Source organism: Natrix helvetica (genome assembly GCF_964273705.1).
Source record: "Natrix helvetica genome assembly, chromosome: 5".
NCBI classification, from domain to species: domain Eukaryota; kingdom Metazoa; phylum Chordata; class Lepidosauria; order Squamata; family Natricidae; genus Natrix; species Natrix helvetica.
In genome coordinates, this window is record NC_138551.1 from 143,871,454 (window position 1) to 143,979,419 (window position 107,966).

The 107,966-nt window shown below is 45.1% G+C and overlaps 3 protein-coding genes across 3 annotated transcripts; 1 reads left to right on the forward strand and 2 right to left on the reverse strand.

The window, feature by feature from the left end:
* Nucleotides 1-9,318: 9,318 nt before the first annotated feature.
* On the forward strand, nucleotides 9,319-38,434 carry LOC309392731 (protein-arginine deiminase type-1-like; the record flags this gene model as incomplete). Its single annotated transcript, XM_081954157.1, has 16 exons — nucleotides 9,319-9,410; nucleotides 14,642-14,825; nucleotides 16,353-16,425; nucleotides 16,709-16,770; nucleotides 17,309-17,426; nucleotides 18,357-18,482; nucleotides 18,908-19,083; nucleotides 19,905-20,008; nucleotides 20,133-20,244; nucleotides 24,498-24,605; nucleotides 24,834-24,988; nucleotides 27,380-27,518; nucleotides 29,798-29,891; nucleotides 32,796-32,887; nucleotides 35,192-35,353; nucleotides 37,721-38,434. 16 exons carry the CDS (start codon nucleotides 9,319-9,321, stop codon nucleotides 37,952-37,954), a joined length of 2,031 nt encoding a protein of 676 aa, XP_081810283.1. The 3' UTR covers nucleotides 37,955-38,434.
* A 5,844-nt stretch (nucleotides 38,435-44,278) lies between these two features.
* LOC309392732 (protein-arginine deiminase type-1-like) lies at nucleotides 44,279-67,752 on the reverse strand (the record flags this gene model as incomplete). The annotated part of the gene is made up of 16 exons (XM_081954158.1): nucleotides 44,279-44,889; nucleotides 45,476-45,637; nucleotides 49,841-49,935; nucleotides 51,108-51,201; nucleotides 53,669-53,810; nucleotides 54,989-55,143; nucleotides 55,754-55,861; nucleotides 58,916-59,027; nucleotides 59,152-59,255; nucleotides 59,726-59,898; nucleotides 60,324-60,449; nucleotides 61,711-61,828; nucleotides 62,232-62,293; nucleotides 62,576-62,648; nucleotides 66,352-66,535; nucleotides 67,661-67,752. 16 exons carry the CDS (start codon nucleotides 67,750-67,752, stop codon nucleotides 44,656-44,658), a joined length of 2,034 nt encoding a protein of 677 aa, XP_081810284.1. The 3' UTR covers nucleotides 44,279-44,655.
* An 8,819-nt stretch (nucleotides 67,753-76,571) lies between these two features.
* Nucleotides 76,572-107,034, reverse strand: LOC309392733 (protein-arginine deiminase type-1-like; the record flags this gene model as incomplete). Its single annotated transcript, XM_081954159.1, has 13 exons — nucleotides 76,572-77,183; nucleotides 81,556-81,681; nucleotides 84,830-84,909; nucleotides 84,992-85,085; nucleotides 88,586-88,730; nucleotides 92,312-92,463; nucleotides 95,298-95,405; nucleotides 95,763-95,886; nucleotides 97,662-97,765; nucleotides 99,119-99,297; nucleotides 100,524-100,649; nucleotides 102,702-102,819; nucleotides 106,987-107,034. 13 exons carry the CDS (start codon nucleotides 107,032-107,034, stop codon nucleotides 76,950-76,952), a joined length of 1,638 nt encoding a protein of 545 aa, XP_081810285.1. The 3' UTR covers nucleotides 76,572-76,949.
* Between the last annotated feature and the right edge of the window lie 932 nt (nucleotides 107,035-107,966).

Below are 107,966 nucleotides of genomic sequence, written 5' to 3' on the forward strand. Positions count from 1 at the left end.
CCTGGGCGGGCCGGGGCCGGGGAGCTTAGTTCGCGGGCCAAGCCGGGCGCGGAAAGAGGCGGCCACAGTCCAGCAAAGGGCGGCGCGGGGCGAGTCAGGGCGCCCCCCCCAGATGTTGCGCCCGGTGCGGCCGGCCCCCCCTGCACCCCCCACGCTACGCCACTGCCCCCTCCCAACTACTACACTAATGAAACAGCATAGGAAATTATAAGAAAGTGTGGCAGGCCAAAGATCCTAAAAAGAACATAACTACAGGCCTGACAGCAAGTAGACAAATAGGAACCACCTTTGGTGGGAAGGTAACAGCGTTCCGTGCGCCTTCGGCATTGAGTCATGCCGGCTACATGGCCACGGAGACGTCTTTGGACAGCGCTGGCTCTTCGGCTTTGAAAGGGAGATGAGCCCCTAGAGTTGGGAACGGCTAGCACAGATGTGCGAGGGGAACCTTTACCTTTATCCTTTGAAATAACCACGTAGTTTATACTACATCCTTGATGTCCCCAGCTGAGCAAAGAACTATTGTTTTGTTTTAGAAAGATTAAGACCTCCCATTAAACCAACAACCACACATATTTCTTAAGCCTGCGTGTCCCTTTCTATAATATGTCCCACACCTCCTTTTGTATTCTTGTGGAACCATTTCTGCATGATGAGGGCAAACATTGGTTTTGTTGAGCCCCAATATGCTTTCAAAGGAGAAATTATTAACTAGACCTACACCTCATTAAATATGTTTTAAGTTTCAAACCAACTAAAATTACAGGAAGCGAAACCCCACACCTCTAAAAGTGACACCGTTGGGCAGCCTGGTGTGACAGTGAAATCCTAGATTTTTTTTTAAAAAAGAGAGAGAGATTTAAAGTCTCTGTGGTGTAGTGGCGAAGATCTGGGTTCAAATCCACACACACACACACCGGGGTGATTCTAGGCTCCGATTCTCTCTCAACCCAACCTATTTCACAGGAATTGAGATTCCCACCCTCCCGGGAGGAAGTCAAGATATCAAGCTAACATAATACAAGTCCTTGACTTACATGGGTTCACTTAGTGACCATTTGAAGTTACAACGGCACTGAATAAAGGGACTTACGAATGTTTCCCACACTTACGACCGTTACAGCATCGCGATGGTCAGGGGATCAAAATTCAGATGTTTGGCAATTGACTCCTATTTATGTCTTTTTTTAAATAAGGTTTTTAAATTTTTTAATTTTCATACAAATAACCACATGTATACCATTACATAACCAACACTATTTTGTATTATTAAATATTATCTCATTTCGTATTACTATCAATCCCCAAGAGCTATCATTGGCTCTTCTGCTCTCCATACATCATATTTATACCCTATCTATCGCTTTCTTCTCCCTCTCTCCTCCTCCGTACCTCCTTTCTTCCTTCTGCCATCCTTCTCTTCTCTACTTCCCCTTCCTCTCTCCTTCTCCTCTCTCCTCTTTCCATTTCTTCTTTCTCTCCTTCTCTTCCCCCTTCTCTTATCCCTCTCTTCTTCCCTTACCTCTCTCCTTCTCCTCTCTCCTCTTTCCACTCCTTCTTTCTCTCCTCCTCTTCCTCCCTCTCCTATCCCTCTCTTCTTCCCTTACCTCTCTCCTTCTCCTCTCTCCTCTTTCCACTCCTTCTTTCTCTCCTTCTCTTCTCCCCTGTCTCCTATCCCTCTCTTCTTCCCTTACCTCTCTCCTTCTCCTCTCTCCTCTTTCCATTCCTTCTTTCTCTCCTCCTCTTCCCCCTTCTCCTATCCCTCTCTTCTTCCCTTACCTCTCTCCTTCTCCTCTCTCCTCTTTCCTCCTTCTTTCTCTCCTTCTCTTCCCCCTCTCCTATCCCTCTCTTCTTCCCTTACCTCTCTCCTTCTCCTCTCCCCTCTTTCCACTCCTTCTTTCTCTCCTTCTCTTCTCCCCTGTCTCCTATCCCTCTCTTCTTCCCTTACCTCTCTCCTTCTCCTCTCTCCCCTTTCCACTCCTCCTTTCTCTCCTCCTCTTCCCCCCTACGCTCTCTCCTATCCCTCTTCTTCCCTTACCTCTCTCCTTCTCCTCTCTCCGCTTTCCACTCCTTCTTTCTCTCCTTCCCTTCCCCCCTACACTCTCTCCTATCCCTCTCTTCTTCCTCTTGCCTCTCTCCTCTCTTCCACACACTTCATCTCATTTACGTGGTGTATTTCAGCAGCTGAGCGGGTTCCATTTTATGTCGATGGTGTTAGTAATTTCATTTCGATAAACATCTTTCATTTGACTCCTATTTATGACGGTCGCATAAGAGGTCATGTGATCCCTTTTGCGACATTCTGATGAGAAAAGTCCATGGGGAGGGGGGAGTCAGATTGCAATCCTAGGCTGCATTAACAGAGGGATAGAATCAAGAACCCGTGAAGTGTTCATATGCTTTATAATACCTTGGTAAGGCCATGCTTGGAATATTGCATCCAGTTTTGGTTGCCACCGTATAAAAAAGATGTTGAGATTCTGGAGAGAGTGCAAGGAAGAGGAACAAAGATAATTAAGGGACTGAAGAATAAAACATAGAAAGATACGGTTGCAGGAATTAGGTATGTCTGGTTTAGTGAAAAGAAGGACAACCAGTGTTTCAATATTTGAGGGGCTGCCACAAAGAGGAGGAGGTCAACATATTCTCCAAAACATCTGAGGGCAGGACAAGAAGCAGTGGGTGGAAACTAATCAAGGAGAGAAGCAACTTAGAACTAAGGAGTGAGAATAATTAATGAGTGGAAGAGTTTGCCTTCAGAAGTTCTGAGTCTTCCACCACTGGAGGTTTTTAAGAAGATGTTGGATAACCTTTGTTTGAAATAATACAATACAATTGCAGAGTTGGAAGGGACCTTGGAGGTCTTCTAGTCCAACCCCCTGCCTAGGCAGGAAACCCTATACCGTTTCAGACAAATAGCTATCCAACATCTTCTTAAAGACTTCCAGTTACAACTTCTGGAGGCAACTTCTGTTCCACTGATTCATTGTTCTCACTGTCAGGAAATTTCTCCTCAGTTCTAAGTTGCTTCTCTCCTTGATTAGTTTCCACCCATTGCTTCTCGTTCTACCCTCAGGTGCCTTGGAGAATAGTTTGACTCCCTCTTCTTTGTGGCAACCCCTGAGATATTGGAACAATGCTATCATGTCTCCCCTAGTGTAGGGTTTCCTGCCTGAGCAGGGGGTTGGATTAGAAGACCTCCAAGGTCCCTTCCAACTCTGTTATTCCGCTTGGGAGAAAGAAATGGATGAGAAGTCAACTCAATTCTTTGTCCTTTTCCTCTGCAGGTAAATATGCTCGACTTAGGGAAACACTTGGGCATTCCCAAGCCATATGGACCCATCATCCACGGCCAGTGTTGCTTGGAAGTGAAAGTCCGCTCCCTCCTGGAGTCGCTGGGCCTCTCCTGCACGTTCATTGACGACTTTTTCTCCTACCACGTTTTGTCGGGAGAAATCCATTGTGGCACCAATGTCCGGCGGGAACCTTTCTCCTTTCGTTGGTGGAATATTCTTCTATGAAAAAAAAAACTGCCCATCAATTATCTCAGACTTCATTTTCTCAACCCCCTTTGTCTCTGAGGTTGGAGAAATGCAGCAGCATGGAAAATGGTAGGAAAGAGAAGGAGAACCTTCCAGAGAGATAATACAATACAATACAGTAGTAGAGTTGGAAGGGACCTTGGAGGTCTTCTAGTCCAACCCCCTGCCTAGGCAGGAAACCCTATACCGTTTCAGACAAATGGCTATCCAACATCTTCTTAAAGACTTCCAGTGTTGGGGCATTCACAACTTCTGGAGGCAAGCTGTTCCACTGATTAATTGTTCTAACTGTCAGGAAGTTTCTCCTCAGTTCTAAGTTGCTTCTCTCCTTGGTTAGTTTCCACCCATTGCTTCTTGTTTTGTCCTCAGGTGCCTTGGAGAATAGCTTGACTCCCTCTTCTTTGTGGCAACCCCTGAGATATTGGAAGACTGCTATCATGTCTCCCCTAGTCCTTCTTTCTCTTAAGCTAAACATACCCAGTTCCTGCAACCGTTCTTCATATGTTTTAGCCTCCAGTCCCCTAATCATCTTTGTTGCTCTTCTCTGCACTCTTTCTAGAGTCTCCACATCTTTTTTACATCGTGGCGACCAGAACTGAGTGCAGTATTCCAAGTGTGGCCTTACCAAGGCATTATAAAGTGGTATTAACACTTCACGTGATCTTGATTCTATCCCTCTATTTATGCAGCCTAGAACTGGGTTGGCTTTTTTGGCAGCTGCTGCACATTGCTGGCTCCTATTTAAATGGTTGTCCACTAGGACTCCAAGATCCCTTTCACAGTTACTACTACTGAGCAAGGTACCATCTATACTGTACCTGTGCATTCCGTTTTTATTGCCTAAATGTAGAACCTTACTCTTTTCATGTGATCTTGATTCTATCCCTCTGTTGATGCAGCCTAGAACTGGGTTGGCTTTTTTGGCAGCTGCTGCACATTGCTGGCTCCTATTTAAATGGTTGTCCACTAGGACTCCAAGATCCCTTTCACAGTTACTACTACTGAGCAAGGTACCATCTATACTGTACCTGTGCATTCCGTTTTTATTGCCTAAATGTAGAACCTTACTCTTTTCATGTGATCTTGATTCTATCCCTCTGTTGATGCAGCCTAGAACTGTGTTGGCTTTTTTGGCAGCTGCTGCACACTAGTTACTCAACACTTTCTCAAAATCTGTTTCAATTTTGGGTCTCTGAAAACACGAGGCAGTCTTCTGACCTAGGCTTCCTGATACAGTAAAAAGTACACACTTAGTCCCCAAAACTCCCGTAATGAGTCACAAATAGTTTGTAAATAGTCCGACAGTAGTCTGCCAAAGTCTTTCGGGATAAGGCTGATAAGCACCCACCTTTATCTTCCTTGAATCGCTGCCAAAGACCTAACTGGCAATTAGCTTGAAGGCCACAGGAAGCAAAGAGTCCAAACGGAGCTTCAGAATTTAAACCGACCAGCATGAACAAAGTTGCTTCCTGCAAAGGCTCCTGTGCCTTTGCTCCTCCTTTATGTCTTATGGGAGGGGCCAATCATCTCCAAGTCTTACTCCCAAGTCGTCCCTTTTGTCTTAACTGTTCTTGTCTTCAGGCAGCTCTGCACATGTGCACACTGGGAACAGGCTCCCCCTGTTCCTCTGCCTCGCTGATGTCTGACTCTGGCGGCGCCGGAGGCAGCACATAACTCCCAGTTGGCCCTGGCCCCCCTCTCTGCCTCTGACGCAGAGCCCTCGTCCGAGCCTTTCCCAGACTCCAGGACTGGCCCATGTTCCTCCCCAACCTCCTCATTGTACGACTCTGCTGCCAGCTTTGCAGGCTACTGGTGGACCACAACAGGGATTAACAACTAACCGTGCAAGGAATGCAAGACAGCACATAAAATTGTCTGGCTTTCTGGAAACACTCTGTTTCTGGAGAAACCAGCGCGAGAAAAAGAAATTACCCGGAAAACAGAAGTAAATTTACGTTTTCAGTGAGAATTACCCCAAAGAGATCACCAAGAACTTCCAGATAAAACCACAAGGAGGAACTGCTGTCTTTGGAAGGAGCAAGAAATAGTTACTCATTGTATGAAGGAGGAAAGAGTCACTTGTAAATCTTGCAAGCATTTGTTGTTTCACATCTCTCACTCCGGGGTTCGAAACAGATGCAAATCCAGCCCTGATTACTTAGCAGAATTATGGGATGCTTCCCGTCCATCGCTAGGCATAGGTAGATGTAGAGGCTAAGAGTAGAGCGATGAAGGACCAGCTGCAAAAATCAGGTGCGAATCTGGCGATAAAAGGGAGAAGGATGGGAATCCTCAATCCTTTGGATTGAGATCGTTGGGATCGTTATCTCAGCCAGGAATGCAAAATTGTCGAAAATAAAAACCTGCATTATGAATTTGTCTCTGGCTCAATTGTGCAAGCCGATCTCTTCTCCAACAGATGCGTCTCAGGGACTTTCATCAGCACCAGACAAGAGGAAGTGTTGATTAACCGTGTTTTTCCTTCTAAGTGAGGCCCATGGGTGCTTGACCTTACAACTTGGTTACATGACGTGTGATCCTTCGTTGGAAGTAATGTCCTTCTGGGTTCAGTTCCAAGTGGAGGAAAAAAGACACTGGAAACATGGAGGTGGCTTGGAAAGATGGTTTTACAATACAATAATACAATAATACAATAGTAGAGTTGGAAGGGACCTTGGAGGTCTTCTAGTCCAACCCCCTGCCTAGGCAGGAAACCCTATACCGTTTCAGACAGATGGCTATCCAACATCTTCTTAAAGACTTCCAGTGTTGGGGCATTCACAACTTCTGGAGGCAACTTCTGTTCCACTGATTAATTGTTCTCACTGTCAGGAAATTTCTCCTCAGTTCTAAGTTGCTTCTCTCCTTGGTTAGTTTCCACCCATTGCTTCTTGTTCTACCCTCAGGTGCTTTGGAGAATAGTTTGACTCCCTCTTCTTTGTGGCAACCCCTGAGATATTGGAACAATGCTATCATGTCTCCCCTAGTCCTTCTTTTTCTTAAGCTAAACATACCCAGTTCCTGCAAACGTTCTTCATATGTTTTAGTCTCCAGTCCCCTAATCATCTTTGTTGCTCTTCTCTGCACTCTTTCTAGAGTCTCCACATCTTTTTTACATCGTGGCGACCAAAACTGGATGCCGTATTCCAAGTGTGGCCTTACCAAGGCCTTATAAAGTGGTATTAACACTTCACGTGCTCTTGTTTCTATCCCTCTGTTGATGCAGCCTAGAACTGGGTTGGCTTTTTTGGCAGCTGCTGCACACTGCTGGCTCATATTTAAATGGTTGTCCACTAGGACTCCAAGATCCCTTTCACAGTTACTACTACTGAGCAAGGTATCACCTATACTGTCCCTGTGCATTTCGTTTTTGTTGCCTAAATGTAGAACCTTACTCTTTTCACCATTGAATTTCATTTTATTAGATTTTAATGGTTTTAATGGTGGACAGAATCACAGGGCTTGAGCTCCTGAACAGAAAAAGGGGGATCAGATGCTCCAAAGATGTTGAGTGAAGAAGAAAAAAGAGAGACCGAGATGCTGAAAGTCCCTGGATTTATGCCCTCTCTGGGCTTTGAACTACTTGTATTCTGATTGGTTGTCAGACTCCCATGGGGACATGCAGGGCCAACTCTGTAGGCTGTGCTTTGAGTCCAAGTTTGGTTGATTGAGCATTGCTTCTTCCCAGGTGCTTTGTGGCGAGATCCGTGGAGGGTTAATCCTACCTTTGTCATGTAGAGTAGTCTGGCTCAGGCCTTAATGGTTCATTGTCAAAAGTGGGGGTTGATGAGTTTTTTCCTCCCTTTTAGGGGGAAATATGCTGCCCGGTTGTGCAAGCCAATCCTTTCCAAACCCGATGCTTCTCGGTGACTTTCATCAGCACCACACAAGAGGAAGTGTTGATTAATCATGTTTTTGCTTCGAATTGGGGGTCATGGGTCCTTTTCCAATTAAGCCTTTTTAGCAACAGGAGGTCCTTGACTTATCACCATGTATTTACCGACTGTTCTAAGTTGCAACAGTACTGCGATAAACGACTTGTGACAAGTCCTCACAGTTACAACCACCGCAATGTGATTAAACTCCGGGGGCATGTTATTGACAATATTGTTATCGTTGCCGCAGGTTTGCAACCTTCCCAGGCAGCTTTCCAACAAGCAGTCCATGGGGTGAGCCAGATTCGCTTAATGACTGCAGGATTAACTTCATGACCACACTCCTCCCATCCAGACCTGGCCAGGTGCAGAGACAAAGATGACCTTGGCTTTCTAAGAAGAATGCTATTATGGCTACATATCAGTGACGTGCGGTGAGGTTTATGGCTGGTGAGGCACTGACCCAGTGGTGGGTTTCAAATTTTTTTAGACTTGTGGACTTGAACTCCCAGAATTCCACAGCCAGGCACGCTCAGTTCCGATTTAAAGTGACAGCATTTGTTTTTCTCCTTTGCGAAAGAAGATTCCTTCTTTCTTTTTCTTTTTCTTCTCCCTTCCCTTCCTTCTTCCCTCCCTCCCTCCCTCCCCCCTCTCTCAAATACACACACACACACACACACAAACACACACAGAAGTTGGATTGGACTACACACACTTTCCCCCAGCCCCGGAAGGATCCAGCCCAGCTTCACTGATTACAGGTTTGAAAAGGCAACGTGGCTCTGCCTGCAATCAAACTACACTTTGAAGTTTGAAGTTTGAATTCCTTCCCCTCCCTCTGACCCACACGTACCTTTTCCAGCTGTTTCAGAGAGGATTTCAACTCTGCTCTTGCCTCGGGTCCTCTGAAGAAGCCCCGCCCAAACGAGCGCCCTCTACTATGAGGCAGAACTGCGTGCCTCACCTACGTCAGGAATTTTTAGGCTTTTAACCCTTGCTTAACTCTGCTCGAGTGATCATAAAACGCCTAAAGTCAGACTAGATGAGGCATGCAGTTCTCCTGCCTCATGTTAGAGGGCGCTTTTTTAGAGGCTTTTTAAAACAGTTAAGCAGAGTCGTCCATGGTGAGGCAGCAACTAGCTCAGCCTGACCTCAGCTCTCGCCTTTTTCCTTTTACATTTTGTTTTCTTTTCAGGATGACAGTGGTGAGGCTGTGCCTCCCCTGCCTCATCTGACTGCACGTCACTGCTACATATCACCCAACTCCATATAACTTCCCCCCCTCCCATTTTCCCCACAGTAGAAAGTGTGGCAGGCTGAAATCCAAAAAGGAAAGATGGCTTGCAGGTCTGACAGTCAAGGTTATTGCCGTTTGCAACCTTCCCAGGAAGCTTTCCAAGAAGCAGTCCACGGGGCAATCCAGATTCACTTAATGACTGCACGGTTAACTTGATTCATTTAACAACCGTGGCAAAAAACAAAAAAAACCGGTTGTAAAATAGGGCGCGACTTAACAGCAGCCTTGCTTAGAGACAGGTTGGCTTAGAAAGCCACGGGAAATCTAAACAAACATACAAACCTGTTTCAGCCAAGAGTTGGGCTACTTTCTAGGAAGTCTCCACGCCTTCTGGCTGCATCTTCCTCTTCCTCCTCTGTGGGGTGGAAGCTGATTACATTCTTTGGGTGAGAACACGGGCTGCCAGTTTCCAAATCAGCCACCCCAACCCAGAAGGCGGGGTTAGAGTAGGCACCAGCCTATCAGATGGCAAGATAGAGAGGCTGAGCAGGTGCCCACCCCATCCTCTCCCCTTTTAAATCTCTCTCTGCAGCTCAGAGATGTTTATTCCAGAGCCAGCAACCCCCCCCCCCCCTGGAAGACAGGGGAAAAAAAACAACACCCCAGCATGGCTGAGCTGAGATGCGTCCAGCTTTCAACGGAGAAGGTTACCAGCACCATCTACATCCTGGGTACCGAACTCTGCCTGGATATCCGTGGGTAAGCATCTTTTTTTAAAAAAATATATTTTTATTATTTTTACATTTAAAAACAACGCAATACCGCGGAGTCGGAGTGACCATACATTCACATTATATACAGCTAATTTCAACCATTAACAATTAATCTACTTAATACATTGTCTATCCTTCTGTCCAATCACAATATATACATTTGTTCCAGTCTTGTCATCTTGTCTTATACCAATCATAAAATCTGTTCCATACTTCAAAATATTCTGATTCCCCTTTATTTTTACGTTCCAGAGTGAGCCTATCTGCTTCTGCACAGGCCAACACTTTTCTGATTATATCTAGCTCTGATGGTGTATTTTCTTTTTTCCAATGCTGTGCATAGGTTATGCGCGCTGCAGTTAATACATGTATAATTAGATAAAGTGTATCTTTCTTAAACCCCTCCGGTATTATGCCTAGGAGAAAAGTCTCTGGTTTAAACATAATTTGTTCTCCCACCATTTGTTCTAACCACGATTGAATCATTTTCCAATATTTTTTTGCCTCATTGCATGTCCACCACATATGATAGAAAGTGCCTGGTGTTTTTTTTACACTTCCAACAGTTTGGGGCCAGATTTTTGAACATTTTGGAAAGCCGTGCTGGGGGAAGATGCCATCTGTAGAACATCTTATAAAGATTTTCTTTATACGCCGTAGCCAATGTTAGTTTCTGATTAAGTATCCAAAGTTTTTCCCACTTAGCCAATTCCACATTGTAACCGAAATTTTTCACCCAGGTGACCATAGTGTCTTTGACATGTTCGTGGGTAAGCATCTTCTAGACATTCCCCTTCTGCAACTTTTTTTTGATTTACAGAAGAAAAGAAGAACTTAAAAGATGTTTTCTGTTTGGCAGGAGGCAGCTGAAATTTAGCAGAGGAAAAAAAAGGGGGGCGTATGTGTCTGTTCATTTCACAACTAGTAACCGTTGGGGAAAAGGGGGGGGGGGGAAGTAGTTCACTAAACAGCCTGAGAGCACCATAAGAAGTGAGCGAGGCATCTCAAAAAAGGCATAGGAGGCCCAGATTTCTAAACATCTCTCAGTGTTGGCAAGGAAGTCCCTCGACCAGGTAATCTGCAAGGGTAATTTGTTTTGCTATCTCAAGGAGTTCTCTGAAATGCTGACAGGAAGCAGAAAAAGTGCTTCGTTTCACAGAGAGAAAGGAAGGGCCCCGTTGAATTTCCATGCAGAATTGATGGCAACACAATCCATCTCGTTAGCCAGAATAGGATACGATAGGACAGCGATGGCGAATCTTTTTTGGCTCGCGTGCCATAAGTGGAGGGAGCGCAGGAAGGTGTCGTGTGCAGGCGTGCCGCACCCATAATACAATACCCGACCCCCCAGTGCGCATGCGTGCACTACAGGCGCGACACCCCCCCCCATTTTTTCATGCTTTTTTTGCCCTCCCCAGGCTCCGGAGGCTTCAGGGACCTTCAGGATGCTTCCTTGAAGCCTCCGAAGCAGTCAAAACGACCCTCTGAGCAAACCGGAAGTCACTTATGGTTTGCTCGGAGGGTCGTTTTAAGCGTTCCGAGACTTCAGGGACCTTCAAGAGGCTTCCCTGAAGCCTTCGGAGCATTCAAAACGACCCTCCGAGCAAACCGGAAGTCTGTTCCCAAACTTCCGGTTTGCCCGTAGGGCCGGTTTTTTGCGCTCTGGAGGCTTCAGGGAAGCTCATGAAGCCTCCTGAGGGCCTCCGGGGGGGGGAGGCTCTTTTCGCCCTCCCCAAGCTCCTATAAAGCCTCTGGAGCCTGGGGAGGGCGAAAAATGGCTTTTAAAAAGGGTGAACTCAGCTGGCCAGCGCGCACATGCACGCTGGCCAGCTGACAGGGCAGCGCCTTGCGTGCCCTGACAAATGGCTCCGCGTGCCACCTGTGGCACGCATGCCATAGGTTCGCCATCACTGTGATAGGATCTGGAAGGGACCTTGGAGGTAATAGAATAGAATAGAATAGAATAGAATAGAATAGAATAGAATAGAATAGAATAGAATAGAATAGAATTCTTTATTGGCCAAGTATGATTGGACACACAAGGAATTTGTCTTTGGTGCATATGCTCTCTAGTCCAAGCACCTGCTCAAGCAGGAGACACTAAACCATTTCTGAAAGATAGCTGTACAGTCTCTTCTTAAAAATCTCCAGCGATGAAGCACCAACATCTCCCAAGGGAAGAGGTTGCACTGGTTAATTGCCCTCACTGTTAGGTAATTTCTCTTTAGTTCCAGGTTGCTTCTTTCCTTGATTAATTTCCATCCATCGTTTCTCGTCTTGCCCTCGAGTGCTTTGGAAAATGAATTGGCCTCTTCTTCTTTGGGGCAGCCCCTCAAATCCTGGGATACTGCTATCCTGTCCCCCCCCCCCCCAGTCCTTCTTTTCTCTGGACTAGCCATACCCAGTTCCCGCAACCGTTCTTCGTATGTTTTCAAAAAACTATCGCCCACCCCTCAGATCGAGTGATAATAAGAAAGGTACTTGAGTGTGCAGAGATGGACATGGAGTTAAAGGATAGAGAAGAATTGGAGTATTATAAAATTTGGAATATATGGTACAATTGGCTGGAAGATAAAGTTACTATATAAGAAATAAGTAAGAAGTATATCAAAAGGAGAGAGTAAGGTATATATTTGTAAATATTGTTATAATTTAAATGAGCATAGAATACATAGAATAGTAATCTATATAATTGGAAACTATGTTAATATAAGTGACATAAGGAAACACTCTAACGAGTGGAACTGTGTGTTGTTTTTAATGTTGAAATATGTTTCATAAAAAAATGTTTTTTTTAAAAAGAAAAACTACGATCCTTTCCTTTGGCCTCTCTCTACGCAGTCCTTCTCTGTCTTCAAAACAGAAGGCAAAGAGCCATCCGCTACGTTAAAACATCTTTCGTTTTTGGAAAGAAAAACTTTATAGAAACTTAGCACCAACATTTCCCAACCCAAAAAGGATGAGAAGTTAGATTTGCAGTGATGGCGGGCAGCTTATTTTACAAAGATTCTGGTGGTTTTTGAATGTCTAAAAATAGTGGTAAAACCCACAGACTTTGTCCTAAAATATCCCCTAGGTCATTCAGTTACTTATCTCAAATTCGGATGGGAATAGTGGCAAAACTGATGAATATTTAAGTTCTTCCTCTTTCTGTTTGGTGATATATATATATATATATATATATATATATATATATATATATATATATATATATATATATATATATATATATATATATATATATATATATATATATATATATATATATATATATATATATATATATATATATATATATATATATATATATATATATATATATATATATATATATATATATATATATATATATATATATATATATATATATATATATATATATATATATATATATATATATATATATATATATATATATATATATATATATATATATATATATATATATATATATATATATATATATATATATATATATATATATATGAAGCTATTTGAGGTTACTGTACTTGTCAGGATTTATTAACACCTGTCAGTCTTAGACCGGGCTTCTTAAGCGGTTTTTGTGGTTGTGGCAGGGGTGAATGTGTGCGTGCATGCATGCGCTGAATAAACACTGGCTCTGATCAGCCTATGACAGTGGGGCACACCTTGGAAATGTCAGCTGCACAACAGAATCAGAGGAGGGTGTGAGAGAACCTGGGTGCAGGTGGAGGTGAAGGATCAGCCAATCTGTTGTCACCACAGGTGTGAATGCAGCGCAATCCATGCCAAAACCACGCACTTAAAAACTCTTGCATTGTTGGGTGGGCTCATAACCACAAAACCCTTAGGAATGTGATGGTCTTAAGATGATCTGCAGGGACCTCTAAAAGGCTCTTTTTAAAAACGAGTTTATAGTTCCTCCTTCTACCTTTGTTTTTTGACCATGCACCGTGAATAAAGACCTGGAGAACTGCTTTATTAAACCAAAGAACTAAATCTGGATTAGACGGGAACTAAATGTAGAGAGAGAAGACGGACAAAGCAGGAAACGGACCATTAAAAAAGAGAGCTAAATGCAGACGAAATGTGTTAACGATTGTCACCCAATGTCTGCTTCTACACTGCCATGTTTTCACCAGTCCTCGTTGCAAAAGATAAATTATAGTCACAATTTCCAGGGTCTTTCTTCGATGCTCAGTATCTTCCCCATCTCGGTATCTTCACATCAAGATTTGGTCCCAAGGGGGCTTTTTCCCAAAAAGGCAATTGGATTTTCTTATTTTCTTCAAAAAACATTTCACTCCCCATCCAAGAAGCTTCTAAGAGGGAAATGTTTTCGAAGAAGACAGGAAGAAAGTTCATTTGCCTTTTGGAAAAAGCACCTTCGGGATAACTAACCGTGAGCCTGGATGATTGAGAATTTCCATAGACATCAGGAAGTATTCCCAGTTTAAAATAATTGCTAATTGTTGAATTGTTGGTGGGATTTCCCTGGGTCAGGTTAGCTTGAAGGAAAGTAGCTTGCAAACACACTTTCAATTCTCTGTTCACTGCTTCAGTGTAAAAGAAGTGGCTAAAAAGGAATTTTGGATGTCAATTCTCCATTGCCAAATTCATTAGGGGTAGATTTTGCCAGAGTGGAATTAGCCAACGATAGAATTGGCTATGATATTTTAGAGGGCAGCTCCTTATTCCTTCAGTCGAAAAGTCATCTGGACATTAAGAGTCTAATCTCACCCACATTTATGCGGAGGTTTGCAATGGACGAACAGAACTATTCCTGGGGCAGAAAGCATTAAACGGAGGCGTGGAGGATATAAAGGGACGCTCAGGAGGATATAAAGGGACGTTGAGCTTGTCGATCAAAAAGGTCAGCAGTTCAGCGGTTCGAATCCGTAGTGCCGCGTAACGGAGTGAGCTCCTGTTACTTGTCCCAGCTTCTGCCAACCTAGCAGTTCGAAAGCACGTAAACAATGCAAGTAGAAAAATAGGGACCACCTTTGGTGGGAAGGGAACAGCATTCCGTGTGGTTTCGGAAGTTGAGTCATACCTGCCAAATGACCACGGAGACGTCTTCGGACAGTGCTGGCTCTTTGGCTTTGAAACGGAGATGAGCACTGCCCCCTAGAATTGGGAATGACTAGCACATATGTGTGAGGGGAACCTTTACCTTTAGGGAGGAAGCTGCATATCTTAAATCTCTTTTATAACAAACGGTGTCATTCCTTTTAGGGCAGCCCCGAAGACTGCGACCTCCTTCGAGATCTGGGCCTCCCATGGCCTGAACATCTACAAAATCGAAAATCAGATGACAAAATCGAAGGTCTGCTGCCATGACGCAAAATGGCCGCTGGACAAGAGCGTCAAATTCAGGGCCACCATGGATGCGCCAAGCAACCAAGTCGATGACGAAAAGGTGAGGATAGGAACGTAGACCAAAAATGGCTTCTCAGCCCCAACAGATACTGGGATTTGTTCTTCAGACCTACAAAGGGGATTTCCTGAAGGAAATCATCATAAATAAACCAGTGGAATGACTTACCTGCAGACGTTGTGGGTGCATATTATAAAAAACCAGGTTTTTAATAAGAGATCGGGCAACCATTTGTCTGAAAGGCTATAGGGCCGTGATGGCGAAGCTATGACACATGTGCCACAGGGGACACACGGAGCCATTTCTGAAGGCACGCCAGGCGTTGCCCTGTCAGCTCCAGCGCACATACGCACGCTGGCCAGCCGATTTTCAGTCTTGAATTTTGGCCGTTTTTCACCCTCCGGAAGTTCAAGAATGGACTCCCATTGCGCATTGGGCTCTTCTTCGCCTTCCGGAGGCTTCAGGGAAACCTTCTGAAGCCTCCGGAGGGAGAAAAACACCCCCACCGGCAGTCACGGAAGTCAATTCCTGAACTTCCGGTTTGCATGTTGGGCCATTTTTCACCCTCCTCAGGGTCCTAGAAAGCCTCTGGAGCCTGGGGAGGGTGGAAAACGGACCTACCAGGCCCATCGGAAGTCAGAAAACGGAGTGTTTCTGGCTTCCGGAGGGCCACTGGGGGAGCGGGGGAGGCCGTTTTTACCCTCCCCAGACTCCAAGAAAGCTGTGTACGCATGTATGGGGCAGCGTGGTCGTGGTGTCAAGAGTGCATGCGCAAGAGGCAGGGCGGGAGGGGGAATTAAATTATGGGAGTGGGAACGCAAGGGCGAGTGTGTGCGATAGTGTACGTTTGTGTGTGCTTTTGGCACCTGAGGCGAAAAAGATTCACCATCACTGCTACAGGGTCTTGAGCAAGGGGACTGGCTGGTTGGACTAGAAGACCTCCAAGGTCCCTTCCAATCCGTTATTCCCCAATAAGCCCGGTTTATGAAGTTCAGATATTGAGGAAGTGCTTAATCCTGCAATGGGAACCAGTGGAGAATTCTAACTAGGGAGACCAAAAAAGAAAAAACACAATGAATTTATTTGGTAGGTTCTCAAACTCCCCTCCTTCAGAGGAGCCTCCTCAAGACACAACGCAAGAATTGTTTTAAAAGTGAGTGAGATAAAAATGCAGGGTAAGGTTTATTAGAGTCGTGGTTAGAATGAAGCTAATTCTGCTGACTGCCCACTGCCAGCAGTTCGATCCTCACCGGCTTAAAGTTCACTCAGCCTTCCATCCTTTCCAAGGTTGGTAAAATGAGGACCCAGATTGTAGGGGACAATAGGCTGACTCTGTAAACGCTTGGAGAGGGCTGTAAAAGCAACTGTGAAGCGGTCTAAGTGCTTATTGCTATTTATCCACCACGAAGCAAATTAGAAATTTCCCAATTCAATGTTCCTTTGGGCACAGGGGCCCTGATAGATTATAAAGTTGAAAACAGAGGTGTGTTACAGAGGGGGGGGGGATTTTCAGGGGTGCCATCCCCAATATCCTTTGACTTAAATTTACTGTTTGCTGGTATATTGCAGATCAGGGTTTCGTACTACGAAGGTAACGGCAAGGTCCCCATCGCCAAAGCGATTCTGCATGTTACCGGCATAGGTAAGCTGGCAGGGATGCAGAGGCCTGGCACCGCCCAAAAGGTGAATTGGGGGAAGGGGAGGTCTGGAACTCAGCACATCTGGATGGGTGAACCCTGCCCTGATCAGACTGGCATTGAGCAGGGAAAAAGCAAAAGCAGACAGCTAACCAACATGGCCTGAGACACGCTTTTCTCACCGAAAAATGAGACTGGGGTGCAAGCAGAGACTTTGGATGGGAATCATGAAAAGATTCTTTGTTTTAAAACATTCCTCTCCCCCCCTCCTTTGTTTTCCTGCTGCAGAAATGTCCTTGGATGCTGATACAAACCGTTCGGGAACGGTGACAAAAGGAGGGAAACAAAAGGTTAGATTAAAATAAGATTTTGGGTTGGAGTAGAATGACAGGAATGAAAATACGTGCAACGTAATGCGGAGAGATTGGGAAACTGATGCCTTTGTGGGCTCTTTCTCCTGCTGGCAGGGGAGGGGTTTGCTAACCCATCTGGGACACACCTGGCTGGGGTGGTGCTGTAATGAACTCACTCGGTTAATTGCAATCATCTAAACGTAATGAATAAATACATAATAAATGAAATTGTCGCTGGATGACTTGGGAAGCAGACGCTGCTTTTCACAAGGGCTCCCGAGACCTTAGATTGGTCTTCTGACAACTTCTGGAGAAGATGGTGGTTATTTTTCATAGCCTCCACAAAGAGGAGGAGGAGGAGGAGGAGGAGGAGGAGGAGGAGGAGGAGGAGGAGGAGGAGGAGGAGGAGGAGGAGGAGGAGGAGGAGGAGGAGGAGGAGGAGAAGGAGGAACAGATCCGGGCTGGGGGAGGCAGAACTGAAGAGTGACCCAACCTTTGCTGATGTCCATCCTGACACATCTTCCCACCCCTGCAGGACCAGTGGACGTGGGGGCCGGATGGAAAGGGCGCCATTCTCTTGGTGAACTGTGACCGAGACAACCCTACAGCCGAAAAGGAAGACAACAAGGACACCCACCTGACGTCCAAGGAAGGTAGGCGGCAGCAGCCATTGTTAAGGGCCATTTTTTCTCATCCTCCGAAGCTTGGAGAGGTGTGGACTTCAACACCCACAATCTGTAAAAGACACGGTGATGAAGTACAGAGAGTCCTCAGCTGAGGACCGGTTGCATTTACGCTGGTCACAGAATGGGTGCTTGATGGTCCGTATAATACCCAAAAGTTATCATAAATGGTCATGCCGTCCTCTCATTGATCGGACACGTAAACAATTGTGAATAGTTGAGCTCATCAACCAAACTAAAGCCAGATTGTGTTTCATGAAAGTGTGAGGCCAGAAGTGAAGAGTTTTTGGCTCAATTGGAATTGAATGTTGTGGCCCGCCAATGGCCAGCAGATTCGGACAGTGAGGAGGGTTGGGGAGGAACATGGGCCGGTCCTGGAGTCTGGGGAAGGCTCGGATGAGGGCTCTGTGTCGGAGGCAGAGAGGGGGCCAGAGCCATATGCCAGTTATCAGCTGCCTTCAGAGGCAGACAACAGTGGGGCAGGAGAACAGCTGGAGCCTGTTCCTAGTGTGTGCATGCACAGAGTTGCCAGACGAAGGAAAGAGACTAAAGGACAGGAGTCGAATTGGGAGTAAGGCCACAGGTGGATGGGGAATGGCCCCTCCCAGAGGAAATAAAAGAGGAGAGAAAGGGGAGTGGAGTTTGCAGGAGGCAATTAGCTCGCTTAACTGGTTCCTGACTCTCTGAGACTCCTTGCCAGGTTCTGCAGATACCGGCCTGGCAGCTCTCCAAGCCAGATAAGGTCTGCGACTATAAATCCTCCTTTGAAAGACTTTTGCCGGCTGTGAATGAGCAGAATTCACATCAAATTAATAAAAGGTTTTTTTTGTCGCGACATGGAGTTTGTTTCGTGTTCTTGGGAAGCCTCGGTCAGAACATTGACTTGGTTCTCCCTTTTAGACCTGCAGGATATGTCCCTTATGATCCTGACAACTCAGGGACCTAATGAGGTTTTTGAAAACTACCAGCTGACTCTCCACATCTCGAAAGCTGATTGTGACAAAGTGGGAGTCTTCTACCGTAAAAGTAAGTGTTGAAGGCCAGCAGGCGGTTGGGCTTCAGGACCGAGGCTGAAGGCAGATTAAGCAAAGACCCAAAGGAGAATGTTTATCCTGGATTCTTTTAAGTAACTATGGTGTCCAGTTTTCCTTTTTATGCTCCTCACCTAGAGAAAACAAGGGAGTATTTTCGAGAGGATCAAGCCAATACCTATCTTCCTGGTCCTGCACCAAAGAGGAGGTCCATAATTTTGTTACGACAGATCAAAAGTTTGACCAACTCTCTGGTCACCAATGATAGCCAACCACAAGTTCCTTTAGATCTCAAAGGGTTAATGTGCTTGGGTTTAATTATGCAGATTGCTTAAAACTGCCACATCTGGATAAAGGAATGTATGTTTGCCTTCAAGAAACAAAGAAATGAATAAAACAAGATTGGGTTTTGATTTGCAGACAAGGAGAAGAAAGGTTACAAACACGTTCTAGGATCTGAAAAGATCTCCTACCACGTGGAACGGAAGCCTGGTCAAGTGGAGAGTGTTTTCTACGTGGAAGGGCTGAAATTTCCAGACGTTGACTTCTCGGGACTTGTCACTTTCCACGCTTCACTCCTGGAGCCCATCAAGAAGGTATTGGAGAACATCAAAGAGAACATGGGGAAGAGGGAGAAGGAAGCACCTTTCACAGGGAAATGGAGAAAGCATCTGGAATGCTTTTTCAATCGTCAACCTAGGACCTCTCTCTCTCTCTAGGACCTTCTTCACTTCTTCATTCATCAGCTATTCACAGAGCCCCCCAAAACTTACAGGAATTCTATTTTATTATTGTAGAAAGTCCAACGAACAGAATCTTGAAATCGTACATTTAAATTTCCTTTAGTAAAGAGGATTGGTGGGGATGCGGTGGCTCAGTGGATAAATCGCTTAGCTTGTCAATCAGAAAGGTCGGCAGTTCAGCGGTTCAAATCCCGAGCGCCACATAACGGAGTGAGCTCCCGTGACTTGTCCCAGCTTCTGCCAACCTAGCAGTTCGAAAGCATGTTAAAAAATGCAAATAGAAAAATAGGGACCACCTTTGGTGGGAAGGGAATAGCGTTCCGTGCGCCTTTGGTGTTGAGTCATGCCAGCCACATGACCACGGAGACGTCTTCGGAGAGCGCTGGCTCTTCAGCTTTAAAACGGAGATGAACACCACCCCCTAGAGTCATGAATGACTAGCATATAGGTGCGAGGGGAACCTTTATCTTTAAAGAGGATCAATGTGATATTATCTTAGCTTCTTTCTTACCACTCTTCCTTTTCTGGACTAAAGAGAATGTTGACCTCTCTGTTTTTTTACTCCAAGCTTAGCTCTGTACTCCTAAATCTTGTAACTTTTAAATGCGTAGATGCATCTTTCTGGAATTCAACCTATTTCTTGGTCCTTGTCTCCTGCTTTTTTTCTGCTTCAGGAGGTCCTAGAAACTTCCATTTTCACGGATACTTTGGTCTTCCGAGTGGCTCCATGGATTATGACCCCAAACACCTTGCAGCCAATTTCTGTTTACGTCTGCAGGTAAGGACTTATGGACCAACTTACATGTGTGAAGTTTTCCATACAACCACCATCAACACCTGGGCCTTTATCTCTCCTCTATTGTTGTCTTTTAACATCTCCATCTATTCCCCTGAATATCCAGTGTCGAGGATAATAAGGATTTTGTGGAACATATAAAGAAGCTTGCCACAAAAGCTGGATGCAAATTTATTATCAGCCCGGAAGACAAAAATGAGGACGACGTATGGATCCAGGTAGGTCACAGGCGAGAGGACATTTGGGGCAGGGTGTCTGTCAAACAAGATCCTGAAGCTACTGGAGAAGAAACGGGGGTAGTTCTTATCCTGTACATCTTCAGAAATAATTGGAGGTGCTTTTAACCAAGGCTAGGTGGCATCTCTTCCTCGTAGGGCATGCATCGGTGTGGTAACATCAAAGGATCGACTGAAATTGTTATCCATATACACGGTTCCCCAATTATTTTCACTCTGTTGCAATAAAAACTACGCCTATAAAGAATGTTTGTAGCTCAGGTGGATATGAGGGGACTTTGGTGTTCCCTGAGCTTCCTTGTTTTCTTGCAGACGTTTCATGACCCAACTAGGTAACACAATCAATGCTATGCTTTGATATGGCCTATAGGCTAATCAATAAAGATTATTATTATTATACGATTGTATCACAGCGGCCAGTTGTTTCGCCGGATTTGGCATTGATTACTAGTCGGGCCCCACCCAGGGGCCTAGGACGTCGTAACGTATTTTCGTAATATACGTGCGGATCCAAGCAGTGCAGCTTTTTGCATTTGACTGATGGTGATTTTGTCAATTTTTAACTGTTTTAAATGTAATTCCAGTGCTTTTGGAATAGCACCCAGTGTGCCGATTACCACTGGAATTACCACTGCTTGTTTGTGCCATAATCGTTGAATTTCAATTTTTAGGTCCTGGTATTTCGCGACTTTTTCATGTTCCTTCTCCTCGACCCTGCTATCACCTGGTATTGCGATGTCTATGATTGTAACCTTATTTTTCTCAACCAGTGTGATGTCTGGTGTATTATGCGCCAGTATTTTATCCGTTTGTATGCGAAAATCCCACAAGATCTTGACCATCTGACCCTCGACGACTTTTTCAGGCTTATGTTCCCACCAGTTTGTTGCTGTTTTAATGTTATAATTTTTGCACAAATTCCAGTGGATCATTTATGCCACTGAATTGTGCCGCATTTTATAGTCAGTCTGCGCGATTTTTTTTACAGCAGCTGAGTATGTGGTCAAAAGTTTCATCAGCTTCTTTGTGAACTCTACATTTGGCATCATCAGATGATTTTTCGATTTTGGTCTTAATGGCATTTGTGCGGATAGCTTGTTCTTGCGCAGCCAGGATTAGTGACTCTGTTTCTTTCTTTAATGTACCTGCTGTTAACCATAACCAAGTTTTTTCACTGTCCACTTTATCTTTTATTTTTTCCAGAAATTGGCCATGCAATGCTTTGTTCTGCCAACTCTCCATTCTTAATTTTATCACATCTTTTTTGTATTCTTGTTTCGTCTGTTGGGCCTTCAATAGATTTTTGTTCTTTATTTCGATTAATAGATGTTCTTGACTTTCTTTTAAATAATCAGCCAGTGCATGTTTTTCTTCTTCAACTATTTGCTTCACTTGTAATAATCCTCTGCCACCTGATTTCCGGGGTAGGTATAGTCTATCAATATCACCACGTGGATGTAAACTGTAGTGCATTGTCATTAGTTTCCTAGTTTTTCGGTCTAAAATGTCCAAATCAGTTTGTGTCCAGTTAACTATACCAGCTGTGTATCTTATAACTGGTATTGCCCAGGTGTTTATGGCCTTGATTGTATTTCCACCATTCAATTTAGATTTCAAAATTTTCCTAACTCTGTTGGTGTACTCTCCCCTGACAATAGTTTTTACTTCTCCATGCTTGATGTTATCCAACTGCAGAATGCCTAAGTATTTGTAGGCTTCATTTTCATTGCATTTAATTAGTTGGCCATTGGGCATTTCAATTCCCTCACACGTAGTGATTTTGCCCCTTTTTATGGATACAGTGGCACATTTTTCCATGCCAAACTTCATTGAAATATCGGTGCTGAATACTCGGATTGTGTTTGTCAATGATTGGATTTCTATTTCTGACTTTCCATAGAGTTTCAAATCATCCATATATAATAAATGCGAATTTTTTTCGGCTTCTTTGGCTGTTTGGTAGCCTAATTTCATTTTTTTAAAGATTACTGATAGTGGGATCATCGCAATGATGAAGAGAAGAGGTGAAAGTGAATCACCCTGGAAAATTCCTCGCTTGATATTAACCATTCCGTAGTTCTCATTTCCTACTGCCAACTCGGTTCTCCATTGTTTCATCGCCTTTTCAGTAAAGGATGTAATATTTTTGCTAATGCCAGTTGTTTCTAAGCATTTTATGATCCAACTATGTGGCAATGAGTCGAATGCCTTTTTGTAATCAATCCAGACCATATTCAAGTTCGTTTTTCTGTTCTTACAATTTTCTAATATTATTTTATCAATTAGGAGCTGATCTTTTGTGCCCCTGCTCCTTCTTTTGTTGCCTTTCTGCTCTACTGGCAAGATGTTGTTTGTTTCCAAATAATCCATAATGTTATCTGCAATAATGCCTGTGAGTAATTTGAAGGTTGTTGGCAAGCATGTTATTGGTCTGTAGTTTTCAGGTATTGTTCCTTTAGTTGCATCTTTCTAAATCAAGTATGTTTTTCCAGTTGTCAACCATTCATCAATTTGGCCATTTTGTAAAATCTCATTCAGTTGCCTGGCCAATATTGCATGTAAACTGGTCAGATATTTGAGCCAGAAATCATGTAATTGGTCCTTTCCAGGTGATGTCCAATTCTTTACTTTTCTTACTCGATTTTTGACCATCTCAGTTGTTATTTCTAATACTTGCATTTGTTTGTTGCCAATGCTTTTCTCAAAGTCATGTATCCATTTTGCTTCCTTATTGTAGTCCTTTGCATTTTCCCACAATTCTTTCCAGAATTCAACTGTGGCCTGCTTTTCTGGTTTTTGACTTTTGGTGTCACCATTCACATTAAGACTTTGATAAAAACGCCGTTGGTCTGATCGAAATTGCTGATTTTGTTTATATTGGATGATTCGTGCCTCATATCTTTCCATTTTCCTAGCTGTTGCTGTTATCTGCTGTTTTACAATCTCTACAGCTTCATTGATGTTTCTTGTATCCAATCTATACCTTCTGATTAGCTGATCTATAATTTTGTTGTTTTTAAGCCGTTGCTCACGCATGTTCTTCAAGTTGCTAGCATCTGCCCTTAATTTTTTGACTTTTTGTTCTAATCGGATTTTCCACTTTGGCTTTGATGCTTTTTCCGTTGTGTAACTAGGTGCTTTGATTTTAATGCCTAGTTCATTAGTGACTATTGCAGCTGCACTGTACATTAACTGGTTTGTTTCCAAGATGGATCCCGATTCAATTGTTGAAAGCACTGCATTAACCATTTTCATGATAGGGGCCAAAATTTTCTTAGGCACAGTTTTTAATGATGGTAAACATTGCCGTTCCTTATTAGACAGAAAATGCTCCATGATCTTGTCCTTCAATTCTTTTTGTTTTTGAGTTAGTTCATCAGTTGGTTCAGTGATAACTGGTTCTGGTGATAGTGTTGTTATTTCCTCCCCGACAGCTGCTTCTGGGAGTTCTCTTATGATTTCTTTAGGTGTGTCTTGAGTATCAGTTATTTCTGCTTGTGATGTTGTTTTCTTAGTTTTGCAATTTGCCTGAATTTCCTCAAGTTCAACTTCACTAAACACTTTATTCCGTGTAATAAATCGCCTTTGATCTGCAAGTCGTTGTTGTTGTTGTTGTTGTTGTTATTATTATTATTATTATTATTATTATTATTATTATTATTATCATCATCATCATCATCATCATCATCATCATTATTCAATGCTAGAAGGTTTGGGGTGTGCAGAGAGAAAGAGGAGGAGAACTATAGAGTCCTTGGTTCTCTCTGAGCTTGGTTGTTTTCTTCCAGATGTTTTCATGACCCAACTAGGTAACATCATCAGTGCTAGGAGGGAGTGCTATTTGCTGTCAGTTCATTCTGATGTCTTGCCTGTCTGTGTGGGTGGGGGCACTCTTAGAGATTCTTTAGTTGGGCTGCTTACTGGTGGCTCTTTAGTAGTTTCCAAATTGGGATATAAATGGACAGCAAACAGCATTCCCTACTAATACTGATGATACTGCCTAGTTTGGATAATAAAATGTCTGCAAGAAAACAAACAACGTCAGAGAGCAACGACCCCTCAAAACTATGCCTAATTTTTTTTTAAAAAAGAAGTAATTTTAGTAGATAAATCTGGATTGCTTTGCCCTGAGTTTCAACAGACTGAAATCCAAGCATCAATTTCTATAATCCGTTGCACACCGTAGAGAGGCAACACTTTTTTAAAATTTTACTTCAACCCTTCTGCCACTTTAGGACGAGATGGAGTTTGGCTACGTCCAGGCTCCCCACAAAACATTTCCGGTTGTCTTTGACTCCCCAAGAAACAGAGGCCTGGATTACTTCCCTTTTAAGGAGGTTTTGGTAAGTGGTTCCCCCCCCCCCATGCTTTGATCTTGGCAGCTCTGCATTTTATCCTCAACTGATCCTTACTGATGTTCCCTTCATCAATGATGAGATTGATAGGTCAGAAGGAGTGGAGCAAGTTTTATATGCATTTATCTAACTCAATCTCACAAACACAGCGAGGATAAAAAGAGGATTGAATAAGGTGTGTTTGATTTGACGCAACTGTTCGTTTTCCCTCCCAAGGGTCCAGATTTTGGGTATGTAAAACGGGAATTATCCTCCACGGAGTCTGAGTCTAGCCTGGACTCCTTTGGGAATCTTGAAGTCAGCCCTCCGGTGAACGTCAAAAGCAAGGAATATCCCCTTGGGCGTATCCTAATAGGATCCTCTTTTCCTAGGTAAGTGATGGCAGGAGGCCATAAGGACATTCCCACGTACCTGTGGTTTAAACTCAGAAGATCTCTTAAGGGTTCCTCTTCCTATATGGAAGTTCTGGAGAAGTTTGCCCTAGCATCCACACAGAATTGTACATCTCTCCAAGTTAATGACGTTCAGCCTTCACCGCAAATGTCAGTAGGGATGTCCATGGGAAATGTGATTATTCTCCTAGCAAGACTCTGTTGGAAGAAATGTCCTTCTGGATTCAGTGGGAAAAAAGACACTGGAAACATGGAGGCTGCTTGGAAAAATGGTTTTAATGGTGGACAGTATCACACGGATTGAGGTCCTGAACAGAAAAGGGGGACCCCATGCTTCCAGATGTTGGGTGAAGAAGAAAAGAGAGAGACCGAGATGCTGGAAGTCCCTGGTTTTTTGCCATCCCTGGGCTTTGATACAATACAATGCAATAGCAGAGTTGGAAGGGACCTTGGAGGTCTTCTAATCCAACCCCCTGCCTAGGCAGGAAACCCTATACCGTTTCAGACAAATGGCTATCCAACATCTTCTTAAAGACTTCCAATGTTTGGGCATTCACAACTTCTGGAGGCAAGCTGTTCCACTGATTAATTGTTCTGTCAGGAAGTTTCTCCTCAGTTCTAAGTTGCTTCTCTCCTTGATTAGTTTCCACCCATTGCTTCTTGTTCTACCCTCAGGTGCCTTGGAGAATAGTTTGACTCTCTCTTCTTTGTGGCAACCCCTGAGATATTGGAACACTGCTATCATGTCTCCCCTAGTCCTTCTTTCTATTAAACTAGACATACCCAGTTCCTGCAACCATTCTTTATATATTTTAGCCTCTAGTCCCCTAATCCTCTTTGTTGCTCTTCTCTGCACTCTTTCTAGAGTCTCCACATCTTTTCTACATCGTAGTGACCATGAGCTTGTATTCTGATGGGTTGTCAGACTCCCATGGGGCCATGCAGGGGCAACTCTCTAGGCTGTGCTTGAGTCCAGGTTTAGTTGAGCATTGTTTCTTCCCAGGTGCCCCTTTGGTGAGATGGGTAAAGAGCTAATACTATCATGTCTTCATCCCATCACACTGAAGCTGAAGGGGGGAATCTTTGTTATGTAGAATAGACTGGCTTAGGCCTTTTAACGGCCCCTTGACAAAGGCAGGAGCTATTAAGAGTGAGTCTGTTTCCTGCCTAAAAACATGCTTCTCTTCTCCATTTCTGATCCAGGGAAATATAATATTCTGCCTTTTCAATATTTCCCAGGATATTTCATTTTTCTAGGAGTGGGGGTGGGTTTTAACTTCCTACAACCCTCCCCAGGGACAGACTCGAGGAAAATCATGTGAAAAGCAAGCAGAGTGAAGATTTTAAACAAGGCTATGGAGACTTTTACAAATATATATATATTTTTCAAGGATTGTAAATTGGATGAAGAGGGATTTGAATAAAAGGGAAAGAGTCTTTGGTTGAAGGCCAACCTTAATTAAAAATAAGATGTTAAAACATCGCCTGTCCGGTTAAGTTTTGGGTTAATTCAATATCAGACACATTTATCACTGTGGCTTATCTTATAATGCATACTGTAATGACTTAGGGTATCCTTAGTAAGGTGGGTAACTTGAAATGGCTGAGTAGATAAAAACATCCTTTTCAAGTAGACTGCCAAAACATCTTAGGGGGATATTTACGCGAGCGAGATTCAAACAGCTTGACACAAGGGTCAGATATGGGAGATTCCATTCTATAGCCTACAATGAGCGTCTCTGCTTTTGCGGAGCGGCGGAGGTAGAAGGCCTGGCTCACATCCTATTGGATTGTTGCTTGTATAAGGGGGTGAGGGGCAGGTACCTTGGTCCATATACCAAACGGATGACCCATTGGGATCCCCATATCAAAACAACGTACCTTAAGTGCGCTCAGAACCGGAAAATAACATTTAACACAGCACAGTCCTTAAACAAAAATGGTTCGGTTGAGATCTGCATACGTGGGGACCGATTGGGTTAGATTGCAAGGGTAACACCGAAATATAACTTTATCATATTTTTATCTACATCTTAAATGATTGTGTTCTATTCCAATTTCATTTTAGACCGTATTTTATTCCGATTCGCATTTTAAATCGTATTTTATTCCAATTTCATTTTAAATCGTATTTTATCCCTATTTCATTTTAAATCGTCTTTTATCCAATTCCATTTTAAATTGCTTTTTATCAAATTTTTAGTACTCATTGGTTTCTGGAACTTTGCACTTTGATAGGACCCCCAAGGGCTAATCAATCAAGACTCAATGTCAATGACTTAGGGTGGCGTGAATCGATCCGTTTTGGTGCATTAACAAATCAGGGTTTAACACAGCATGAGAATTCAGATCCCACCCCCTTTTTTTTAGGAATGCCCCAATGTCCAAACTGGTCAAGAATTTCCTCCGCAGCCAAGTTGTACAATCTCCCATTGAACTCTACACGGATTGGCTCTATGTGGGACACGTAGATGAATTCCTCAGCTTCGTACCTGCCCCAGACCGGAAGGTATGGGTCCATACTCTTCTTTCAACCTTGAAAGAGCTTTAAGTGACCAATTTGCGCAATTAGTGAACATGTCAAGGCGGCTTTGGAGGCTGGTCAACAGGGAGAATTGTTTGACCTTCTGCATTTCCACCCAGGGGGGAAGCTCCTTCTATAAAGTGTCCCACCAGACGAAATTGGATGAAATACGGTTGTATTTACAGTATTCACTACCGAGAGATGTTTTGTTTATGGGAAACCCTAGCCCAGGGGTCCCAATCCCTAGTCCTTGAACTGGTTCCGGGCTGCGGCATGCCAGAAATCAGGAGCAAAGCCCCATGGATGGGATGCAGGCAGCACACGAAACCACGCCCACTCTGGTATGCGGAAATCCCTCTCTCCACAGAACTGGTCCTTGGTGCCCAAAGGCTGCCCTAGTCCCTCTTATCCCCTCAAAGTAATTGACCTAACCAAATATTTCAACTTCCCATTCTTAAGTGTTACCAACTTAACTTGCAGTGATTCACTTGACAGATGTGGGCAAAACCCACAACAAACTTCTCACTTAGCAACATAAACGTTGGGCTCAAGTGTGGGCTGGTAAGTCGAGGACTACCTGTCTGTTAGGCTTGAACAAAAACAGGCCAAGGGACGAAGGATCTCCATTTCTCCGTATTCCAGCAGGGCGACGTTTGCTTCTTAAAGAAGGCAGAGAGATCCCCACCGGATCTCTCACCAGCAGGGCAGCTCAATTGGGTTGGCCGACTGTCGCACTTTCAAGGGTGCCAGAGGGCAGCGCCCAACCCAGGACTTCCTTCGCTGCTCCCAGGAAGCTGCAAGCTGGGCCATAAGGGGAAGGTGCCTGCGGGGTCGTCGGAGAGCCAAGCTGGCTGTCACTCGATGCACTGCCCGGCTCGTTTGCCCATCTGGCTTTCCCGCCTCCTTACCAGGCCTAGGAAAGTGGCGCAAAGAGCAGCCGAAATGCGCCACTTCAGTGCCCGCTGGGAAGCCGCCGCCGCCAGCTTTCCCGCCACCTGCCATCGCTCACCTTTACGACCGGCTGAAGGGCGAGCAGCACCGAGCTTCCAAGCGGCGACTCTCCTGTGGCTGCATCCTCCCCAGTGGCGTCTCCGAGGGCTCCCGCTTCTTCTCGTGCTCCCTCCTCTTCTTCCAACTGGGCAAAGCGGACCTGCTTCTTCATGCCCCCTGCCGCCATATGTCTATACACCGGAGGGCCGCCGCTGCAGAGCCGGGTAGGCGACATGTAACCGACTAATCCCGGAGCCGGTGGCATCTTGGCAGGCGAAAGGAGCACCTTGAGACTACACTTCCCAGAAAGCACCGTAAACCAGCTGTTTACGGTGCAGAGGCTGTTGCTGCAAAACGCTTCCCTTTTCACACTGAGGTTGGAGAATGCTCCCGTTGGCTAACATCCGGCAAATTAATTCCCCTCTCCAGTTATTGATTCTAGGCCCTAGAGGTCTTAGGCGACCCCTGTGAAAGGGTCATTCGACCCCCAAAGGGGTCGCGATCCACAGGGTTGAGAACTGCTGTGTTAGAGTGTTTGCAGCGTGACTACTATTAGGAGCAAAACACAACACACAGAGACCTAGACATTTAACAGTGGTTTATATGCAACATATAAGTGGTAGCAAATACCTGACAAGCAACCTTCTCCTGAACTCTACACGGAGAACTTAGCAATAGATACTGGACACAAGGAGAGAGATACTCCCTCTCACGGCCTCCTTTATATAGACACCTCTTAAAGTGGTAAAGACTTGTGTGGCCCCTTCGTAGTCTTAAACTGGCTATACCAATGAGGATTCATCTTCATTGCATCAGCCTTACATCTCATCAGCTTTACAGGGTTCTTTTTTACTACCAAAGGACTAACAGAGTCGGAAGGGACCTCGGAGGTCTTCTAGTCCAACCCCAAGGAGGGATATTCACAAGGATCAGGTTTGAGCAGATGACTGTTTTTAAGGTGTATCTCTGATCCAGCTGTTAATCTCTAGGGTTTGCGAAGACGAAGAACCGATTCAGCATCAGGGCTCTACCACAGAATACCTCTTCCCTAACCACCTTGAGATGAGAAAAGGCTGAAATAACTTACCATTCTTCTCCTCCGCACAATGGATGAAAAAAATCTGATATGGCGGTTAAAGTTTCTGGCTTTTCTGCCCTGCGTGAAGCTTCTTCCGATCTGCTAAATTCTCATTTTGATACTGCTAGTCCTCTCTCTGTCCTGTAACCTTTTCCCACCTCTCTGCCTTACTCCCTTTCTTACTCCCCCGTTCAAGGGTTTCCGCCTGCTGCTGGCCAGCCCAAGAGCCTGCTTGGAACTGCTGGAAGAGAAGGCGAAGGAAGGCCATGGGAAAGCCAAAATGCCTGAAGGTCAGTGGATCCTTCTTTCTCCTGTGTAGCAAATCAGGACTGGAACAACAGATAACCGAGAAAACAAATTTTCCCAATGGGTGCTTCATTTTCTACAAAGGATGAGGTCAACTGTTGGGCTGGGTTGCATTAATATGAGTTGTGTTTCTTCCTTCCAACATGTTTTCCCCACTAGGAACAAGCCAGGCAGTGACGTGCGGTGAGGTTAATGGCTGGTGAGGCTGGTGACGTCATCAGGAAGGCGGGAAATGGGACCACGTGTGCTGGAGGCACAAATTTCTCCCTCCGCAGCTCCCGGGCGCGCACGGACGGAGGTAGGCAGAATGGCGCCGAGGCGATCCGGCAGGCGAGTGACTGAGGATCAGGCTGCCTCGCTCGCTCTTTCGTCCGCCCGGATCGCCTCGGCGCCATTCTGCCTACCTCCGTCCGTGCGCGCCCGGGAGCTGCGGAGGGCGGAGGCAGAAATGTTGTCGGCGCTCCCAAATGACATCATCCGGAAACGCCGACATTTCTGCCTCCGCCCTCCGCAGCTCCCGGGCACGCACGGACGGAGGTAGCCACAGCAACACTGAGGCGATCCGGGCGGACGAAAGAGCGAGCGAGGGAGCCTGATCCTTGGTCGCTCGCCCGCCGGACTGGCTCGGCGCCATACTGCCTACCTCCGGCCGTGCGCGCCCGGGAGCTGTGGAGGGCGGAGGCAGAAATGTTGTCGGCGTTTCCGGATGATGAAGGCACAAAAGCAACTGTCGACTGTCGCTTTCGTGCCTTCGTCATCTGGGAGCGCCGACAACATTTCTGCCTCCGCCCTCCCCAGCTCCCGGGCACGCCCGGACGGATGTATAATATTATAATATTATATATATATATATAGTATATAATATTATATAGTATTATTTCATGAAGAGAGGTGAGGCTCTGCCTCCCTTGCCTCCCCTGACCGCATGTCCCTGAAGCCAGGACTCTAAACTTACAATAAACAACTTTATTATGGAATACTTACAATAGTCCTTCTCGCCAAGCACTGGCCTTCTAACTCTAATTTTAACAGATTCACAGAGTTGGAAGGGTTCTTGCAGGTCATCTAGTCCAACTCCCCCCCGTCCCGCTCAAGCAGGAGACCCTACAGTCCAGTCTCTTCTTGAAAGCCTCCAGTGATGAAGCTCCCACAACTGCCAAAGGCAACTTCTCTTCCAAGGATTGATTGTTCTCACTGTCAGAAAGTTCCTCCTTCTTTCTAGGTTGACTCTCTCCTTGATCATAAGGCTGCATAAACAGAGGGATAGAATCGAGATCATGTGAAGGGTTAATACCACTTTATAATGCCTTGGTAAGGCCACACTTGGAATACGGCATCCAGTTTTGGTCGCCACGATGTAGAAAAGATGTGGAGATTCTAGAAAGAGTGCAGAGAAGAGCAACAAAGATGATTAGGGGACTGGAGACTAAAACATATGAAGAACGGTTGCAGGAACTGGGTATGTTTAGCTTAAGAGAAAGAAGGACTAGGGGAGACATGATAGCAGTCTTCCAATATCTCAGGGGTTGCCACAAAGAAGAGGGACTCAAACTATTCTCCAAGGCACCTGAGGGTAGAACAAGAAGCAATGGGTGGAAACTAATCAAGGAGAGAAGCAACTTAGAACTGAGGATAAATTTCCTGACCGTTAGAACAATTAATCAGTGGAACAGAAGTTGCCTCCAGAAGTTGTGAATGCTCCAACACTGGAAGTCTTTAAGAAGATGTTGGATAGCCATTTGCCGGAAACGGTATAGGGCAGGCATGTCCAAAGTGCGGCCCGGGGGCCAAATGCGGCCCTTTTTCAAATTTCAAGTGGCCCGCAGCCTCTTCTCCCCACTGGAGTTATTTGTTTAGTCTTTCATAAAATACTGTATTTTTCGAAGTATAAAGGTGCATCTTTTCCCCCTCAAAAAAGAGGCTAAAAATCTGGGTGCACCTTATACACTGAATACAGCATTTTTTGCCTCCCAAAACTCTGCCCCCTTCACCAAAATGGCTGTGCATAGCCTTTAGGAGGTTTTCAGAGTGATCCTGGGGGCTGTGGAGGGCATAAATGAGCAAACAACGGCCCGTTTTTTGCTCAACTTTGCCCCCCCCCCCAGCCCCCAGGAGCACTCTAGAAGCCTCTTAAGGGCTATTCATGCCCTTTTAAAAAAAGGTCCGTTTTCACGAAAAATGGGCCGTTTTGGGGAGAGTGCAAAAGCTTTTTTTGCCTCTTCAAAATCTTGGTCCGTCTTATACTCCGAAAAATACGGTAGTTAATTCGCATTTAATGTTAAGGGTTCAAAGAATGTCAGGCTGAATGATCGGCCCCACACATTTTCACCTCATCAAATCTGGCCCTCCTTGCAAAAAGTTTGGACACCCCTGGTATAGGGTTTCCTGCCTAGGCAGGGGGTTGGACTAGAAGACCTCCAAGGTCCCTTCCAACTCTGCTATTGTATTGTGTTGTGTTGTGTTGTGTTGTGTTGTATTGTATTGTATTGTATTGTATTGATCAGTTTCCATCCATTATTATTCCTTGTCTGGCCTTCGGGCGCCTTGGAAAATAGCTTGACCCCCTCCTCTCTGTGGCAGCCCCTCAAATATTGGAAGGCTGCCATCGTGTCTCCCCTGGTCCTTCTCTTCACCAGACTAGCCAGGCCCAGTTCCGGCAACCGTTCATCGTATGTTTTATTCTCCGGGCCCCTAATTATCCTGGTTGCTCTTCTCTGCACTTTTTCTAGAGTCTCAACCTCTTTTTTATAGTGTGGTGACCAAAACTGGATGCATTACTCTAGGTGCGGTTTTACTAAGGCTTTACAGAGTGGTATTAGTAATATAACTATAGGTTAAAAGACAGATGCAAACAAAAAAACTCAAATCGTTTTCCTTTTCTCCAATAGGAATTGAATTTCGGAAAGGTGATCGGCAGCCTCGTCCCATATCAGAAATCATTGCTGACGGATTCATAAGAAAGTGGAACAAACACTGCCAAGTAAGATCCCATCTATTCCGCTATTCAATCTGGAGACCGAGTGATCCAACAAAGAGGATGAAAGGATTATTCCTTGTTCTGTTCAGATGCTGATGGACTTACCTAGTCAGTAAAACATTAAAGCAAGGGTCATACATGAAGATGGACCCCCCCTTCCAATCAAAGGGGGTCCTTAGAATAGTTTGCTTAGTGACCGTTTAAAGTTATAACGGCACTGAAAAAAGTGACTTAGGGATCATTTTTCACACTTAGGACTGTTGCTGCATCCCCCATGTGATTTGCGTTCTGATGCTTGACCATTGACTCGCATTTACGACGGTCTCAGGGCCCGAGGATCATGTGATCCGCTTTTACGACCTTCTGACAAGCAAAATGGGGAAGCCAACAACTGCCGTGATTCGGTTAACAAACGCTGCAAGGAAGGTCATAAAACGGAGCAGCACTCACTCAACCAATTTCTCACTTAGCCGCATACATTTCGTGCTCCATCGCGGTCGTACGTCGAGGAGCGCCTGCATGGAAGTTGTGGTTTTACTGGCAGTCACTTTGTGGGCACTGAATTATGAATATTTTGAAATATTTAATATTTTGAAATATTCTTAAAAATATTTTAAATATTAATATTTTTAAATATTTAATATTTTAAATATTCACATTTTAAGCATTTTAAATATTAAAATTTTAAGTGTGGCCTCTCCCTACTCCTTTTTATAATTTATTTTTTTTACTTATTTATTTTAATTTGTCAACAAGTACAAGGAAACAAGTAGAAAATTGCATGAAAAAAAAATGGCACAAATAAGCAAAACATAGCCGTAAACCAGGGACGTGCGGTCATTGGAGGCAGGGGAGGCAGAGCCTCACCTCTCATCATGAAATAATAATATATAAAATAATAATATCCACGAGGGAGTTTCATATATATAAGAGGAAGAGGAGGGAGGAGGAGGAGTGCGTGCGGGGTGGTGCCAGCTGGGCAACCGGCGGAGGTAGGAGGGTTCTCGGAAGCGCCAATAACCTTCCTGCCTTCGCTGTACTTTGCGCGCTCCTCGTGACTGCAATCGACGTCCAGAAGTGGCAGGGGCTTGATGACATCGCCGCAGCTGCCATGCGCGGACAGACGGAGGTAGCCAGAGTGGCGCCAAGACAGTCCGGCGGACGAGCAACCGAGGATCAGGCTGCCTGATCCTCCATCGCTCGCTCGCTCGCTCGCTCGCTCTTTCGTCCGCCCGGACCCCTCGGCGCCACTCTGGTTACCTCCGTCCAGCCGCGCCCAGCAGCGACGTCGGCGACGTCATCAAGACGAAGTGGCTTGGAGGCGAAGTGCTTTTCAGTGCTTTTCTGTGCGTCTGGCGTTTAGGTAGATAGCCGGATGTCCTAAACGCCAGATGCACAGAAAAGCAGTAAAAAGCAGCTGCTTTGGGGAGCGCGAGCCGGCGGAGCGCGTTCAGGAAGGCGGGGAATGGGATCACGTGTGCTGATCCATTCCCCGCCTTCCTGAGCGCGCTCCGCCAGCTCGCGCTCCGCGATCCCCAACAGCAGCTGCTTTTCTGTGCGCCTGGCGTTTAGGTAGATAGCTGGATGTCCTAAACGCCAGACGCACAGAAAAGCACTAAAAAGCAGCTGCTGTTGGGGAGTACAAGGCGGCGGAGCGCGCTCAGGAAGGCGGGGAATGGGATCACGTGTGCTGGAGACTGAGGCAGCCTCAGCCTCCAGCACACGTGGTCCCATTCCCCGCCTTCCTGATGACGTCACCAGCCTCACCAGGCGTAAACCTCACCGCACGTCACTGCCGTAAACACATAAAAAGAGTACATATAAATGTGACAGTAGGACAGGGACGGTAGGCACGTTGGTGGGCTTATGCACCCGCCCCCTTTACGGACCTCTTAAGAAACTCGTAAGGTCCATGGTAGACAGCTTAAGGTAAGAGGTATGGGGGTTATCCTTGCTTTATTTCTCCTTTCCGCATCCTTTCGGGCTTTTCTGGAAAGATTAGTCTTTGCATGATGTGTCTGAAATAGAATAATTTGAACCTACTCATGTATGTGAGCAGTAAACAACATTTTTTGCTCTATTGCTGAAATCGTTTTTCCTGCAATCAAGGTTAGAACGGTTGACATTTAGTTTGCATCTATGGATAGCCCTTGTGTTATTGCCGTTGACATAAAAGAAGTCATGAACAGATAGGATGTTATGGCCGATTATCTTGGGCCCTAAGCTCGGGTCGGAACATAGACGGCGTGGTTCAAGGTTCTCCAGGCCTAAACAATTTTCACTGAAGCTTCTTACTTCCCTTTTCAGAGGTGTATTGATTGGAACAAAGACATCCTTAAAGAGGAGCTGGGCCTGGAAGAGGAAGACATCATTGAGATCCCTCAGCTTTTCCATCCTTATCTCGAGTTGTCTGAGAATACCATTTCTAAAGGGGTCAACGCTTCCGCGGAGGCTTATTTCCCAGACATGGTAGGACTCCTGCCCCAAATGTGTTTTGAGAAGAACTGTTGTGGCCTGCCAGTGGCCAGCGGATCTGGCAGCAGATTCAGGCAGTGAGGAGGGTTGGGGAGGAACATGGGCCAGTCCTGGAGTCTGGGGAAGGCTCTGGTGAGGGCTCTGTGTCAGAGGCAGAGAGGGGGCCGGGGCTGTCTGACACTGCCTTCAGAGTCGGAGATCAGTGAGGAAGATGAACAGCTGGAGCCTGTTCCCAGTGTGCGCCTGCGCAGAGTTGCCAGACAAAGGGAACAGCTCAGTGACCTGCGGTGAGGTTTATGGCTGGTGAGGCACTGACGTCATCAAATGATCATCATGAAGGGAAGACTGTGACAACTTTGATCTTTGCAAGCGGGCAAGCAAAATACCCCAGGATCACGGTGGCAGGGACAGAAACTCCTTCCGCTGCGCTGCGGAGAAGAGCCACGCTGTGCAGGAGGCTCCTCAGTGCCTGCCTCAGATCAGCGTGAGCCGCGGTCCCCTTCATGTTGGCTCAGGAAGGAGGGGAATGGGACCGCGTGTGCAGGAGGCTCCTCAGCTCTAGCCTCAGATCAGCGCGAGCCATTCTCCTCCTTCCTGAGCCAACATGAAGGGGACCGCGGCTCGCGCTTATTTGGGAGTAAGGCCACAGGTGGATGGGAAATGGCCCCTCCCAGAGGACATAAAAGAGGAGCGAAAGGGGAGTGGAGTTTGAAGGAGACCATTAGTTCGCTTAATTGGTTCGTGACTCTCCGAGGCTCCTTGCCCAGTTCTGCAGATATCGGCCTGGCAGCTCTCCAAGCCAGATAAGATCTGTGACTATAAATCCTCCCTCGAAAGTCTTTGCTGGATGTGAATGAGCAGAATTCACAGTCAATTAATAAAAAGGGTTTTTTTTTTGCCGGAACAAGGAGTTTGTTTGATGCTCTTGGGAAGCCTCGGTCAGAACAAGAACCAGGCAAGAGGTCACCCAGCAGATCCTACCAGTCAAAGGTTCAGCTTAATTTGACTTTGGAGAAACAGAGGGCATCTCTCTGGAAGCCAGATTTGACCTCCTGGTTGCCATCCCTTCTCCAGGCAAGGGTGGTGTGGGATGACAGGAAAAGCAACACGCAATTTTGATGTGCTGGTTAGATTCACACATCACAAGAAACTCTTAAAGGACAGCGGCCCCAAACCTTTGGGGCTTGCTGGCCTGGTTGTGGGGGAAAAGAGGAACCAGGCTGCGTTGAGTGGAAGGCCAGTGCACACGCAACCCTTGAGCAAGGGGTGGGCTGGCAACACATGTGCAGCTGGACTTGTGTTAGTGGCAAGCTGGTACGCTGGCCCATCACTCTTGCGAGTGGTGCGCATATGTGCACACATGCTCCGCCAAACCACTTGCGTGGCCCAATTCTGTTATTGGGCTTCGATCCAGGGGTTGGGGACCGAAGCGGTTTGTTTGGCTCAAAATATTGGGTGAATCGAGAGCTGTGTCTTGTGTTCACTTCTACAGCATCCTTCTGAACAGCTCTAATATGAAGCTACACAATCCAAATGGATACCGTATTTTTCGGCGTATAAGACGCTCCGAAGTATAAGACGCACCTAGCTTTTAGGGAGGAAAACAAGGGGGGGGGAAATCTGCCTCTGCCTCCCAGCAATTTGCCTCCTTGCAGCAAACAGCAAACAGTACCAATAATATACACTGTTTGTGGTGTTACATTTCAGACTATACTTGTACAGATGCTGTTAAAATTGATGTGGCTTTCTGGAAGTATACGTTATTCTCTGCTGTTTAAAAGAAGATACAATAGCACCGGGCCTCTTCAGATCAAGCATTTATTTTAAAAAGCTTCTTCATTTTGTTACGTTGTTTAGAACAATAATGAAGCAGTCTTTAAAATATAAGTCTAATAATTTGAATCTGCCTCTGCCTCCCAGCAATTTGCCTCCTTGCAGCAAACAGCAAAGAACCAGTTTCACTTTCAGTTTCAGTTTCAGCACGGCCTCCCTATGATCAGCTGTTTCAGGTTGCAGGGACCGTCATAGCCTATGGCCACCTCCGCAAGCCCCAAGGAGGTAAACTGCTGGGAGGCAGAGGCCAAAGGGTGGGGGTCAGTGGGTGGGCGGGGCTACATTTGGTGTATAAGACACACCCAAATTTTCATCCTCTTTTAGGGGGGAAAAGTGCGTCTTATACTCTGAAAGATACAGTAATCAAGACTTAATTAGTTGTCCCTAGTAAAGAACACTTGACTTTAAAAGTAGTTGGAGAAGTGGACTGTTAAAACTTACCTTGTCCTTGAATTTCACTAGGGTCCAAAATCATGAAAACTGATTGCAATCTAACCTATTAGACCACTGGTTATCTCCCTTCGGCAGGTAAATATGATTGTCCTGGGGAAACACCTGGGCATCCCAAAGCCGTTTGGACCCATCATCGATGGCCAATGCTGCTTGGAGAAAGAAGTCCGCCGTCTCCTGGAGCCCTTAGGCTTGTCCTGCAATTTCATCGACGACTACGGAACTTACTACCTCCAACATGGCGATGTCCACTGCGGCACAAATGTCCGCCGGAAGCCCTTTTCCTTCCAGTGGTGGAACATGAGGCCTTGAGGGCCTCATCACGCCTTCTGTTTTCCACTCAATCAAGATGATGTTGAGACAGACCTTGTGTGTCTTCTCCCGCACTTCCTCAGGAAATCCAGTAACTTTTCCAAGAATTCCTGGGTGATTCCTCTTTGGGTTATGATGAAGATGCTTGCAAGCTTCTCTTTTGATTTAGACTTTCTCTGAAGAATATCTAAGGCGGCTTTCCTCATTTCTAAGTGTATCAGGTCTGCCAAAATGTTGTTAGTTGTGTTCTCCGATCACCCAGAAGAACAGAGGGCAGCTAAGTTCAAGCAGCGGTGTCAAAACTCACGGCCTACGATGCACCACATGCTGGCCACGCCCACCACCCCCAGTTTAGCGAAGGGGGGGAAAAGTTGTGATACTTCCCGTGACGACAACATGACGATGGGAGTTTGACACCCTTTCTCTAATCCTTCTCCTTATCCAAAACACAACAATCCTAAACCTAGTTATAGAGGTCCAACTAAAGTAGAATAAAATATGGATTAAAATATAAGAAGGAAGACGCGGCATAAAAGGGACAGTTAGACGCTTGCTTAAAGGGACAGGGAAACGTCATCAGCCTTCAACCACAACATGTTCCAGCAAACGTCCCTATGTCAAAGGTCCAAAACCACAAGGTTCAATTAAAGTTCGTTAATGGCACGTAGTCCATACCTGTAACAAAAGGAGAAGTAAGACCCCCATCTCCTTATAAGGCTTTTTCCTCTAGGTAACCAATAAGAAATGAGTTAAGTGTTTCCGTGTTACGCTGCCTTTGAGAATGTATAAGAATGTGTGCTTCGATAATGAAGGTTGTTCAGAACTTGCAATGTTAGCCATGGGCTACTTTCTGAACCTGGCTGCCAAATAAACTCTCCCTGTATCCTGAGAAGTCTTAAGCCTGTCATTCTCAGCAACACAACGAAACATGTCATAACCCTGGTTCAGGGGTTGGAGCCACAAAGTTCCTAACCGGAAGCCCCCCCCGTTCAATTCTGTAGCCGACCGGAAGTCTGGTTCCCACACCATAGAGCCTCCTCCTAGTGCGGCGTCCTTTTTCCTCTACGTCTCCTAACCGTAAGTCCTATCAATTGTGGAGCTGACCGGAGAACCCTTGCCATAGAGTCCCCTCCTGGCGCACCCTGCCTCCCCGCTGCCCCTAACTGGAAGCTCCTCTCAAAATCGTGGTGCCGACTGGTGACAGGGAGCCGCAGCAGAGCAATGAAAGAGCCACCTGCAGCTCCAGAGCTACGGGTTGCTGACCCCTGCCCTAGCTGGTTCAGGGTCCTTCAAAGAATGTTATTTCTGCCACCTCATCAAACTTGACCAGCTCAGATTTAGTCAAGTAGATAAGCCAAGTCAGATTGTCACAAATCAAGAAACTCCCAAAACACACTCTAAAAGGTAGACCTCCAACAGAGGTAGAACGTTTTCCCAAAAATAAGTTTGTCCAGTCTCGAACCTGGCATGATGGAGTTGAAGAACAATAATTGTTGACCTAAAAGTTCTTAGTGGCTGGCCCCAGATGCCTTCCAAGTGCACAGCTCAAAATAGTGATCCTGAGCAGTAATTAATCCACATTTTGGTTTCGTGTTGATTCCTATCATTTCAAATTTGCAAAGAGGCATTCTGGGGGTGTCGTGATTGTGAAGCCCATATTTCTTTGGGTGCTTATTTTTAAAAGGAATGCGTACTGCTGCTGAGTTATTTGATATGTTCAGAAACGAAACTTGCAGAAGCTTTTCTCGCGGATCTACCAATGGTTTGAATAAACTGCGAAGAACCTTTAAGCGTTCCGTTCCATTTCTTAAATCCACGCGTCCGTTATACAGTCATAAAAGGCAGAATGAGGTAGTCCTCGACTTACAACAGTCCGCTTAGTGACCGTTCAAAAGTTACAACAGCACGGAAAAAGAAGTGACAGGACCGTTCTTCAGGGTTACGCCCTTTGCAGCCGTCCCCGTGATCATGTGATCTAAATCCAGAAGATTGGCAACTGGTTCATATTTATGACCGTTTCTGTGTCCCAAAGTCACGTGATCCCATTTTGCGACCTCATGACAAGCAAAGTCAATGGGGAAGCCAGATTTACTTAACAACCACGTTACTCACTTAGCAACGGCAGCGATTCACTTAAGGGCTGTGGCCAGAAAAGCTGTAAAGTGGGGCAAAACTCACTCAGCAGATGTCTCGCCCAGCAACAGAACATTTGGGGTCCATTGTGGTCGTAACGTGAGGACTACCTGCCCATAGTTAGAATATTTTTTAAAAAAAATTCATTTAACTTTAATTGGTTCTCATCCCGCTGAGCCCCCCTTCTTGGTGAAGGAAATCGCTCAACGTTAAATCAATGGGAACTCTTGAACTCAGAGGCCGGGCAGCCAATCATATCAAAGGAAATTACAAAAAGGCAGAGGAATATTTTTTAAAAAATAGTGCCTTCTTCGGGGACAAAACACAAAACATAGGCCACTCTTTGCAGTAGAAAAAAACAAACACTTTTTGATAATATATTTATTATTATTATTATTATTATTATTATTATTATTATTATTATTATTATTATTATTATTATTATTATTATTATTATTATTATTATTATTATTATTATTATTATTATTATTATTATTATTATTATTATTTAAATTATACATTTATAGTGTGTGTGAACAGAGTTGGTTCTGGGTATCATTCATATTGATCCAATTCACAATAATATTAGTAATATTAGTAATCTGTATCCCATTTCTCAAAGTTAAGTAATCCTTTATTACATTGTTCCAACATATATATTCAAAAAAATTCCTAACTCCTCATCTTTATCTCTACCTTCATCTATATCTTTCTTATTCTATCTAAACATTTCTCTATTATATATGAACAAATTTAGCTGCTTCATTTAGATTGATCCAGTTTACGCTAACATTGTTAATAATCTCTATCGCATTTATCAAGTTTATATAATCCTTATATTATTTATACATCTCCTCTTTAGTACTTCAGTTATTATCCATTTTTCCATTTTAACTCAATTCACAATAACAGTATGAACAATTTTAACTAGATATCATTCATGTTGATCCAATTCATATTAACATTGTTGATTATCACATTAATCAAGTTATATAGTCTTGTTACATTGTTAAAATACACAAACAAAAACAAACTTTCAATGCTGGCTTATTGGTCCCAAACAGGTTTAAGGGGAAGGACAAATGGGATGAAATGTTCTCTCTGCCCCAGAACTCAACGTTAAATGCAGAAGAGGGAATCCAAACTGTTCTCCCTCCATTCACAGCGCAGCTGCTGCTCTCTTTCTGGTCCTCCCCCGGCCTCCCCCCTCCCGGGGGACTACCTTAAAGGGACAGGCTGCAGCAGTAGCTCCGCTGTGAATGGAGGGAGAAAGTTCGGATTCTCTCTTGGTAGGGGTGGTGGGTCATGTGACTGAGTAGGCGTGGGCGTGAGTGACATTGAGTTGGCCACGCCCACTCAGTCACAGGACCCACCACCGAGCCATGGCCACAGAACCGGTAGAGGAAAAAAATGTGAATGTCACCCCTGCTTTTGGTCGTATGACTTCACAATCATGACACTCCCATAATGCTTCTTTGCAAATCAAGTGATTTGAAAGGATAGAAATCAAGACGAAACTAAAACATGGATGAATGACTCCTCATTATCACTATTTTGAGAGCTGTATACTTAGAAGGGCTGCCGGCCTTCACAACACATCTGGGGCCAGCCACTAAGTGCTTTTAGGTCAACAATTATTGTTCTTCAACTGCGTCATCCTAGGTTCAAGACTGGACAAACTTTTTTGGGAGGGGAAATGTTCTACAGATGTTGGATGCAGTGGTGGGTTTCAATTTATTTTAGTACCGGTTTGCTCGTGCGTGTCCGCTCGTGCACTCGCCTGACATTTCTGCGCATGCGCAGAAGCATCCAGGCGGTTGGGCAGAGCCTACCACCGCCGTCACTACCGCTTCGCCCGATCTGGGGCGAACCGGCCGAAATCCACCTCTGGTTGGATGTCTACCTTTAGAGCAGGCATGTCCAAAGTGCAGCCCGGGGGCCAAATGTGGCCCTTTTTCAAATTTCAAGCAGCCCGCAGCCTCTTCTCCCCACTGGAGTTATTTGTTTAGTCTTTCATAAAATACCGTATTTTTCAAAGTATAAAGATGCATCTTTTTCCCCTCAAAAAAGAGGCTAAAAATCTGGGTGCATCTTATATACTGAATGCAGCATTTTTTTGCCTCCCAAAACTCTGGCCTCTTCACCAAAATGGCTGTGCATAGCCTTTAGGAGGTTTTCAGAGTGCTCCTGAGGGCTGTGGAGGGCATAAATGAGCAAAAAACGGCCCGTTTTTTGCTCAACTTTGCCCCCCCCCCCAGCCCCCAGGAGCACTCTAGAAGCCTCTTAAGGGCTATTCATGCCCTTTTAAAAAAAGGCCCGTTTTCGTGAAAAATTTTTGGGATAGTGCAAAAACTTTTTTTTTTTAATTTGCCTCTTCAAAATCTTGGTGCGTCTTATACTCTGAAAAATACGGTAGTCAATTCGCATTTAATGTTAAGGTTTCAAAGAATGTCAGGCTGAATGATGGGCCCCACATATTTTCACCTCACCAAATCTGGCCCTCCTCGCAAAAGGTTTGGACACCCCTGGTTTAGAGAGTGTTTTGGTGATTCATTATTTGTGACAATTCAACTTGGGTCGTTTAAGCTGTAGTGACTAAATCTGAGCTGACCAGGTCTGGTGAGGTAACAGAAATAGCATTCTAGAAATCAGATTTTTATAAAATATGGAATAGAATTTATAAGTGGCTAGAAAACAGGAAATAGAAGTTGGTTTTTTTCTAAACTAGTATCGAATAAAAATTAACCAAATCTACTAATCACTATCACACTTAAAAGTATTGACTATAATTTAAATAGAATGGTGATATGAACAATGAATATTATTATAAGTGTTAGTGCTGCTGTTATTATTATTATTATTATTATTATTATTATTATTATTATTATTATTATTATTATTATTATTATTATTATTATTATTATTAGTGTTAGTACTACTAACGTTTAAGCTGTAGTGACTACATCTGAGCTGACCAGGTCTGGTGAGGTAACAGAAATAGCATTCTAGAAATCGGATTTTTTATAAAATATGGAATAGAATTTATAAGTGGCTAGAAAACAGGAAATAGAAGTTGGTTTTTTCTAAACTAGTATAGAATAAAAATTAACCAAAGTTACTAATCAGTATTACTGATTATCAGTTACACTTAAAAGTATTGACTATAATGTAAATAGAATGGTGATATGAACAATTAATATTATTATAAGTGTTAGTACTGCTATTATTATTATTATTATTATTATTATTATTATTATTATTATTATTATTATTATTATTATTATTATTATTATTACTACTACTACTACTACTATATGATTGTATCACAGCGGCCAGTTGATTCGTCGGATTTGGCATTGATTATTATTATTATTATTATTATTATTATTATTATTATTATTATTATTATTATTATTATTATTAGTGTTAGTGTTAGTACTACCGTTATTATATTATTAGAGAAGGTAATAGGAAGGCCATGTGGAATGGAGAACTACGAAGGCTAAATATGAAAGCCGATACAGAAGGCTGTATAATTACTTTATATTATTATGTATGTTTTTTTTTTCTTGTTGTGTTTTTCTTTCTGTTTTTAAAGGTAAAATGTTTAATAAAAATTATTTTTAAAAGAAAAAGAAATAGCAAGTATCCATGAACTTACTAGGGTTATGAAATGTCTTGCTGGACCTCTATAACTATCGTATTTTTCGGAGTATAAGATGCACCTTTTTCCCTCAAGAAAGAGGCTGAAAATCTGGGTGCGTCTTATACACTGAATACAGCATTTTTTTGCCTTCCGAATCCGCGCCCTCTTCACCCAAACGGCCGTGCATAGCCTTTAGGAGGCTTTCAGAGAGCTCCTGGGGGCTGGGGAAGGCAGAAATGAGTGAAAAATGGACTTTCTTTGCTCAATTCTGCCCTCCCAGTCTCCAGGAGTACTCTATAAGCCTCCTAAAGGCTAGGCATGCAAATTGTTTTGACTAAAACGGGCTTGTTTTTGTGAATAAAACGGGCTGTTTTTTGCTCGTTTTTGGGGGGGCTCACCTCCCAGGAGCACTCTGCAAGCCCCCTAAGGGCTATTCATGCCTTTTTTTGGGGAAAAACCAGGCCAATTTTTGTGAAAAAGGGGCGTTTTGGGAGGTTTGCAGAGTGCAAAAAAATTTTTTTTTTAATTTTGCCTCTTCAAAACCTTGGTGCATTATATACTCCAGTGCGTCTTATACTCCGAAAAATAGGGTACTTTTAGAATTGTTGTGCATGGATAAGGAGAAGGTTTATAGCATCCTCCCTGAACTTAGCTGCCCTCTGTTCTTTTGGGTGATGGGGGAAGACAACTAACAACATTTCGGCCGACCTGATGCATTTAGAGACCTACATTTATATTTAGCCTTCTTAGGTACTGGAGAAAGTCCAAATCACAAGAGAAGCTGGCAAGGACCTTCTTAATAACCACCGAAAGAGGAGTCACCAGGATTTCTTGGGAAATTATCGGATTTCCTGAGGAAGTGCGGGAGAAGGTCTGTCTCATCATCATCTTTGGGTGGAAAACAGAAGGCGTGATGATGGCCTCAAGGCCTCATGTTCCACCACTGGAAGGAAAAGGGCTTCCGGCGGACATTTGTGCCGCAATGGACATCTCCTAACATGAGGTAGTAAGTTCCGTAGTCATCAATGAAATTGCAGAACAAGCCTAAGGGCTCCAGGAGACGGCGGACTTCTTTCTCCAAGCAGCATTGGCCGGCGATGATGGGTCCAAACGGCTTTGGGATGCCCAGGTGTTTCCCCAGGACAATCATATTTACCTGCAGAAGGGAGATAACCAGTGGTCTAATATGGAGGTGTCAAACTCAAGGCCCGGTGGATGAATCCATCCCACAGGGTACTTAGATCTGGCCCCCAGGGCGACCCTGAAAACAGCAAAGGACTTTCAGTGCTGTGATTTTCAGTCACAAACCTTATCTGGCTTGGCCAATATCTGCGAAACTTGTCCAAGAGTCTCAGAGAGTCAGGAACCAATGGTCTCCTGCAAACTCCACTCCCCTTTCGCTCCTCTTTTATTTCCTCTGGGAGGGGCCATTCATTGTCCACCTGTGGCTTTACTCCCAAGTTGACCCCTTGTTCCTTAGCTGTTCCCTTTGTCTGGCAACTCTGTGCATGCGCCCACTGGGAACAGGCTCCAGTTGTTCTTCTGCCTCACTGATGTCTAACTCTGAAGGCAGCGGATAACTGTCCGACGGCCCTGGCCCCGTCTCTGCCTCCGACACAGAGCCCTCATCAGAGCCTTCCCCAGACTCCAGGACTGGCCCATGTTCCTCCCCAACCTCCTTACTGTCTGAATCTGGCGGGCCACAACAGTTCTCAAAACAAATTTGGGGACGGGAGTCCTACCATGTCTGGGAAATAAGCGTCAGCGGGAATCTCCATCACATTAGAAACGGGATTCTCAGACAACTCGAGATGAGGATAGAAAAGCTGAGGGATCTCAATGATGTCTTCCTCCTCCAGGCCCAGCTCCTCTTTAAGGATTTTTCTGTTCCAATCAATATCCTTCTGAAAAGGGAAGTAAGAAGATACAGTGAATTAAAAAAAAGGAGTAGGGTTAAGCTTAGGGTTAATATTTCAGTGCCCACAAAGTGAGTTCGATGTAACCATGGCGTCATTGCAGGTAGTCCTCGACTTACGACCACGATTGAGCTCAAAGTGTATGTGGCTAAGTGAGTTACACCGGTTGAATCGCACGACTGGTTTTGCCCCAGGTTATGATTTTCCTTGCCGCGTTCGCTAAGGGAATCACTGCAGTTAGGTTAGTCACACAAGTAGCTCCAGGGGTGAAATCTTACCGTTTCAGGCTGGTTCGCTCGAACCAGTAGTAAAAATGTTTAACAAAGTTAAAAAAACAAACAAAAAACCAACGATCAGCTGTGCTGTATGATGGTAGGAATATTTTTAAAACTTTTTTTAAGCATTTGGGGCCTGTTTTTGCTCCCAGGAGGCTTCCCTGAGTCCTGTTAGGCCACAAAAAGGGGGTGGGGTTTGTGCTGAGAAAGAAAGAAAGAAAGAAAGAAAGAAAGAAAGAAAGAAAGAAAGAAAGAAAGAAAGAAAGAGGGGAGAAAAGAAAGAAGAAAGAAAGAACGTAAGTAAGAAAGAGGGAGGGAAGGAGGGAGGGGAGAAAAGAATGGAGAAAGAAACAAAGAGGGAGGGAGGGGAGAAAAGAGGGAAGAAAGAAAGATAGAAAGAAAGAGGGAAGGAGGGAGGGAGGAGTGGGCGAAAAGAAGGGAGAAAGAAAGAAAGAAAGAAAGAAAGAAAGAAAGAAAGAAAGAAAGAAAGAGGGAAGGAGGGAGGGAGGAGTGGGCGAAAAGAAGGGAGAAAGAAAGAAAGAAGGAAGGAAGGATGGGAAAAAGAAGGGAGAAAGAAAGAAAGAAAGAAAGAAAGAAAGAAAGAAAGAAAGGGATTGGATAAAAGAAGGGAGAAAGAAGGAAAGAAGGAAGGAAGGATGGGAAAAAGAAGGGAGAAAGAAAGAAAGAAAGAAAGAAAGAAAGAAAGAAAGAAAGGGATTGGATAAAAGAAGGGAGAAAGAAGGAAAGAAAGAAGGGATGGGAGAAAAAAGAGAGGGAAGGGAGAAAGAAAGAAAGAAAGAAAGAAAGAAAGAAAGAAAGAAAGAAAGAAAGAAAGAAAAAGAAAGAAAGAAAGAAAGGGGATGGGAGAAAAAGAGGGGGAAGGGAGAAAGAAAGAAAGAAAGAAAGAGAGAGAGAGAGAGAGAGAGACGGGGGGAGGGAGGGAAAAAGGAGAGGGAGGATGGACCACAAACCTGGCATTAGACCCAGCTTCTGGGTGGGCGTGGCTATGTAGTCATGTGACTGGGGGGTGTGTCAAAATACAGAAACTCACTTTAACAATATCCTGCTGGGGGTTGGACTAGATGACCTCCAGGCCCCTTCCAGCCCTGATGCCTTGAAAGAACATAGCAATCCAGGGCTGGAAGGGACCTGGAGGTCATCTAGTCCAACCCCCAGCAGGATATTGTTAAAGTGAGTTTCTGTATTTTGCGCCCCCCCCAGTCACATGACTACATAGCCATGCCCACCCAGTCACATGACACGCCCCCCCAAAAAAAACCAAGCCACGCCCACAGAACTGGTAGGAAAAAAGTTCTGATTTCACCACTGAGTGGCTTCCATTGACTTTGCTTATCTGAAGGTTGCAAAACTTTCTTAAATGTGGGTCAGTTGTCAATCATCTGAATGTAAATCGCATGAGAATGGGGATACTTCGATGGTCATAAAGGTGAAAAATGGCCTCTTTTTTTTCCAGTGCTGCTTTAACTTCAGACTGTCACAAGCAAGCTGTTGTAAAGCAAGGAGTCCCAGTGACGTGCGGTGAGGTTTACAGCTGGTGAGGCAGCAATTTTTTTAGACTTGTGGACTTCGACTCCCAGAATTCCACAGTCAGGCATGCTCAGTTGCGACCTGCCGCCCTCCGCCCTGGGATTCGGCCACGGCACCGCCTGCCAGAGCTGCGCGGAATCCGGGGCGCGCTTGTCGGGCGAGGGCAGCGCAGGTGGGGAGCAGACGGAGCGGAGGAAGCCTCTCTCCCCCCCCGAGTCTAGGGCAGCGAGTCATTCGCTAGGAAACTTGCCTCTTGGAAGGAATGACTCGGCTTGGCTCCTGCTTTGTCTCTCCTGCCTCTTCGCTTCTCCGTTCGGTCGTTGGGCGGCAGATCGAAAGCGGGAGCCAAGCTGGGTCATTCCTCCCAAAAGGCAAGTTTCCCATCGAATGACTCGCTGCCCTGATGATGAGAGGTGAGGCTGTGCCTCACTTGCCTCACCTGACTGCACGTCACTGCCAAGGACTATCTATAATCCCTGGAAGTTTTAAAATTTGATGGGAAAGGAGGGTCCATCTTCATGTCTAACCCTGGCTTTAAGGTTTTACTGACTAGGTAAGGCCCTCCGGGATTCACCATTTGAGGTGTGCATTTTCCCGTCGTGTTGTATTCCGATGTATTTATGATATTTATTTATTGGAATTGGGCATTTTTCATCCAAGAGGCTTCTTCGAAGCTGAAGAAGCTTCTTGGGGAGGGGGGCATGGGTAGAAGGTGAAAGGACCCCCCCCCGAAAGGATTGGCGCCTACACAGAGTGTAACCTAATTCAGCTTTTGTTAAATTGCTGTGGACGGAAGCTCCATTGTAACCTAACGTGCCAACTTCATAGATACAACTTCTAGGCGAATTGCCAAGCTCAGCCTAGTAACTACTTGTGAAAAGTTTTTTTTTTAAAAGGTGAAATAACCTTGCTTGCAACTTGAAATGTGCGTTCAGCATTCCCTAACAAAGGTCTGCCTTATAGGCCGGAAAAGATATTTCTTTCCTCTTCTAAAATCTTTAGCCGTGATGGCGAACCTATGGCTCACGTGCCACAGGTGGCACGCGGAGCCATTTGTCAGGGCACATGAGCGCGCTGGCCAGCTGACTTCGACCTTCTTTTCAGGCCATTTTTCGCCCTCCGGAGGCTTCAGGAGCTTCCCTGAAGCCTCCGGAGTGTGAAAAACCAGCCCTACGGACAAATCGGAAATTCAGGAACGGACTTCCAGTTTGCTCATAGGGCCGGTTTCAGCCCTCTGGAGCCTTCAGAGGCCTCCAGGAGGCTTCCCTGAAGGCTCCGGGGGGGCAAAAACGACCCTACGAGCAAACCAGAAGCAGTGACTTCCAGGTTGCTCGTAGGGCCAGTTTTAGCTCTCTGGAGCCTTCAGGGAAGCCTCTTGAATGCTCCGGAGAGCTAAAACCGGCCCTACTAGCAAACCGGAAGTTCCGGTTTACCTGTAGGGCCGGTTTTCCCACACCAGAGGCTTCAGGGAAGCACCTGAAGCCTTCGGAGGGCCTCCGAGGGGGCGGGGAAGGCTGTTTTCACCCTCTGCAGGCTCCTATAACGCCTCTGGAGCCTGGGGGGGGGGGGGAAAGCACTCCAAAAATGGGGGGGAGCACAGGAGGGTTATGCGTGGGCATGCCACACCCATAATACTTTGCGCACGACCCCAGTGCGCTCTCCCCCCCCCCATTTTTGGCATGCGAACCAAAAAAGATTTGCCATCCCTAGTTTTCAGTGCGCTGAGAAAAATCACGAGGTTTGTGTAACATGAAATAAGGAGCAGAGCCTTCTCTGTGATGGGCCCAACCCTCTGGAATGACCTCCCCCCCGATATTAGAACTACCACCGACCTCCGCTCCTTCCAACAGAAGCTTAAGACCCACCTGTTCCAATTAGCTGGCTTAACTGATTCATAGTCCCATTTTAACCTCCTGGCAAACATCTTATTGGGTAGTTTTAAGGGTATTTTAATGTTTATTTGTATTTTATTTTACATATTGTACAGTCCACATCCTACCTCCTCCGCGTACCTATTTGTATATTTGTATATTTAATGTATATCTATATTTTGTATTATACTGTTTTAATATGACTGTACACCGCCCCGAGTCCTGTTTAGGAAAGGGCGCGGTTTAAAAATTTAATTAAATAAATAAATAAATAAATAAATAAATAAATAAATAATGTATCTAACACTATGACGATCGGTACAAGCAAAGACTGTAAGAAGCTTGACCAAAAGGGTTTTTTTTGTTACCCCAATTTTTTTACCTCCGCGTATAGCGAACCGGCAGTAAAAAAAAACCGGAACCCACCCCTGCCCTAAGTCCTCTTCGTTGGATCACACGGTCTCCAGATTTAATAGCAGAAAATGATGGGTTCTTACTTGGCACTTATCGTTATACTGCTGTACCAAAGAGTCGCCAATAATTTTTGATATGGAATGGGGCTTACGATCCTTCGGATCCTTGGTCTCAACTTCTGTTCGGGAGAAAAAGGAAAACGGTTTGGTTTTTGGTGTGCATGTGTCTTCGAACCTCCAGTTAGAAGTCCAGGGCTTGGTGAGAAGGACTGTTGTAACTATTCTGTAATAAAAAGCTGTTTATTTTAGTAGTTTAGAGCAGAGGTCTCCAACATGTCTGGCTTTGCGGGGTGGGGGGGAGATGGTTCTGTGTGAGCGGCCGGCAAACACATGCAGAGATTGGGGACTCCTGGCTTAGCGCTTCGCTTGTTCCTACTGGGGAATAAGACCATGTTGGAAGGGAGAAAACACAACCCCCTTTTAATGCCCAAGGATTGACTTCATCCTTTTCATGAAAAGGAGCCTGATCAGAGGTGGTATTCAGCAGGTTCTGACCAGTTCTGGAGAACCGGTAGCAGATATTTTGAGTAATTTGGAGAACCGGTAAATACCACCTCTGACTGCACCACCCGCATCTATTCTCTGCCTCCTGAGTCCCAGCGGATTGGGAGGGAATGGGGATTTTGCAGTATCCTTCCCTTAGAGTGGGGAGGGAATAGAGATTTTATAGTATCTTTCCCCTAGAGTCGGGAGGGAAAGGGGATTTTGCAGTATCCTTCCCCTGGAATGGGGAGGGAATGGAGATTTTGCAGTATCCTTCCTCTGGAGTGGGGAGGGAATGGGGATTTTGCAGTATCCTTCCCCTAGAGTGGGGAGGGAATGGAGATTTTACAGTATCCTTCCTCTGGAGTCGGGAGGGAATGGGGATTTTGCAGTATCCTTCCCCTAGAGTGGGGAGGGAATGGGGATTTTGCAGTATCCTTCCCCTAGAGTGGGGAGGGAATGAAGATTTTACAGTATCCTTCCTCTGGAGTCGGGAGGGAATGGGGATTTTGCAGTATCCTTCCCCTAGAGTGGGGAGGGAATGGAGATTTTGCAGCTTCCTTTCCCTGGAGTGGGGAGGGAATGGAGAATTTACAGTACCCTTCCCCTGGAGTGGGGAGGGAATGGAGATTTCGCAGTATCCTTCCCCTGCCATGCCCACCCAGCCACGTCCTGCCCACCAAGACATGCCCACAGACCGATAGTAAAAAAAAAATTGAATTCCACCAGTGGGCCTGATGCAATCTTCTTTCCCAGTTACTTTTCAGAGGAAATGATGAATCAACTTCAGGCATTTTGACTTTCCTACCTTCAAACATTTCGGCTTTCCCGTAGCCTTCCCTGTTCTTCTCTTCCAGCAGTTCCAAGCAGGCTCTTGGGCTGGCCAGCAGCAGGCGGAAACCCTGGGACGGGGGCGTAAGAAAGGGAGTAAGGCAGATAGGAGAGAAAGAAGACTAGCAGGCTAAACATAAGAATTTAGCAGCTTAGGAGAAGCTTCACGCAGGGCAGGCAGCCAGAAACTGCTGAAACAGACACTTTGACCACCGAAACAGATTTTATCGTCCATCGTATGGGTGTGGAGGAGAAGGGTGGTAAGTTATTTCAGCCTTTTCTCATGCCAAGGTTTTTAGGAAAGAGGTATGCTTTGGTAGAGCCTTGATTGCCAAACCAGAGGTGAGTAGCTCCTGATTCGGCTCAGTTTGGCCGAACCGGTATTGTTGATATTTCTCCTGGCAATCTTATTTCCAATTTTTGATTCATCCAGCCCCTCCTTTCTCATAATGTGTTCTGTATACAAGTTAAATAGGCAGAGGAGAAATTTCCTGACAGTTAGAACAATGAATCAGTGGAACAGAACTTGCCTCCAGAAGTTGTGAATGCCCCAACACTGGAAGTCTTTAAGAAGATGTTGGTTAGCCATTTGTCTGAAACGGTATAGGGTTTCCTGCCTAGGCAGGGGGTTGGACTAGAAGACCTCCAAGGTCCCTTCCAACTCTGCTGTTGTATTGTATCGTATACAGCCTTCCCAATTTTGAACCAATCAGTGGTTCCGTGCCCTGTTCTCACTGTTGCTTCTTGACCCGCGTATAGTTTTCTCAAGAGACAAATAAGATGGTCTGGTACTCCCATCTCTTTAAGAGCTTGCCACAATTTCCTGTGATCCACACAATCAAAGGCTTTAGCATAGTCAATGAAGCAGAAGTTGATGTTTTTTTTCTGGAACTCTGTTGGAAGAAATGTTCTTCTGGGTTCGGCTCCAAGTGGGGAAAAAGACACTGGAGACTTGGAGGCTGCTTGGAAAGATGGTTTTAATGGTGGACAGGACTGCATGGCTTGAGTCCTGAACAGAAAAGGTGATCACATGCTTCAATGTTGGTGGAGAAGAAGAGAAGGGAAGAGAAAAAAGGGCTGAAGAAGGGCTTGCAGGGATTTTTATAATCTGTTCTGCCCCACCTATCTGTTTCCTGTTCCTGTGTAAGAAATGTATTCTGATTATTGGTTGCCAGACTCCCGTGGGCCCGGGCAAGGGCAACCCTCTAGGCTGAGTTTTGAATCCAGGTTTGGTTGAATTCTCAGAGTGCTCAGATGCCATGTGGTCAGTTGAGTAATAGGCAATATTATCCTGCCTTAATCCCATCCCCCTGGAGCTGAAGAGGAGAACTCTTTATTATGTAAAGTGGACTAGCTTGGCCTTCTTAATGGCCCATTGACAAAGTGGGGGTGGGCCGGAAGCTGCAGGAATTTGTGTTTAAAATGTGTTTCTCCCTTTTTCACATCCAGGAAAATATAATATTCTGCCTTTTCAATATTTCCTAGGATATTTCATTTTTCTGGGAGAGGGCTGGGTGATAACTTCCAACAACTCCCTAGCTTTCTCCATGAACCAATGTATGCTGGCAATTTGATCTCTAGTTTCTCTGCCTCTTGGAAATCCTACCTGGACTTCTGATAGTTCTTGATCCACATATGGCTGGAGCCTAGCTTGTAGGATTTTGAGCATAACTTGACTAGCATGTGAAATGAGTATGGTAGTGTGGGGAAGTTAAAACCCACCCCTCTCCTAGAAAAATGAAATATCCTGGGAAATGTTGAAAAGGCAGAATATCTTTCCGTGGATATGAAAAGGGAGAAACATGTTTTAAAGACAGAATAGCTTCCTGCAGCTTCCTGCCCCCACTCCCCTTTGTCAATGGGCCATTAAGATGCCCAAGCCAGTCCCTTTACATAATAAAGAGTTCTCCCCTTCAGCTCCAGGGGGATGGGATTAAGGCATGGTTAGCCTTTACCCACTCCCCACATGGCATCTGAGAACTCAACCAAACCTGGATTCAAAACACAGCCTAGAGAGCTGCCCTTGCATGGCCCCATGGGAGTCTGACAACCCATCAGAATACAAGGTCAAGATCAAAGGCCAGAGAGGGCATAAAACCAGGGACTCAGCATCTCAACCCTTCCTTCTCTTCTTCTCCACCAACATTGAAGCATGTGATCACCTTTTCTGTTCAGGATTCAAGCCATGTGGCCCTGTATACCATTAAAACCATCTTCCCAAGCAGCCTCCATGTCTCCAGTGTCTTTTTCCCCACTTGAAGCTGAACCCAGAAGGACATTGCTTTCATCAGTAGTTTGAACGTTCTTTGGCATTGCCCTTCTTTGGAATTGGAATGTAAACCGACCTTTTCCAATCCTGTGGCCACTGTAGAGTTTTCCAAATTTGCAGGCAAATTGAGTGGGTGGAAATGCAGAATATTAAACAATTCTGCCTGCAGCTGTTGACCAGCCTCCAAAGCTGCCTTGGCATGATCACCAATGACGCAAATTGGTCACTTAAAGCTCTTTCAAGTTTGAAAGAAGAGTATGGATCCATACCTTCCGGTCTGGGGCAGGTACGAAGCTGAGGAATTCATCTACGTGTCCCACATAGAGCCAATCCGTGTAGAGTTCAATGGGAGATTGTACAAGTTGGCCATGGAGGAAATCCTTGACCAGTTTGGACATTGGGTAATGGTTCCTAAAAAAATAAAGTTGGGAACTGAATTCTCATGGTGTGTTAAACCATGATTTGTTAATGCACTAAAATTGATGGATTCGCGCCACCCTAAGTCTTACAGTATGTATTAAAAGATAAACCACAGTGAGCCAACACAGTTCTAGGCTGCATCAACAGAGGGATAGAATCAAGATCACGTGAAGGGTTAATACCACTTTATAATGCCTTGGTAAGGCCACACTTGGAATACGGCATTCAGTTTTGGTCACCGCGATGTAGAAAAGATGTGGAGACTCTAGAAAGAGTGCAGAGAAGAGCAACAAAGAGGATTAGGAGACTGGAGACTAAAACATATGAAGAATAGTTGCAGGAACTGGGTATGTCTAGTTTAATAGAAAGAAGGACTAGGGGAGATATGATAGCAGTCTTCCAATATCTCAGGGGTTGCCACAAAGAAGAGGGAGTCAAACTATTCTCCAAGGCACCTGAGGGTAGAACAAGAAGCAATGGGTGGAAACTAATCAAGGAGAGAAGCAACTTAGAACTGAGGAGAAACTTCCTGATAGTTAGAACAATTAATCAGTGGGAAAACCTGCCTCCAGAAGTTGTGAATGCCCCAACACTGGAAGTCTTTAAGAAGATGTTGGATAGCCATTTGTCTGAAATGGTATAGGGTTTCCTGCCTAGGCAGGGGGTTGGACTAGAAGACCTCCAAGGTCCCTTCCAACTCTGCTATAAATGATAAATGTCAATATTGAATTGAGCCAAATCCAAACTGGTCAGATGATGTTTTAGCAGTTTTTGCCATGGCAGTTTTTGATTTAAGGTTGGCATCCAACCCAGAGACTCTCTTTCCCTTTTCTTCATCCAATTTACAACCCTTGAAAAATACAATTTTTTAAAAATCTAAATATCTCCTTAGCCTTGTTTAAAATCTTCGCTCTGCTTGCTTTTTGCATGCTTTTCCTCGAGTCTGTTCCTTGCCAGGTGAACAAACACATTTCCCATGCACCGCCCTTCTGACATTCGCAGTGACGTTTGAACGTCATTAACTTGGAGAAATGCACAATTCAGTGTGGATGCAAAGGGCAAACTTCTCCAGAACTTCCATAAGGGAAGAGAAACCCTTAGAGATCTTCTGAGTTTAAACCACAGGTACGTGGGTGGGAATGTCCTTATGGCCTCCTGCCATCACTTACCTAGGAAAAGAGGATCCTATTAGGATACGCCCAAGGGGATATTCCTTGCTTTTGACCTTCACCGGAGGGCTGACTTCAAGATTCCCAAAGGAGTCCAGATTAGACTTAGACATCTTGGAGGATAGTTCCCGTTTTACATACCCAAAATCTGGACCCTTGGGAGGGAAAACAAACAGTTGCATCAAATCAAACACACCTTATTCAATCCTTTTTTCATCCATGCTGTGTTTGTGAGATTGAGTTAGATAAATGCATATAAAACTTCCTCCAGTCCCCTGACCTATCAATCTCATCTTTGATGAAGGGAACATCAGTAAGGCAAGCATGAATTTTGATTTTTTTTAAATGAATAAGTGTGGAGGATAAAATGCAGAGCTGCCGAGATCAAAGCGGGGGGGGGGGAGATGTCACTGCATTTTTTTTTGTTTGCCAGCTGTGCTTAAACTCTAAGGCATACGGTAGACTGATCTGACTCTTATCACTAAGCTCACTACGCATGTCCACATTTTTTCTCTTTAATTTTTTGTTCGCCCGCCGCCAAGAAGGTAGGCAGGAACACTGCCAAAATGTAATCATTAGCTAGTAAGTTTTGTTTTCATTTTCTTTACAATAAAAGGTGTTTCTTAGAATATATCTCGGGTTTATTTTTTTCTTAATGATGAAGTATACTTCAAGGAAAACTTCACGGTTCAGCCCTCGTTAAAGACAATTACCCCAGGAGCGGAACAGAGCTGAATTTCCACTCTGACAGGGGAAACCACTTACCAAAACCTCCTTAAAAGGGAAGTAACCCAGGGGTCCGTTCCTTGGGGAGTCAAAGACAACCGGAAATGTTTTGTGGGGAGCCTGGACGTAGCCAAACTCCATCTCGTCCTAAAGTGGCAGAAGGGTTGAAGTAAAATTTTTAAAAAGTGTTGCCTCTCTATGGTGTGCAACGGATTATAGAAACTGATGTTTGGATTTCAGTCTGTTGAAACTCAGGGCAAAGCAATCCAGATTTATCTACTAAAATTACTTCTTTTTTTAAAAAAAATAGGCATAGTTTTGAGGGGTCGTTGCTCTCTGACCTTGTTAGTTTTCTTGCAGACATTTTATTATCCAAACTAGGTAGCATCATCAGTATAAGTAGGGAAGGCTTTCTGTTGTCCATTTATATTCTGGTGACCTGCCTGTCTGTGTGGGTGGGGCAATTAAATTCTTTGGTTTACTCGTGGCTCTTGGGCACTTTATTTGGTTTATTTGGATTTATATGCCGCCCTTCTCCAAAAGGACTCAGGGCGGCGTACAACATTAAAAAACACACATCTCAAAAGTTAAAAAAAGATGAAATCCATTTCCAAAAAAACAAACCGATTTTTTTTTCCAAAAAAACCAATACATTTAAAATAAGTTAACATTAACATTAACAGGCCAGGCCGGCTTGCTGGAATAGCCAACTTTTTAGGGCGCATCGGAAGGACCTGAGGTCGGGGATTATGCGGAGCTCCGGGGGCAGCTCATTCCAGAGGGAAGGTGCTCCCACAGAAAAGGCTCTCCCCCTGGGGGTCACCAGCCAACACTGCCTGGCCGACGGCACCCTGAGGAGGCCAACTCTGTGGGATCGTACTGGATGGTGGGAGGCTACTGGTGGCAGTAGGTGGTCTTGCAGGTACCCTGGGCCTAAGCCATGGAGCGCTTTAAAGGCCATAATTAGTACCTTGAATCGCACCCGGAAAACAACCGGCAACCAGTGCAGGCTGCCTAAAAGGGGTGTAACATGGGAGCACCTAGGTACCCCCATGACAACCTGCGCGGCTGCATTCTGGACCAGCTGAAGCCTCCGGGTGCTCTTCAAGGGCAGCCCCATATAGAGAGCATTGCAGTAGTCCAGGCGAGAAAGGACGAGGGCATGAGTGACTGTGCACAGAGCATCCTGATCCAGGAAGGGGCGCAACTGACGTACCAGGCGAACCTGGTAAAAGGCCCCCCTGGTCACGGCCGTCAGGTGTTCTTCTAAACTAAACCACATATCCAGGAGGACTCCCAGATTGCGAGCCTTCTCTGAGGGGGCTAAAATTTCTTGATTGGGGCATTGCTTACCAATAATCAAGTAAGCAATATCTCAATTCGGAAACTACCAAAGAGCCATCAGTAAACAGCCCAGCCAAAGAATCTCTTAAGACTGCCCCACCCACATAGATAGGCAAAACCCTTGACAGCAAACAGCATTCCTTAGTATCATTGATGATGTTACCTAGTTGGGTATGAAACAGGAGTGGGTTTCAGCCGGTACGCACTGGTATGGGTATACCGGTGGGTGAAATTTAGCTTGCCTTCCAGTACCTGATCTTGCGGCGGCCCCGTACTGGAACACTCCCTCCCCTGGCCTGCCCGCTGCCTGCTTGCTCCCCCCGCCCACCCGCCCAGTTGCTGCTCGCTTCCCCCCGCCTGCCCGCACCAGGCTTGCCCCGCTCACCCACTTCCTTTGCCAGAGCGGAGAATTGTGAGAAGCCCACATGACGCGTGCTCCCTTCTCTTTGACAGCCGCCTGGTTTCCAATGGAGGGAGAATCCATGCATTTTTCCTCACTTTGCATGGATTTCCCCCCACCCCTATTGGAAATGAGGTGAATGTCACACACATACACAAAAACACCGCACATATGTAAGGGGGACTGGATCCGCTGGGAAGCTGGCAAAAAAGAAGCCTCTGTTTCTCCGCTGCCACGGCTTGCAGAGGAAGAAGGCAGGGATGATGGCCGGCGCTTGCCCCCTCGCCGCTTTCCCAGCCAGCCAGCCAGCTAAGCAGGGCAAACAGGGCTGCGGCCTGTGGGCCGCAGCGGCGTCAGTGGTCATCATCCTCGGGGTGAAAAAAGGTGCATCTTATACTCTGAAAAATATGGTAACCCCCTCTGCCGCTCTGCTAAAAAGGCGGGAACCAAGGCCAAGAGATAACAGGACGACTAACCATATTCGGTTAACCCCCAGAACGGTAAGAGGCTGAATTGGCAGCTCTGTGAATTGGTTTGTAGGACACAGAATGCCATGATCGTAGAATTTATTGAGCACCAGTTTTAGTTCATAGAGTATAACTACGAGAATAATTGGAAGGGATGTGTGTGTGAGAGAGGGGGGGGGAAGAGAGAGAGAGAAAGAGAGAAAGTAAGAGAGAAAGGAAGGAAGAAAAGGAGGGAGGGAGGGAGGGAGGGAGAGTGACAGAAAAAAGAGAGAGACAAAGAAAGAAAGAGAAAGAGAGAAAGAAAGAGAAAGAAGGAAAGAGAGAGAGAGAGAGAAAGAAAGAAAGAAAGAAAGAAAGAAAGAAAGAAAGAAAGAAAGAAAGAAAGAAAGAAAGAAAGAAAGAAAGAAAAAGGAAGAGAACTTATGACCACAATTGAGGCCAAAATTTTGGTTGCTAAGCAAGAGCATTGTTAAGTGAGTTTCACCACATTTTCCAAGTTGGCTACGCCCACCCAGTCACATGATCTCCAAGCCACTCCCACAAAACAGGCCACACCTACAGAATTGGTTCCCAAGAAAGTTTTGAAACCCACCACTGGTATGAAACACCTGCAAGAAAACAACCAAACTCAGAGAGCACCAAGGACCCTAAAGTTCTCCTCCTCTTCCTCTCTGCGCATCCCAAACCTCCTAGCATTAATTGTAATAATAATAATAAGCTACAAATATTTTTATAGGCCTAGTTTTTATTGCAACAGAGTGAAAATAATTGGGATCCGTGAATATGGATAACAATTTCAGTCGATCCTTTGATGTTACCACACTGATGGATGCCCTATGAGGAAGAGATGCCACCTAGCCTTGGTTAAAAGCACCTCCAATTATTTCTGGAGATGTACAGGATAAGAACTACCCCCGTTTCTTCTCCAGTAGCTTCAGGATCTTGTTTGACAGACCCCCTGCCCCAAACGTCCTCTCGGCTGTGACCTACCTGGATCCATACGTCGTTCTTAATGTCCTTTTCCGGGCTGATAATAAATTTGCATCCCGCTGTTGTGGCAAGCTTCTTTATATGTTCCACAAAATCCTCATTATCCTCAACACTGGATATTCAGAGGAATAGATGGAGATGTTAAAAGACAACAATAGAGGAGAGATAAAGGCCCAGGTGTTGATGGTGGTTGTATGGAAAACTTCACACATGTAAGTTGGTCGATGAGTCCTTACCTGCAGACGTAAACAGAAATTGGCTGCAAGGTGTTTGGGGTCATAATCCATGGAGCAACCCGGAAGACTAAAGTATCCGTGAAAATGGAAGTTTCTAGGACCTCCTGAAGCAGGAAAGAAACAGGAGACAAGGGCCAAGAAAAAGGTTGAATTCCAGAAAGATGCATCTACGCATTTAAAAGTTACAAGATTTAGGAATGCAGAGCTAAGATTGAAGTTAAAAAAAAATCAGAAAGAGAAGTCAACATTCTCTTTAGTCAAAAAAAGGAAGAGGAATAAGAAAGAAGCCCAAGATAATATCATGTTGATCCTCTTTACTAAAGGAAATGTAAATTTAAGATTTCTGCTCATCGGACTTTCTACAATAACAAAACGGAATTCCTGTAGGGTTTTTGGGGGTCTGTTTCCTTCCCTTGAATAGCTGATAAATGAAGAAGAAGTGAAGAAGGTCCTAGAGAGAGAGAGAGATCCTATGTTGACGATTGAAAAAGCATTCCAGATGCTTTCTCCGTTTCCCTGTGAAAGGTGCTTCCTTCTCCCTCTTCCCCATGTTCTCTTTGATGTTCTCCAATACCTTCTTGACGGGCTCCAGGAGTGAAGCGTGGAAAGTGACAAGTCCCAAGAAGTCAACGTCAGGAAATTTCAGCCCTTCCACGTAGAAAACACTCTCCACTTGACCAGGCTTCCGTTCCATGTGGTAGGAGATCTTTTCGGATCCTAGGACGTGTTTATAATCTTTCTTCTTGTCTGTGAATCAAAACCCAATCTTGTTTTATTCATTTCTTTGTTTCTTGAAGGCAAATATACATACCTTTATCCAGATCTGGCAGTTTGAGGCAATCTGCATAATTAAACCCAAGCACATTAACCCTTTGAGATCTAAAGGAACTTGTGGTTGGCTATCATTGGTGGCCAGAGAGTTGGTCAAACTTTTGATCTGTCGTAACAAAATTATGGACCTCCTCTTTGGTGCAGGACAAGGAAGATAGGTATTGGCTTGATCCTCTCAAAAATACTTCCTTGTTTTCTCTAGGTGAGGAGCATAAAAAGGAAAACTGGACACCATAGTTACTTAAAAGAATCTGGAATAAGCGTTCTCCTTTGGGTCTTTGCTTCATCTGCCTTCAGCCTCGGTCCTGAAGCCCAACCGCCTGCTGGCCTTCAAAACTTACTTTTACGGTAGAAGACTCCCACTTTGTCACAATCAGCTTTCGAGATGTGGAGAGTCAGCTGATAGTTTGCAAAAACCTCATCAGGTCCCTGAGTTGTCAGGATCATAAGGGACATATCCTGCAGGTCTAAAAAGAGAACCAATTCAATGTTCTGACCGAGGCTTCCCAAGAACACAAAACAAACTCCATGTCACGACAAAAAAAGCCTTTTATTAATTTGATGTGAATTCTGCTCATTCACAGCCTGCAAATTCTTTCAAGGGAGGATTTATAGTCACAGACCTTCTCTGGCTTGGAGAGCTGCCAGGCCGGTATCTGCAGAACTTGGCAAGGAGCCTCGGAGAGTCACGAACCAATTAAGAGAACTAATGGTCTCCTGCAAACTCCACTCCCGTTTCACTCCTCTTTTATTTCCTCTGGGAGGGGCCATTCCCAATCCACCTGTGGCCTTACTCCCAAGTTGACCCCTGTTCTTTAGCTGTTCCCTTTGTCTGGCCACTCTGCATGCACACACTGGGAACAGGCTCCAGCTGTTCTTCTGCCCCACTGATGTCTGCCTCCGAAGGCAGCTGATAATTGTCAGACGGCCTTGGCCCCCTCTCTGCCTCTGATACAGAGCCCTCATCAGAGCCTTCCCCAGACTTCAAGACTGGCCCAGGTTCCTCCCCAACCTCCTCACTGTCCGAATCTGCTGGCCATTGGCGGGCCACAACATTCAATTCCAATTGAGCCAAAAACTCTTCACTTCTGGCCTCACACTTTGATGAAACACAATCTGGCTTTAGTTTGGTTGATGAGCTCAGCTATTCACAATTGTTTACGTGTCCGATCACGAGAGGACGGCATGACCATTTATGATAACCTTCGGGTATTATATGGACCATCAAGCACCCATTCGGTGACCAGCGTAAATGCAACCGGTCATCAGTGACGTGCGGTGAGATTTATGGCTGGTGAGGCTGGTGACGTCATCAGGAAGGCGGAGAATGGGACCACGTGTGCAGGAGGCTGAGGCAGCCTCAGCCTCCTGCACACAGGGTCCCATTCCCCGCCTTCCTGAGTCAACATGAAGGGGACCGTGGAGCGCGAGCCACGGGACTGCAGAGCGCGCTCAGCGGTCCCCTTCATGTTGACTCAGGAAGGCAGGGAATCAGACCACGTGTGCCTTTTCCCTTTTCCTTTTTTTTTCTTTTCATGATGAGAGCGGTGAGGCTCTGCCTCCCCTGCCTCCCTTGACCGCACGTCCCTGCCGGTCATCAGCTGAGGACTATCTGTACCTCAGCACTGTGTTCTTCCGTTACAACAACACTGCTTTTATAGATTGTGGGTGTTCCAAGCTTCGGAGGATGAGAAAAAACGGCCCTTAACAATGGCTGCTGCCTCCTACCTTCCTTGGACGTCAGCTTGGTGTCCTTGTTGTCCTCCTTTTCGGCTGTAGGGTTGTCTCGGTCACAGTTCACCAAGAGAATGGCGCCCTTTCCATCCGGCCCCCACGTCCACTGATCCTGCAGGGATGGGAAGACATGTCAGGATGGACATCAGCAAAGGTTGGATCCCTCTTCGACTCTGCCTCCCCCCAGGCAGAATAACCACCTTCCTCTCCAGATGTCCAATCTGGCGTCTCGGGAGCCCTTGTGAAAAGCAGCGTCTGCTTCCCAAGTCATCCAGCTACCATTTTATTTATTGTGTATTTATTACGTATTTCAATGATTGCAATTACCTGAGTGAATTCATTACAGCACCACCCCAGCCAGGTGTGCCCCAGATGTGTTAGCAAATCCCATCCTCCCCTTCCAGCAGGAGAAACAGCCCACAAAGCCATCAGCTCCCCAACCCTCTTCGTTCACATTAACGTTACAAATATTTTCACCCCCGTCCTTCTGCTCCAACTAAAAATCTTATTTTAACCTTTTGCTTCCTTTCTCTGGTCACTATTCCCAAACGGTTTATATCAGCATCCAAGGACATTTCTGTAGCAGGAAAACAAAGGAGGGGGGAGAGGAATGTTTTAAAACAAAGAATCTTTTCATGATTCCCATCCAAAGTCTCTGCTTGCACCCCAGTCTCATTTTTCGGTGAGAAAAGTGTGTCTCAGGCCATGTTGGTTAGTTGTCTGCTTCTGCTTTTTCCCTGCTCAATCCCAGTCTGATCAGGGCAGGGTTCACCCATCCAGATGTGCTGAGTTCCAGCCCTCCCCTTCCCCCAATTCACCTTTTGGGCGGTGCCAGGCCTCTGCAGCCCTGCCAGCTTACCTATGCCGGTAATATGCAGAATTGCTTTGGCGATGGGGACCCTGCCGTTACATTCATAGTACGAAATTCTGATCTGCAATATACCATCAAACAGTGAATTTAAGTCAAAGGATATTGGAGATGGCACCCCTGAAAATCCCCCCCTTTGTAACACACCTCTGTTTTCGACTTTATAATCTATCAGGGCCCCTGTGCCCAAAGGAACATTGAACTGGGAAATTTCTAATTTGCTTCGTGGTGGATAAATAGCAATAGCACTTAGACTTATATACCGTTCCACAGTGCTTTTACAGCCTTCTCAAGCGTTTACAGAGTCAGCCTATTGTCCCCTACAATCTGGCCCCTCATTTTACCAACCTTGGAAAGGATGGAAGGCTGAGTGAACTTTAAGCCGGTGAGGATCGAACTGCTGGCAGTGGGCAGTCAGCAGAATTAGCTTCATTCTAACCACGGCTCTAATAAACCTTAGCGTGCATTTTTATCTCACTCAGCTTTTAAAACAATTCTTCCCAGCCTTCTCTAAGCGGTTTACAGAGTCAACATCTTGCCTCCTACAATCTGGGTCTTCATTTTACCAACCCCAGAAGGATAGAAGGCTGAGCCAACCTTGAGCCGGTGACAATCAAACTGCTGGGCATTCACATTTTTTCCAATATTTGGCATATATAATTCTTGCTACTGTCAGTATATGTAACACTAAGTATATTGCTGCTTTATCATAAGTTTCATATATTCCTGATAGTATACCTAAGAGGCATGTTTCTGGTTTAAACTCAATATGTTGCTCAGTTATCGTTTCCAACCAATTTTGGGGTTTTTTCCCCCCAGTAATTCCTTGCTTTCCTACATGTCCACCCCATGTGGTAGTAATACAATACAATACAATAGCAGAGTTGGAAGGGACCTTGGAGGTCTTCTAGTCCAACCCCCTGCCTAGGCAGGAAACCCTATACCGTTTCAAACAAATACGTAGCTATCCAACATCTTCTTAAAGACTTCCAGTGTTGGGGCATTCACAACTTCTGGAGGCAACTTCTGTTCCACTGATTAATTGTTCTAACTGTCAGGAAATTTCTCCTCAGTTCTAAGTTGTTTCTCTCCTTGATTAGTTTCCACCCATTGCTTCTTGTTCTACCCTCAGGTGCCTTAGAGAATAGTTTGACTCCCTCTTCTTTGTGGCAACCCCTGAGATATTGGAACAATGCTATCATGTCTCCCCTAGTCCTTCTTTCTCTTAAGCTAAACATACCCAGTTCCTGCAACCGTTCTTCATATGTTTTAGTCTCCAGTCCCCTAATCCTCTTTGTTGCTCTTCTCTGCACTCTTTCCAGAGTCTCCACATCTTTTCTACATCGTGGCGACCAAAACTGAATGCAGTATTCCAAGTGTGGCCTTACCAAGGCCTTATAAAGTGGCATTAACCCTTCACGTGATCGAATCTGGTTGCATTTCCAACCTTTGGCGGAGGAATTCTTATACATTTTTTGCCCATCTAGCAGGTGGCAGATGCCACCTGTAAAACATTTTATATAGGTTTTCTTTATAGGCCGAGTCCATAGTCAGTTTGTAGTTTCTATCCCAAATTTTTAACCATTTCTCTAATTCTATGTTGTACCCGAAATTCTTTGGCCAGGCAATCGTCGTTTCTTTAACTATTTCTTCCTCCATTTTATAATTCAGTAAATAATTATGTGTTTTTAAAATCAATTTTTCATCCGTCCCCATTAAAATTTTATCTAATGCTGTTTGTTCTTTATTTACACTTCATATTTTAACATCTTTTTTGTTCCTTGACTGATTCTGAAAGTACGGCCACCATGATAAGTCCATCCTCTCACTATGCAGTTTTTGTCTGGATTTAAGTTCACCCCTTTCATCTAAGATATCTTTGTAACATACATTTTTCCCCAATTTATAAGGTTTGGATATATTATTGCCTCCATTGAGGAGAATTAGGCTGGTATTTCCCTATAATATTGTGATTCGATTTTCCCCCCCAAATGTTAAGTAACATGCTCCTCATATAATGCCTCTGGAAATTTTTGTGCGCGGAATTTTTGCCGTAGCGAAGAAAAGCATGCCAGCTTAATTGCAAGTCGTGCCCTTCTAGTAATACATTAATAATACTACAATAATACAATAGCAGAGTTGGAAGGGACCTTGGAGGTCTTCTAGTCCAACCCCCTGCTTAGGCAGGAAACCCTATACTGTTTCAGACAGATGGATATCCAACATCTTCTTAAAGACTTCCAGTGTTGGGGCATTCACAACTTCTGGAGGCAACTTCTGTTCCACTGATTAATTGTTCTAACTGTCAGAAAATTTCTCCTCAGTTCTAAGTTGCTTCTCTCCTTGATTAGTTTCCACCCATTGCTTCTTGTTCTACCCTCAGGTGCTTTGGAGAATAGTTTTACTCCCTCTTCTTTGTGGCAACCCCAGAGATATTGGAAGACTGCTATCATGTCTCCCCTAGTCCTTCTTTCTATTAAACTCGACATACCCAGTTCCTGCAACTGTTCTTCATATGTTTTAGCCTCCAGTCCCCTAATCATCTTTGTTGCTCTTCTCTGCACTCTTTCCAGAGTCTCCACATCTTTTCTACATCGTGGCGACCAAAACTGAATGCAGTATTCCAAGTGTGGCCTTACCAAGGCCTTATAAAGTGGCATTAACCCTTCACGTGATCTTGATTTTATCCCTCTGTTGATGTAGCCTAGAACTGTGTTGGCTTTTTTGGCAGCTGCTTCCCATGAATGTCTCCTATTTAAATGGTTGTCCACTAGGACTCCAAGATCCCCCTCACAGTTACTACTATTGAGCAAGGTACCACCTCTACGGTACCTGTGCATTTCATTTTTCTTGCCTAAATGTAGAACCTGACTCTTTTCACCATTGAATTTCATTTTATTAGCTAGTGCCCCAATGTTCAAGTTTGTCAAGATCCTTCTGTATCTTAAGCCTGTCAGATTAGCAATAATGGTCTTCTGTGTTTCAAATTTACCCAATCTTTTAGCCAGGTGAGAGGTGGGGCCTGGTAATATAATTCCCAATCTGGGAGCCTGAACCCCCCGTTGTTTATTGAGTCCTGTAACAATTTCAATTTTATTCTCGGGTTTTTTTTTTTAACCTTGCGAAATGTACTTCAAAGTCATTATATTTCGTTCGTCCAAGAATTTCTTTTCTAATTTTACCGGAAGGGTTAGGAATAGGTAAAGTAATTTTGGTAAAACGTTCATTTCAGTGGTGGGATTTTTACTACCAGTTTGCTCGTGTGGGCACTGACACGCATGCCCAGAAGCATCCGGGACGGGTGGGCAGAGCCAGGGTTATTCCTGGTTTGGCATGCAAAAAAATTTAGGCGGGCATTTGCACCTTAAAAGGTCCGCGCAGGTGCACAATATCAGAAAAGGAGAAAAAATTACATTTTTGCAACGAAGATTTTTCTGCACATACGCAGAACCGAAATACAAAATGGTTGTGCCAAAGATAGAACCGGTTCGGGAGCGTGGCAGGCTGAGTTACTAACTACTCAGCCAAACCGGTCCGAACTGGTAGGAACCGACCTCTGTTTCAGCCGCCGCTGCTACCAGTTCGCCCAATCCGGGCCGAACCGGCAGCAACTCACCTCTGGTTCATTTTTACGTCTGCGGGCAAGTCATTCCGCTGGTTTATTTATGATGATTTCCTTTAGGAAATCCCCTTTGTAGGTCTGAAGAACAAATCCCAGGATCTGTTGGGGCTGAGAAGCCATCTTTGGCCTACGTTCCTATCCTCACCTTTCCGTCATCGACTTGGTTGCTTGGCGCATCCATGGTGGTCCTGAATTTGACGCTCTTGTCCAGCGGCCATTTTGAGTCATGGCAGCAGACCTTCGATTTTGTCATCTGATTTTCGATTTTGTAGATGTTCAGGCCATGGGAGGCCCAGATCTCGAAGGAGGTCGCAGTCCTCGGGGCTGCCCTAAAAGGAAGGACGCCGTTCATTGCAAAACTGTTTCCCGTTTAAGTCGTAAAAGAGATTTCAAGATATGCCGTTTCCTCTCTACCTCCCTTTAATGCCAATAGTTCTGTTTGGGTCATTGCCAAACCTCCGCATAATGGGTGAGTGGGTAAGGTCCAATCTCACCAACAATCCCATTTAGCAATTATTTTAAACTGGGAATACTTCCTGATCTTTTGTCTTTTTTTGAGATACCTCGCTCCCTTCTCAAGATGCTTTCGGGCTGTTTAGCGAAGGCCTCCCCCCCCCCCCCCCAGTTGTGAAATAAGCAGACACATACGTCCCCAATTTTTTTTCCTCTGTTAAATTTCAGCTGCCTGCTGCGAAACTGAAAGCATCTTTTTTTTTTGAAGAATTTTTTTTAATTAGTTTTACAAAATTTTAAGGAAAAGGGTGATGGGTATGGTTACAAATTTTGACAGCTACATCATGCAGGAAATGGTATTCCCCCCAATTCTCATAACTTTTACATAATGGTAGACAAGATGTTATTGCTTAACTAAATTTTAACAGCTTATTTTTACATTATATCTTTCAATATTTTCAATCATTTACTTTGTAAGCATCTTTTAAGTTCTTCCTTTCTTCTATAAATCGAAAAAAAAGTCGCGTAAGGGAAATGCCTAGATCAGCGAGGGCGAAGCTTTTTCTTGCGGTGTGCCACAATGGTGTGGGGTGCACTATCGTGCAACAATACCCACCTGTGCAAACATGCGTGACACCAGCCCCTGTACATGCACATATGACCTCTCCCCAGGTTCCAGAAGCTTTCCTGAAGCCTAGGGAGGACGAAAACGGCCTCCCCCGGAGGCCCTCCGGAAGCTGGAAACGCATCATTTCCTAACTTACGGTTGGCCCGTTGGGGCCATTTTTCACCCTCTCCAACCTCCGGAGGCTTTCCTGAAGCCTGGGAAGGGCGAAATCCATAGGGGTCAACCAGAAGTTCCCTCCCCCAGCCCCCCGGAAGGCCGAAAATTAGATGCCCGGCGCTCATATGCCAGAGCTGACGACTGACGTGCCAGCAAATTTGGCTTTGCGTGCCACTTGTGGCACATGAGGTTTGCCATTATGGGTCTAGATGCTTACCCATGGACGTCCAGGCAGAGTTCGGTGCCCACGATGTAGACGGTGCTGGTAACCTTCTCTGTTGAAAGTTGGGTGCATCTCAATTCAGCCATGCTGGGTTATTGTTTTTTTTCTGTCTTCCAAGGGTGGATGGATTTGCTGACTCTGGAATAAACATCCCTGAGCTGCAGGGAGATATTTAAAAGGGGGAAAGGATGGGTTGGGTACCTGCTCACCTTCTCTCCATCCTGCCATCTGATAGGCTGGTGCACCCTCTAACCCTGCCTTCTGGACTCAGGTGGCTGATTTGGGAGGTGGCAGACCATGTTCTCACGGAAAGAGTGTAATCAGCTTCCATCCCAGGGAGGAGGAAGAAAAGGAGGAGGAAGTAGCCAGAAGGCGTGGAGGCTTTCTTGAAAGTAACCCAACTCTTGTCTGAAACAGGTTTATGTATTAATTTATTTAGATTTGATTTCTATTCCTCTGATGATCTATGCTCCAAAGTTCACTGTAACAGCGTTGCTAAAAAAATAAAAAATAAAGCATTAAGAGTTATACATTTAATTTTGCGCAGTTTTTCCTCCCCTGGAAACATTGTATTAGAGTTTATAAAACTTATGCTGGACCAATTTTAAGAGTATTGCTCAACTGTTTGGAATGTCCACCATATATCTGACATCAGTACAACCAAGAGGGTGCAGAAGTACTTCACAAGAAATGTCTTGTACTCTTCTGCACACAATAGAATTCCTTGTGCTATTAAGCTCGAAATTCTCGGTTTGGATAACGTAGAACTGCAGATGACACCAAGCTGGCAGGAATAGCCAACACTCCAGAAGATAGACAAAAGATACAGAAGGATGTTGACAAACTTGAACATTGGGCACTATCTAATAAAATGAAATTCAATGGTGAAAAGAGTCAGATTCTACATTTAGGCAACAAAAACGAAATGCACAGGTACAGTATAGGTGGTACCTTCCTCAACAGTAGTAACTGTGAAAGGGATCTTGGAGTCCTAGTGGACAATTATTTAAATAGGAGCCAGCCGTGTGCAGCAGCTGCCAAAAAAGCCAACACAGTTCAAGGTTGCATCAACAGAGGGATAGAATCAAGATCACGTGAAGGGTTAATGCCACTGTATAATGCCTTGGTAAGGCCACACTTGGAATCCTGCATTCAGTTCTGGTCGCCATGATGTAGAAAAGTTGTGGAGACTCTAGAAAGAGTGCAGAGAAGAGCAACAAAGAGGATTAGGGGACTGGAGACTAAAACATATGAAGAACGGTTGCAGGAACTGGGTATGTCGAGTTTAATAGAAAGAAGGACTAGGGGAGACATGATAGCATTGTTCCAATATCTCAGGGGTTGCCACAAAGAAGAGGGAGTCAAACTATTTTCCAAGGCACCTGAGGATAGAACAAGAAGCAGTGGATGGAAACTAATCAAGGAGAGAAGCAACTTAGAACGGAGGAGAAATTTCCTGACAGTTAGAACAATGAATCAGTGGAACAGAAGTTGCCTCCAGAAGTTGTGAATGCCCCAACACTGGAAGTCTTTAAGAAGATGTTGGATAGCCATCTGTCTGAAACGGTGTAGGGTTTCCTGCCTAGGCAGGGGGTTGGACTAGAAGACCTTCAAGGTCCCTTCCAACTCTGCTATTGTATTGTATTGTATTGTATTGTATTGTATTGTATTGTATTAGTTGACTTCCGGTCAGACCTAGCTATTGCATTCAAAATTATACCTGGTAATGTTTTACCTGTAAATGGCTTTTTTTTTTGTTTTAATCGCAAGAATACACGCGCGAACAACCGCTTTAAACTCAATGTCAATGGTTCTAAACGTAACTGTCAAAAATACAATTTAGTGAAAGGAAAAAAAAATGTTTACAGAGCATCCTCCACTCCCACGTTAAGCCAATTAGCACCTTGTGTGAGATCAAACAAAAGTTATTTCCCATTATCTCCAGCAGTGGCCGTTTTAAGAGGCTGCCTTTGCTTTGCGGTTTTTGATCTTTCAGAACATTTTTGGGAATGACAGACAACGTCCATGGCTTTTGGGGGTTGGTTGTCTTCTGGAGGTTAGATTTTTATATATACATATATTTGTTTTCGTAGATTTTCACGGGTGTAGGTATGCTGGTTTTGTTGTATTCGGGTCTTTTCCCGTGTAAGGTTGAGATTGTCTTTGCAACGTTTCGGCAGGATCTCACCTGCCATCTTCAAAAGTGGGCTCAAAATGTGGGCTTAAAATGGGAACGGAGCTGCCGTCGGAGCTGCCGAATACAACAAAACCAGCATACCTACACCCGTGAAAATCTACGAATATATATATACATATATTGTTTTAATTAAACAAAAAACACACACAAAAACATTCTTCATTACATCTTCCAGAAAGCATGTCGGTTTGTTACAATTAAATTTCGTGCGTTACTACAATCATTCTTTATACTTCATTCATATTGAATTGTACATTTTAAATCAAAAATCTTTATACCATCAATATACCATCATTTTCATTTAACTATATTTGTTTGAACGTGCTTTTGCCTAGAATCATTTATATTTATATTATAATAAATGTCATGATGGGTTATCTGTTGACGAATAAACATTAAAACGAAAACATTCTATAAGCAGCTACAACGTTCTACTTATTTATCACCTAGAATTAACTAATTTTTTATTTTTATTTTTATTATTTTTTTTCCATTCGATTATGTTTTATCATTCTTAACTTTCTTATTTTACCCACAACTATTATTTTTAAGTTTTGTTACATTCCTTCATTGAATCTTGTTTCTTTCCTCCATCCACCTATACCATTTATCCCATATCTGGTAGAATTCTGATTCTTCTTTTCCCTGAATTTCTTTAGTTAGTTTGTCCATTTCAGCACAGTCCATCACCTTTCTTATTATTTCCTCTTCACTTGGAGTTAGTTTGTTTTTCCATTTCCATTTATTTTTTATATATGAAGGTTTTTTTATTTTTTTTCATTTTCATAACATATAATCCCATGTATACTATTACATAGCCAACATCATATTGTATTATTAAATGTTTACATCAATTCATCTTACCATAACTCCCAAAAATGATTATTGGCTCTTCTGCTCTCCATATACCATATTTGTACCTTATCCATCACTTTCTTCTCCCTCTCTCCTCCCCCTCCCTACCTCCTATCTTCCCGCTGTCACCCGTCTCTTCTCTACTTCCCCTTCCTCTCTCCCTTTTCCACTCCTCCTTCCTCTCCTCCTCTTTATCTATAAAACCGTATATATAAAAGATTTATATTTATTTATTCTTCCATAAACGGAGAAGCAAATAAGCACACCCAGTTGAGGTTGGTCCAATGGGACATGTTTATAGGGCACGTCAAATTTTTCAGCTTTCAATTTCCAAACATTAGGGGTGCTCAAAAGTTGTGACATGCTTTTGGGATTGTAAAGATATTTTGGTTATTGTAAGAATTGGGATGGGTCACTATGACCCAGCCAAGAATAGCCCAGGTGGGAAGTCTCCTTTGATACGGATATGTTTTCGGGAAGTCAGTAATTACCTTGTTATTGTCTAAAATGTGAGAACAGAGGAAATGAGGAATTTTTGATAAAGTTTAAAATATCATTTCTTCTTGACACGCAGGTAACAAGAAACTTTCCCAGAAAAGGACCCGGGAAAATTGTTTTTGGATTACAGCTTAATTATTGCCAACTATTGTCAATATTGCCAACTATTGTTATCGATCACGCCAAATACATGTATGGAATTGTAGTATGATGCACTTTGATGATACCCATGAGACTTCAACTTGTGCATTTAAGTCTCACCTGTTGTACTGCCAGTATTCTCTCTAAGAATCCTTTCATGCACATGTGAGTTATCAATAAGACTTCTTATTGATTAATAAAGGGTTTGGTTTTTTTTTGCTTATAATCTCCTTGTTTGGTTTTTCCTAATATATAGAAAATATATTGGTTAGAGTTATTTTAATATAATTTAGATGTGCTTGGCCAATAACTACATAGGTATCATAACTTTTTCACATTTTGTTTGCTCATTTCACAGGTTCAGCTCCCTTTCTCTTTTTGTTAAACATTCATTTTGTCTGAGAGTGTTCATACTGCTGGCCTCGTTTCTTGTGAGTGTGATAACTGACCTGTAATGGCTTCTAAAAATAGAACAAGACTGGGAATCTGTAAGTTTGTCAATTGTCTGTACAGTTCAGCCTTAGGAGTAAATAGCCTTGCTCATAAACCCCACAAGCCATCATCTGTTTCTCCCCATATGGAGATTGTATATATATAATCTCACACCCAGGAGATGCCAGGATCTGCAGTGGAGATGTGGAGATAAGAGGGCCCCCTGAGTAGACCTTGATAGACGATCTTGCATGGAGTTGTCCACTCCCTTGTCAAAGGGACACAGCCATCACAACATCTCAAGATCATGAATTTCACAGATTTATTGTTTGGGGAAAAAATACTTATTTTGCTTGTCCAATAAACTTGGTGGGATGACCTCAATTTTGACGTTTGGCAAGAGAGAAGAAAACCTTCTCCAGATCTTCTTTATCAAAGCCAAGTATGATTGTATACTGGCCATGCCTGCTTTTTTTTTTTTTAACTTGCTTTGTCCCTTGTGGTGTGTTCCTTGTTGGTGGCGTCCCATGGACTAATGGGTCACGCTAACCTGATTGAGGTGTGTTTTGTTAATTAAACAATCTCTTTTCCTGTTCATTCATTGAACTGTGTCGTTTTTGGGTATGAGCCACACTTAGGAGCAAACGGGCCTTGCAGGGTTTCATCCAGCCTATAAAACATGGTGTGGGGGCCATGTAATACAATACAATAGTAGAGTTGGAAGGGACCTTGGAGGTCTTCTAGTCCAACCCCCTGCCTAGGCAGGAAACCCTACACCATTTCAGACAGATGGCTATCCAACATCTTCTTAAAGACTTCCAGTGTTGGGGCATTCACAACTTCTGGAGGCAACTTCTGTTCCACTGATTCATTGTTCTAACTGTCAGGAAATTTCTCCTCAGTTCTAAGTTGCTTCTCTCCTTGATTAGTTTCCACCCATTGCTGCTGCTTCTACCCCTTAGGTGCCTTGGAGAATAGTTTGACCGCCTCTTCTTTGTGGCAACCCCTGAGATATTGGAACAATGCTATCATGTCTCCTTCTTTCTCTTAAGCTAGACATACCCAGTTCCTGCAACCGTTCTTCATATGTTTTAGCCTCCAGTCCCCTAATCCTCTTTGTTGCTCTTCTCTGCACTCTTTCTAGAGTCTCCACATCTTTTTTACATCGTGGTGACCAGAGCTGAATGCAGTATTCCTAGTGTGGCCTTACCAAGGCATTATAAAGTGGTATTAACACTTCACGGGATCTTGATGTATCTCTGACTCCCCCCCCCCCCCCAGCTAGATTTCAAGGTGTTAAATCAAGGCATCTTTGTTTAAGCACAGAGGGCTGCAGATTCTACTTTTCATGGGGAGGTGAAATTCATTGCCTCTTGAAAAAAGCAACTTTGGGAGGACTGAGAAACTCCATAGACCAGAGGTGGTATTCAGCAGGTTATGAGCAGTTCTGGAAAACCAGTAGCAGAAATTTTGAGTAGTTCGGAAAACCGGCAAATGCCACCTCTGGCTGGCCCCGCCCCATCTATTCTCTGCCTCCCGAATCCCAGCTGATCGGGAGGGAATGGGGATTTTGCAGTATCCTTCCCCTGCCATGCCCACCAAGCCATGCCACGCCCACCAAGCCATGCCACGCCCACCAAGCCATGCCACGGCCACCAAGCCATGCCACGGCCACCAAGCCACACCCACAGAACCGCTAGTAAAAAAAATGAATCCCACCCCTGCCATAGATGTACCTTTGGGACTCTTCCCGTGATCTGTGATTAGATTTGACGTACAGGTAGTCCCTAACTTACAACCTCAACGGGGACTAGAATTTCCGTCTCTAAGCAAGGCTGCTGTTAAGTTGCGCCCAATTTTACAACCGGTTTTTTTTTTTGCCATGGTTGTTACTGCAGTCACAAAGTGAACCGTGCAGTCATTAAGCGAATCTGGGTGGCCCCATCGACTGCTTGTTGGGAAGCTGTCTGGGAAGGTTGCAAACGGCAATAACCTTGACTGTCAGACCTGCAAGCCATCTTTTCTTTTTGGATTTCAGGCCTGCCACTCTTTCTACTGTGGGGAAAATGGGAGGCGGGGAGTTATATGGAGTTGGGTGATATGTAGCCATAATAGCATTCTTCTCAGAAAGCCAAGGTCATCTTTGTCTCTGTACCTGGCCAGATCTGGATGGGAGGAATCTGTCTTCGTGACAGTGGAAGATTGGACCATGCGATGAACTTGTGGGGGCAGGAGCAGGATTTTGGACTTTCTTTTGGGGTGGGGAAAACTGGAAGCTTTCAGATTCGGGTTCTCCCAGATGTGCCAACACGGCTCTTTTTAATAAATTGGGATTTTGAGGAAATCCTCAAAATCCTTGGATTCTTTATTTTATTTTATTTTATTTGGGATGCTATTTGGAACCCTGACACTGACTTCTGCAACTATTGTAAATACATGCCAGTTGCCAAGCCCCTGAAGTTTAATCACATTGCAATGGTCGTAACTGCGAGGACCTATCACAAGTGATTTATTTCAGTGCTTTTCTAACTGTGACTGGTTGCTAAACGCAAGGTGATAAGTCAAGGACTATCTGTATGGTTAAACTCTATGTTGCTTACTTATTTTACCCTCATAATGGCGTATCTGATTTATTGACTTATGAAGGTGTAGGAAGTTAATACCCAGCCCTCTACTAGAAGATGAAACATTTTGGGGAACTATTAAAAGGGCAGCACATTTCCCCCCAAAAGGGAGGAAGAAACTCATCGCCCACATCTTTGTCAATGAGCCATTAAGGCCGGAGCCAGTCTACTCTACATAACAAAGGTAGAATTGAATCTCTAAAGAAGGATTAACCCCCGCCCCCCCAACTTTTAAAAACTCCATAGCCTTGTTTAAAATCTTCACTCTGCTTGCTTTTCGCATGCTTTTTCTGGAGTCTGTCCCTGGGGAGAGTTGTAGGAAGTTAAAACCCACCCCTCTCCTAGAAAAATGAAATATCCTGGGAAATATTGAAAAGGCAGAATATATTTCCCTGGGTAAGAAATGGAGAAACATGTTTTTAAGCGGGAAACCAACTCACGCTTAATAGCCCCCACCTTTGTCAATAGGCCATTAAAAGGCCTGAGCCTGTCTAGTCTACATAACAAATATCTCCCCCTTCAGCTCCAGGGTGATGGGATTGGCTTGCACAACCGGGCAGCATATTTCCCCCTAGAAGGGAGGAAGACACTCCTCACTCCCACCTTTGACAATGAACCATTAAGGCCTGAGCCAGACTACTCTACATGACAAAGGTAGGATTAACCCTGTACGGATCTCTCCACAGGACACCTGGGAAGAAGCAGTACTCAACCAAACTTGGACTCAAAGCACAGCCTACAGAGTTGGCCCTGCATAGCCCCATGGGAGTCTGACAACCCATCAGAATACAAGATCAAGATCAAAGGCCAGAGAGGACAAAAAACCAGGGACTTTCAGCATCTCGGTCTCTCTTTTTTTCTTCTTCACCCAACATCTTTGGAGCATCTGATCCCCCCTTTTCCTGTTCAGGAGCTCAAGCCCTGTGATCCTGTCCACCATTAAAGCCATCTTTCCAAGCCGCCTCCATGTTTCCAGTGTCTTTTTTCCTCCACTTGGAACTGAACCCAGAAGGACATTTCTTCCAACGAAGGATCACACGTCGTGTAACCAAGTTGTAAGGTCAAGCACCCATGGCCCTCACTTAGAAGGAAAAACACGGTTAATCAACACTTCCTCTTGTCTGGTGCCGATGAAAGTCCCTGAGACGCATCAGGTGGAGAAGAGATCGGCTTGCACAACTGAGCCAGACAAATTCATAATGCAGGTTTTTATTTTCGACAATTTTGCACTCCTGGCTGAGATAACGATCCCAACGATCTCCCTTTTATCGCCAGATTCGCACCTGATTTTTGCAGCTGGTTCTTCATCGCTCTACTCTTAGCCTCTACATCTATCTATGCCTAGCAGTGGACGGGAAGCATCCCATAATTCTGCTAAGTAATCAGGGCTGGATTTGCATCTGTTTAGAACCTCGGAGTGAGAGATGTGAAACAATAAACGCTTGCAAGATTTACAAGTGACTCTTTCCTCCTTGAAAAAAAAAAAGCTTTGGGAAATCAATTTAGGTCAACCTTCATACAAGGAGTAAATATTTCTTGCCCCTTACAAAGAGGAGAGACAGCAGCTCCTCCTTGTTTTATCTGGAAATTCTTGGTGATCGCTTTGGAGTAATTGTCCCTGAAAACATACATTTATTTGGGTTTTCTAGGTAATTTCTTTTTCTCGCGCTGGTTTCTCCAGAAACAGAGTGTTTCCAGAAAGGCGGACAATTTTATGTGCTGTCTTGCATTCCTTCACGGTTAGTTGTTAGTGCCTCTTTGTGGTCCACCAGTAGCCTGCAAAGCTGGCAGCAGAGTCGGACAGTGAATAGGTTGGGGAGGAACATGGGCCAGTCCTGGAGTCTGGGAAAGGCTCGGACGAGGGCTCTGCGTCAGAGGCAGAGAGGGGGCCAGGGCCAACTGGGAGTTATGTGCTGCCTCCGGAGCCTCCAGAGTTGGACATGAGCGAGGCAGAGGAACAGGGGGAGCCTGTTCCCAGTGTGCGCATGCGCAGAGCTGCCTGAAGACAAGAACAGTTAAGACAAAAAGAACGACTCAGGGGTAAGACCTCCCATAAGACATAAAGGAGGAGCAAAGGCACAGGAGCCTTTGCAGGAAGCAACTTTGTTCATGCTGGTCGGTTTAAATTCTGAAGCTCTGTTTGGACTCTACGCTTCGTGTGGCCTTCAAGCTAATTGCCAGTTAGGTCTTTGGCAGCGTTTCAAGGAAGATAAAGGTGGGTGCTTATCAGCCTTATCCCGAAAGACTTTGGCAGACTACTGTCGGACTATTTACAAACTATTTGTGACTCATTACGGGAGTTTTGGGGACTAAGTGTGTACTTTTTACTGTATCAGGAAGCCTAGGTCAGAACACTCTTTTGTGTTTTCAGAGACCCAAAATTGAAACAGATTTTGAGAAGGTGTTGAGTAATTATCTCTCTGGAAGGTTCTCCTTCTCCTTCCTACCATTTTCCATGCTGCTGCATTTCTCCAACCTCAGAGACAAAGGGGGTTGAGAAAATGAAGTCTGAGATAATTGATGGGCAGATTTTTTTTCATAGAAGAATATTCCACCAATGAAAGGAGAAAGGTTCCCGCCGGACGTTGGTGCCACAATGGATTTCTCCCGACAAAACGTGGTAGGAGAAAAAGTCATCAATGAACGTGCAGGAGAGGCCCAGTGGTTCCAGGAGGGAGCGGACTTTCACTTCCAAGCAACACTGGCCGTGGATGATGGGTCCATATGGCTTGGGAATGCCCAGGTGTTTCCCTAAGACGAGCATATTTACCTGCAGAGAAAAGGACAAAGAATTGAGTTGACTTCTCATTCATCTCTTTCTCCCAAGAGGAATAACAGAGTTGGAAGGGACCTTGGAGGTCTTCTAATCCAACCCCCTGCTCAGGCAGGAAACCCTACACCATTTCACACCATTTCAGACAATCTCTTCTTCAAAACCTCCAGTGGTGGAGCATTCACAACTTCTGAAGGCAAACTCTTCCACTCATTAATTATTCTCACTCCTTAGTTCTAAGTTGCTTCTCTCCTTGATTAGTTTCCACCCGTTGCTTCTTGTCCTGCCCTCAGATGTTTTGGAGAATATGTTGACCTCCTCCTCTTTGTGGCAGCCCCTCAAATATTGAAACACTGGTTGTCCTTCTTTTCACTAAACCAGACATACCCAATTCCTGCAACCGTATCTTTCTATGTTTTATTCTCCAGTCCCTTCATTATCTTTGTTCCTCTTCCCTGCACTCTCTCCAGAATCTCAACATCTTTTTTATACGGTGGCGACCAAAACTGGATGCAATATTCCAAGCATGGCCTTACCAAGGTATTATAAAGCATATTAACACTTCACGGGATCTTGATTCTATCCCTCTGTTAATGCAGCCTAGGATTGCAATCTGACTCCCCCCTCCCCATGGACTTTTCTCATCAGAAGGTCGCAAAAGGGATCACATGACCCCTTCTGCAACCGTCATAAATAGGAGTCAAATTAAAGATGGGAATGGGGATTTTACAGTATCCTTCCCCTGGAGTGGGGAGGGAATGGGGACTTTACAGTATCCTTCCCCTGGAGTGGAGAGGGAATGGGGATTTTGCAGTATCCTTCCCCTGAAGTGGGAAGGAAATGGGGATTTTGCAGTATCCTTTCCCCTGGAGTGGGGAGGGAATGGGGATTCTGCAGTATCCTTCCCCTGGAGTGGGGAGGGAATGGGGATTTTGTAGTATCCTTCCCCTGAAGTGGGAAGGGAATGGGGATTTTGCAGTATCCTTTCCCCTGGAGTGGGGAGGGAATGGGGATTTTGCAGTATCCTTCCCCTGGAGTGGGGAGGGAATGGGGACTTTACAGTATCCTTCCCCTGGAGTGGAGAGGGAATGGGGATTTTGCAGTATCCTTCCCCTGAAGTGGGAAGGGAATGGGGATTTTGCAGTATCCTTTCCCCTGGAGTGGGGAGGGAATGGGGATTCTGCAGTATCCTTCCCCTGGAGTGGGGAGGGAATGGGGATTTTGTAGTTTCCTTCCCCTGAAGTGGGGAGGGAATGGGGATTTTGCAGTATCTTTCCCCTGGAGTGGGGAGGGAATGGGGATTTTGCAGTATCCTTCCCCTGGAGTGGGGAGGGAATGGGGATTTTGCAGTATCCTTCCCCTGGAGTGGAGAGGGAATGGGGATTTTGCAGTATCCTTCCCCTGAAGTGGGAAGGGAATGGGGATTTTGCAGTATCCTTTCCCCTGGAGTGGGGAGGGAATGGGGATTCTGCAGTATCCTTCCCCTGGAGTGGGGAGGGAATGGGGATTTTGTAGTTTCCTTCCCCTGAAGTGGGGAGGGAATGGGGATTTTGCAGTATCTTTCCCCTGGAGTGGGGAGGGAATGGGGATTTTGCAGTATCTTTCCCCTGGAGTGGAGAGGGAATGGGGATTTTGCAGTATCCTTCCCCTGAAGTGGGAAGGGAATGGGGATTTTGCAGTATCCTTTCCCCTGGAGTGGGGAGGGAATGGGGATTTTGCAGTATCTTTCCCCTGGAGTGGAGAGGGAATGGGGATTTTGCAGTATCCTTCCCCTGAAGTGGGAAGGGAATGGGGATTTTGCAGTATCCTTTCCCCTGGAGTGGAGAGGGAATGGGGATTTTGCAGTATCCTTCCCCTGAAGTGGGAAGGGAATGGGGATTTTGCAGTATCCTTTCCCCTGGAGTGGGGAGGGAATGGGGATTTTGTAGTTTCCTTCCCCTGAAGTGGGAAGGGAATGGGGATTTTGCAGTATCTTTCCCCTGGAGTGGGGAGGGAATGGGGATTTTGCAGTATCCTTCCCCTGGAGTGGGGAGGGAATGGGGATTTTGCAGTATCCTTCCCCTGGAGTGGAGAGGGAATGGGGATTTTGCAGTATCCTTCCCCTGAAGTGGGAAGGGAATGGGGATTTTGCAGTATCCTTTCCCCTGGAGTGGGGAGGGAATGGGGATTCTGCAGTATCCTTCCCCTGGAGTGGGGAGGGAATGGGGATTTTGTAGTTTCCTTCCCCTGAAGTGGGGAGGGAATGGGGATTTTGCAGTATCTTTCCCCTGGAGTGGGGAGGGAATGGGGATTTTGCAGTATCTTTCCCCTGGAGTGGGGAGGGAATGGGGATTTTGCAGTATCTTTCCCCTGGAGTGGAGAGGGAATGGGGATTTTGCAGTATCCTTCCCCTGAAGTGGGAAGGGAATGGGGATTTTGCAGTATCCTTTCCCCTGGAGTGGGGAGGGAATGGGGATTCTGCAGTATCCTTCCCCTGGAGTGGGGAGGGAATGGGGATTTTGTAGTTTCCTTCCCCTGAAGTGGGAAGGGAATGGGGATTTTGCAGTATCCTTTCCCCTGGAGTGGGGAGGGAATGGGGAGTTTACATAATCCTTCCCCTGGAGTGGGGAGGGAATGGAGATTTGATATAAACACCTCACATGATCTTGATACTATCTCTCTGTTAATGCAGCCTAGGATTTTATTGGCTTTTTTTGTCAGCAGCAGTACACGGCTGGCTTATAATTAATTGATTGTTACATCAACGGCCAAAACACCCCTTCATTCAATTTGGGAAGGACCCCGTTTTGCCCAGAATTGTATAAAATGATTCCCATCCCCATGTCTTTTTTCTTTAAACTGTTTAAAATCTAAGCTTCCCTTTTTTTGAATCCACAAGAGTTAGCCATTCTTCACGTCCTTCAGATTAGAAGCTAATCTGTTTGGAGTTAACAGTGCTGGTTAGCTATGGTCTTCATGGCTAACCTTCCCCACCCCATGTAATTTTAAAAAAATAAATAAATCTCCCTTTTGGCCACTCCCTTTTCAATAAAACGACGTTGAATGCAATCTTTAAAAAATAGGGTAAGAAAATTAGGAAATTTCTCTCTTTTGCAGATGGAAAAGTATCACTCTTTTGCAGATGGAAAAGTATCTCTCTTTTGCAGATGGAAAAGTATCTCTCTTTTGCAGATGGAAAAGTATCTCTCTTTTGCAGATGGAAAAGTATCTCTCTTTTGCAGATGGAAAAGTATCTCTCTTTTGCAGATGGAAAAGTATCTCTCTTTTGCAGATGGGAAAGTATCATCTCTCTTTTGCTTGGTAGATTGTCCCAAAGGTGCTTCCTCAAGGGGCATTTGGTCTTTATCGTTTTTAGAATAGAATAGAATAGAATAGAATAGAATAGAATAGCATAGAATAGCATAGAATAGCATAGAATAGCATAGAATAGCATAGAATAGCATAGAATAGCATAGAATAGCATAGAATAGCATAGAATAGCATAGCATAGCAGAGTTGGAAGGGACCTTGGAGGTCTTCTAGTCCAACCCCCTGCTTAGGCAGGAAACCCTACACCACTGCAGACAAATGGATATCCATTCTCTTCTTAAAATACTTCAGTGTTGGAGCATTTACAAAAGGCAAGTTGTTCCATTGATTAATTGTTCTAACTTTCAGGAAATTCCTCCTTAGTGTTCTAGGTTGCTTCTCTCCTTGATTAGTTTCCACCCATTGCTTCTTGTAAATGTCTTCAAGTGCTTTGGAGAATAGCTTGACTCCCTCTTCTTTGTGGCAACCCCTGAGATATTGGAAGACTGCTATCATGTCTCCCCTAGTCCTTCTTCTCATTAAACTAGACATACCCAGTTCCTGCAACCGTTCTTCATATGTTTTAGTCTCCAGTCCCCTAATCCTCTTTGTTGCTCTTCTCTGCACTCTTTCCAGAGTCTCCACATCTTTTCTACATCGTGGTGACCAGAACTGAATGCCGTATTCCAAGTGTGGCCTTACCAAGGCCTTATAAAGTGGTATTAACACTTCACATGATCTTGATTCTATCCCTCTGTTGATGCAGCCTAGAACTGTGTTGGCTTTTTTGGCAGCTGCTGCACACGGCTGGCTCCTATTTAAATGGTTGTCTAAGATCTCTTTTCTTTGAAGACCTTCCGCTTCTCATCCAAGAAGCTTCAAAGAAAGGCCAGTTGCCTCTTGAATAAAGCACCTTTGGGAAAATTAGGACCTGGATCTCCATAGATGTGGTAGATTATAAATCTCCATTGCTCTCTCCAAGGAATTTTGGAATTGAGACCTGGGGTGCTGACTCAGCCCGGTAGGATGCTCAGAAGGGACGCTTGCTTTGGAAAAATCAGTGGGATGGAGGGTCTCTCACCATGTCTGGGAACAAGGCTGTGGCGGTGGAGCCTTCGAGCGTGAAGAGCTGGGGGATATCAATGATGTCTCGTTCGGTCAGTCCGAGTTCCCGTTTTAAAATACTCCGGTTCCAGTCAATGCAACTCTGGGAAGAGGAAGAGAAGGACAAAGGTGAGTGACGGGTTTCCATCAGGTTAAAGCAGGGGTCTCCAAACTTGGCAACTTTTAAGACTTGTGGACTTCCGCTCCCAGAATTATTCTCCAGCCAGCAGAGGAATTCTGGGAGTTGAAGTCCGCAAATCTTTGTTTGTTGTTAGGTATGATTGTAGGTGGTGACTATTTTATAATAAAAAATGGAATAATGATGATGTAATGAATAATGGATATAAATATAGATTGAAATACTTAATGACCACATGGATTGATAATTAATAATGGAAAATTATATTTGGAGTTCTGGATGATTGGAAATTCTATGGTTAATGGAAAGTAGAAATGTGTAATATGAATTAATGGGAATTTTTTGACTTAATCTTTATTTTTATTTCTTAGAGATTGGTGATATAATTTTATAAAGACATATTGTTACCTAGTAGATAATTATGGATGTAAGGAAATAAGGGTTGACACAAATGAAAGAATATTAATGGTAACTTGAACACACAATGCTCAATGAAACATTTAACTATGTTTAATGGATAATCAGTGACTTTATTCTTAATTGTAAAAACCGTTGCACAAAAACTTGTAACCAAACGACATGCTTGATGAAATTGTGTTTCTTTTTTTTTCTCCTTGCTCTTGTTCTGAATGTGTTGTTTTGTCTTTTTTAAATAAAAATAAAAATAATAATAATTTTTAAAAAAGCAAATCTTAAAAGTTGCCAAGTTTGGAGACTCCCGGGTTAAAGGTTTAATTCATATTATCTGTCCTTAAGGCACTTTTATACCTCTGGCTTGACGTCTCTCTCATCAGTGTCCCGAGTTTAGTGTCCAAGTAATGATCTATAACAGGTAGTCCTTAACTTATGACCACAATTGAACCCAAAATATCTGTGGCTAACGGAGACGGCTGCTAAGCAAATTGTGTCCCATTATACAACCTCTTTTTGCTGCACTTGTTAAGTTAGTAACCCAGTTGTTGTGTGAATCTGGCTTCCCCCATTGACTTTGTTCATCAGAAGGTCGCAAAAGGGGGGCACATAACCCGGGGACACTGACCGTCATAAAGAGGAGTCAGTTGCCAAGCACCTGAATTTTGAACGCCTGACCCTGGGGATGCTGTAAGGGTTATAAGTGTGGAAAACGGTCCTCAGTCCCATTTTTCAGTGACGTTGTAACTTCAAATGGTCACTAAGTGAACCCATGTAAGTCAAGGACTTGTATTATGTTAGCTTGATATCTTGACTTCCTCCCGGGAGTGTGGGAATCTCAATTCCTGTGAGATAGGTTGGATTGAGAGAGAATCGCAGCCTAGAATTACCCCGGGGGGAGTGGATTTGAACCCGGATCTTCGCCACTACACCACAGAGACTTTAAATCTCTCTCTCTTTTTAAAAAAAATCTAGGATTTCACTGTCACACTAGGCTGCCCAACGGTGTCACTTTTAGAGGTGTGGGGTTTCGCTTCCTGTAATTTTAGTTGGTTTGAAACTTAAAACATATTTAATGAGGTGTAGGCCTAGTTAATAATTTCTCCTTTGAAAGCATATTGGGGCTCAACAAAACCAATGTTTGCCCTCATCATGCAGAAATGGTTCCACAAGAATACAAAAAGAAGTGTGGGACATATTATAGAAAGGGACACGCAGGCTTAAGAAATACGTGCGGTGGTTGATTTAAGGAGAGGTTTTAATCTTTCTAAAACAAAACAATAGTTCTTTTCTCAGCTGGGGACAGCAAGGATGTAGTATAAACTACGTGGTAATTTTCAAAGGATAAAGGTAAAGGTTCCCTTCGCACATATGTGCTAATCGTTCCCGACTCTAGGGGGTGGTGCTCGTCTCCGTTTCAAAGCCGAAGAGCCAGCGCTGTCCGAAGACGTCTCCGTGGTCATGTGGCCGGCATGACTAAACGCCAAAGGCTCACAGAACACTGTTCCCTTCCCACCAAAGGTGGTCCCTATTTTTCTACTTGCACTTTTAAATGCTTTCGAACTGTAGGTTGGCAGAAGCTGGGACAAGTCACGGGAGCTCACTCTGTTACGTGGTGCTAGGGATTCGAACTGCCGAACTGCCGACCTTTCTGATCGACAAGCTCATTGTCTTAGCCACTGAGCCGCTGTTTCCCTTATTTCAAAGGATTATATACTCCTTTTCCATCGAATGCAGATTTTTCTAAACCAAACCATTTTTTTTTTCTAATTGTTAGGAAATAAGAACCTGGGATTTGAAAACAGGCAGCTGATAACTCCCTAAAGCAATTATTTGACAGACGTCATCCTTAGATCCAGAAAAGAGGATCTAACGTTAGTCAAGGAAGGAAATTACTAAGCGGTCTAGACAAAATCTTAGAAGTTGGATGTTGCAAACCAACTTCCTAGAAAAGTCTTGCACAAAGGAACATCCTAAGAGTCTGACTTCATTTTTACACCTCTAAATCCTTGGTAAACGGTTGCTTAACGGTGGGGAACTAATTATGCAATGGAGAACTTCTGCCTTTTACTGGGAATCAGTTTGTTTTAAAATGAGCTGTGAATTTCCTACCTAGTGTACAAAATACCACATTTTGTTACTGTTGTTCTGACCCGAGGCTTCCCAAGAGCAGGAATCAAACTCCTTGTCCCGGCAAAAAACCCTTTTATTAATTTCCTGTGAATTCTACTCATTCACATCCAGCAAAGTCTTTCAAGGGAGGATTTACGGTCACAGACCTTATCTGGCTTGGAGAGCTGCCAGGCCGATATCTGCAGAACTTGGCAAGGAGTCTCGGAGAGTCAGGAACCAATTAAGCGAACTAATGGCCTCCTGCAAACTCCACTCCCCTTTCGCTCCTTTTTTATTTCCTCTGGGAGGGGCCATTCATCGTCCACCTGTGGCCTTCCTCCCAAGTCGACCCCTGTTCTTTAGCTGCTCCCTTCATCTGGCAACTCTGCGCATGCGCACACTGGGAACAGGCTCCAGCTGTTCTTCTGCCTCACTGATGTCTGACTCTGAAGGCAGCTGATAACTGGCATACAGCTCTGGCCTCCTCTCTGCCTCCGATACAGAGCCTTCCCCAGACTTCAGGACTGGGCCATGTTCCTCCCCAACCTCCTCTCTGTCCGAATCTGAGAGGCCACAACAACTGTTTTACCTGAACATATTTGCTGTCTTGGCGCAAATTTCTGTCCCTCAGGATCTCATTGACGGTAATTTTCCCCACCCTCCTCAGACCTGGGAAAAAATAAAGATTTATCCATCAGGATGAGTGGTCTCCCATGGAAATCAGCCTGGTAGAATAAATGTTAGGGCTCACCTTCAAACAGGGCAGCGTTGCCATAACCTTCTTTTTGCTTCTCTTCAAACAGCTTCAAGCAAGCGAGGGGACTGGCCAGAAGCAGCCGGAAACCCTGCAGGGAGAGTCCCCCCAGGAGGGTAAAACTCTGAGTTAAATTTTATTCCCACACTATAACCGGATGTTGTTAGAACAATGAATCAGTGGAACAGAAGTTGCCTCCAGAAGTTGTGAATGCCCCAACACTGGACATCTTTAAGAAGATGTTGGATAGCCATTTGTCTGAAACAGTATAGGGTTTCCTGCCTAGGCAGGGGGTTGGACTAGAAGACCTCCAAGGTCCCTTCGAACTCTACTATTGTGTAATCTATCTATCTATCTATCTATCTATCTATCTATCTATCTATCTATCTATCTATCTATCATCTATCTATCTATCTACTGTATCTATCTATCTTTCTATCTACTGTATCTATATCTATCTATATGCTGGTTTTGTTGTATTCGGGTCTTTTCCCGTGTAAGGTTGAGATTGTCTTTGCAACGTTTCGGCAGGATCTCACCTGCCATCTTCAAGCGTGGGCTCCCACGCTTGAAGATGGCAGGTGAGATCCTGCCGAAACGTTGCAAAGACAATCTCAACCTTACACGGGAAAAGACCCGAATACAACAAAACCAGCATACCTACACCCGTGAAAATCTACGAAAACAAATATCTCTGTCTGTCTGTCTGTCTGTCTGTCTGTCTGTCTGTCTGTCTATCTATCTATCTATCTATCTATCTATCTGCTGTATCTATCTATCTACTGTATCTATCTATCTATCTATCTATCTATCTATCTATCTATCTATCTATCTATCTACTGTATCTATCTATCTTTCTATCTACTGTATCTATATCTATCTATATGCTGGTTTTGTTGTATTCGGGTCTTTTCCCGTGTAAGGTTGAGATTGTCTTTGCAACGTTTCGGCAGGATCTCACCTGCCATCTTCAAGCGTGGGCTCCCACGCTTGAAGATGGCAGGTGAGATCCTGCCGAAACGTTGCAAAGACAATCTCAACCTTACACGGGAAAAGACCCGAATACAACAAAACCAGCATACCTACACCCGTGAAAATCTACGAAAACAAATATCTATCTCTGTCTGTCTGTCTGTCTGTCTGTCTGTCTGTCTGTCTGTCTGTCTATCTATCTATCTATCTATCTATCTATCTATCTATCTATCTGCTGTATCTATCTATCTACTGTATCTATCTATCTATCTATCTATCTATCTATCTATCTATCTATCTATCTATCTATCTATCTATCTATCTATCATCTATCTATCTACTGTATCTATCTATCTACTCTATCTATCTATCTCCAGAAGTTGTGAATGCCCCAACACTGGACGTCTTTAAGAAGATGCTGGATAGCCATTTGTCTGAAACGGTATAGGGTTTCCTGCCTAGGCAGGGGGTTGGACTAGAAGACCTCCAAGGTCCCTGCCCACTCTGCTATTGCGTTGCATTGTATTGTGTTAAATGCAGGATGTTTGTCGTGGTTTGCTTCCTGCGAGGTCAGCACACAAACCGTTGGACTAACATGCCGGTTAGTTCGTTGGAACGCCAATGCAGGTAGTCCTTAACTTATGACCAGAACGGAGAGCCCTGTTGCTAAGTAAGACAGTTCGTCAGCTGTTTTTCTCCCATTTTGTGAATTTTTCATGCCAGAGTTATCCGGCTTTCCTCATTGACTTTGCTGGTCGCCAAAGGGGATCGCATGACCCTGGGAGACCGCAACGGTCATAAGTATGAATCAGTTGCCAGTTATCCAAATTTTGATCATGGGAGCCATGGGGAGGCTGCAACTGTTACATGAGAATGGTCCTAAGTTGTGTTTTTTTCAGTGCCGGTATAACGTTGAGTCACTAAACTAATGATGGACCGATTTTATTTTATTTTATTATTTTATCGAGAAGGAAGATATTATGAAGGAAAAGTTCACACAGGGTTTTGCAGATGGCCCAGAGAGCAACAGGTGATACCTTTGCAGCCAAATAAACTCTTCTAATCTATTAGCAATAGCACTTAGACTTATATACTGCTTCACAGTTGCTTCATAGCCCTCTCTAAGCGGTTTACAGAGTCAGCCTCTTGCCCCCCAACAATCTGGGTCCTCATTTGACCCACCTCGGAAGGATGGAAGGCTGAGTCAACCTTGAGCCAGTCATGATCGAACTGTTGGCATTGGTCAGAGTTAGCCTGCAATACTGTATTCTAACCATTGGGAAGGAAGGAAGGAAGGAAGGAAAGAAGGAAGGAAGGAAGGAAGGAAGGAAGGAAGGAAGGAAGGAAAGAAGGAAGGAAGGAAGGAAGGAAGGAAGGAAGGAAAGAAGGAAAGAAGGAAAGAAGGAAGGAAGGAAGGAAGGAAAGAAGATAGCAATAAGCACTTAGACTTATATACTGCTTCACAGTTGCTTCATAGCCCTCTCTAAGCGGTTTACAGAGTCAGCCTCTTGCCCCCCAACAATCTGGGTCCTCATTTGACCCACCTCGGAAGGATGGAAGGCTGAGTCAACCTTGAGCCAGTCATGATCGAACTGTTGGCATTGGTCAGAGTTAGCCTGCAATACTGTATTCTAACCATTGGGAAGGAAGGAAAGAAGGAAGGAAGGAAGGAAGGAAGGAAGGAAGGAAGGAAGGAAGGAAGGAAGGAAAGAAGGAAAGAAGGAAGGAAGGAAGGAAGAAGGAAGGAAAGAAGGAAGGAAGGAAAGAAGGAAAGAAGGAAAAAGGAAAGAGGAAAAGAGGGAAAGAAGGAAGGAACGAAGGAAGGAAGGAAGAAGGAAAGAAGGAAGGAAAGAAGGAAAGAAGGAAGGAAGGAAAGAAGGAAAGAAGGAAAGAAGGAAAGAAGATAGCAATAAGCACTTAGACTTATATACTGCTTCACAGTTGCTTCATAGCCCTCTCTAAGTGGTTTTTACAGAGTCAGCCTCTTGCCCCCCAACAATCTGGGTCCTCATTTGACCTACCTCGGAAGGATGGAAGGCTGAGTCAACCTTGAACCTGTCAGGATCGAACTGTTGGCAGTGGGCAGAGTTAGCCTGCAATACTGTATTCTAACCATTGGGATGGAAGGAAGGCAAGAAGGCAAGAAGGCAAGAAGGAAAAAGGAAAGAAGGAAGGAAGGAAGGAAGGAAGGAAGGAAGGAAGGAAGGAAGGAAGGAAGGAAGAAGATAGCAATAAGCACTTAGACTTATATACTGCTTCACAGTTGCTTCATAGCCCTCTCTAAGTGGTTGACAGAGTCCCCATCCACCTGTGTCCTCATTTTATCCACCTCGGAAGGATGGAAGGCTCAGTCAACCTTGAGCCGGTCAGGATCGAACTGCCAAACTGTGGCAACCGGCAGTCTGCCAAAGTAGCCTGCGACCACAAAGGTCAGGATCGAACCTCTGGCAGTCGGCAGAATTAACCTACAATACTGCATTCTAACCACTGCGCCACCAAGACTGGCGAATGTAAGCTTAATTGGGAAAGGGAATTATAGAACATAGAATAATCGGCTTGCAAGGGACCTTGAAGGCTTTCTAGTCCAACCCCCTGCTCAATTCCCCCATCGATCCGTACCTTCTTGCCTGGAGCCGGAACGAAGCTCAAGAATTCATCCACGTGACCCACCGTCAGCCAGTCCGAATAAAGCTCCACAGGAGCTTGAACTTTCTGAGCGTAAAGAAAATCGCGGACAATTTTTGTCATTTTCCTGTTGCCGGATCTAAGCGTTGGACGGAGAGAGAGAAGCGTGAAGTGCAGAACCCCCAGGAGAAATCTGATTTCCTACATGTGGCCTGTAATAGTTTTTATTAAACAGTTTTCTTCATTTTATTATCACCATTTCAATCTTTATCAGTATATCTCATAAGTACATACAAGTTATTTTCATTATTCTTCCTTTCCTTTTGTGTACGTATCTACTGTATACAATGCACCATTATTGTAATTGCATAACTATATGTGTGTGTGTGTGTGTGTGTGTGTGTGTGTGTGTGTGTTGTATTTGTACTGATAAATAAATAAAGGGAGACTAGTATAGATCTATTTCGAGCTAATTAGCTCTCATCAGCTAGCCATACCCTTACTGGGATTTGAACCTGGGCTGTATTATATATTAGGCAGGAGTCTTAGCCACTAAGCCACAGGCTCTCCTCCTTATCAGTTGAGCCAGGGAAATAGGTATGTATTTGTGTTACAACCCCTGGTATGCCCAAATATGGGAGGAAGCTCACTACTCCCTCTTTCTGTCCTTCGGCTCATTACAGAAGACCATGCAGGCATATATATATATATATATATATATATATATATATATATATATATATATATATATATATATATATATATATATATATATATATATATATATATATATATATATATATATATATATATATATATATATATATATATATATATATATATATATATATATATATATATATATATATATATATATATATATATATATATATATATATATATATATATATATATATATATATATATATATATATATATATATATATATATATATATATATAACCTTTTTAAATCACATCATAATTTACTTTTACATTCTTATTCTTAGCTTCTATTCTCTTAGCTTCTATTCTCTAACCAGTTATACCATGTGTCCCAAATCAAATAGTATTCCATTTCTCCTCTTTCTTTTATTTCCATTGTTAGCCTATCCATCTCCGCACATTCCTTTATCACCATTCCATCGGAGGGAGTGCTATCGTTTTTCCAGTATTGCACGTAGACAATTCTGGCCACTGTTATTACGTGTAACATGATATATTGAGGGTTTTTTTTACTATAATTTCCTCTTAATATACCTAATAGAAATACAGTAATTCTGGTTTTAAATCTATTCGTTGTTTAGTAATTTCCTCTAGCCGTTTTCTTATCTTTGTCCAATATTTCTTTGCTTCGGGGCATGTCCACCACATGTGGTGATATGTTCCTTGCCTCTGTTTACATTTCCAGCATTCCGCTGGACTTTTGGGGAACATTTTTGCTAATCTTGCTGGGGGCAAATGCCAATGATAAATATATATATAAGTTTTCTAATGTCCTACATGTTGAGAAGGTCCTCTTGTAAGGCAAAGCTTTTGAGGCAAAGCTTACAGAAAAAAATCCAGGTTTACTTCGCCTCTCGCTCTACATTACTGGTGGGGTAAATAGAAGATTTAGGTCCCAATCTTGGCCACCAATTGAGAAGAGAGAACTCATTGGAGAAGACCGTAATGTTTGGAACCATGGGCTGCAAAAGGAGAAGAGGATGAGATGGTTATAGAGAGTCGTCGATGCAATGGACGTGAATTTGGGCAAATTCCAGGAGACATTGGAGGACATTGGGATGCCTGGCACACTGTGGTCCACGGAGTTGTGGAGAGTCAGACACAACTTAGCAACCAAACAACAAAAAGCTAGACCATAAATGGTCACAGGTCTTCTTCTACAGAGGAATCATTGAGTCTGTCATCTGCACCTCCATAACTGTCTGGTTTGGCTCTGCAACCCAACAGGACAGACACGGACTTCAGAGGACAATCAGAACTGCAGGAAAAACTACGGCTGACAACCTGCCTTCCATTGAGGACCTGCATACTCTGCACAAGTCAAAAAGTCATCAATGATGTCTTTGGTGCTTGAACCAAGGTTTGGCAACTGCAATGAGCTTGAGTATTGAGGGCTAACAAGGAGGGTTATTAACTTGCCTTCCTACTGCTTTTCATTTACTTTTGTTGAGTGCGGTTGGTTGGTAGATGACATTCGGGGAATAAATCTCCGTTTCCTGAATGTCATCTACAGACTTGGTGGCCCAAGGGCGTGCAGGCTGAAGAGTTTGAGAAGAGGTCCATTTATAGTCTAGCTTTCTGTTGGTCAGCTGGCAAGTCATGTCCGACTCTTCACCACCCCATGGATCCCAGCATGCCAGGGCTCCCTGTCCTTCACTCCTACCCCAATTTTGCCCAAACTCATGCTCGTTGGTGTCGACGACTCTATCTAAGCGTCTCCTCCTCTGCCCTCCCCTTCTCCTCTTCCCTTCCATCTTTCCCAACATCGGGGTTTCTTCCAAAGAATCCTTCTTCTCATTTGGCGGCCAAAGCATTTGAGCTTCAGCCTCAGTATCTGTCCTTCTAGTCCAGGGGTCGGCAAACTTCAACACTCAAAGAGCCATTTGGACCCGTTTCCCACAGAAAAGAAAACACCGGGAGCCACAAAGGTCCTAACCGGAAGACCCCCGTTCCATTCTGGAGCTGACCGGAAGTTCAGCTCCCCCACCATAGAGTCTCCTCCTAGCGCGGAGTACTTTTTCCTCTGCCTGTCATAACCGGAAGCCCTATCAATTGTGAAGACAACTGGAAAACCCTCCCCTTGCCATAGAGTCTTCACTTGGCGCGCTGTGCATTTCTCCCCTCCCTCCCCCAAACCGGAAGTTCCTCTCAAAATTGTGGCGCCGACCGGTGACAGAGCCGCAGCAGAGGGAGGAAAGAGCCACATGCGGTTCCAGAGCCGCAGTTTGCTGACCCCTGTTCTAGTCGGTGTCGATTTCGATTAGGATCCACAGATCGGATTGCCTTGCAACCCAAGAGACTCTCTAGAATCTTCTCCGGCACCGCATAGTGTGGCTACCTGGCTGCAGGTTTTTTTTGGGTGACCAGTTGTGGTGTTGGCTCCTGCAAGTTGTATAAACTCCTGGGTTGTATAAATAGAGGCATAGAATAAAAGCCTATGTATTAGTATTAGTACTGCTTTATCAATCCTTAGTAAGGCCACACATCCAGTTTTGGTCAACACAGTGCAACAAAGATGTTGAGACTTTGGAAAGAGTGCAAAGAAGAGCAGCTAAGATGGAGACTAAAGCCTAGGAAGAACGGCCGCAGGATTTGGGTCTGACTAGTCCAAAGAATAGAAGAATTGGGGCTGACATGATAGCATCATTCCAGTCTTTGAGAGGCTGCCACAAAGAAGAAGGGGACAAATTATCCTCCAAAGCACCAGAGGGCAAAACAAGGAACAACGGATGGAGACTAAAGAAAGAGAGAAGCACCCTGGAACGAAGGAGGAACCTCCAACCAGTGAGGAGATATCACCAGTTGCTTCCAGAAGTTGTGGGCTCTCCTTCACTGGAGGCTTTGAAGAAGAGACTAGGCAGCCTCTGGTCTGACATTGTATATAGGGTCTCCTGCTTGAGCAGGGAGTTGGACTAGATGACCTCCAAGGCCTCTTCCAGTTCTATTCTGACGTGTTAAGGAGCGATGGGAAACAGGGGTCTCGTGACTTCCTTACCCAGGAAAACTGCTGCCTATGAGGATCCTCCCCAAGGAGTAATTTCTTCCCTTGACCGAGACAGGTGGGCTGACGTCCAGGTTACCGAAAGAATCCAGACTGGACACTCTCCCGTTCTTGGGTTCCCGAGTGACGTACCCAAAATCAGGGCCCTTGATGACAATAAAGACAAAGAGAATAGAGCAGTGATGGCTAAGCTTTTTAAGACTGAGTGGCCAACGCATGCCAGTTCCTGCCAGTTCTAACCTCCTTCTATAGAAGAGGTTCCACAAATCTACCGTGCCGTTTAGAACCGGTTCCAGCTCCCTCCCCTCCCCGCCCGTCCGCACATCATCAAGATGAAGAGCGAGAGGAGGAACTCTGGGAGTTGAAGTCCACAAGTCTTAAAGCTGTCAAGTTTGAACACCCCTGGGGTTTTTTTTCCTAAAGGGTTAGGGGCGCAAGGGTCTTGTAACTTGACAGCTTTAAGACTTGCACACTTCAGTGCCAGAGTTCCTGAGCCAACATGACTGGAGGAGGAATTCTGGGAGTTGAAGTCCACAAGTCTTAAAGCTGTCAAGTTTGAACACCCCTGGGGTTTTTTTTCCTAAAGGGTTAGGGGCGCAAGGGTCTTGTAACTTGACAGCTTTAAGACTTGCGTGCTTCAAATGCCAGAGTTCCTGAGCCAACCTGACTGGAGGAGGAATTCTGGGAGTTGAAGTCCACAAGTCTTAAAGCTGTCAAGTTTGAACACCCCTGGGGTTTTTTTTCCTAAAGGGTTAGGGGCGCAAGGGTCTTGTAACTTGACAGCTTTAAGACTTGTGTGCTTCAAATGCCAGAGTTCCTGAGCCAACCTGACTGGAGGAGGAATTCTGGGAGTTGAAGTCCACAAGTCTTAAAGCTGTCAACTTTGAACACCCCTGGGGTTTGTTTCCTAAAGGGTTAGGGGCGCAAGGGTCTTGTAACCTGACAGCTTGAAGACTTGCGTGCTTCAAATGCCAGAGTTCCTGAGCCAACATTTTGGTTGCTAAGCAAGAGCATCGTTAAGTGAGTTTCACCACATTTTACAAGTTGGCCACGCCCACCCAGTCACATGACTGCCAAGCCACTCTTACCTGGTCACATGGCCAGCAGGCCACTCCCACAAAGCAGGCCACACCTACAGAAGAGGTTCTAAAAAAATTTGAAACCCACCACTGACCCAAACCCCCGTATGTGCGTGCAGCCCAGGGGTGGATTCCGGATCCCGTTCCAACCCTCTTAGCGCCTCCGTGAGCCTTCGCGATGCTCCAGCTGCTCAGCAGAGAGTCGCGCAGGCACTGTACAGGCCGTGCGCGGAAGCTGAGAAGATTTAAAAGACCGATAAGGAGCTCGGGCGGGCAGGTGGGCTCTCCGAAGCACCGTACCGGAACGGTATCCGGTGCTCGGGGCAGCCTCCAGTATGCCCATACCGGGGCGTACCGCCTGCAACCCACTACATGCACCCCACATCACACACGCACATATGCCACCCCATGGATGTGCTGCACCCCCCCGTGCATGCATGTGTGCCCCCCGCATATCAGCATGCACTCCTCTACATACAAGCTCCATGCATGCATGCATGCCCCCCGTATGCATCTTTCCCCTCTGTACATGCACATGGGGGGGGGCTGCACCCCTGCATGCGCAGCAGAGACCCAAAGACCAGCTGGCCGGCAGGAGGCATGTGAGCTTGCATGGCGGAGCTGAACTGGGGCGACGGCTTGCATGCCCACAGAGAGGGCGCTGCCTGCCACCTCTGCCATGCACGCCATAGGTTCGCCATCACGGGAATAGAGCAATGTAAAAAGTTTGAAAAGATTATTCTTTTTTTTTTCAATTAAAAAAAGGAGACTCGTTGAAGAATCTTCTATCCCTTAGAACCTGAGCTTTGGCATTTATGGTGCAAAAGTGTTATTTGCACTTTTTTCCGTGGAGGACTTTCCCACATTTTGGTGAAACAGGATAACTCTGCGCGGTTCAGATTCCTTCTGCCTGCAAGTCAATCCTTATTTTTTAAGTTTTTTTTAAAAAAATTCCATTTTAAAAAATATAAACATTTCATCTCCCCTTAAGCAATGTGTCATGGGCTGAAGAGAGAGTGACTGGCCCAAAGTCACCCAGCCAGCTTTTTATGCTTAAAATGGGACTGGCCTCACAATCTCCTGGTTTCTAGCCTTGTTCCTTAACCACTATACCAGGGGTATCCAAACTTGGGAACTTTAAGACTTGTGGACTTCAACTCCCAGAATTCCCCAGCCAGCTGGCTGGAGAATTCTGGGATTTGAAGTCCACAGGACTTAAAGTCCCCAAGGTTGAGAAACACTGCCTTAAGCAGTGTGTCGTATGGGTACAAATATTTCTGTGCCAAATCCTTCCACCAATTATATACATTGAACAATTATATATTTCCCTCATAACATACCTTCTAATAAAAATACAGTAATAATATTAAATATGATTATTCTCATCGTCCTCGTGTTATTAGTTGCCATTTTATTCTGATCGCTACCTTAATGTATTTTCTATTCTTCTTGTTGTCGTCTTTCTTTATTTCCAATTTCCTTTTTTATTCTCTAACCATTGGTAAAATGCTTCCTGTATCATATAATCATCAGCTTGTTCCTTCTCCTTAATTGCTAGTGTTAGTCTATTCATTTCTGCACATTCTAATATTTTCCTAATCTCCTTCTCTTCAGTAGGAATCTCTTCACTTTTCCAATATTGTGCAAGCACAGTTCTAGCTGCTGTTAATACATTAATGATTAAATATATGTTTTCTTTGTTGTCAGTTTTAGGTAAGATTCCCAACAAAAATATTTCTGGTTTAAACTCAATACGTTGTTTTATTATCTTTTCCCATCATATCTTTATTTTTGTCCAATACCTCTTTGCAACTTTGCCTTATTCTGTTGAGGTCTATTGATCTAAGAAGGGGAGAATCCGATCTCTCTTGGCCAAGAAAGGATGGGAGATGTTGACCTACCAAAATCTTCTTGAAAGGGAATTCCTTCAGGCCCCGATTCCTGGGCGAATCGAAGACGACGGGGAAGGATTGGTGAGGAGCCTCTACATAACCAAATTCCATCTCATCCTGTTGGGGGGGAAGAATGACAGAATAACAGAGTTGGAAGGAATTCTGTAGGTCTTCTAGTCCCATAACGGAGTGAGCTCCCATGACTTGTCCCAGCTTCTGCCAACCTGGCAGTTCGAAAGCACCTAAAAAATGCAAGTGGAAAAATAGGGACCACCTTTGGTGGGAAGGGAACAGCGTTCCGTGCGCCTCTGGCATTTAATCATGCCGGCCACATGACCATGGAGACGTCTTCGGGCAGCGCTGGCTCTTCGGCTTTGAAACGGAGACAAGCTCCACCAATTGGGAACGACTAGCACATACGTGCGAGCGGAACCTTTGCCTTTAAGTCTACGTTTGTGTCCCAAACTAGTGTACCTGAATCCAGCGGTCTCCCCGGTTTTCAACTTCTGGACAAATGGTTAATTTGCAGTTGGCTTTCCTTGCTAGAAGTTTTATCGCCTCCAGGAATTTTCCATTGGAGTTTGTACCCTTCTCGATGCTAAAAGAAAAAGAAGATGGCAACAGGAATTACAACTGAGAAAGTTAGATGATCAAGGTGTAAGGTTTCCTTAAAATGCCCTAATTGATTCATGAGTCATTACAAAACTACCGTATTTTTCAGAGTATAAGATGCAGCAAGATTTTGAAGAGGAAAATTAAAAAAAAAAAAGGTTTGCACTCTGCAAATCTCCCAAAAACGGCCCGTTTTTCACAAAAACAAGTCCATTTTTTACAAAAACGGGTCCATTTTTTTTCAATAAAAGGGCATGAATAGCCTTTAGGGGGCTTGTAGAGTGCTCCTGGGGGTGGGGGGCAAAAATGAGCAAAAAATGCCCCGTTTTTTGTGAAAACGGGCCCATTTTTTTCCCCCAAAAAGGGCATGGATAGCCTTTAGGAAGTTTATAGAGTGCTGCTGGGGGGGGGGCGCAAAAACAGTCCATTCTTCGCTCATTTCTGCCCTCCCCAGCCCCCAGGAGCACTCTGGAAGCCTCTTAAAGGCTATGCATGGCCATTTTGGTGAAGGGGGGGCGAGTTTCGGGAAGCAAAAAATGCTGTATTCAGTGTATAAGAGGCACCCAGATTTTCAGGCTCTTTTTGAGGGGAAAGGGTGCGTCTTATACTCTGAAAAATACGATAGTCATTTATTAGGACCATCATAGGCAAGATCTTTTCCACAATCAGGTCTAAGCTTTGTTTGATTTATAGCTGACCTTTACCCCTGTTCCTCCCCTCCCCTCAGTCTGTGTCATAAATCACATTCCCCTATGAGATGCACCCTCCCTAAACCTGCTGCAGTTGACAGTATGCGTGGAATGTACTCCCCTCCCCCCGGCCCTTCTCTCTATGACAACGTTGGGAGTTGACACAAGGAATGTTAGGGACGTTCCTCGGCCGCGAGATAAATCATCCTGTCTAGATTAGCCTACTACGCTTATCTTCAAAGTAACGAAACAAGGAGAAAGCCATAAAATATAATCCAACATCTTCTTAAAGACTTCTTAAAGGCTGTTCCATAGAACAATTAATCAGTGGAACAACTTGCCTCCAGAAGTTGTGAATGCCCCAACACTGGAAGTCTTTAAGAAGATGTTGGATAGCCATTTGTCTGAAACGGTATAGGGTTTCCTGCCTAGGCAGGGGTTTGGGCTAGAAGACCTCCAAGGTCCCTTCCAACTCTACTATTGTATTGTATTGTAAATAGACAACCATCCTCTGCTACCATGTGTTGGGGATATAATTTAAACCCTTTGTAATTAATGATGATGGATCGTGGCTTCTCCTCGAAGTATACTTCTTGAATAAGCAAAAATAAACCCGAGGCATGATCTAATAAAAAAACATTTTAATATAAAAGAAAGTAAAGATACAAACTTGCTAACTGAATTAATTACACCTTGGCAGAGTTCTGTGCCTACCTCCCTTGGCAGGCGAACAAAAGATCAGAAGTGAACGTTAAGAAAGAATGTGTGACCTGCGCAGTAAATCATTGCAGATAAGAACTGTGGCATGGGCAATAAATCTCAGCACAGCTAAGAAACAGTTCAGTCTGCACAAAATATAGGCACAGCTGGCAAACCAAATAAAACGCAGCTACAAGGAATGTTCCCTCAATTTAGGAGGCCTCCTTCAAAACTGCCCAGTTAAATTTCTGTCCTGCCCTGAGGAATTAATGGTTGTTGGAGATGCCTTTCTAAAAATCTAAATTTAGGGTTATTTTGGTGAATGAGTCTTGTTTCACTCAGGAAGGGAATCCTGCTGGTGCTTTGTGGCTACCTGCAGACAAAGATCTCCAGGGGTCTCTGGGTGTTGGGGGTCATGAGCCAAGGAGCCACGTGGAAAACCACAGTATCGGTGAAAACTGGAGTGGCCGGTGAGGTCTGGGAAGAGAGGGAAGAAAATGGATGACATTAGAACCAGCACCTTCCAATTTGTTGTGGCCTGCCATTGGCCCTCAGAGCTGACAGTAGACGGACAGTGAGGAGGTTGGGGAGGAACATGGGCCGGTCCTGGAGTCTGGGGAAGGCTCTGATGAGGGGGCCAGAACCGTCTGACAGTCATCAGCTGCCTTCAGAGTCAGACATCAGTGAGGCAGAAGAACAGCTGGAGCCTGTTCCCAGTGTGCACATGCGCAGAGTTGCCAGATGAAAGGAACAGCTGAGGAACAGGGGTCGACTTGGGAGTAAGGCCACAGGTGGACGGTGAATGGCCCCTCCCAGAGGAAATAAAAGAGGAGCGAAAGGGGAGTGGAGTTTGTAGGAGATCATTAGTTCGCTTCATTGGTTCCTGACTCTCCGAGACTCCTGGCCAAGTTCTGCAGATATGGGCCGGGCAGTCAGATAAGGTCTGTGACCATAAATCCTCCCTTGAAAGACTTTGCTGGATGTGAATGAGCAGAATTCACAGGAAATTAATAAAAGGGGTTTTAATCGGGACCAGGAGTTTGTTTTATGCTCGTTGACAGCTGTCAAACTGATATAGCGGCAACAAATAACAGATGCCATATTTTACAAGGAAGACAGGAAAGCAGCAGAGGGACAAAGGCTAGGGAGAACCCATCTCACGCCCAAAACACAGAGATTGGAGAACCAAATATAAAAGGCTGCTGTGACCCAGCAGGATCCGTTGGAGCTGCTGAGCAACTCAGACAGCGATGAACCCTATGAGTTGGCTGTGGAGGAGGTGGAGGACCCTGGGCAGGGTTCAGACGCAGAGCAGGGACCAGAGAGGCTGGTTGGCCATCAGGAGGCACCTGAGGCATGGAGCAGTGGGGAGGATCAAAGGGGGTTTGTCCCTGACGCAAGATTAAGAAGGGCGGAGAAACGAAGGCAACAGCTGCTCCGGAGACAAGCTCCTAAGAGATAATAAAGCTCAGGTGTTTGTGGCTTGGCCCCTCTCAAGAGCGTATATAAGAAGGGACGTTGGGAGGAGATTTTTGCAGGACACAACCGTTCATATTAATCTGGAGAACTCTTCATCTGATCTGTCTTGTGTGTCTGTTTGTAACCAGCTGGAGAAGCTCTTGTTTGTATCTGTTGGAGTCTGGGTTGCTGCCAACATCTTGTTTGTGAATCGTGTTTGGGCTTTCAGCCAACAAGATTAGAGGACTGTCAATAAAGTGTTGCAGACAGCTAAACCTGTGTCGGCGTTCATTACCGGACCGGGGTGGGGGGAGGTTTAGAACAAAAGGCTATATATGGATCGTGGATTACAATAAAGAATGAATATGTTACCGAGCTAGTCTGCTCCAGCAAGGTGGCATTCAACGACACAATGCCGTTGAAGTCTCCGTCTGGGAACGCGAGGCCCTCCACGTAAAACGTATGTTGTCCTTTCCCATCTGTAGCTTGCACGGTGTAGGACAGCTTGTCTGACCCCAAGATGTTCTCGTAGTGGGAGACCGAAGTGTTTTCTGTTGAGGGAACGTATCCAGGGAGGTTAGACGAGTGAGATGAGGGGATAGAAGGGAAACTTACCAAATGTGTGGATGATACTAAGCTGACAGCCAACACCCTAGAACAGTGATGGCGAACCTTTTTTGGCTCGCGTGCCACAAGTGGGGGGAGCGCAGGGGGGTTGAGTGCGGGCATGCCGCACCCATAATGCAACGCGTGACCCCCCCAGTGCGCATGAGCGCACAAAGCGCGACCCCCCCATTTTACATGTTTTTTTTCCCCTCCCCAGGCTCCAGGGCCTTTATAGGAGCCTGGGGAGGGCGAAAAGAGCCTCCCCTGACCACCCGGAGGCCCTCCGGAGGCTTCAGGGACTGTCCGGAGGCTTCCCTGAAGCCTTCGGAGCGCTTAAAACCACCCTCCGAGCAAACCGGAAGCCACTTCCGGTTTGCTAGGATGGTGGTTTTAAGCGTTCCGAAGGCTTCAGGGACGGTCCCTGAAGCCTCCGGGGGGCGGGGGAAGCTCTTTTCACCCTCCCCAGGCTCCTATAAAGCCTCTGGAGCCTGGGGAAGGCGAAAAATAGCTTTTAAAAAGGTGAACTCAGCTGGCCAGCGTGTGCATGTGCGCTGGCCAGCTGACAGGGCAGCACCTCGCGTGCCCTGACAAATGGCTCCGCGTGCCACTTGTGGCACGCGTGCCATAGGTTTGCCATCACGGCCCTAGAAGATAAGGTCAAGATCCAGATGAGTCTTGACAGACTTGAACCCTGGGTCCTATCTAACAAACTGGTAAGGACACTGGGCCCTATCTGACACTTAGGTAAAAAAAACCAAAAGTACACATACAGACTGGGTGAAACCAGGCATCATCCTCATTGCATCATCTTACAATTACAGCTTACAACCTTACATCAGCTGGCAGCTATTAAATCCTCAGTACCTGACACTCCTCCCATTTAAAGCTGTACAGCTGATAATCCAAATGCTTTGACACAGTCTTTATACTTTATATTTTTCCACAGATACAGGTTTTGTTAACATGTCAGATATATTACAATCATTAGAATAATGCTGTAAGCTGATCAGAAGCTGGCTTGCCCCACTGTCCAACAACCACGTATTCCTGGTTTACTGGTATTACAGCTTACAACCTTACATCAGCTGGCAGCTATTAAATCCTCAGTACCTGACACAACACAATGATATATTAACACACAAGCACTGGAAGACACCACCTAGCTACTTACCAGCTGCGTGGAAAACTCTCACTTTTGCAGCATCAAACATGGAGATGTGAAGGATCAGTTTGTGGTTGTCGAAGATCCCGGCAGGGCTGTTGATATTGAGAATCACAAGAGACAAGTCTTGAAGATCTGGAGAAGAGAAGAGACAAGGGTTTGGTACGGAGACAGTAGGCCATCAGCAACGTCATCTTGGGATCCCACTACGTGGAGTCTTGAGTTGTGAAGAACTCACTCTTGGATTGCTTCTGGAGGAAGTCTTAGGATGGAAAATAAGCTGATCTTTCTAGAGAGGCTTAGCGTTAACTAAGGTGACCAACTTTTTTACAATGAAAAGGAGGACAAAACACGTTCTATTGTCCAAAATGGTTAACAACCTTATGAGCCATGGCGGTGCAGTGGTTAGAGTGCAGTACTGCAGGCTACTGTTAATTGCCAGCTGCCTGCAATTTGGCAGTTCGAATCTCACCAGGCTCAAGGTTGATTCAGTCTTCAATCCTTCTGAGGTGGGTAAAATGAGGACCCAGATTTTGGGGGGCAAGAGGCTGACTTTGTAAACAGTTTAGAGAGGGCTGTAAAGCACTGTGAAGCAAGATATAAGTCTAAGTGCTATTACTAGCTTAAGAGAAAGAAGGACTAGGGGAGACATGATAGCAGTGTTCCAATATCTCAGGGGTTGCCACAAAGATGAGGGAGTCAAACTATTCTCCAAAGCACCTGAGGGTAGAACAAGAAGCAATGGGTGGAAACTAATCAAGGAGAGAAGCAACTTAGAACTGAGGAGAAACTTCCTGACAGTTAGAACAATTAATCAGTGGAACAGAAGTTGCCTCCAGAAGTTGTGAATGCCCCAACACTGGAAGTCTTTAAGAAGATGTTGGATTGCCATTTGTCTGAAACGGTAGAGGGTTTCCTGTCTAGGCAGGGGGTTGGACTAGAAGACCTCCAAGGTCCCTTCCAACTCTACTATTGTATTGTATTGTATTGTATTACTATTGTTCTTTTTTTCCTTCCTTCCTTCCTTCCTTCCTTCCTTCCTTCCTTCCTTCCTTCCTTCCTTCCTTCCTTCTTTCTTTCTTTCTTTCCTTCCTTCCTTCTTTCCTTGGTGTACAGTGGTTAGAATGAAGTACTGCAGGCTACTTCTGCCGCCTTCCGGCTGCCTGCAATTTAGCAGTTTGAATCTCACCAGGCTCAAAGTTGACTCGGCCTTCTGTCCTTCCGAGGTGGATAAAATCAGGAGCCAGATCATTGGGGACATTAGGCTGACTCTGTAAACCGCTTAGAGAGGGCTGTAAAAGCACTGTAAAGCAGTATATAAGTCTAAGTGCTATTTCTATTGCTATCTTAGCATCCTCCTTTTCATCCCAGCAAAGGGGTCAAAATAGACCCTTTGATTCAGATTCACCGAGTTGGAAGTTGCAAGTCATCTAATCCAACCCCATGCTCAAGCAGGTGACCCTACATCTGCCTCTACCTAGGATCGAACTCACAACCTGCTGGTGGTGAAGGGAGAGCTCCCCCTCTAGGCTACAGCAGCTTCATAGCTTCATCATGGTGTCTTGGGTTTCTACCCTTGCTGATTTCAGGAGGTATTTCTCACTTCTGCACAGCTTTGATCCTAAATGGCTACTGGGTGCTGCTACTTTGGTCTTCTCCTCGTTAGAAGGGATTGAATTGATTGCACCCTAAACTCATCCAAGCTTCCTTGGCAAAACCAGCGCACTCTTCTCTTCAGGCAGCTGAGCCAAGAGGAGAGCGACAGCTGTTGGTCTTCCTCTCCTCTTGGGGTTGGCTCACCTCTTCCCAGCCACCTGCCCTACCCAGATGTGGCTGCTGCTTCAAACATTTATGATTTCCCCCGTTTTCCTAAGGTCCTCAGGTGAATGACACGCCATAAACATTGTTGGATTAAACAAGACAAGGACAGGAAGATGATCCTTTTAAAACGTCAAACGGCAATAACAAAATACAATAATCAGAGAGCATTGGGGGGTGGGTATTTTTTTTTTAAAAGCCAGAAAGTCCTGAATCCAAAAAGTGAAATCTTCAGCTGGTCCCAAAAACACAAAGAGCGTTGACATCAAGAGCTTTCAGGAGAAGTTGACTCAAAGCATGGAGTCCCACCACGAAGGAGGCTCCATTGATTCAATTCTTCCATTGTTACAGGGATGCCTGAAGACCTACCTGCGTGGGATCGCACGTAAGGGTAGGTGTGATCCATGTTTCCATGGCTTGGACCATCTCGGTCACAGTTCACCAGCAATACCGCGCCTTCTCCATCTGGGCCCCAGGTCCATTTGGTCTGTGGGGGAGACGATTACAGATTAACAAGAGTTGGAAGGGACCTTGTAGGCAGGGGTGAAATCCAGCCGGTTCTGACCAGTTCTGGAGAACCGGCAGCGGAAATTTTGAGTAGTTCGGAGAACTGGCAAATACCACCTCTGGCTGGCCCAAGAGTGGGGTGGGAATGGAGAGATTTTGCAATATCCTTCCCCCAGGAGTGAGGGGGGAATGGGGATTTTGCAGTACCCTTCAACTGGAGTGGGGAGGGAATGGAGATTTTGCAGTATCCTTCCCCTGGAGGGGGGAGGGAATGGAGATTTTACAGTATCCTTCCCCTGGAGTGGGAAGGGAATGGAGATTTTGCAGTATCCTTCCCCTGGAGGGGGGAGGGAATGGAGATTTTGCAGTACCCTTCAACTGGAGTGGGGAGGAAATGGGGATTTTGCAGTATCCTTCCCCTGGAGTGGGGAGAGAATGGGGATTTTGCAGTATCGTTCCCCTGGAGTGGGGTGGAAAAGGAGATTTTGCAGTATCCTTCCCCTGGAATGGGGAGGGAATTGAGATTTTGCAGTATCCTTCCCCTGGAGTGGGGAGGGAATGGGGATTTTGCAGTATCCTTTCCCTGGAGTGGGGAGGGAATGGAGATTTTGCAGTATCCTTCCCCTGGAGTGGGGAGGGAATAGGGATTTTGCAGTATCCTTCCCCTGGAGTGGGGTGGAAAAGGAGAGTTTGCAGTATCCTTCCCCTGGAGTGGGGAGAGAATGGAGATTTTACAGTATCGTTCCCCTGGAGTGGGGTGGAAAAGGAGATTTTGCAGTATCCTTCCCCTGGAGGGGGGAGGGAATTGAGATTTTGCAGGATCCTTCCCCTGGAGTGGGGAGGGAATGGGGATTTTGCAGTATCCTTCCCCTGGAGTGGGGAGGGAATGGAGATTTTGCAGTATCCTTCCCCTGGAGTGGGGAGGGAATGGAGATTTTACAGTATCCTTCCCCTGGAGTGCGGAGGGAATGGAGATTTTGCAGTATCCTTCCCCTGGAGTGCGGAGGGAATGGAGATTTTGCAGTATCCTTCCCCTGGAGGGGGGAGGGAATGGAGATTTTGCAGTACCCTTCAACTGGAGTGGGGAGGAAATGGGGATTTTGCAGTATCTCTCCCCTGGAGTGGGGAGAGAATGGGGATTTTGCAGTATTGTTCCCCTGGAGTGGGGTGGAAAAGGAGATTTTGCAGTATCCTTCCCCTGGAATGGGGAGGGAATTGAGATTTTGCAGTATCCTTCCCCTGGAGTGGGGAGGGAATGGGGATTTTGCAGTATCCTTTCCCTGGAGTGGGGAGGGAATGGAGATTTTGCAGTATCCTTCCCCTGGAGTGGGGAGGGAATGGGGATTTTGCAGTATCCTTCCCCTGGAGTGGGGTGGAAAAGGAGAGTTTGCAGTATCCTTCCCCTGGAGTGGGGAGAGAATGGAGATTTTACAGTATCCTTCCCCTGGAGTGGGGTGGAAAAGGAGATTTTGCAGTATCCTTCCCCTGGAGTGGGGAGGGAATTGAGATTTTGCAGGATCCTTCCCCTGGAGTGGGGAGGGAATGGGGATTTTGCAGTATCCTTCCCCTGGAGTGGGGAGGGAATGGAGATTTTGCAGTATCCTTCCCCTGGAGTGGGGAGGGAATGGGGATTTTGCAGTATCCTTTCCCTGGAGTGGGGAGGGAATGGGGATTTTGCAGGATCCTTTCCCTGGAGTGGGGAGGGAATGGAGATTTTGCAGTATCCTTCCCCTGGAGTGGGGAGGGAATGGGGATTTTGCAGTATCCTTTCCCTGGAGTGGGGAGGGAATGGGGATTTTACAGTATCCTTCCGCAGGAGTGGGGAGGGAATGGAGATTTTGCAGTATCCTTCCCCTGGAGTGGGGAGGGAATGGGGATTTTGCAGTATCCTTCCCCTGGAGTGGGGTGGAAAAGGAGATTTTGCAGTATCCTTCCCCTGGAGGGGGGAGGGAATTGAGATTTTGCAGGATCCTTCCCCTGGAGTGGGGAGGGAATGGGGATTTTGCAGTATCCTTCCCCTGGAGTGGGGAGGGAATGGAGATTTTGCAGTATCCTTCCCCTGGAGTGGGGAGGGAATGGAGATTTTACAGTATCCTTCCCCTGGAGTGCGGAGGGAATGGAGATTTTGCAGTATCCTTCCCCTGGAGGGGGGAGGGAATGGAGATTTTGCAGTACCCTTCAACTGGAGTGGGGAGGAAATGGGGATTTTGCAGTATCTCTCCCCTGGAGTGGGGAGAGAATGGGGATTTTGCAGTATTGTTCCCCTGGAGTGGGGTGGAAAAGGAGATTTTGCAGTATCCTTCCCCTGGAATGGGGAGGGAATTGAGATTTTGCAGTATCCTTCCCCTGGAGTGGGGAGGGAATGGGGATTTTGCAGTATCCTTTCCCTGGAGTGGGGAGGGAATGGAGATTTTGCAGTATCCTTCCCCTGGAGTGGGGAGGGAATGGGGATTTTGCAGTATCCTTCCCCTGGAGTGGGGTGGAAAAGGAGAGTTTGCAGTATCCTTCCCCTGGAGTGGGGAGAGAATGGAGATTTTACAGTATCCTTCCCCTGGAGTGGGGTGGAAAAGGAGATTTTGCAGTATCCTTCCCCTGGAGTGGGGAGGGAATTGAGATTTTGCAGGATCCTTCCCCTGGAGTGGGGAGGGAATGGGGATTTTGCAGTATCCTTCCCCTGGAGTGGGGAGGGAATGGAGATTTTGCAGTATCCTTCCCCTGGAGTGGGGAGGGAATGGGGATTTTGCAGTATCCTTTCCCTGGAGTGGGGAGGGAATGGGGATTTTGCAGGATCCTTTCCCTGGAGTGGGGAGGGAATGGAGATTTTGCAGTATCCTTCCCCTGGAGTGGGGAGGGAATGGGGATTTTGCAGTATCCTTTCCCTGGAGTGGGGAGGGAATGGGGATTTTACAGTATCCTTCCGCAGGAGTGGGGAGGGAATGGAGATTTTGCAGTATCCTTCCCCTGGAGTGGGGAGGGAATGGGGATTTTGCAGTATCCTTCCCCTGGAGTGGGGTGGAAAAGGAGATTTTGCAGTATCCTTCCCCTGGAGTGGGGAGGGAATGGAGATTTTGCAGTATCCTTTCCCTGGAGTGGGGAGGGAATGGAGATTTTGCAGTATCCTTCCCCTGGAGTGAGGAGGGAATGGACATTTTACAGTATCCTTTCCCTGGAGTGAGAAGGGAATGGGGATTTTGCAGTATCCTTCCCCTGGAGTGAGGTGGAAAAGGGGTTTTTGCAGTATCCTTCCCCTGGAGTGGGGAGGGAATGGAGATTTTGCAGTATCCTTCCCACAGGAGTGAGGAGGGAATGGGGATTTTGCATATTCCTTCCTCTGCCATGCCCACCAAGTCACACCCACAGACCTGGCAGTAAAAAAAAATGAATTTCACCACTGCTTGTAGGTCATCCAGTCCAACCCCCCACCCAAGCAGGAGACCCTACACCATTTCTGACAGTCCATTCTCTTCTTGAAAGTCTCCAGCGATGAAGCTCCTACAACGTCCGAAGGCAACTTCTGTTCCATGGGTTGATTGCTCTCACTGTCAGAAATATTTCTCCTTATTCCCAGGTTGCATCTCTCCTTGTTCAGTCTCCATCCATTATTCCTTCTCTGGCCTTGAGGTGCTTTGGAAAATAGCATGAACCCCCCCTTCCTCTCTATGGCAGCCTCTCAAATATTGGAAGACTGCTATCGTGTCTCCCCTGGTCCTTCTCTTCACTAGACTAGCCATGCCCAGTTCCTGCAACCGTTCACCGTAAGTTTTAGCCTCCAGTCCCCTAATCATCTTGGTTGCTCTTCTCTGCACTCTTTCTAGAGTCTCAATATCCTTTTTACAGTGTGGTGACCAAAACTGGATGTAGTACTCTACGTGTGGCCTTACTAAGGCTTTATAGAGCGGTATTAGTACCTCCCTTGATCTTGATTGTATCCCTCTGTTAATGCAACTGAGGATTGCATTGGCTTTTTTGGCTGCCGCCACACACTGCTGGCTCCTATTGAGCCGGTTGTCCACTAAGATCCCTCTGACAGTCTCTGCTATTAAGCCTGGTTTCACCCAGTCGGTATGTGTCCTTTTGGTTTTTCTTGCCTGAGCGTAAGAAGAAGGGAAGGATTTCACCACGTCAAGGAGGACTCGAGTGTACCCACACAACTTCCAACATTGCTCCCAGTCTTTAATGCAAAGAGGTTGTCCATGTTTCAGAACAACTCTGTTGACCTCCCTTCTCCAGCATGACTTCTTGAAAGAACAGCTTCATAGCTCTGTATTGTATCCTTTCCTCCCCGACCTACGACCGGGGAATTCCCCCTGTTGTCAGCCAGCAACAGCCATGCTGCGCCTTAGCCAATCAGGCGCGGCATGGCTGAGGCGGGCTGATCTGGCCTGCTGATTGGTTCTTCGGCCTGACAGCTTTCCCTTAAATAGCTGTCAGGCTACAGAACGGGCGCTTCTCTCCTGTATTACTTGACATTGCTTCTTGTTAATAAACAGAGTTGGACGTTCCTCTTTGTGTCAAGCCTCGTCTTTCCCCACACTTCTTCACTGGCGACGAAGGTGGGATCCTGCTGAGGCGACGACCCTGACGGAACCCGACCTCTGTTACTCAGCCGCTTGAGTTTAGCTTCCCGAGCCGCACAACTCCAAGCCGCTATGTCTTCGCTTCCCCCGTTCGCTCCCTTCGGCACCGACGGAGAGGGATGGACGGGGTTTTTGGAGCGTTTTGAATGCTTCCTGCGAGCCAACGGGAAGCGGGGTATTCCGATGGAGGAGAAGTGCAGCTTCTTCCTCAGTAGCTGCGGAACCCCTATGTTCAACGCCGCCCGGGCGTTGGCAGCCCCTGTGCCAGTCCACGACCTAGACTGGGACACGCTGATGGCCAAGCTGAAGGGACATTACGCCCCGACCCCATCGAAGATCACCCGGCGATACGCTTTCCGTCAGTGCGTCCAGAAGCCGCACGAAGACGTCAGCCAGTTCCTCCAGTCCTTGCGGACCACAGCCATTCCCTGCGAGTTCCCTGACTTGGAGGACAATCTGGTTGAACAATTTGTCAGCGGCATCAGGGACCGACGGCTGAGGAGGCGTCTCCTGGCCCGACCAGAAATCACCCTGTCAGAGGCGGTCGCTG